At 37.3% G+C, this 118834-nt stretch overlaps 10 protein-coding genes across 15 annotated transcripts; 5 read left to right on the top strand and 5 right to left on the bottom strand.

The window, feature by feature from the left end:
- The first annotated feature begins 1919 nt into the window (after positions 1 to 1919).
- On the top strand, positions 1920 to 5401 carry LOC121809761 (ataxin-3 homolog). Of its 3 annotated transcripts, none has more exons than XM_042210561.1 (3): positions 1920 to 2049; positions 2222 to 2523; positions 3880 to 4682. In XM_042210561.1, exons 2-3 carry the CDS (start codon positions 2263 to 2265, stop codon positions 4480 to 4482), a joined length of 864 nt encoding a protein of 287 aa, XP_042066495.1. In that variant the 5' UTR covers positions 1920 to 2049; positions 2222 to 2262; the 3' UTR covers positions 4483 to 4682. The 3 variants fall into 3 exon arrangements, with proteins under 3 accessions (XP_042066495.1, XP_042066503.1, XP_042066486.1); XM_042210569.1 differs by lacking the exon at positions 1920 to 2049 and adding an exon at positions 5306 to 5401 and having other exon boundaries at positions 2149 to 2523; positions 3880 to 4506; XM_042210552.1 differs by lacking the exon at positions 1920 to 2049 and having other exon boundaries at positions 2149 to 2523.
- On the bottom strand, positions 4934 to 8371 carry LOC121809754 (mitochondrial uncoupling protein 1-like). Its single transcript, XM_042210539.1, has 9 exons — positions 7991 to 8371; positions 6904 to 7116; positions 6737 to 6815; positions 6431 to 6564; positions 6241 to 6339; positions 6027 to 6131; positions 5800 to 5874; positions 5339 to 5425; positions 4934 to 5250 (listed from the first exon to the last, which is right to left on the bottom strand). The coding sequence occupies exons 1-9, from the start codon at positions 8072 to 8074 to the stop codon at positions 5215 to 5217; spliced, it is 912 nt and encodes a 303-aa protein (XP_042066473.1). The 5' UTR covers positions 8075 to 8371; the 3' UTR covers positions 4934 to 5214.
- A 1176-nt stretch (positions 8372 to 9547) lies between these two features.
- Positions 9548 to 11425, bottom strand: LOC121809777 (60S ribosomal protein L35a-3-like). The gene is made up of 5 exons (XM_042210580.1): positions 11309 to 11425; positions 11186 to 11221; positions 10844 to 11072; positions 10206 to 10248; positions 9548 to 9788 (listed from the first exon to the last, which is right to left on the bottom strand). The coding sequence occupies exons 1-4, from the start codon at positions 11338 to 11340 to the stop codon at positions 10207 to 10209; spliced, it is 339 nt and encodes a 112-aa protein (XP_042066514.1). The 5' UTR covers positions 11341 to 11425; the 3' UTR covers positions 9548 to 9788; position 10206.
- An 18985-nt stretch (positions 11426 to 30410) lies between these two features.
- On the top strand, positions 30411 to 40250 carry LOC121794603 (O-fucosyltransferase 19-like). Of its 2 annotated transcripts, none has more exons than XM_042192848.1 (7): positions 30411 to 31039; positions 31617 to 31689; positions 31768 to 31838; positions 31930 to 32018; positions 32109 to 32241; positions 33593 to 34308; positions 39887 to 40250. In XM_042192848.1, the coding sequence occupies exons 1-7, from the start codon at positions 30620 to 30622 to the stop codon at positions 40083 to 40085; spliced, it is 1701 nt and encodes a 566-aa protein (XP_042048782.1). In that variant the 5' UTR covers positions 30411 to 30619; the 3' UTR covers positions 40086 to 40250. The 2 variants fall into 2 exon arrangements, with proteins under 2 accessions (XP_042048782.1, XP_042048791.1); XM_042192857.1 differs by lacking the exon at positions 39887 to 40250 and adding an exon at positions 36579 to 36611.
- Positions 40251 to 46528: 6278 nt separating this feature from the next.
- LOC121796550 lies at positions 46529 to 47719 on the top strand. The gene is made up of 3 exons (XM_042195377.1): positions 46529 to 46689; positions 46809 to 47144; positions 47376 to 47719. Exons 1-3 carry the CDS (start codon positions 46620 to 46622, stop codon positions 47516 to 47518), a joined length of 549 nt encoding a protein of 182 aa, XP_042051311.1. The 5' UTR covers positions 46529 to 46619; the 3' UTR covers positions 47519 to 47719.
- Positions 47720 to 53442: 5723 nt separating this feature from the next.
- Positions 53443 to 56882, bottom strand: LOC121794599 (serine/threonine-protein kinase BSK6-like). Its single transcript, XM_042192836.1, has 10 exons — positions 56570 to 56882; positions 56280 to 56491; positions 55643 to 55778; positions 55337 to 55470; positions 55155 to 55260; positions 54954 to 55039; positions 54431 to 54619; positions 54164 to 54328; positions 53964 to 54077; positions 53443 to 53870 (listed from the first exon to the last, which is right to left on the bottom strand). The coding sequence occupies exons 1-10, from the start codon at positions 56649 to 56651 to the stop codon at positions 53628 to 53630; spliced, it is 1467 nt and encodes a 488-aa protein (XP_042048770.1). The 5' UTR covers positions 56652 to 56882; the 3' UTR covers positions 53443 to 53627.
- An 8710-nt stretch (positions 56883 to 65592) lies between these two features.
- LOC121794585 (phosphatidylinositol:ceramide inositolphosphotransferase 1-like) lies at positions 65593 to 68882 on the bottom strand. 2 transcript variants are annotated; one of them, XM_042192815.1, is made up of 12 exons: positions 68598 to 68882; positions 68442 to 68509; positions 67436 to 67522; positions 67284 to 67352; positions 67131 to 67211; positions 66963 to 67034; positions 66826 to 66886; positions 66626 to 66728; positions 66448 to 66543; positions 66308 to 66354; positions 66092 to 66210; positions 65593 to 65901 (listed from the first exon to the last, which is right to left on the bottom strand). In XM_042192815.1, exons 1-12 carry the CDS (start codon positions 68662 to 68664, stop codon positions 65830 to 65832), a joined length of 942 nt encoding a protein of 313 aa, XP_042048749.1. In that variant the 5' UTR covers positions 68665 to 68882; the 3' UTR covers positions 65593 to 65829. The 2 variants fall into 2 exon arrangements, with proteins under 2 accessions (XP_042048749.1, XP_042048757.1); XM_042192823.1 differs by having other exon boundaries at positions 68442 to 68531; positions 68598 to 68873.
- A 6621-nt stretch (positions 68883 to 75503) lies between these two features.
- LOC121802878 (class I heat shock protein-like) lies at positions 75504 to 76103 on the top strand. The gene has a single exon (XM_042202570.1). The coding sequence runs from the start codon at positions 75588 to 75590 to the stop codon at positions 75990 to 75992; it is 405 nt and encodes a 134-aa protein (XP_042058504.1). The 5' UTR covers positions 75504 to 75587; the 3' UTR covers positions 75993 to 76103.
- A 1393-nt stretch (positions 76104 to 77496) lies between these two features.
- On the top strand, positions 77497 to 78162 carry LOC121803841 (copper transporter 2-like). Its single transcript, XM_042203434.1, has one exon. The coding sequence runs from the start codon at positions 77635 to 77637 to the stop codon at positions 78076 to 78078; it is 444 nt and encodes a 147-aa protein (XP_042059368.1). The 5' UTR covers positions 77497 to 77634; the 3' UTR covers positions 78079 to 78162.
- A 7662-nt stretch (positions 78163 to 85824) lies between these two features.
- Positions 85825 to 87733, bottom strand: LOC121794573. Of its 2 annotated transcripts, none has more exons than XM_042192804.1 (5): positions 87307 to 87733; positions 86886 to 87218; positions 86558 to 86804; positions 86348 to 86467; positions 85825 to 86256 (listed from the first exon to the last, which is right to left on the bottom strand). In XM_042192804.1, the coding sequence occupies exons 1-5, from the start codon at positions 87727 to 87729 to the stop codon at positions 86144 to 86146; spliced, it is 1236 nt and encodes a 411-aa protein (XP_042048738.1). In that variant the 5' UTR covers positions 87730 to 87733; the 3' UTR covers positions 85825 to 86143. The 2 variants fall into 2 exon arrangements, with proteins under 2 accessions (XP_042048738.1, XP_042048729.1); XM_042192795.1 differs by having other exon boundaries at positions 86886 to 87227; positions 87307 to 87730.
- Between the last annotated feature and the right edge of the window lie 31101 nt (positions 87734 to 118834).

The following is a 118834-nucleotide window of genomic DNA, read 5'->3' as shown; positions in this document are numbered from 1 at the left end:
ATGTCAAACACGATAATTAGCTCATTTTAACTTAATGCCCACGCGGACGCGCAGCAGACACTAAACCAAATTTATAGATGAAAACTATCGATCCACTCGAGATTATCTCCCTGAACAAGAATCAAATCTCGAGTTCCCTGCATATGAGTACGACCAAAATCTATGCTAAAGAGGCAATAGAATAATGGCTACAAAGTTCTACCTATCTAGACGTCTCAAGATTAGTAGAAAAATTAAACAATTCATAAACAAGAATCACACGTAAATCAAACAATAATAATCATCAAAGTATCCAACAATTCACCCTACAACATATTCGGAGCAACGAAGGAAATCTAGCCAAACATACTAAAATGAATTACACCAAAAGAACCGTGAACCGTGAACTCCGTGGTGTTCTCCAACTCTAGATGATGGATGATCTCCTCCGGGATGGAGTATGGATCCTCCCTTCCTCTTCTTCCTTCTCCTCTTTTCTTCCTCAGCAGTCGTCCCCCGTTTCTCACGTCCTAATTTTCCTTTTAATTCCTCTAACTCCACAGCAAAACTGACAAGAAAACTGCCCATTTGCGGTTGGGGGGCCAAACGCCCCACCGGGCGTTTCCCGTTCTAAATATCGCCCGATCGGGCAAAGAATCTGACTTCCTCATGCTTAATGGAAAACGCCCGACCGGGCGTTTTGGCAGCTAAGAATCGCCCGATCGGGCAAAGAATCTGCCCTCTACAAGCTTTGCCAATTACACCCGAGGTCTTCACACATGCATTTCCGGCGACCTTCTAGCTATCAATCCTCCTAAACTTCAATAAAATCACACTTTGATGAGTTATAATTAACATAAAAATGTGTAGTCTAAGGGTAAAAAATATAAGAAGTATGCTTCGCATCAGTAGTCTTCCTCGGGTAATATTAGCCAATAATTATGTAATTTTTAATTTTTAGGAGTTTAATTATGTAATTTTTAATTTTTAGTATTTTAATTATGTAATTTTTAATTTTTAGGATTTTAATTATGTCTTTTTATTTTATTTGTAATTTATAATTTTTATTGTGATTTTTTTAATGAATTTTAGTATTATGAAAATGTTTTTGTGTAATTGAATTTTATATTAATTGTGCTCGTCCTTGCGGAAGAGCACAGTTGTGGGTGTTGTGCTCTTGCCAGAGAGCAAGCATGAATAGTACCGCCCGGGCCCACAACCGTGCCGCTGGCAAGAGCACGGTTGTGGGTGCTCTAAGTTCCATCCTATGAACGACAAGAAGCGCACCTGGCAGCGGCCCATTTGCGAACCATAATAAGGTACAACCCTCTTTACACTTCATGACCCTCCCTCCATCATTCTACAGAATGGTCAATAAAGAGTTTTGGAAACACGTCAATGCAAGGACTTGTCTCAAGTGCAGGTTAAAGTTTGGAACAACTTATCGATGTCCACATGAGACTTTACAAGATTTAGTGGGACGGTGATGATGAGACCAGCCAACTCAGTAATGTCCACACATCATCAAGATCGTAGGGTTGAAGGATGTTGATCTACACAATCTTGGGGGGGCGTTTATTGTTGAACCAACCTTGAAGACAATATTGTTTTCAAGGGGATATAGAAATATTTAATGAAGGGATGTGCTAGCGGGCGGTTATATATTCATGGAGGTTACAATGTTATGCATGAGAGTTAGTCGGTTACCAAAGTAGTAGTTGAGTGGATACTACTTGCTATTACTTTAATTTATCGTTATTGGTTTTGTCTTCAATTTCGTGAGTACAAAACATTTAGAGATATGAAAGGACGATCATCTTTGGGAAATCATATTTTAAGTGAACGACTATTCCAATTGGGGATCTTCATTTTTTAAGATGCACTCTACCTTTCTTAAAATCACAACATACAACACATTTCTATTTGTTCCCTTAATTCATTTCTCAAACAAGCTCGGTGGATGATAGAATCCAAGAAATCCCATAAAAATTCAGAAAAGGAAAAGATGCAAATGACGGATGAACAGTTACAGCACAAACGCAAAACAGAAACCAAAGATTGTAACTTTAGGTGATTATATATACAATTAGTAGTATAATATTAGTATTTTTTTGTGGTTAATATTAGTCACATTTACAAGAGTATAACTTAGGGTATATGGTATCATTTGTGTCACCTTCCATGTTTGCCACGATTCAAAATAAAATGGAAACTGAACTCCATCGCCGCAATTTCTTTATAGGTTGGAAACGGAAATTGGAGTTTTAGAGAGAGAGAGAGAAGATGAGTAGCAACGCAGAAGGCGGAGGGGGAGGGGCCAGCAATGGAGGATTGTTGTACCACGAGGTACAAGAGTCGAAGCTGTGCGCGGTGCATTGCGTGAACACGGTGCTGCAAGGCCCTTTCTTCTCGGAGTTCGATTTGGCGGCCTTGGCATCCGATCTGGATCGCACGGAGCGCCAGATGATGCTCGGCTCCGTCACCGGAGATTTTCTCCCCGAGCTCTCTCACAACGTCTCTCTCGATGGTGACTTCAGCATCCAGGTCTGATTTCTCCAAAGTTCGAATCTGCATATTTCTGTTTTTAATTAGGCGAAACACACGTTATTCTCTTTGCAGGAGAAGAAATTCAATTTACTTTTGATCGGTTTTAGGTTAAAGATTGGATTTTTTTAGCCTCTGATTCGTAATTTTATATTGGGTGATATATATGAAGGTTTTAGCTGAGAATGTTTATTGAACCGAACAATTAGCACGATGTGAAATGCTTTCCTTGTTTGCTTGTATAGATTGTTTATCTAATTTTGAGTTATAGGGTTTCTATCTTGTAAGATTATAGTTCTACTTAATTTGCACTATCCTACTGTTTTTTAGGAACTACTTTGTTACATTTTATTCATTCTTTTTGAAATAAGGTTATTTGATTTCTTGGAAAAAGCCATTTCATTAATGAAGCCACGGAGCTGTAGCTTCCTATTCTGACCACGTATGCTCCGGTTTTCAGTTTCATACACGTGTCGCTTGTTTCATATGAGTAATTATGACAAGCTCAGGTGATATTTGGCGCGCTAACTATTAAGGTTGCTAATTTGGAAAACCACATTTGTAGCGCAATGTGGCATTTTCTACATCACTTTTTGTTTGCTTATTTGTTTGTTTCTTTCTTTAATCTCCGAGAGTGATGAAGAGATAGAATTGGGTGGTACACTCTTGTGATGATGAATAAGCATTAAGTTATATAACAGGACAGTAGCATTTGGAACTCTAGTCGGCTCCTTTAATCTTTATATGAGTGATTATGACAATCTGGGGTGATATTTGGCACTTTAGCTGTTATAGTTTCCATTTCTAATTTGGAAAACCACTTTTCTAGTGCAATGTGGTGTTTTTTATGTCACTTCTATGCACATTTTGTTTGTTTGTATCTTTAATCTTCGAGAGTGATGAAGATATAGAATTGAGTGGTACGCCCTTGTAGCTGATCTTATGTAAATGATTCGCTGACTAGTAAATATAACGTCCTTGATTTGGTATATGCGCTACCCGCAGTCTTAGCCAGCTGCCTGATTCGTTTTCTGCTTTGCACTTAGTTATGAATTTACACTGTCCATTGTTTCTAACAATCAGTTACAAAAGTGTTGCCAGCAATGAACCATAAGTGAATGTTTCTTTCGTGCAAAACTAGAATATCTGACCTTAGACCCCAAGAAGATAGATAAGGAGCCAACCAAATAACTTTAGGCTTTAGATTTGTATAGAATATTTTTTGTTCATAGATGCTAGAATTGCTTATTTGTCCTAGCCAATTTTGAAAAGCAAGATAGTAGTATATAAGTTGTGTACAAGAATTGCAAATATATTGATTACTTTATTTGTGTATATGGTCTTCTCTGCTTGTAGGTTCTACAAAAAGCTTTGGAAGTGTGGGATTTGCAAGTCATCCCCCTCGATAGCCCTGCTGCGGAGCCAGCTCAGATTGACCCAGAGAAGGAAAATGCCTTTATCTGTCACTTGCAGGACCATTGGTTCTGTATCAGGAAAGTTAACAGCGAGTGGTACAATTTCGACAGCCTCTATCCAGCGCCAGAGCACCTCTCGAAGTTTTACCTTTCAGCCTACCTTGACTCACTGAAGGACTCCGGGTGGAGCATTTTTCTGGTGAGAGGAAATTTCCCAAAGGAGTGGTCCGTTGCATCCTCTGAGGCCTCCAACGGGTTCGGGCAGTGGCTTTTACCCGAAGACGCAGAGAGGATTACCAAATCGTGCAGCATTGCATCAAGAACACAGAAGGGAGTTGGTCAGCAGCAGCAGCTCTCTGATCCCTACATGCAGTATGATGATGCACAAATGTTATTTGATGATGAAGATGAGGATTTGAAAGCTGCAATAGCTGCCAGCCTGATGGAATCCTCTCAGCCAGCGGCAGCGACTACTGCTAGTGAAACGCAACCAGGCTCCTCGGAAAATGAGAACAAGATCAATGAGGAAAAGAAGGAAGAATGAAAGAGGCCATGGTCTAAGATAGAGGTGAGATCCTCATCATTGTGGAATGTCTTGCGTGCATTCTATGTTTGATTTAAAGGGAACTGTAGAAACTTTATATATCAAACAATCATTATATGTTTGATTATATTCTTTGTGGCTAAAGACTAACATGCCATAAAACATTTTCAAAAATAATTCATAAGCTTTTTTTGTTAAAATTTCGAGTGATTGCTTATGACGAAATCGTACAAGTTTTTATCATTGCTGAACATTTTCAAAAATTAATTCATGGTTTCTTATCAGTTTTTCATTTCGAATTAACAATTGTTTTTTTGTTTTTTACATCATAATATTGAGTGAAATTTGATTTTTAAACAAATACTCGTATATCAGACAATAATTTTATCATTTGTAATCCATAAAAAAATGTTCACAAGCTTGTGAATATAATCTTGTACAGACTTTTGTGTAAACAATGAATGACATTTATTCAATGCACGTAATTCATAAAGTAAACTCTAGAGAATGGAATAATTATTTTTAAAGAATTAGTACAGGATATTAAAGTAGAGAGAGACCAAGAGAGTTCTCAAGAAGTTTCATCCAACTAAATTTTTATGTGTGTCAGAAATGAATGAGACAAGAGTTGTGCAAGTCCAACTCTTTCCCAGTGAGTTCAGTCTCATTTATTGAAAAGAATGGCGCTTGATGCATTTGATGGCTCTCTCACCTCTCTAGTTTCTCAGGCTCTTAAGACGACTCCAAACTTCTGACGATCTTTTTAGCCTGAAATCAAACAATTAGTAGGGAGTTAGTTGACTGTATGCATTATATGTTGCAGATGCTCACAAGGTCATATTGATGCAGTATTTACCTGCTCCAGTGTCAAAAACATCAATACATTCCATGATCCGAGCCGTCCAAAGTTGGGGATGAAGCCTTTGTAGAATGCCAAAGGTCCCTGTGGATCATAACATTGATTACAATAGATCGATTTATCAAGCAGCTAGTAGCATGCAAGCAAATACTATTCCATGTCGTGTATATCAGTTGACACTGCAGATATCTCTTCTTTGAGAGTATAGGGAAATATGTGGAGATTTGACAAGGAGAAGTAAGGTAATAAATATCTATTCAGATTTCAGAGACAACTGAATTTCACAAGGTTTCTAAGTCAATTTAGGCTGTGAACATTTAAGAGGCAGTGGACAGTGACAAATCTAAGACAGCTATATGAATGGCAGGAAAATGGCTGATTCATTCTTGGGCTAACCTATTAATCCTCAATCCATGGACTATTAGCAAAACTTTTGGTGGATAAGAAAATGAACTTACATCATTCTTCAGTGTCTTGACAAAGCAGTCCAATGTGCTTTTGTATGCAGAATCTCCCATCATTCTAGACTTCACCTATCAGAGAAAGCCAGTTGAGTCAATTAGCAGGCATCGGCCAAGATGCAAAAAAGCTCTTTACCACAGATAGCTCTCCTTCCAGGAGAGACGCAATTAAATAATCTCAGCGATTTTACAAAATGTTAAATTAAACAGGTGTCTTAAGTTACCACGTCAACTGGAGAGCCGATGCAAACTGCAAAAAATCCAGCTCCTAAACCAGAAAGAATATGGGTGACAACATTGTCTGTGAAACCTGGGATTTTCAGAATTGTCTGTAAAAAATACAAAATTAGATAACAAGTCAACAACACAAGACAACAACCGGTTTGTAGCTAAAGATGATAAAATGTTAAACAGGAAGATGATTAAGTATGAAAATACCTCCTTCACTTGATCATAACTGGCTAATTCAGCAGCATTTATGATAGCATTGCGTGCAACGTTGGGTCCAAGTCCAGTCCACAAAGCTTTAACTCCTTCCTATATTTTCAACAAAAGTATAACCATGAGGCACCAAGTTGGATATGGATTTTGCAGGGAGGTACAAAGACATGGATTTAGTGATTGTAACCTGTTTCACGATCGTAGAATATGCACTGACAGCTCCAGAGTAACGCCTAGGGACACCAGGAGGCAGCTTTCCCTCAGACTGAAGTCGTACTTTAACAAGATCAGTAGGATTGGCAATCATTATACCTAAGGCGCCTGATAATGTTTGAAACTTTCAGTTTATATTTCAAAAGCAAATATATCAATCCAAGACCATGAGCATCCACAATAAAGCATTAAACATGATAAAACTACTCCACTTAATATGTTGAAACTATAAATTAAACGCAGAACAAAAAAAGGAAAATCATCTGCAGTATGTTCTCACCTGTTGTAATACCAGCAAGTATTTTCTTTGATAATGGCACATCCCCAACATGATCTTTCCCCACATAGAAATTCCTAACCTGTCAAACAGAGGCACAAAAGTAAAAAAAAAACATCGAAGCAGATAAAGCAAAATTAATACTCCACAAAATTCAAGGAAAAACGTACAGGTTCGTACAAGCCAATCCTTAGACCTCCAAACAAGAACTGACGATGTAGCCCGGGCACAATTCCCTTCCACAGGGAAGCTAGCCCCTCTTCTCTTGCAATAGTTCCTACAGTTCCTAGCATTCCCTTATATTTCGGCAAAGCCTCCCCCGCCACAGCTTTCTTTTGCAATTGAAGCCGGACCTTGGCAGTGTCCAATGGAATAGTACAAATCTAATCACAGACAGATAAATTAGCTCAAACACAAATATCAGTGGCCAAATTTATTGCCTCTCTAAGATAAATTAGCTCAAACACAAATGAACACAGCACTCAAGTCAACAAATTTGAGTATAAAATCAACCAGGCATAAGAAAAACATCAATTTTTAATCAAAATCTCAAATCCACTGATATCAAACTCGATACAATAATAATCCATCCAAAAAATCAACAAAATCTTCGAGCATTATACAATTATCCAATACTCCCTCCGTCCCAACTCAAGTGATCAACTTTCCATTTTGGGTTGTCTCATCTCAAGTGATACAATAATAATCCATCCAAAAAATCAACAAAATCTTCGAGCATTATACAATTATCCAATACTCCCTCCGTCCCACCTCAAGTGATCAACTTTTCATTTTGTGTTGTCCAATCTCAAGTGATTGATTTCCTTTTTTAGCTAAAAACAAAACTTCAACCATCTCTTAATTTATTCTCTCTCTTACTTTATTCACTCTTTCTTATTTTATTCTCTCTTTATCTCTCTTTCGTATTTTATTCTCTCTTACTTTTTCCTCTCTCATACTTTACTCTTTCCACCTTGACTCAATACATATCATTTTCTTAATTCTTATGCCGAAAAGAAATCCATCACATGAGATGGATGGAGGGAGTACTAAAATTACGGATCAAACAAGTCAACAGCTAATCACATCGACCTCAGCAACTTCAACATACAAGCTCAATTTAATCCTCTACAAACAGATCGCAAACACATTGAAGCCTAAATAAGCGATTTCCTAAAATCAACAGCTCAGGAAGACAATCAGGCCAAACAACCAACAACACCGCACCGAATCACACCAGGAAAAAAAAGGGTATACCTCAGCGAAGCAAGCCGCAAAAGCGCTACTGGCAAACGTTCCAGCGAACGAGATGTCCGAATTGGCTGTGCCGTGCCCCACCATCTCCGAACAGCAATAAACCTCAAACGGAACAGAAATTCTTATCACACGGCCGAAGATGATGAAAAGTGATAGCTGGCGGCTGAGATAGAGAGATTAATAAGCTAAAATGCGGCCGATGCGGAACTGCCAAAGAAGAATCTCGGGAAAAGCGAAAGAAAGGCAGCGAATCTCGAATCAGGGAATGCAAATTGGTGAGCCTCTGTTTCCATTGTCAGTCGTCACCTCCATATTTATTTCGGAATTTATTGCCTTTTACAGTGCTATCACACTCACTTTTTAATATTCCACCATTCTTATTTTTGGTAATTCAAATTTTCACCAAAAATATTTCTAATCTCATGTCATATTGATAAATATAGCCTTTTCCAGTGCAATCACTTTCACTTATTAATATTCCACCGTTCTTATTTTTTGGTATTTTCACTTTTAAAACATAATAAGTATTTCAAATCTTATTTTATAATGATATATAAAGTTTAAAATTTATAAATAATAGTAAAAAAGTATTTCATATTTTATTTTAATACAATATGTCATCTTGTTTATACTCTTTCACAACATAATGCAAAATAATGATGCATTTTGTACTAATGTGAATGAAGCAATGACAAAAACTTTTATAACAACATAACACAATACTGTATTCACATTTTACATGAATAAAATAATAATTCCTTCTATTTTTTTTTGATCCATTTGTCTATAATCATTAGTAAGTGTTTAATCAAATTCCACCTCAATTTAAAACAGTAAGTACTTTGTAAATGGAGACTTACCTTGATTTATTTTATAGCTATGCTTCCCACTTTTGAGTTACTACTACTTTTATTTTCATTTATATGCATAGTGATAGAGCACATTTATTTCATTTATAGGCATAGAGCATTTCTTCCAATATACCAACCACAACAGGAAATTATCGGTCCAGACAACAGCCCAAGTTCATTGCACTGTAAATTATGGCACATTTTCTATGTTAAGTCGTCCCATTTTTAATCGGACAATCCCAAATTGAAATCACTTAAAGCCCTATTTTCCCTTTTATGGTGTTTAAACGCTACAATGAGAAGAGTATTCAGTAATTTAAAATTAAATTGATGTGAAATCCCACGAGATTAAACATTGGAACAAATCCACCAAATGAACACCATTTATACTCCTTAATCATGTAATATTTACAAAAGCGGACTAATTAGTAGTAACTGTTTTATCCCTTGCTTTTTTTTCTGGATTAATCTCATGACTAATTAAGCATTAGTACATATTTAATGCACCCAAAAGAGTGTCAAACTTAATTGGAAAATAGAGACCAGCAATTACACGGAATCATAAAAAGGACAAAATATCTCGACGGGTGCATTATGTAATTTTTTGTAGACTTATTAATAAGGATTTGAGATTAGTTATTTGAATTTTTTACATTAAACTCATGTAAAAGCAATAAGCCAATAAATTTCCAAACAAATGAGAGGATTGAAGAAACAAAAATTCAAGAGGTATCATTAAGAAGAAATCAGAAAATGGTAAATGTGAATGTAGACACAAATGTCTGCAACTCAATAGGATCGATTCTTGAATTCAGAGTGCAATAAACAGAAAATAGGACGAGGCGGAATATAAGCCTAGATAAAAAAAACTATAAATAAAATTCTTATGAGTAGTGCTGGACTGTAGTCACCAATGCTCCAAAAAGTGATCTACAAGTCGCGAACCACTGCAGAAATAACTAATGAAATCAGAAAAGAACCAAGAAACCGACGCAAGCAAAGAGATGCAGTTATAAACAACATGAAACAGAGTGAAGTTCAAAAACATAAACTTATGGAGTAAACAAATTGATATAATACAAAGTACAAAGCATAAACTGAGGACAGAATATGTGAAACTAAATCCTAAAACCAGAAAAAGAGACGCACTTGTCTTGTAGTCCTGTCCGAATTTAAAGAAATACAATGCAAGATTGATTTCATTCTGTATGATGTAATGTTTTTTTCAAAAAAAATTGGATTTCAAACACCTTAAATGATTTACATCAATATACTGCAGAAAGCATATTTCAATCACAGGACCCAACTTCAATAAATTGATGCATATAGAAAGAAAGCAACTTGACTTGAATTTGGAATTTTACCTCAAATGTTGCTCGGGTACATCATCACCCTTACCCTAGCTCCCTGTTTCACAAGTATATGATGAATAAGCTAATAGTAAATCAACTTCAATAAAGCTTGAATATTCCATGAAAACTTAAATGAAATGCAGATAAGGTGCACAAAACATAAAACCATTCAGAATCAATGTAATGAAGTATACTGAAATTATGATTATGGCTTCTTACACAACTATCACAAGTTCTGGATTTCCGACTCAAGACATACCAGGTTTAACACAAGAAAATTATTGTAATACAAAGGCTTCTCCAGGTATAACCACAAGAAATGTGGATTTTTCAATTCATCAAAAACTAGAACTAAAAAGAACCGTAGCGTACACAACATAAGGAGTCAAAAAACGATTGGTTTACTAGTGCATTAGCTCAGTTCAACCCTAGTTAGCATTACAAGTTTCCAAACTGATTGGATTTCTATTTTATCTTTATCCCACACCTAATACGCACTGCATTAAAAGAACTATGCAGCAATTCAGTTCTACGCCATTTATAGATCTTACAGTAGAGGACAATCAGATGAACTGCCAGCAATTTTCACTGATTCATGTGTTTGTCAAAACCAATATATAGACATAAACCGAGGCTCGTGTGGAACATACCATGGATTTAGGGGGAAGGTTCGACTTGAACTTGGCGCGAACGACGCCGCTGTTGCCATGGGGGCGCGTGACCTTCCCCCAAATGCATCGATAATGTGAGCCGTTCTTCTTCACCTTGGCCTTGTAAATATACGCCATCTTCTTCCCGCGGTACCACGCTACTTCCTCCTGCGTGTTCACTCCCTCGATCTGTATCAGCGAAGTGTTTGGGTACTGATTCGACTTCGACCTATTATCAATAATCAATAAGTAAATCGGTATAATCATCACATTTTCCTCCGATAAAAACGCACACTCGCACAGTTAAACAATAGACAGAACAAGCGCGATCTGTTTTCATACCTTTTGTAGCCGAGGATTGTTCCACGAACGTACAATCTGAACATTAAAATAAAATTAAAATCAGAAATTGCCGTAGGATCGAGCAGCTGTACATATAAAGAAGATGGAACCGTGAAATCTAACCTCACTCTCTCTCCCTGTCTTCCTTTCACCATTTTCGCCGGGAGGTCTCGATCGATTTGAGCTGAAGACGAAGACGACTGACGGAAACCCTAATTCTTGCCTTTATATGGGTTTTAGGTGTGGTTTTCTGGGGATGAAATGGGCTATGATATGGGCTTATGTAATAACCTTCATTATAGTGGGCCGTTGCTTATGCCCAATTGAATTAGACTTTCTGCTTAGTTCATTAGTGTGATTCTATATCCTCAATTTATTCAGAAAATTTTTCCTAAAAATAAAATTTTTTGAAATAATACGGGTAAATTGGTAAAGTAAAATAAAAATAGAAAGAAAATTATGTTAGTGAAAAATGAGTCCTACCTCATTAGAGATAAATAAATTTCCTTAAATATATAAAGTTTCTATTTTTTTAAGGGGACGGAGTGAATAATTCACAATGTAGTGTGACTTTTATATTTTACCCTTAATAACCCACATATTAATTGTACTAAATAATTTATCATTTAACTTCTCCTTTTCCTTTGGAACTATACCCAGTGTCATTAAATTTCTTGAAGATTTCTTGAAATTATATTTTAAATTTCTTGAAGATTTCAGCTTTACTTTCTTACTTCGGATCTATACTGATAGATGGAGTATAATGGGTTCGTAAAAGATGATCAAATAAACTCAATAATAATTAATTAATTAATTAACTAACTGATTAATTAATTAATCAAAGTGAAAAATGAATTTGCTTTAATTACTATCGCTCAAAATAAATGTTTCTTTGTCATACCCCATGGATTTTTTGGATTTGCCTTGTAATTAAAAATAATCCTGGCGAATTATGATCCAATGTTAATTCTGGTGAATTGATTAACACTTTGAATTTGTTACATCTTCTTATCAACTTTGAAAATATATTGAACTTAGTTGAATAAGAGGAGGGAAGGGAAATAAAATAAATCAATAATTAATTGATGTTTTTTTACATATACTCCATTATATTAGAGCTTTTGTCAGCATATCATTTTATTCGAAACCAAATCATCATATCACTGCGACAATGTTTTAGAACATCAAGAATAATGAATTGCCAAATTGGAGAGAGAATATATACCTCGAAAGAAGAAGAAAACGAAAAGCAAAGAGAATAATAAAGTTGTGTTAGGTTACAATATATTCATGTACCATCACTAAGTGATAGACCTCTAATTATTTGACATCTTTTAAATGAATATAGAATAATAATATTGCAAAGCAGTCGTGCACTGAGCTACACAAAACGTGCAGAAAGAGTAGAAACAAATCGACAGTGTCCCATTACCAACCCCATAAAACTCTTCCCAAAATTCTAATTTTTTCCTATCTCTCACCAAAAAAAAAATTTTCAATTAAAAAGAGATAACTGTATTTTTAGTTCATGGACATTGCACTAATATAATTTGCAATCCCTATTCATAAAAATATTTCAGATATCCTTGAACGTAGATATAATACCGTTATAGTGACTTTTATATTTTTTTAATCAAAATACCCTCTAAGCTACAAAAGTTATTTACATGGAGTAGTATTTTTAATGAGAGGGAGAACCGCCACTTTGATTTATTATTTGCCATATATTTTGATGACTTCTCTCGGGGGAATACTGTTAATCCTAGCTACAGATTATCGAATGTTGGGAGAGGAAAAAATCAAGACTTGGAAATCGAAAGAGAATTTTATTCACCAGAAACGGAAGATGAAAAATTACTGAATAAAGCAGAATCACAAACTATTAAAAGGTCAAAACTAACTAACGGCTATTTTCCATCTAACGGTCAGGATTAAACATGACTAACTAAGTACATCCAACGGCTGTTGAAACGAGTTGTTATAACAGCCGAACTCTTCTTCATGTTTTGATCGTTCTCTCCAGACCACGGAGCTGCCGAGCTACCGAACTTGGTGCCGAACTACCGAACTCTAACACCGAACTCGATTAAGCTCGTAACACCGAGCTCTGACACCGAACACCATCACCGAGCTCAAAAACCGAACTCAACAGCCTAGCTCAAAACCGAAGCTATCACAATCTACCAACAAACTCCACCTGTGATAGCGGAGTCACCAACCAGAACTCCTCCTCTCCAGTCCCACCAGTTTCAAACATAGCAGAAACTTTTCCTTAGGTAATGGCTTAGTCAACATATCTGCCGGGTTTTCTGAAGTGTGAACTTTGAAGACTTTCACATTGCCTCTTTCAATCTCCTCCCTAATGAAGTGCAACCTCACGTCTATGTGCTTACTCCTCTCGTGATATACTTGATGCTTAGCCAAGCTCAATGCACTGTTGTTGTCACAACCAATGCTCACACTACATTGCTTTACACCAAAATCCTCCAAAATCCCCTTTAGCCACTTGCTTTCTTTCACAGCAGATGTCATAGCCATGAACTCAGCCTCTGTGGTTGATAATGCAACCACTCCCTGCAAGCTGCTTTTCCAGCTGATGACGGATCCATACAAAGTAAATAGGAACCCAGACTGAGATCTCCTGGTGTCTAAGTTACCAGCAAAATCAGAGTCACACCAGCCAACCAAAGCATCCCCTTCATGGTCTTCTCCTCCCTTGAACAGAATACCAACATCCGATGCTCCTTTCAAGTATCTCATCAACCACTTCAGTGCAGCCCAATGCTCCTTACCATGGTTGGACATATATCTACTTGTTACTGAAATAGCTTGTGCCACATCCGGCCTTGTGCTAATCATAGCATACATGATGCTACCAATGATGCTAGCATAAGGGATCTGTCTCATCTCATCTTCCTCAGCCTTACATTTTGGCTTCTGGTCTGCAGACAATTTATATTGTTGGCTCATAGGAACTGAGACTTCCTTGATGTTACTCATCTGGAACCTCTTGAGTATTCTCTGCACATAATCAGTTTGAGACAACACAATCTCTCTCTTCTTTCTATCTCTGAAAATAGACATACCCAGAATTCGTTTTGCAGAGCCTAAATCCTTCATCTCAAAAGCATTACTGAGATCAGCCTTAACTTTCTGAATTTCTTTCAAACTTGCTCCAGCCAAGAGCATATCATCCACATATAAGAGTAAGTATGCCACAGCAGCTCCACCTACACTCTTAATGTAGACACACTCATCATAGCTTGATTTCAGAAAACCACTCTTAACCATGTGATCATCAAACTTCTTATGCCACTGCCTACTTGCTTGTTTCAGACCATATATGCTCCTTTTCAACAAGCACACCTTTCCCTCATCACCTGGCCTCTCAAAGCCTTTTGGTTGTGCCATATAGATGGTTTCTTTCAAGTCTCCATGCAAGAAGGCTGTCTTGACATCAAGTTGTTCAAGCTCCCAATCTCTTCTTGCAACAATAGCCAACAAGATTCTGATACTAGTGTGTTTCACAACAGGTGAAAACACTTCATCATAGTCAATACCATGTTCTTGTGTGAAACCCCTAGCAACCAACCTTGCTTTAAATCTGACACTTTTACCATCAGCTCCTTCCAGCTTCTGTTTGAAAATCCATTTGCAACTCACTACCCTTCTACCATTGGGCCTTTCCACCAGCACCCAAGTCCCATTTCTAAGCAGTGAATCAATCTCCTCAATCATGGCTTGCATCCATTTTTCTGCATCTTTACTGTCCATAGCCTCTTCATAAGTGCTTGGCTCTGAGAACTCTATTTCCTCAGCTACTAGTAATGCATAAAACAGGAACTCAGCATCAGAGTATCTCTCTGGTGGCTTTCTGATCCTTTTACCTCGGTCTCTAACCAGCTTATAGCTTCCTGGCTCATTTGGTGTTGCTGCCGTCTGAGTTGGTTGTCCAAGATCAGAGGCATCAGGAAACTCAGATTCTCTTTCATCTTCATCCTGCTGCTCCTGTTGAACTCCCCCAATCTCCACCTCAAATCCAGAACTATCTACTGCAGTCTCTGAATTTTTCTTAAAAGGCAGCTCACCTTCCCAGAAAGTTACATCCCTACTTATCACAACTCTTTCATTTCCTGGCTCCACACACCACAACCGATAGCCCTTCACACCCGATTGGTATCCAATCATAACACATTTTAGGGCCCTTGCTTCCAATTTACCTTGCTTCACATGAGCAAAAGCTTTACAACCGAAAGTCCTCAAGCCATCATAGCCACTATGCTTCCCATACCATCTGAAATCTGGTGTGTCCCCTCCAATGCTGGAAGAAGGACATTTATTGATCAGTTTAACAGCTGTGGATGCAGCCTCTGCCCAGAACCGCTTCTTCATCCCAGCAGCCAAGATCATGCATCTAACTCTCTCAAGGATAGTGCGGTTTACCCTCTCGGCCACTCCATTTTGTTGCGGATTTGATGGAACTGTTTTGTGTCTTTTGATGCCTTTTGATTTGCAAAACTCATCAAACTCTTTGGACAGAAACTCCAACCCGTTATCTGTCCTCAAGCATTTCAAACTCAGCCTTTTCTCTGCCTCAACCTCACTGCACCATGTTTTGAAACAGCTGAAAGCCTCTGACTTCTGCTTCAATATGTAAATCCAGACCTTTCTACTGAAATCATCTATGATGCTCATGTAGTATCTGCCACCTCCAATTGAATTCTCCTGTGCAGGCCCCCAAAGATCACTATGGGCATAATCTAGAGGCATTGTTGAAGAATGTGTGCTGTTGGGATATGGCAACTTCTTGGCTTTCCCTAACACACACTCCTCACATTGAGTTGTATCAGTCTGATCTGAGCATTGCAATACACCCTTCTTGACCAGTTCCTTTATACTACCAATTGCTGGGTGCCCCAATCTGGTATGCCACAGACTCAAAGAATCACCAACCACATTGTGTGCATGCCCTGAGTCTCTTCTCTGAACAGCAGCCATCATGTAATATAGACTGCCTTTTCTAGTTGCCTTCAAGATAGATCTTCCTGCCTTACTAACAACCATCTGCCCACCTTCAGAGACAAATCTGCATCCCTTTCTTTCAAGAGAGCCTAAGGATATTAGATTCCTTTTAACATCAGGAATATACCTAACATCACTCAGAGTCACCATACACCCATTCTCCATCTTCAACTTGATGGTACCTATGCCTTTTATCAAGCACACTTGGTTGTTGCCTAGAATGACAGTTCCTGTTGACTCTTTAATGTCTTCGAACCAGTCCAGATTCGGGCTCATGTGGAAGCTACACCCTGAATCCATTATCCAAGATTCCTTTCCCTTTTCCTCCATCACATTCAAAGCAACAGAAACTTCATCCTCTTCGCAATATTCTGCTGTGTTGACAGCTTTTCCTCCCTCAGCCGCTTGCTTTTTCTTCCACACGAAGCAGTCCTTTTTGAGGTGCCCTGGTTTCTTGCACCAGTGGCAGGACCGAGTTTCTCTCCCCTCCGAGCTTGAAGGCTTAAACTCATTATATTGGTTTTTCTTGAAACTCTTATTCTTGAATTTCTTGACATTGAGACTCTCAGCCTGTGTCTCCAATGCCTTCCCACCTGTCAATCGCAGCATCTCTTTCGCCATCAACGCAGCATGAACCTCGGCATATGTGATTGGCTTATCTCTGCCGTAGATTATTGCATCGCTTAGCTGATCATACGAACTTGGCAACGCATTCAAGACCAGTATAGCCTTGTCTTCATCCGTGATCTTCACATCCACGGACCCAAGATCATCAATGATCTTATTAAAATCTTCCAATTGTTCGACGATCGATTTTTCGGCTACAAAATTGTACGAATACAGTCTCTTCTTCATATAGAGCCTATTGGCCAGGGATTTTGCCAAATAGAACTCATCTAACTTCGCTAGCACCTCAACCGCCGTGGTCGCTTCTTGAACCTCCCTCAGAACTTTATCACTGAGACAAAGAATAACCGCACTGTGAGCTCGCTGTATCATTTCATCGAACTTCGCCTGTGCTTTCTCATCAAGAACTGGCGCATTCTCCTTATCTACCGGAGCCAAAACCGCCGCCAAACCACGATCGATCAGAATCGCTTTCATTTTCATCTTCCACAGACCGTAATCATTCTTGCCTGTGAATTTCTCAGCCTCAAGCCTTGTCGCCATCGAGATCGTTTGAATCGTCCGCAAACCAACCTCCTTTCACCTCTTTCCCACAGACGGCGCCAATTGTTAATCCTAGCTACAGATTATCGAATGTTGGGAGAGGAAAAATCAAGACTAGGAAATCGAAAGAGAATTTTATTCACCAGAAACGGAAGATGAAAAATTACTGAATAAAGCAGAATAACAAACTATTAAAAGCTCAAAACTAACTAACGGCTATTTTCCATCTAACGGTCAGGATTAAACATGACTAACTAAGTACATCCAACGGCTGTTGAAACGAGTTGTTATAACAGCCGAACTCTTCTTCATGTTTTGATCGTTCTCTCCAGACCACGGAGCTGCCGAGCTACCGAACTTGGTGCCGAACTACCGAACTCTAACACCGAACTCGATTAAGCTCGTAACACCGAGCTCTGACACCGAACACCATCACCGAGCTCAAAAAAACCGAAGCTATCACAATCTACCAACAAAAAGATTGAAAGAGGCAATGTGAAAGTCTTCAAAGTTCACACTTCAGAAAACCCGGCAGATATGTTGACTAAGCCATTACCTAAGGAAAAGTTTCTGCTATGTTTGAAACTGGTGGGACTGGAGAGGAGGAGTTCTGGTTGGTGACTCCGCTATCACAGGTGGAGTTTGTTGGTAGATTGTGATAGCTTCGGTTTTGAGCTAGGCTGTTGAGTTCGGTTTTTGAGCTCGGTGATGGTGTTCGGTGTCAGAGCTCGGTGTTACGAGCTTAATCGAGTTCGGTGTTAGAGTTCGGTAGTTCGGCACCAAGTTCGGTAGCTCGGCAGCTCCGTGGTCTGGAGAGAACGATCAAAACATGAAGAAGAGTTCGGCTGTTATAACAACTCGTTTCAACAGCCGTTGGATGTACTTAGTTAGTCATGTTTAATCCTGACCGTTAGATGGAAAATAGCCGTTAGTTAGTTTTGAGCTTTTAATAGTTTGTTATTCTGCTTTATTCAGTAATTTTTTCATCTTCCGTTTCTGGTGAATAAAATTCTCTTTCGATTTCCAAGTCTTGATTTTTCCTCTCCCAACATTCGACAATCTGTAGCTAGGATTAACAATTGGCGCCGTCTGTGGGAAAGAGGTGAAAGGAGGTTGGTTTGCGGACGATTCAAACGATCTCGATGGCGACAAGGCTTGAGGCTGAGAAATTCACAGGCAAGAATGATTACGGTCTGTGGAAGATGAAAATGAAAGCGATTCTGATCGATCGTGGTTTGGCGGCGGTTTTGGCTCCGGTAGATAAGGAGAATGCGCCAGTTCTTGATGAGAAAGCACAGGCGAAGTTCGATGAAATGATACAGCGAGCTCACAGTGCGGTTATTCTTTGTCTCAGTGATAAAGTTCTGAGGGAGGTTCAAGAAGCGACCACGGCGGTTGAGGTGCTAGCGAAGTTAGATGAGGTCTATTTGGCAAAATCCCTGGCCAATAGGCTCTATATGAAGAAGAGACTGTATTCGTACAATTTTGTAGCCGAAAAATCGATCGTCGAACAATTGGAAGATTTTAATAAGATCATTGATGATCTTGGGTCCGTGGATGTGAAGATCACGGATGAAGACAAGGCTATACTGGTCTTGAATGCGTTGCCAAGTTCGTATGATCAGCTAAGCGATGCAATAGTCTACGGCAGAGATAAGCCAATCACATATGCCGAGGTTCATGCTGCGTTGATGGCGAAAGAGATGCTGCGATTGACAGGTGGGAAGGCATTGGAGACACAGGCTGAGAGTCTCAATGTCAAGAAATTCAAGAATAAGAGTTTCAAGAAAAACCAAAATAATGAGTTTAAGCCTTCAAGCTCGGAGGGGAGAGAAACTCGGTCCTGCCACTGGTGCAAGAAACCAGGGCACCTCAAAAAGGACTGCTTCGTGTGGAAGAAAAAGCAAGCGGCTGAGGGAGGAAAAGCTGTCAACACAGCAGAATATTGCGAAGAGGATGAAGTTTCTGTTGCTTTGAATGTGATGGAGGAAAAGGAAAAGGAATCTTGGATAATGGATTCAGGGTGTAGCTTCCACATGAGCCCGAATCTGGACTGGTTCGAAGACATTAAAGAGTCAACAGGAACTGTCATTCTAGGCAACAACCAAGTGTGCTTGATAAAAGGCATAGGTACCATCAAGTTGAAGATGGAGAATGGGTGTATGGTGACTCTGAGTGATGTTAGGTATATTCCTGATGTTAAAAGGAATCTAATATCCTTAGGCTCTCTTGAAAGAAAGGGATGCAGATTTGTCTCTGAAGGTGGGCAGATGGTTGTTAGTAAGGCAGGAAGATCTATCTTGAAGGCAACTAGAAAAGGCAGTCTATATTACATGATGGCTGCTGTTCAGAGAAGAGACTCAGGGCATGCACACAATGTGGTTGGTGATTCTTTGAGTCTGTGGCATACCAGATTGGGGCACCCAGCAATTGGTAGTATAAAGGAACTGGTCAAGAAGGGTGTATTGCAATGCTCAGATCAGACTGATACAACTCAATGTGAGGAGTGTGTGTTAGGGAAAGCCAAGAAGTTGCCATATCCCAACAGCACACATTCTTCAACAATGCCTCTAGATTATGCCCATAGTGATCTTTGGGGGCCTGCACAGGAGAATTCAATTGGAGGTGGCAGATACTACATGAGCATCATAGATGATTTCAGTAGAAAGGTCTGGATTTACATATTGAAGCAGAAGTCAGAGGCTTTCAGCTGTTTCAAAACATGGTGCAGTGAGGTTGAGGCAGAGAAAAGGCTGAGTTTGAAATGCTTGAGGACAGATAACGGGTTGGAGTTTCTGTCCAAAGAGTTTGATGAGTTTTGCAAATCAAAAGGCATCAAAAGACACAAAACAGTTCCATCAAATCCGCAACAAAATGGAGTGGCCGAGAGGGTAAACCGCACTATCCTTGAGAGAGTTAGATGCATGATCTTGGCTGCTGGGATGAAGAAGCGGTTCTGGGCAGAGGCTGCATCCACAGCTGTTAAACTGATCAATAAATGTCCTTCTTCCAGCATTGGAGGGGACACACCAGATTTCAGATGGTATGGGAAGCATAGTGGCTATGATGGCTTGAGGACTTTCGGTTGTAAAGCTTTTGCTCATGTGAAGCAAGGTAAATTGGAAGCAAGGGCCCTAAAATGTGTTATGATTGGATACCAATCGGGTGTGAAGGGCTATCGGTTGTGGTGTGTGGAGCCAGGAAATGAAAGAGTTGTGATAAGTAGGGATGTAACTTTCTGGGAAGGTGAGCTGCCTTTTAAGAAAAATTCAGAGACTGCAGTAGATAGTTCTGGATTTGAGGTGGAGATTGGGGGAGTTCAACAGGAGCAGCAGGATGAAGATGAAAGAGAATCTGAGTTTCCTGATGCCTCTGATCTTGGACAACCAACTCAGACGGCAGCAACACCAAATGAGCCAGGAAGCTATAAGCTGGTTAGAGACCGAGGTAAAAGGATCAGAAAGCCACCAGAGAGATACTCTGATGCTGAGTTCCTGTTTTATGCATTACTAGTAGCTGAGGAAATAGAGTTCTCAGAGCCAAGCACTTATGAAGAGGCTATGGACAGTAAAGATGCAGAAAAATGGATGCAAGCCATGATTGAGGAGATTGATTCACTGCTTAGAAATGGGACTTGGGTGCTGGTGGAAAGGCCCAATGGTAGAAGGGTAGTGAGTTGCAAATGGATTTTCAAACAGAAGCTGGAAGGAGCTGATGGTAAAAGTGTCAGATTTAAAGCAAGGTTGGTTGCTAGGGGTTTCACACAAGAACATGGTATTGACTATGATGAAGTGTTTTCACCTGTTGTGAAACACACTAGTATCAGAATCTTGTTGGCTATTGTTGCAAGAAGAGATTGGGAGCTTGAACAACTTGATGTCAAGACAGCCTTCTTGCATGGAGACTTGAAAGAAACCATCTATATGGCACAACCAAAAGGCTTTGAGAGGCCAGGTGATGAGGGAAAGGTGTGCTTGTTGAAAAGGAGCATATATGGTCTGAAACAAGCAAGTAGGCAGTGGCATAAGAAGTTTGATGATCACATGGTTAAGAGTGGTTTTCTGAAATCAAGCTATGATGAGTGTGTCTACATTAAGAGTGTAGGTGGAGCTGCTGTGGCATACTTACTCTTATATGTGGATGATATGCTCTTGGCTGGAGCAAGTTTGAAAGAAATTCAGAAAGTTAAGGCTGATCTCAGTAATGCTTTTGAGATGAAGGATTTAGGCTCTGCAAAACGAATTCTGGGTATGTCTATTTTCAGAGATAGAAAGAAGAGAGAGATTGTGTTGTCTCAAACTGATTATGTGCAGAGAATACTCAAGAGGTTCCAGATGAGTAACATCAAGGAAGTCTCAGTTCCTATGAGCCAACAATATAAATTGTCTGCAGACCAGAAGCCAAAATGTAAGGCTGAGGAAGATGAGATGAGACAGATCCCTTATGCTAGCATCATTGGTAGCATCATGTATGCTATGATTAGCACAAGGCCGGATGTGGCACAAGCTATTTCAGTAACAAGTAGATATATGTCCAACCATGGTAAGGAGCATTGGGCTGCACTGAAGTGGTTGATGAGATACTTGAAAGGAGCATCGGATGTTGGTATTCTGTTCAAGGGAGGAGAAGACCATGAAGGGGATGCTTTGGTTGGCTGGTGTGACTCTGATTTTGCTGGTAACTTAGACACCAGGAGATCTCAGTCTGGGTTCCTATTTACTTTGTATGGATCCGTCATCAGCTGGAAAAGCAGCTTGCAGGGAGTGGTTGCATTATCAACCACAGAGGCTGAGTTCATGGCTATGACATCTGCTGTGAAAGAAAGCAAGTGGTTAAAGGGGATTTTGGAGGATTTTGGTGTAAAGCAATGTAGTGTGAGCATTGGTTGTGACAACAACAGTGCATTGAGCTTGGCTAAGCATCAAGTATATCACGAGAGGAGTAAGCACATAGACGTGAGGTTGCACTTCATTAGGGAGGAGATTGAAAGAGGCAATGTGAAAGTCTTCAAAGTTCACACTTCAGAAAACCCGGCAGATATGTTGACTAAGCCATTACCTAAGGAAAAGTTTCTGCTATGTTTGAAACTGGTGGGACTGGAGAGGAGGAGTTCTGGTTGGTGACTCCGCTATCACAGGATTAAACATGACTAACTAAGTACATCCAACGGCTGTTGAAACGAGTTGTTATAACAGCCGAACTCTTCTTCATGTTTTGATCGTTCTCTCCAGACCACGGAGCTGCCGAGCTACCGAACTTGGTGCCGAACTACCGAACTCTAACACCGAACTCGATTAAGCTCGTAACACCGAGCTCTGACACCGAACACCATCACCGAGCTCAAAAAAACCGAAGCTATCACAATCTACCAACAAACTCCACCTGTGATAGCGGAGTCACCAACCAGAACTCCTCCTCTCCAGTCCCACCAGTTTCAAACATAGCAGAAACTTTTCCTTAGGTAATGGCTTAGTCAACATATCTGCCGGGTTTTCTGAAGTGTGAACTTTGAAGACTTTCACATTGCCTCTTTCAATCTCCTCCCTAATGAAGTGCAACCTCACGTCTATGTGCTTACTCCTCTCGTGATATACTTGATGCTTAGCCAAGCTCAATGCACTGTTGTTGTCACAACCAATGCTCACACTACATTGCTTTACACCAAAATCCTCCAAAATCCCCTTTAGCCACTTGCTTTCTTTCACAGCAGATGTCATAGCCATGAACTCAGCCTCTGTGGTTGATAATGCAACCACTCCCTGCAAGCTGCTTTTCCAGCTGATGACGGATCCATACAAAGTAAATAGGAACCCAGACTGAGATCTCCTGGTGTCTAAGTTACCAGCAAAATCAGAGTCACACCAGCCAACCAAAGCATCCCCTTCATGGTCTTCTCCTCCCTTGAACAGAATACCAACATCCGATGCTCCTTTCAAGTATCTCATCAACCACTTCAGTGCAGCCCAATGCTCCTTACCATGGTTGGACATATATCTACTTGTTACTGAAATAGCTTGTGCCACATCCGGCCTTGTGCTAATCATAGCATACATGATGCTACCAATGATGCTAGCATAAGGGATCTGTCTCATCTCATCTTCCTCAGCCTTACATTTTGGCTTCTGGTCTGCAGACAATTTATATTGTTGGCTCATAGGAACTGAGACTTCCTTGATGTTACTCATCTGGAACCTCTTGAGTATTCTCTGCACATAATCAGTTTGAGACAACACAATCTCTCTCTTCTTTCTATCTCTGAAAATAGACATACCCAGAATTCGTTTTGCAGAGCCTAAATCCTTCATCTCAAAAGCATTACTGAGATCAGCCTTAACTTTCTGAATTTCTTTCAAACTTGCTCCAGCCAAGAGCATATCATCCACATATAAGAGTAAGTATGCCACAGCAGCTCCACCTACACTCTTAATAGACACACTCATCATAGCTTGATTTCAGAAAACCACTCTTAACCATGTGATCATCAAACTTCTTATGCCACTGCCTACTTGCTTGTTTCAGACCATATATGCTCCTTTTCAACAAGCACACCTTTCCCTCATCACCTGGCCTCTCAAAGCCTTTTGGTTGTGCCATATAGATGGTTTCTTTCAAGTCTCCATGCAAGAAGGCTGTCTTGACATCAAGTTGTTCAAGCTCCCAATCTCTTCTTGCAACAATAGCCAACAAGATTCTGATACTAGTGTGTTTCACAACAGGTGAAAACACTTCATCATAGTCAATACCATGTTCTTGTGTGAAACCCCTAGCAACCAACCTTGCTTTAAATCTGACACTTTTACCATCAGCTCCTTCCAGCTTCTGTTTGAAAATCCATTTGCAACTCACTACCCTTCTACCATTGGGCCTTTCCACCAGCACCCAAGTCCCATTTCTAAGCAGTGAATCAATCTCCTCAATCATGGCTTGCATCCATTTTTCTGCATCTTTACTGTCCATAGCCTCTTCATAAGTGCTTGGCTCTGAGAACTCTATTTCCTCAGCTACTAGTAATGCATAAAACAGGAACTCAGCATCAGAGTATCTCTCTGGTGGCTTTCTGATCCTTTTACCTCGGTCTCTAACCAGCTTATAGCTTCCTGGCTCATTTGGTGTTGCTGCCGTCTGAGTTGGTTGTCCAAGATCAGAGGCATCAGGAAACTCAGATTCTCTTTCATCTTCATCCTGCTGCTCCTGTTGAACTCCCCCAATCTCCACCTCAAATCCAGAACTATCTACTGCAGTCTCTGAATTTTTCTTAAAAGGCAGCTCACCTTCCCAGAAAGTTACATCCCTACTTATCACAACTCTTTCATTTCCTGGCTCCACACACCACAACTGATAGCCCTTCACACCCGATTGGTATCCAATCATAACACATTTTAGGGCCCTTGCTTCCAATTTACCTTGCTTCACATGAGCAAAAGCTTTACAACCGAAAGTCCTCAAGCCATCATAGCCACTATGCTTCCCATACCATCTGAAATCTGGTGTGTCCCCTCCAATGCTGGAAGAAGGACATTTATTGATCAGTTTAACAGCTGTGGATGCAGCCTCTGCCCAGAACCGCTTCTTCATCCCAGCAGCCAAGATCATGCATCTAACTCTCTCAAGGATAGTGCGGTTTACCCTCTCGGCCACTCCATTTTGTTGCGGATTTAATGGAACTGTTTTGTGTCTTTTGATGCCTTTTGATTTGCAAAACTCATCAAACTCTTTGGACAGAAACTCCAACCCGTTATCTGTCCTCAAGCATTTCAAACTCAGCCTTTTCTCTGCCTCAACCTCACTGCACCATGTTTTGAAACAGCTGAAAGCCTCTGACTTCTGCTTCAATATGTAAATCCAGACCTTTCTACTGAAATCATCTATGATGCTCATGTAGTATCTGCCACCTCCAATTGAATTCTCCTGTGCAGGCCCCCAAAGATCACTATGGGCATAATCTAGAGGCATTGTTGAAGAATGTGTGCTGTTGGGATATGGCAACTTCTTGGCTTTCCCTAACACACACTCCTCACATTGAGTTGTATCAGTCTGATCTGAGCATTGCAATACACCCTTCTTGACCAGTTCCTTTATACTACCAATTGCTGGGTGCCCCAATCTGGTATGCCACAGACTCAAAGAATCACCAACCACATTGTGTGCATGCCCTGAGTCTCTTCTCTGAACAGCAGCCATCATGTAATATAGACTGCCTTTTCTAGTTGCCTTCAAGATAGATCTTCCTGCCTTACTAACAACCATCTGCCCACCTTCAGAGACAAATCTGCATCCCTTTCTTTCAAGAGAGCCTAAGGATATTAGATTCCTTTTAACATCAGGAATATACCTAACATCACTCAGAGTCACCATACACCCATTCTCCATCTTCAACTTGATGGTACCTATGCCTTTTATCAAGCACACTTGGTTGTTGCCTAGAATGACAGTTCCTGTTGACTCTTTAATGTCTTCGAACCAGTCCAGATTCGGGCTCATGTGGAAGCTACACCCTGAATCCATTATCCAAGATTCCTTTTCCTTTTCCTCCATCACATTCAAAGCAACAGAAACTTCATCCTCTTCGCAATATTCTGCTGTGTTGACAGCTTTTCCTCCCTCAGCCGCTTGCTTTTTCTTCCACACGAAGCAGTCCTTTTTGAGGTGCCCTGGTTTCTTGCACCAGTGGCAGGACCGAGTTTCTCTCCCCTCCGAGCTTGAAGGCTTAAACTCATTATATTGGTTTTTCTTGAAACTCTTATTCTTGAATTTCTTGACATTGAGACTCTCAGCCTGTGTCTCCAATGCCTTCCCACCTGTCAATCGCAGCATCTCTTTCGCCATCAACGCAGCATGAACCTCGGCATATGTGATTGGCTTATCTCTGCCGTAGATTATTGCATCGCTTAGCTGATCATACGAACTTGGCAACGCATTCAAGACCAGTATAGCCTTGTCTTCATCCGTGATCTTCACATCCACGGACCCAAGATCATCAATGATCTTATTAAAATCTTCCAATTGTTCGACGATCGATTTTTCGGCTACAAAATTGTACGAATACAGTCTCTTCTTCATATAGAGCCTATTGGCCAGGGATTTTGCCAAATAGACCTCATCTAACTTCGCTAGCACCTCAACCGCCGTGGTCGCTTCTTGAACCTCCCTCAGAACTTTATCACTGAGACAAAGAATAACCGCACTGTGAGCTCGCTGTATCATTTCATCGAACTTCGCCTGTGCTTTCTCATCAAGAACTGGCGCATTCTCCTTATCTACCGGAGCCAAAACCGCCGCCAAACCACGATTGATCAGAATCGCTTTCATTTTCATCTTCCACAGACCGTAATCATTCTTGCCTGTGAATTTCTCAGCCTCAAGCCTTGTCGCCATCGAGATCGTTTGAATCGTCCGCAAACCAACCTCCTTTCACCTCTTTCCCACAGACGGCGCCAATTGTTAATCCTAGCTACAGATTATCGAATGTTGGGAGAGGAAAAAATCAAGACTTGGAAATCGAAAGAGAATTTTATTCACCAGAAACGGAAGATGAAAAATTACTGAATAAAGCAGAATCACAAACTATTAAAAGGTCAAAACTAACTAACGGCTATTTTCCATCTAACGGTCAGGATTAAACATGACTAACTAAGTACATCCAACGGCTGTTGAAACGAGTTGTTATAACAGCCGAACTCTTCTTCATGTTTTGATCGTTCTCTCCAGACCACGGAGCTGCCGAGCTACCGAACTTGGTGCCGAACTACCGAACTCTAACACCGAACTCGATTAAGCTCGTAACACCGAGCTCTGACACCGAACACCATCACCGAGCTCAAAAACCGAACTCAACAGCCTAGCTCAAAACCGAAGCTATCACAATCTACCAACAAATACAATATAAATGAATGAACCAAATACAATCGAAGCGGCGGTTCTCCCTCTAATAAAATAGTCATAAATAAAAAGTTGTGCCCGCACCAGCGTAGTTGGCAACGGAGGGGCAGATATTGCTACAATAAGTCTGGGTTCAAATCACACTGCTGTCGTGTAGTTGCTTCCATCTCTCAGGCACAAGTGTGAAGCCTTGAGAGATAGGTTTCTGGCAGCCAGTGGGTTAAGAACTCCCCCTTAACAGTCTACTGCGTACCCTGATTGAACCCCCTCACATGATGTCGGGCCGGAGTGTGGAGCCGCCAAGGCGACAGAATCGCCTTTTTTGCTGCAATAAATAAAAAGTTGCTATAGCAAGATGATATTTTAATCCAGAAAGAGTTTTAAAAAGTGCAAAATTTATTCCAATGATATTATATCAATGTTCATTAAAAATAATATTATATTAATGTTCATTAAAGGTCTGATAATATGTTTAAAAAGTATAAGAACAACTAGCAAATTATATCAGTGAAATGACTAAAAATTTAGTTCTCTCAACTAAATATATGATGTGTTGATGATATTTTTTAATCTATAATCTTTCAGTTGCTAGACCACCAACTAAATCATTCCATTAAAACTTAGACCAATTCGATGACATGTCGTAGGTGGCTCGAATCATATCAATATCACCCCTAATTGGAATGCAACCCAATTCCTAGAAAAGAAGTCGTGCAATTATTATAAAAAATAGTAGTACTATTTATTTTGAGAGAGTGTTGGACTTTTTTATGAAATTTATTTATCATCATTCTATGATTTCCAAAGTTGACCCTGTCTCCCCGACAAAAGAAGAAATACACACGTAATATGACATTAAATGTTTATGCTAACATATGATAATATTAGATAAATACTGTGCTATATATTTCACATCAGCATCATTATTTTTGAAGTTATAGAAATACAAATCGATAATTAATTATTATATGATTTTTTAAAAGTTAATGATGTCTAAAACTATAATCAAAATAAATACACGGAGTATAAAATAAAACAAATAAGAATAACGTGGCCCAAGCAATGGTAGTATTCGACTATTCGTGGATGATGTTCACATATGCAATAGTAATATGCACTACAACCAATTCATCTATTAATTGCATTGTTTTTTTTAATGGCTAAAATTTAGGGTACAAATTAAGAAAAACGTCTTAAATTCGTAGATTTGCGTATTTAATTGATTACTATTTAAATACTATGTTTTTGTGGTGAAGTAACATAAACAGTACTAGTATTTGTCATGTATTGTCAATTTCAAGAAGTCTATTTCAGTAATCAAGTATCAAACAGTCTTATTAGTCGTAATGTTGTTTTTTCATGTCACGTCCAGAGAAATATGAAATGTACACGGATCATAATCCACTCTTTATGTTTTTTGGGACATATTTAATTATCTATGTATTCACGAAGTAAAAACATAAAAATTCGTGACTTTATTATATTCATTGCATTGTTAGTTTATGTGGCATACATTGTAAGTTTGAAATTCTTTTCATTCTATTTCTATTACATCAATCAGCAACTCAAGGTTGAGTGAAAAGTTCCCGAATTATTTCCCCAAAAAACTGACTTTTTTATAATAGCAAAATAAAGTTTTGAAAAATCTTTGTAAAATGAAATTCCCATGACCAAGACGATTCGGCAGAAGATTCTGGAATTTGTTACTAAATTTTTCACCCTTCAGGAACGTGAACGTGAAAGTAGGAAATATATTTTGGTCCAATTAATTTTACAAATGATGAGATATTTATCAACACTACACACAGACATTAAACAATAATAATAAAAAATAATAATAATCAGTTAGTTGCATAATCGTTTCAACTTCAAAAATAACAAGATCTTTTCTGATCACGTATCGTTTTCGACAGTAATTAGTCATAATTAAGTGAGTTATGATGAAAATAAAATTATGTATTACTATTAATTTTAGTTGCACGTAAATGTTACAAACTGTTAAAGAGTAGTTTAGGCAAGGAAAGTAAACTTGATTCTATAAACGAGTAATAATGAATGAGATGGAAGTTTAATGAACGAAATGTTTCGGCAAAAAATTGGGCATGGTCATACGTTAAAAAAAAGTTGAAAATTGGCATATGATAACTTGTGAAAACTACTGCCAAAATAAATAGTAGGATATCAAATAAAATATATGCATAAATTATAAAAAAATGTATAAGTACTATAGTTACTAGTACTACATGTCTTAGAGCCACACAAACACATCGTGTTAATTTCACATTGTTATATACTACTCATTTATAAATAGCGATCTTTTAACGTCGTATCTTCTTGTCTAGATGTTAATAACAATCTTTCTCGATGAATCTTTCTCGATGACAGTATGCAAAATTTCATACATTCATTTTGGATAAATGATTGATTTTGCCCTATCGTTTAAAGCGATTATACAAAAATATTCCACCGTTTAGATAATTAACATTAGTACTGATCGATCGTTTCATTTTAGGGGATAAAAATGTCTTGCAAAAAATTCCAACTATAAAGTTATCGTCGTGGCAATCGAAAATACATGTTTATTTAGTTTAATTTTCATTTTTTTATTTAGTTACAGCATACAAAATTACATATATAAGGGAAATATATTTTCATGTGCCACAACTATTTTGCAACTGCCGGAATTTTTTTCATGAATTGGGTTTTGATGCATGCAAAACCATTCTTAATACAAAAATGCAGAACCAAGCATACAAAAGTAATTTTTAGGTCATTGTAAGCTTATTTTTACGTCATTATAGTAAGGATGACATGAAATGATCTTAACATGACCTCAAACCCAAAGTTTATAATATGACCTAAAACTGCTTTACAATGACCCTCCGTGTTTTTGTTTAATTATTGACCATTGGATTGTCAAATCTCATGGTCAAGATTTGGTCTGGATTTTGTATTGAGATCAAGTTTTGTATTGATCATTTTCCTATATATATATATAAAAAAGTATTCCTTCTTCAATTGTAGTAAGTACTTATTAATCAATGTCACACTTGGAGCAACTACTTTGTTCCACCTTGCCCTATACTATCTATATATAATGATCAAAGCATAGACGATTTGCAAGAAATTAAACGTGCTTTCTCTCCCTCTCCTTTCTCTCACCACTTTTGTTTGCCCCTAACATTACGCTTAATTCAATTTCCAAAGAAAAAACCCCCCAAAAAATTAAAACCCCACAATTTAATAAAAATCTATTTTAGCAAAATTAACAGAAAGAAACGGTTTTTCCATCCATGCCTTCTTCCCCCTCTCTCCCACCATCCAACTTTCTCTCACTTCTTTGAATTTCACCTCCGTCGTTCCATGTCTAACGGCGGTGCAACCTATTATACTCACCACCGCCGCCGCGCCACCGACGAGAATCCATCGGAATCAGAAACGGAGGCAGACGATTTGACGAACATGGAAGGCAGACAGAATCTCCGCCCTCCGCCGCCGCCGCGGTGGTCCCCGGAGAAGTGGTTCTTGAAATCTCTGGCGCCGAGGAAGCGCGGCTGCCGAACGGTTTTCGTGATCCTCCTTTTGATGGTGGCGCTCTCCGCCTATCTCCGATTCTTCCTCTTGCTCCGAGGCGGCGGGGCGGTGGCGGATAGGGACACGATGATCGTGCGCTTCTTCAAGACCGATCTCTCCTCCTCCGCGCACAAGGCGCTTTTCGAGACGGAACTCCGCTCGCATCCCGCGGCGGAGAGACGGAGGCGACGCCGGAAAAAGAAAATTCCGGTGAGTCGAAAGTTGCGTCCAATTTTGTTAAATTGATTTAAAACTTACTTCCTTCAAGTTTAATATACTTAATTACCAATAAATTAGTAATCAATCATATTTAATTTAATTTTTCACTATACTACGTTTACTACTACTAGTTGACCGTGGGATTAAATTAATTAACGGCGACATGAATAATCAAACTTAACCTGAAATTAAATTCCGGTCACTATTAACTTCAATTGGTCAAGAAATTTGGTTATGAATTTGTGTATGATCATTTAATTTGTACGAACGATATTGTAATATTTTGGCATTTTTGCTTATTGAAAATAACGATTTAGCATTAATCGGAGCTATGTTTGTAGTTGGCCACGATGGTGTTTAGTGGGTGTGATCAAATAACGGTTGAAAATAATCACATTTATTTTTCTCACTCAAATCACTCTTAAACGTTGAATTCTAATGATTAACCGAACGTTGCGCACTTTCTTTATTTTAATTTTTAAACAAACAGAAATAAAACATAACTCATCTTTTTAAAAGTCTCCTTTTTTTTTGTATTGCATGTACTAATATTCAATTTTCCCTCCAGATTTCAGAAATATGGAGAAAACCCTACAGTGCCGATTTATACCCTTGCACTGTACGGCCAAAGAATCGCATCAGTACGTGAAATTTTTCCCTCACTCTCTCTCTCTCTCTCTCTCAAAAATCAAGATTGAATCTTTACATTTTGATTTCAGAGACATCAAATGCAACGAATGGGTATGTTTTGGTTCAAGCAAACGGGGGACTGAATCAGATGAGAACAGGAGTGAGTCTCCATCTATACAAAATCAAGATTGAATCTTTAATTTTTTATATATATATTCAAGGAATGTAAGAGTAAGTATGAATTGCAATAGATATGCGACATGGTGGCGATAGTGAAGATCATGAATGCGACTCTTGTGCTTCCTTCGCTCGATCACTCGAGCTTCTGGACAGATCCTAGGTATATATGGTTTTCTTTCACTATATATAAACTGATTGATCGATTTTTGGATTTACTTTGATGATCGCTTTTGATATATCTATGGAGCAGTGACTTCAAGGATATCTTCGATTGGAAGCATTTTATTGAGGTTCTAAGTCTCGACATTGAGATCGTCGACAAGTTGCCGGAAAAGTATGCAAGAGTGAAGGCTGTCAACAAAGCTCCCATCTCTTGGTCTAAGGTAATCAATGAGTTTACAAGCTACAATTGATTGTGTGGGTGTGAATTAGGCCTAAAATTTGTTAGATTTTACAGGTAGTAAAGGTTTCATCCATTAAAACGTAAAATCTGGGACAACTAGCATGTGAATAAATTTCAATAGGCTCCTTTTTTTTTGTGAGCCTTTCATATTTGTTAATGTTTGAACATGACCACTCAAGCCCCGTCACCTCCAGGGGTACGCTCGACTCTGCCTTGATACCATGTTAAAACATGGATCAAAATCATGTTATAGTTGATTATTGATTCGTATACCGGTTTGGGTGGAATGAGGCCTTAAATTTGTTAGATCATGTGTGAATTAGATATATACAATCTCATCTATTGAAGTGTACGTAGGAGAAACCAACTAATTACTACTACTAGTAAACTATATTGAGGTTCCGTCCTAAATAAGTTGGAGATTGAATGAGTCCTTTGTAACCCTCGATGGCACGTTCGGCTTAAGCATGTGGCCTGCTTTGACACCATGTTAAAACATTGATCAAAATCATGAATTAGGCCTTAGGGGTGAGCATTCGGGTTTCGGTTCGGTTTTTCGCCCAAACCGAACTGAAACCGAAAAACTGAATTTGTGGAAAAATTGAAACCGAACCGAAACAAAAAAAATAAAAAAACCGAAACCGAAAAACCGAACTAAAAAAACCGAATTAAACCGAAAAACCGAAATTATTTTGAATTTCAACCAAAAACCGAAAAAACGAATTGTATGGAAAAACTGAAAAACCGATAAAGAAAAGAAATCATAAAACCCTAACATAATTAACATCCAATCAAACCAAAATTAACATCCATCAACCAATAAAATGTAAATATTTAATCCTTAACATCAATGTCAACCAAAATAAAAATTCAAACTAAGTGTTCACTCTTTAATTTCTTCCAAGTTTCAAATATTCTATCGGATAACTTAGAAAATGAGGATGGCTGGAAGGAGATGAGTCGTCGGTGCTGGACTGTGGAGAACGATTGGAGGTCGGAGGAGACGGGTGGAGAATTCTGATTCTGGAGAATTTTGATTTTGAAGAGAGGTGGAGAATTTTGATTTAGGAGAAAGAGGCGGACGGCTGAAGTGGAGAATTAGGGTTAGAGCTTTATATATATAATTTATAATATATATTAAAATATAGTTCGGTTTTTCGGTTTGGTTTTTTTACAAAATCGAACTGCACCGAAAAACTGAAATTTTCGAAATTTCAAAACCGAACCGAATTTCAAATTTTTGGTTTGGATCGGTTCGAATATTCGGTTTTCGATTTTTTTCTCACCCCTATTAGGCCTAACATCAAGATTGTTGAATTTGTTGGGTGCAGGCAGGGTACTACAGAGACATGGGAACATTGCTGAAAAAGAAAAGGGTGATAAGATTCACTCACACAGACTCACGCCTCGCCAACAACGGCCTAGCCCCGTCCATCCAGAAGCTCCGGTGCCGCACAAACTACGAGGCCCTCCGCTTCGCCCCGCCCATCGAAGACCTCGGCCGCAAGCTCGTGGCTCGCCTCCGAGACCAAGAAGAGGAATACTCCCCCTACATCGCCCTCCACCTCCGCTACGAGAAGGACATGCTCGCCTTCACCGGCTGCAGCCACAACCTCACCGCCGCCGAATCCAACGAGCTCCGCCGCATGCGCTACGCCACCAAGCACTGGAAGGAGAAAGAGATCGACAGCCGAGACAAGCGCGCCCGCGGGGGCTGCCCCCTGGCCCCCAGGGAGGCCGCCGTCTTCCTCAAGGCCATGGGCTACCCCTCCGCCACCCGCGTCTACATTGTCGCCGGAGAGATCTACGGCGAAGGGAGCATGGACGCGCTCCGCCGCGAGTACCCCAACGTGTACTCGCACTCGACCCTGGCCACGGCCGAGGAGCTCAGGCCGTTTGTGGGTTACCAGAACCGGCTGGCTGCGCTCGACTACATTGTGGCGCAGGAGAGCGACGTGTTTGTGTACACGTACGACGGGAACATGGCGAAGGCGGTGCAGGGGCACCGGAGGTTCGAGGGGTTCAAAAGGACTATTAATCCTGACAGGTGGGTAAACTGGTCTTTTGGGATGAGTTCTCGGACAGTTTTTTATTTATTTATTTATTTAGGATGAGTTCAGCTGTTTGATCTAATTTGGTTTGTTATATGTGTTGAGAAAAGGGGAAGTATCAATAAGCATTAAAGAAGAATATAGTTCCAAGAATGGAGTTCCAAGAAGCATTGAAGATGTGCATGCATTGTTCCAATAGTAGTGTAGTTCCATGAATATACATTTATTGTAGGATCTCAAAAGTCACCAACATCCCTATAAATATATGGGTGTTGAGTACCATTTCATCATTCAATCAAAATACAATAATCTTCTCCCATTGCTTTCTTCTCTAAATATGTTGTCTATACCATTTAACATGGTATCAGAGCAGGTTTGGACTCAGATAAGGTATCATCATCGTCTTTGATACCTTTCTCGGCCCTTTCCCGTTTTTTTTTGTTTTTCCTTTTTCCGCTGTATCTATAACCATAAGCCAAAATGTCAAATGACAACTATATAGTAACCGAAACCTCAGATTCATCTATGGCAGATGAATTTGCCCGGCAATTTGCCAACTTTATGCGCAATAGTTTTGCGATGAACCAACCAAATCCACCAGAAACAGCTGCCATGCCATTCAGAATTGACACGCAGCCCCTCCACATTGGTGGGAATAAGTTGAATGGAGAAAATTACGCCCTTTGGTCCGTATTGATGAAGACGGCAATAAGCGGTCGGGGAATGGTATCTCACGTCACCGGAGTGCCTCATTCTCCACCGCGAACCGATCCAGCCTTCATACAATGGGAACAAGCCGATCACTGTGTGATCACTTGGTTAATACAAAACATTGAGCCTCGACTGGTCAGTCGAGTTTCACAACATCCGACGGCAAAGCATATATGGGATGCGTTGGCCGTCACATATGGGAGCGGAAGAGATAAAATCCAGGTGTATGATCTTCAGTTCAAAGCAACCACACTGAGGCAAGGAAGCAGTTCATTAGAAGAAATATGGAGCCGGTTGGGAGAGATCTGGATTTCAATCGACCAAAAACAGACGAACCCAATGAAATGTCCAGAGGATATGGAGATTCATAACAAATTCATACAAGATCAGAGAGTATGTCAGTTTCTCTATGCAATTGATAGCAAATATGAAACAACCAAGAGGGAGATACTGAAAATGGACCCACTTCCCTCCGTCGACTATGCGTACAACCTGATTCAGCAGGAGGAGACACGACTCCGAGTGTTACAACAGGCAAACACCGGCGGAGCAGCTGCCATGGATGGAATTGGAACTGGCCTCGCCATCCGAGGGTGGCAGAACCCTACCGGCGGCTCTCGGGGTGGCGGTCGCGGCAGCAACGGTGGTGGTCGCGGGCAGCAACAGTGGTGGTCGCGGCAGTGGCAATGATAGAAATCGGCGAAGTGATGAAGAAGACAAGTCAAAATTGGTGTGTTCCTACTGCAAACGGAAAAGACACACAAAAGATTCATGCTTTGAACTAGTTGGATATCCAGATTGGTGGGAAGAGAAGCACGGCAAGCCGCCGCAACCGCAAACACCATGGAACCGTGGCGGGCACGCCGCCGCAGCAGTTGGAGGCGACGGAGGCAACGCCGTGCAGGGGGTCGCGCAAACCGCCGGTGCTGTCCAGCCAGGAGGAAGGACCAGAAATGAAGCTGCTCAGCCGGCGAATACAACCGGGGCAGCAAACTTCGTTGCCAGCGGAAGTGGGAGTGTAATTCACGATTGGAGTGAAGAATTGATGAGGGGAGAGGCGGCGCCCGATTCAGGTAGATTAGGGTTAGGGGGCTCTTTTATTGGAAGCCCCCAAATCTTTGGGAAATTGCAGGTTTTACCCCACCAAAATTCTCAGTCACAATTAGCCCCCAAATCTCCTGAAAATTCCATAATTTCCCAAACCACTTGCCAAAATCGATTTCAGCCTCTCGAGAAGCTTGGAGTTGTGTGTGCAGTATCTAATGGCCATGAGAAAAATGATAAATGGATTTTTGACTGTGGGGCAACCGATACCATAACATATGATGCCTCAGACCTTACCAACCTTCAGAAACCTCTAAAATCTCATATCCAAACTGCCAATGGGGAATTTACGGTGGTTGAGGGGGCTGGAACCGTTAACATTTCCCCAACTTTGCAGTTATCAAATTGTCTATGTATTCCTTCGATGTCTCATAAGTTATTATCCATTAGTCATGTCACAAAGGAATTGAATTGTACGTTACTAATGCAGCCACAATTTTGTCTGTTGCAGGATATCCGAACCGGAGAGATAATTGGGCGTGGCACTGAACGTGATGGGCTTTACTATGTGGATGAGATAGCTCAAAAAGGGACTGCCATGTTAACTCACGGATCAGCTGACAGGAAAGCTTGGCTTTGGCATCGGCGCTTGGGTCATCCATCTATCGGTTACTTAAAATTATTATTTCCTAGTATTATTCCTAAGCATGACATGTACTGTGAAACTTGTCTTTTATCCAAAAGTCATCGGAACTCTTACCCATTAAGTAATACTCGTGTTGAAACCCCATTTGCCTTAGTACACTCTGATGTTTGGGGGCCCGCACCAGTTATTGGGGGGCAAGGTTTTCGATATTTCTTAGTTTTTGTGGATGATTGCACTCGCATGACCTGGATATATTTCATGAAACAAAAATCTGAAGTTTTGTCACACTTTACCCATTTCTATAACCTTATCCAAACTCAGTTTCACAAAACCATTCAGGTCCTTCGGTCAGATAATGGGGGGGAGTTCGTTAATTCTACCATGAAACAACTCTTCCAAAACAAAGGCCTTATACACCAAACCACATGTGCTCATACTCCCGAACAAAACGGTGTGGCTGAAAGGAAAAATCGATCTCTCCTCGAAATGACTCGTTCTATGCTTATAGAGTCAAAAGCCCCGAAACACTTCTGGCCAGAAGCCATTGCCACCTCAGCCTATCTCTTAAACCGATTGCCCACAAGTATTCTCAAACATAAAACTCCTCTACAAGTCTTGTCCACCTTCACAAAAATTCCTCCGCCCTTGACTCTTGAACCTCGCGTCTTCGGATGCTCCGTTTTTGTCCACATTCCTAAACATGAAAGAACTAAACTATCCCCTTGCGCTATCAAATGCGTTTTTGTAGGATATGGGGTAAATCAAAAGGGGTATAGGTGTTTCGATCCAAAGTCCAACCGGATGTTTGTTACAATGAACTGCAACTTTCTTGAAACTGAGTACTTCTTTACCCATCTTAGCGGTCAGGGGGAGAGTAATGTTAGGGATAACAATGATACGGACCCGCTAAGTTGGATCTCAATGCCACTGCCAACGCCAAGCAATCCTGATGCGGATCTATCAGAGAAAACAGTAAGCAATTCCGCTGAGCAAGTCTCTGATGTGGTAGAGTCCATCGTAGAAAGTGGCATCGCCTCAAATATTTCTCCGTTAAGGTTATCCACTGTAAGTAATCTTGTGGATACAGATAATTGTTTGGCTAACACTGTAAGTGCAGAAGAAAATTCAATTGAGGCCGAAGAAAGGGAAATTGAGGAAGTCGAGGTCGAAGGAGTTGACCCTGACACTGGGAGGTACATACTTCCACCAAGGTCAAACAGAGGAGTTCCACCCAAAAGGTATACGCCAGAGAGGATTGACAAGAAAAAGCGGTACTCTGTTGTGAACCTAGCCAAAGGCCATTTATCAGAGATGGCTCGGGCTTTCGAGAATGCACTATATGAGGAAGAAGAAATACCACAGACATGGGAAGAAGCTATGAAATACAAGCATTGGAGGGAAGCAATGAAGAAAGAGATTGATGCACTGATTCGAAACCACACATGGGAGAAATGTGCTCTACCAGAAGGGAAGCGACCAGTGGGTTGTCGATGGGTCTTCACTATCAAAAGAAGACCTGATGGCTCGATAGAAAGGTACAAGGCACGACTTGTCGCAAAAGGCTATACTCAGACATATGGAGTTGACTATTCTGAGACCTTCTCTCCAGTAGCTAAGATGAACACAATTCGGGTGTTGTTATCCATTGCTGCTAATAGGGACTGGCCATTACACCAGTTTGATGTGACGAATGCCTTCCTACATGGAGAGTTGAAGAAGGAAGAAGAAGTTTACATGGAGGCACCCCCAGGTTTTGCAACAGATTTTAAAGCAGGTGAAGGGTGCCGATTGAGGAAGACCTTGTATGGATTGAAGCAATCTCCAAGAGTATGGTTTGGGAAGTTTGCTGGGGCAATGATTAGCTATGGATATACACAGAGCAATTCAGACCATACGCTATTTTTTAAGAAGCAGGGTGATAAGATCACATGTTTAATCATATATGTTGATGACATGATTATTACAGGTGACGACCTAGAAGAGATTGAGGAATTAAAGAAAAATCTTTTTCAGGAATTTGAGATGAAGGACTTGGGGAATCTCAAGTACTTTCTTGGGATTGAAGTGCTAAGGTCAATCAAAGGAATTTTTCTGCGACAAAGGAAGTATATCTTGGATATCCTAGCAGAGACCGGCCTACTGGAATGTAAACCAGCAGACACTCCTCTGGCAGTTAATCACGGATTACAAATCAGAGAAGGAGCCAAGCTGGCTGACCGTAGTCGATATCAGCGACTAGTCGGAAAACTCATATATCTCTCGCACACTAGGCCAGATATTGCCTATGCAGTTGGGGTCGTAAGTCAGTTCATGCATAAGCCGCAGACAGATCACATGGAGGCAGCACTTAGGATTTGTCGGTATTTGAAGGGAACTCCAGGGCATGGAGTGTTGTTCGCTAAAAATGGGCATCTTGAGATTCATGGTTATACAGATGCTGACTGGGCAGGGAACCCAAACGATAGGAAGTCTACAGCAGGCTACTTTACCTTTGTTGGAGGTAATTTGGTAACATGGAGAAGTAAGAAGCAGAAGGTGGTGGCTCTTTCGAGTGCCGAAGCAGAATTTCGTGGGATTAAAAGTGGGTTGACCGAGATTTTATGGTTAAGGAGATTGATGAAAGAGATTAATCTCCCTCCAAGCAAGTGCCAGTTGTATTGTGATAACAAAGCCGCTATAAGCATCTCACAAAATCCAGTACAACATGATCGAACGAAGCATGTGGAGGTTGACAGACACTTTATCAAAGAAAACATTGAGAATGGGATTGTCGAACTCCCTTTTGTTCGCTCTGAGGATCAACTTGCCGACATCCTAACTAAAGCAGTCAACTCAAGGAGCTTTGAAGATGTGCTTTCCAAATTGAGTTTTGGAGATCCCACCACTCAATTTGAGGGGGGAGTGTTGAGAAAAGGGGAAGTATCAATAAGCATTAAAGAAGAATATAGTTCCAAGAATGGAGTTCCAAGAAGCATTGAAGATGTGCATGCATTGTTCCAATAGTAGTGTAGTTCCATGAATATACATTTATTGTAGGATCTCAAAAGTCACCAACATCCCTATAAATATATGGGTGTTGAGTACCATTTCATCATTCAATCAAAATACAATAATCTTCTCCCATTGCTTTCTTCTCTAAATATGTTGTCTATACCATTTAACAATATGGACAGGATGAGTTTTGTGAAACTGATAGATAGAATGGACAGTGGGGAGATTTCGTGGGAGGAATTTGCGGGGAAGGTGAAGAAAATGCACGAGAAGAGAGTGGGGGCGCCGTACCAGAGAGAAGCAGGGCCGACGCTGAGATTAGAGGAGAATTTTTACGCTAATCCTTATCCCGGCTGCATATGTGATAGGTATCTCAACTGAAGCAGGGGAAATATGGCTTATTCTTTTTGTTTTGTTTTGTTTTGTTTTTCATTTAGATGAGTAGAGATTTTATTTGATTTTATTGTTACGCTTTGATTGATCAGAATGTTCAGGAATGTAACTTCTGTCGAGAAACATTGCAGAGAAAAAAAATGAGTAACACGTTCTAACAAGAAAAACTAGTATGTTGGAGGGAGCAAAAAGATGTTTTGCAAATTTTGTCGATACTGTTTCTGTTGAAATTTGTAAACAAATTCAAACCAAATTTAAAATCTAGTTTTATTACAAAAAATTTTCTGTTAATCTTGGAGGAAATGGGAATATAAAACAAAAAATACAGAGGAATATAGCACTTAGTCATTTATACAAGTAGAGTATACGTTGATTTTATTATCACACTTGGTTGATCACGATGTTCATGAATATAACTTTTGTCAAGATGAACAAATGTGTAATACAAGTACGTTCTGACATGAAAAGCTAGCTATTTGATGTGCAGAAGTGACGAAGCCGGACATCTCATGTTTGAGCGCAATTCGACATTTTTCCAATTTTGGTGACAGTTTTTTCACTAAAATCAATATGCATATTAAATTCAAGTTTGCCATAAATTTAATCAATTATGAAAAGTCCTACTTTTATTACATATTCTTGATGTTAATCTTGGATCAAAGAGGAATATATACAAAAAACAGAGGAACTAGCCATGGGTTCAGGTTAGATACAACACCTTTCATTTAGACAAGTAAATATAAGTAGCTGATTTTATCGCCACGTTTAATCGATGAGGATGTAACTTTGGTCAAGAAACATAATAAATGAGTAAGATGTTGCTATTCTCCATGCAATACATTGACAGAGGCAGACATTTCACGTTATGAGTAACATGTTGCTATTTTTTGTGCAATATATTGACAGAGCTAGACATTTCACGTTGGGAGTCCAATTTAAGATTATGCTATTTTGTGAGCCTTTTTGCTAAAATCGGTACACATATTAAACTCAAACTTATCATAAATTTAGTAACCCATGAAACGTCGTTTAATTACAAATTCTTGATGTTAATCTTCGGAGCAAAGAGATTTATATACAAAAATACACAGGAATTAACCATGGGTTTAGGTTAGTCGCATTCACAAAATTAGGTTTATGTTAGTCACAGCACATCCGGTCAAAATTTCACATTCACAAAATTAGTTAATTCAATAATATTCCGTATACATTAACTCATGGGGGGTCAGAGTCAAAGAAGTACTCTGGTGTATTTCTTAACACATTAATTAGCTATTAGCTTAAGGGGCACTTTGTCTACTCAGTTTAGGGAGTTGCTAATTAATCAAATCATGGTCTAATATGTAAAATAATCAACTGATTTGCTGTTTAAACAACAGTTCTGAAGGAAATTAGGCTGGAAGCCATGTGGTGAAGAAGAACAATTAGTGTGAAAGCTCCATCCAATGTTTTAAAAACCGGACCGGCAAGCGAACCGGCGTCATTACTGGTTCACTGGTTCAACCGGTTCACTGGCCGAACCATTGGTTGAACCGAAATACTGTTTATATATATATTTATTTATTTAGTAGTAAATAATAAAATTTAATCAAATGTTTTATCAATAAATATTATAGTATTATACATTTAATAGTATTATTATAGAAAACAAGTTCTTGTACTAGTATATTAGAATATTTAATGACGTTAAGTTTAAATACAATAATAAATTATAATACACAATATTAAAAACTAGTATTAAACTCTATGTATAATTATAAACTCCTATATTATAAAACATTAGTGATTGTAAAAGTAAAATTAAAATATAAGAAATATATTAAAATTAACAATTTCTTAAAAGAATATATAAAATTAAAATGAATTATCTTAAAAGAATATAAAATTAAAAAGAATATATTTTTAGTGAATGATAGAATTTTATTAATTTTTTATCAACAAATATAATTAAATATATAAATTATACTAGTAGTAAGTTATAGTACATAAAAAATTTAATATTCATGTATAAAAATAAATAAGTTCATAGTATTATTTTCAAAAAGTAATGCGGCAAAATAATATTATACACAAAGATATATGAATAAACATAAATTAAAAATATATATTTAGTAAATACTCCTAGTATATAATCAAATAGTAGTAAACTTTTAATATAATTAATCACATATTCTTAATATACATATATACGTATTAAACATAAATTATTAGTTTATATATATAAATATTTCGTGTTTAACATATGAAAATAATTTATGTTCATATTACTACCAAGAAGTCCTTGTGGTGTACTGGTAGAATTGTTGGTAAGTTCACCGGGAGGTCTTGAGTTCGACCTCTATCAAGGCCAAAATTTTAGAATAAAATTTTGAAAAGCATTTGAACCGGTTTCCAGTTCCCGGCCAGACCGGTCCGACCGGCCGGTTTCGGCAGTTTATGGCGGTTGAACATGTCACTGGTTTTATAGTGCTAACCGGACCGGACCACCTACCGGTTCATGGTTGAACCGGTCGAACCGGCCGGTCCGGTCCGGTTTTTAAACATTGGCTCCGTCCCACAAAAGATGTCACACTTGTTGGACGGCGCCGGATTTTAGGAGGTTTTGTTTTGTGTGTTAAATGGAGAGAGAAAATATAATTTTTATATTCATGTGAGAGAGAACTTTTTCAAAAAATGAAAATGTGATATCTTTTGTAGGACAAACTAAAAAGAAAAGTATGACATCTACTATGGGACTGAGTGAGAGAGTACAATTTAAGCATTCAAGAAGTGAGCTTATCCCAGTAATTAAACATAGAGTGAGATGCTAATTTGATGATTAAAGAAACCTAAGTGGACAATAATTTACAGAGAATGCTAATTCTAACAGCTGCTTAATACACATTGAGGTAACATTTGTTTGAGCGTCCATTATGCGTAACAAGGATTGAGTATTCAAAGGATAAGATTGTTAAACATGCTTAAAATTAATCAATACATTAAAGTAAATGGTATATTAATTTACCTCATTTTTTATCAATCTATCTATCACTCAAATAAAGGCTCCCTAGTATTTTTTTGATAAAGATAATTATTGGTTTTGCTTGCTTAGTGGACTACTTATTAATTACCATTATAGCCCAAGTTGGCCCAACTACTGTTAGCCCAATACCATGTTTCATCACAACTACAAATTGAAAATTTGCTGTAGACTTGGGCTTTTCCTTTCTCAAGAATATAGGAAAATAAATACTAGTACTAGAAAATATTATCTAGGTGTATTATCATTTTCTCAAAAAGAAAAGGGATTATTGTCATCTCATCAAACCTAAGTGTAGAGCTGGGTAAACAGTTCTCGGTTATTCGGTTATCCAAGAATCGAACCGAAAAATTCGGTTCTCGGGTAACCGATAACCAACCTAATCGGGTTTCGGCTCAGTCCCGGTTCCAGTTTCAAGGACGGGAAGTTATAACCGCAGAACCGATTTAATAATATACTTATTAACTTACTATAATTAATATTGTAACTTTTTCCCTTTTATTTCTTTTTTACCTCTTATCTCTTATTCACAATTACTCTTGCTATTTAATTATTTTTCTTATATATTTGAAGAGTTAGCAACACTAACATATATGGAGATAGCTATGTTATTTTTAATAAGAGATATATGATTCTAAAAACATTTTCCACCTTTTTTGGTGTTATTTCGGTTCCTGGTCGGGTAACCGAGAACCGAACCTTATTCCGTATCTGTTCCGGTTCTTGGTCTTGTCAATTTTGAGCATCGGTTAACCGACCGCTCGGTTCGGTTAGGAACCGAACCTCCCATCCCTATTTAGTGCCTTAAAGTTAATATACGATCGTCTTGTAAACTTTATTTCATTTTTTTTAATCTTTTAGCATACCTTAATAGCAACATGTACAAGAACTCAATCTATGATCATTAATATTCCAAATGTTTCATATTTATGATTGAAGTTTCTATGAAATGCAGTCAACTGAAACAGTACAAAATTCCTACTATAACTATTGATTCAAGAACAGTACAAATTACAATTAAGTAATTAACAAACGACAACCCATACATTTGAATCAATGCACGTTGGAAAAGCAATTTTCACATAAGCCCATAATTTTGGGCTATGCAATCTGGTCCGTTCAAATATTTCTATGTATAGTGTGAGTTAATTGACTCATCAAGCTGCATTGAAATGTTAAATTTGGGAAATTCAGGCAATAATCATGCGATACAGAAATCCAACACACCATGAGTAATGTTTTAAAAATACAAAAATAAAGATCTATAAGTTTAAAATGAACCAATTTTTTTTATGGATAAATAGTACTACTTAGAAATATTATTAACCATCAAATAATACTACTCAACAAAACTTCAAATCACGTATTATAATGTTTCTCTTATAAAGAACATCAAAGTCCCATGAATTAATTGCACGTTCTAGTTTGGCAAGGGCTAGAAAACTCGAATTTATTATTTTCAACCTTATGATTCGATTACCAAAACAATCTCATGGATTTGAAAAAACGAGAAGTTACACCCCCAATTGCCAAACCTATCATTGAGTTCCAATTACAGAAGTATATCCTTATTTTGTGATTATTTATAGTTAACCATTATTAAATTGGAAAAAAAGTTATTTTAATTAATTAAATCTCTGCTTTTACCGTTCGATTTCCTCACTATCCCACCGATTAAAATATTTTGCAAGACAAATCAATAATTTGTTAATTTATATATAAATTTTAAGGTTGGTATGAAAAATTAGAATTTATTAAAATTTTAGAAATTACTAACAAATACCCCTTTATTTATTTCCGCAAAGTGACTCTTTAAGTATTTTGAGACATGTTTTAAGTACAATGTAAAATAAGTTCAAAAAGAACATTACTTTAGTTTTCAAAGCAATTTACTATATGTTAAATTTGGAGGTCGAGAAACTTCTCTTCTGATTTTGAATTTGTACACGAAATTAAAAATTAAATACTACTCCCATGCCAAAAAAGAAACGCTTCAAATAATGTGGGACGAATGAAGTAGTACAAGACAAATGATAGGGTGAAAAAACAAATAATTAACGACAACAAAGCACGAAAATTAAAGAAGCGGATCTAATTATTTTTATATTGTTTTTCCATTTATGTACATACTTGATTTATGCGGAGACGTGGGAGGCATTTTATTGTTCTACTTCTACATACATCGCTACCTAATAAATTTTATTCTTTCGTAATTATGTAATCTATATTTGTTATTTGAAAACCATATCAAAATTAAGGGAATATATAATTAATATGCGAGCTAGAATATTTTGATAAATATATATTGCATGTCCTAACTCCTAAGTATAAAGTTGTTGGACCGATACTTAACTGACGTTTTTCCAATGGATTAAACAATGCATCAGTTCCCGGTCGAACTAGTCAGACCGATTCGATTTTTAAAACACAACCTTTTTCATTATTGTGGGAGCATCCCACTTAATTAAGATGGTTGGATGGCTTGCATGTGAGTTGACCAAACGGTAGAAAAGTTAATAATGTCTGATGCCAAATGTCTCAAGTTCGAGGCCTCTGTGTCGCGGTCTTTAAATATATGTTCATTTTACCATAAAATAATAATAAAAAAAAAGATGGTTGGATGACTTTGCTTTACAATAGATTTGTCGCAAGTGCTCTAAATTAGTGGTAAGCGTGTATAAAAATCAATTAACATGACGACCTAATAATGCAAGAGAAAATCAAAATATCTAAAAGCAAGTATATATTCAGCATACCTAAATCGGAAACTTTCAACCAAACATGCTGAGATGACATCCTAACACGTCTATACAATACTATTATTTCAATTATTCAGTTAAAATAAAACTGCCTTCACAAACATTTGATTCAGTGACGATTAAAAAATATATTACGATAGTACTTGTACTAGTAATAATATTACAATTCTTTTGGACAAATAATTGAAAGTTTGTGGCTTTGATACATATGAGTACCTCGATAATGACCAAAAGAATGTTAATAAGCAAAAATAGACGATTTAAGAGCATTTACGCCTCTATAAAATCAAAATTGATTATATATTACAACATAAAAATGAATAATAATGATTTAAATCATAAAATTTGGACAAAGACAGACCAATCTCAGTGACTTTCATTTTTTCCTTAATTTTCTCATTCGTGTACACAAAGATGGCCTTAACTTTTCATTTCCTTTTTTTATTTTAATAATTAATAGTATCATTTTGAGCATCACAAAAGATGACATTTTATATTTGGATAAGAAATTAAGAAAAATCACCCAAATTACAAAATTAGTTAGTTAGAAATGTTATCACCCAAATTACCAAACTAATTTAGTCGAGAATGCATGCAACCAAATCCTCATGTATCTATCTCTCTCCACCTTATATAAAGAAGAATCTCATATCACAATCTTCCATATCAAACCATAATTCACCTCATTCCTTCTCCAAGAGATCTCAAGAAGCCAAAGTTACAAAAATACGCTTACACCCTCAAATGGCTTCTTCAATGAAATCGTGTTTGCTTCTTTCCCTTGCTTTCTCCATTTCCATTCACGCAGCTTTTGGTAACAATTCTTCTTTTCATTTTCACGCAATTAGTCACGCTTTATAATTTTGCAAAATATCACATAAATCCACACACACTAAACGTGCATTGTTATAATTTTTTTAAAAACACACGCAGCTGAGGTGATCTGCGAGAATCTGCCGGAGAATCTCTGCGCCTTCGCCGTCGCGACGTCGGGGAAGAGATGCGCGCTCGAGAGCTACAAGGACGAGGGAGCCGGAGACGTCGTGGAGTACACGTGCATGACTTCCGAGGTCGTGGTGGCCGAGAGACTGGCGGGACGCATCGAGTCCGACCAGTGCGTGGCCGCCTGTGGCGTTGGCCGCAGCAGCGTCGGGATTTCCTCTGACGCCTTCATGGCGCCAGAGTTCATCTCCAGCCTCTGCTCGCCGTCCTGCTACCAAAACTGCCCCAACATCGTCGACCTCTATTTCAACCTTGCCGCGGGCGAAGGTATTTTTATTAAATTAATACTCTCTCCGTCTCGACTTAATTAACCGTTTGTAATTAAATATTACTACATTAGTGGAATTTGAGACTTAATTATTAAATATATAAAAATAAATAAATTTTTTTAAATTGAGACGGACCAAAAATGACAAATTTAATAGAATAATATGCTCAATTTTCACTTAGCATTAAATAGTTATGTCAAGTATCTAATTTCTTATTTTTAATTTGTAGGTGTGTTTTTGCCGGCACTATGTGAGAAGCAGAGATCGAACCCACACCGTGCGATGTTGGAGCTTCTTAGCAGTGGCGGCGCGGCCCCTGCCACCGTGGATGATTCCTTTGCTCCGGCTCCGGCTCCAGCATTTTATTACTAATATATACAAATATATATTATTTATATAATTATATAAGTATAATTTTGAACTTATAATTCATAAATTAATGAGAAAAAGATATGAGAAGCCAAGACATGTAATTGTGAACTTATATATTGAGGGCTGTGTTGGGTTTTTTTTTGTGTGGTTTTGTAATGTTACCAATTATTAATATTTAATAATATCTTTTTATTACGATAAGTCTAAGCTTTTGTTTCCGAATTAATTCTTATATACTTATTTTCAGCTAATTTGTACTTTTATTCCTATCCAAAATGACGCCTCAGTAACTACTCCATTTCATAAAACTAGTATTAACCCCCATGCTATGCATGGGACATAAGATTTTCAAATAATGAATACAAATTCTAATGAAAATATAGAAAATAAGACTTCAATATAATATAATGATTTACAAAAACAGAAATGTACTTATCTTGTCTCATTCTAAATGAAGAATTTACTACTCCCTAATAAATGAAACATTTAAAATTCGGCAAACGATTTTAAACAATTTATTATGATATAAGTGGAGTAAAATAAATAAAATAAATGACAAAGAAGAGATGGGTGACTAGTGATCAAATAGTATGAATTAGTTAGAATAAGATATACATATAAAGAAAATATATTTGAGTAGAGATAAAAAAAATTAATCAAATAATTGGAATAAACAAATAGCTCAACAATTGTGATTAACAAAACATAAAGAGTCATATATAGGAACAAAAAAAACAACAAATCAGTAGTTCATAAGTTTTGATTTTTTTTAAAATAACATCACCGCTACTATCATCATCATCTTTACAAACAAAAATCTCCACACCTTCACGACTCGTAATTCTGGATATACAACATACAGTTGCTCATGACTGAAGACTGATTTTCGTAAAAATAATCCAATATGGAAGAGAGATTAACCGTGACTTTTGTTATTGGTCATCGCATACATCAAAGCCAAAGAAAATTGCCGGCGTTGGAATTTGAAAGGCAACCTTGGATCGGATGGTATTAAACACATTCGAAGGATCAATACTTTTTTACCAATATTATGGCCATCTAATACTCGTCCCTCCAAAATATAATCACTTAATCGTTTAATTATCAATATGGTGCTATTGCAAACTCCATTCGAGTGATCTATAATCTTAAACAACATCAAATTGTGTACCAACTTTTAAAATGGAAGATCCAATCATAGTAAAAATGTACTTCTCTCAACCCATTCTAAATGAAACATTTCATATTCGTCAAACAACTTTTCACAGTTTTAATTTCTGATATAAGTGGAATAAAATAAAACAAATGACAAAGAGAAGATGTGCGACTAAGAATGCTTTAATTATAATAAGATATACACATAAAGGATGCGAGTAATGATCAAAAAGAAAAAAAAAACATATAATTTGAATAAAGAAATAGTTCAACAACTGTACTCCATATCTTAAGTAATTTAAATATATATAGGAAATTTATAAATTATATAGTTTGAAGATTAAATATAAATAAAATTTTATATATAAATATAATCTAAAAATCATTTCAATATACCAAAGAGTAATAGAAAGTATTCAATAAATTAATATGTAAATTTATTTAATTAAAAAGAATTTACTTTAAAAATATATTCAACTTCAATAAATTAGAAGTCTAAATTAGCACATATATATATTCCACTATTTTGAGAAATCTATAAAATGATATGAGAAAAATTCTTGAACAATGATATATTGTTTAATAGAATACATCAAAGTCTAACTCAATTCTAACTATATAGTAGTATATCTTAAGTAGTTGAAATATGTATATACATATTTAGTTATAAATTAAATAGATTGAATATTAAATATAAAAAATGTATAGTATATAAATATTATCTAAAAATAAATGTAAAATACCAAAAAGTAGTAAAAAAATATTCAATAAATGAATATATAAATATAATTTATTTAATTAAAAAGAATTTAACTTTAAAAATGTATATAAAATATGATAAATTAGAAGTCCATATTAGCATATATAAATATATATATTCCAATATATTGAGAAATCTAAAAACTAATATGAGAAAAAGTCTTAAACAAAAATATAGTATCATTTTATAGAATAAATCAAGGTCTAACTCAATTTTAACTATGTATATATCTTAACTAAATGAAATATGTATACATATATTTATTTATAAATTATATAGCTTGAATATTAAATATAAATAAAAATCAATATATAAATATAATCTAAAAATCATTTCAATATACAAAGGAGTAATAAAAAAATATTCAATTAATTAATATATAAATAATGTATTTAATTAATAATATGGTAATTTTAAAAATAAATACAGTCCAATAAATTAAAAGTCTAAATTAGCATATATATATATATATATATATATATTCAAAAAAATTCGAGAAATCTAAAAAATGATATGAGAGAAAGGTTTGAACAACAATACATAATTTAATAGAATAAATCAAAGTGTAACTCAATTATAACAATAACTTAAGTAATTTAAATATGTATATTTATAAATATATAATTTATTTTTAAATTATATAGCTTGAATATTAATTATAAATAAAAATTATATACAAATATAAGCTAATAATAATTTCAGTATACAAAGAGTAATTAATTTCTTATTTATACCAACAATTTTATGTGCGTGTATGAATGATTAATTAGTATTATCATATAAATCTAAAAATTTAAATAATGCAGAGAATAATTTATTTGGGCTCAACAATTTAATTTAAATAGCCTAATATTATTATAGGCTATTATCAAATTCAATGCAAGAAAAAATAAAATTTGAAAATTTAGGGCTGCAAATATTTTATTCTTAACCTAAATAAATAATTAAAAACTTGGGCTCTATTTAATTTCAACGTAGGATAAATACAATTTTCAGCCCAATCAGGATGTTCAATTAGAATATGGCCTAGTCCATTGTATAAATACCTACTTCTTCCACAACCCTAAGAGCATCCCCTATAGGGGCGGCGCGCCGGCCGCCCCGGAAACTCCGAGGACGGGGCTATCTATAGTGGGAGAAGTGTCTGCCCCGCAGGCGGACACATTTTTGGGGGCGGAAGTGGCATCGGCGGGTATTCGCCTAGGGCGCGCCGGCCTATTGCGCAACCATCCGAAAACTTTTTGTGCGGAAACTTCTGGACGGAAGTGTCCACTATTGCTGCGGGAACTTTTTTTTTGTGGCTGCCCCGGGATGGACGCTTCGGAGGGGGCGGGGCGGGTGGAAATTTCCACTGGATGCTCTAACTCAGAGAGAGGCTCCTCATTCTTTCTACACCATACCGCCGCCGCCACCCTTCCTCCGGCTTTCTCTCTCACTCTTTCTCGGAGCTCTCTCTTTCGCGCCGCCGGATTAGTCACTGTTGCCGCCGTTGTTATGCAAGCGGCGACCTATTGCCGCTATCCCCCTCCTCACACTACCGTCAATTCTCAACCTCGGTGATCTCTCTCTCTCTCACACCAAAGACATCCTCTGCCATCGTGGATGCGGTTGCCTTCTTGCCGCCGCTTCCCTCCACCACCACCGCCATCCAAGAACCCGCACGGTGTTGCGCTGTCTACCCAACATAATGCTCGCAAAATATATGGTTTGGGTCTTCTCTTCGCCGTCGATTTTCTCCGATGGACAATGATTACTGCAAACAGGTGAACGAAATTCACAGAATGGTGTTTCGTTTTCACCTAATTTGTGGCCAAATATTGTTTCTTTGAAAGTGGCATTTATAAAGGATCAAACTTCCTCCATAAGTCAACTTGTATATTGGTTTTCCAAATTTTTCAAATAAATCTGAAGGCCTACCACTTCTTTTGATGCTAGCCTTCACGTGTGGAGTCTTTAAGAGCATCTGTAACGCGTCGGGCCGGGCCGCAAATCGCGAGTCCCGGCCCGTCCCATGCGTTACACGGAGGCGAGTCACGGCCCAGGCCGGTCCCGGGGTCGCGTTCCCGACCTGGTGAGCGTCCCGCGTCCCGGCCCGGGACGGGGTTGCACGGTGACGGGCCGCATGTCCCGCGGCCCGGCCCAGCATTACACGCTCTTTGGGCCGGGCCGCAAATCCATTTTTTTTTTAATTCGATGTCTATAAATACGAGCTTGCGTTCCATCCATTTCAATCCCGCGTTCCATTTCAATACTCTATTATACCATTTGTTTCGGCGCCAATGGATTGGTTCAACAACGATCAACGTGAGATAGAGGAGTTCGTTAACTCGAACAATTGGTACATATTGTCGTCGCAACCATCGCAGACACAACCTAGTCCGGGAGCCGGTAGCAACGTCGACATTACATCGCCGGTCAACACCGAAGATTTCGAGCTCAGTGATATGGAGCCCGCTCAACAGCGGGGAAAGGAGAAGGTCAGGGAGGAGGATGGGCCGAAGAAGTACACTCCGCACGAGAAATTGTGGCTTGCGAGGAACTACATCGATGTCGCCGAGGATCCTATCATCGGCAACCAGCAGACCGGCAAGGCTTTTTGGGAGCGGATTGCGCAGAAATATAACGCTGGCCGTCCGAAAGGGTCGATCGAGCGTAGCTACGTGAAGCTGCGCAAGCATTGGGGCCGGGTCCAGGCGGATATGAGCAAGTGGAACGGAAAGTGGGCCAACGTAGTCCGTATGTGGCCAAGCAGGCACAGCGAGGCGGACCTCGTCGAGAAGGCGAAGGATGCGTTCTTCACTGACGGGAAGAAGACCTTCAAGTACTTCGAGGGATACATCGAAGATGTCGGACGAGGAGATCGAGTTGCACCGTGAGATGATCACCTACCTTCGCGCCCAAATGAAGAAGTAGTAGTCGTGGCCCGGGTTTCTTGTATTTCAAATTTGCTTCGTCTAGTAATGTAATGTTAATTTCTAATGAACAATGCATTTTCTCAGTTTCAATTGTTCAACGAATTGCATTTACGAGTTAAATAGGTTGGAGTTGTGAATAGTGTCATTTATTAGTTGCGGCTCGGGCCGCAACCTGCAGGGTTACAGCAGTTGGGGCCTGGGCCGCAACTGTAGAGGAATGATGATGTGGAGGGGACTTGGGGCCGGAAATGGGGACGGGGTTAATGATGTCCTATAGAATTTTTTTTTGGCATGCTTTTGTTTTGATGCTTTTTTTATTCTTATTGGAGAAGACAGACACCTTATTGCACTTCCCAACACATTTCTATTGAAATATTCCGCAAAGTGGCGTGTGAAATGTTCTCAATAGTTCCCTTCAAAAAGGGTAAAAATGTCTTTGCGTGAATGTAGTCTAACTTTTCACTGTTATGATCACTTTTTTAATACTTTTTCACATAGTATATTGAATATAATACTTAAATTACACCAAATTAAATTAACATACTAGCTCCAGGCAATTAAATATCATCATTTCAAATATATTGGAAAGATGTATCATTCGATAGTTGTGTAATTATACCAAACTTCATACTTACCTTATTAGTTTTGACAAATATTTACGTACAAATTCATCCAAGACAACAAGTATCGAGGTATATAGTAGTCATATATATGACGAAATTTTCATTCAAACGATCAAGTGATTTATATATGCGCTGCACATATTGCTAAATAATAGTATTCCATATTCCATTTTATAATCTATAAATCACGAAGCTTTGATAATAAATAAAAATATTTAGTTAAAAATTCAACTTTGCAATAGGCTGTTTTCCCAATTTATATGGTTTTGTTTTTATTTTTTATTTTTAATCTGAAGTTAACTATTAGTACTAAAATATAAGTCAATAAAGGAATTACATGATGAATTATGCAAATTACATGTGACAAATCAAAAACCTTTTATGATTGAAAAAACATGAAACTGGAATAAGGATATATATCTGATAATAAAATTTGTCAATTTGATGTATTGTTAGATAGTAGTAGCAAAGTTTCAAAATATTGCAATTTTCATTCCATAAAATTAAAAAAAGCTGTCTGTATAAACAACAGCTAAAGTTTTCATTACACACAAAAATGAAAGTAAGAAATCAATATCATATGATTGATCACTTAGTGTTCAAAGTGTTGCTAAATACATCAAATCATCAGCAAGTATTGATCTCTATACAATTCTTTACGGTCTGTTTCTTTTCGATTCCAACTTTGTTGCCTCTTTGAGTGATTCTTGAGCATCATTCTCCATTCCAAGTGCAAACAGCGAAGCCGTTTGAAGGTACAATGCAGTCGGCCAATCCGGTGACACCACCAACGCCTGCATTGCATCAGCAAGGGCTTCGTTGGCCATCTCGCTCATAAGGTACGACAAACACCGACGAGCATAGGCCGTTGGTGACACCATTGTCCCTCCATCTATGAACTGCACACAACCACCATTCAACCTTGTTTGATCGAAAAAAATATTTCGAATATGCTCAATCATATATACTGTCAATGTGCTCTAACGGCTTACTTGTGTGTAACAATCGATGGCAGTTGTGAAATCCTTAGCTCGGAAAGCAGCATCACCGTGCTTCTTTGAATTCAGAGTCTCCTGCATTTGATTTGTCCACATTTGGAACGAGAGCTGCGTGGAAACAACGACAATTATTGAGGCCTTTCCACAGATTGAAGAACACAGTGCTATAGATCACACGAAAAAATAATACCAACCTCGTTGGCAATCCCTTCGTCGTCTTTGTACCCGATTTTATCCAAGATTTCATGTATGGCAGTGAGATCCATTCTCAAGCATGCTTCACCCATGGGGCTCAGCTGCAGTTGTGGAGTACTGTTTGAGGTCCCTTGTGGAACTTCGAGTAGAACGTACGAAGGAACCTTCATTTTTCAAATGAAAACCATAAGTTTAATTTCACAAATCCATTATCTTTACCTTAGGATGCAGATTGACAATATGTTATGAATAGCATAAATCCATACCTCATCTTCTTTCTGAAGAGACACAAGAGAAGTGACGAGAGACTTAGCATTTGGCCTCTCTCGTGCTTCGTATTGCAAACAGCGGGTAGCTAATCTAACCAACTCAGTTCCATCATCGTTGGAGAAGTGGCCCTCCAAACAAGAATCCATCAGCATCAGAAAATTCTTTCCCCGGATGAGATCAAGCGCCTAAACAATGACAGGAGACGAGAATCAGAAACATACTTCACAGTCAAAAGTATAATTCAAGATTCATTCTCGGGTTCCATTTATAGAAACGTGAACACAGTGGAACGAGCCAAATTGTCAAAAAGGCTAATCCTGATCATTTAGCAGACACATAAGGCACATAGTTGAAAGAATTATGTTCATAATTGATTGAACTCCAAACTCTAAAAGTTTCGATTTTGAATGCAATCTATCATAATCTTCTACTCACTAGGCATTGAGAGATTGAATCACAAGCAAAGGGTGAGGAGATAATTTAGATTTAGCTGGTTCTAAATCGAGCGTGGAGACTTACATGGCTCGGAGGTATATGCTTGCCACTTAGAAGGTCTAGCAGCATGGTCCCGAAGCTGTAAACCACACTCTCCGGAGTCACTCTTCCTGCAGAGGAACATATCAAAGTCAAATCCAAAGAAAATGAGAGACGAAGCAGAGGGGTACGAAAGGTAGTAAGAAACATCACAAACAAAGATTACTAGCTCATAGAGCATATTACCAGTTCTCAAGTACTCAGGAGGAGTGAAGGCTAAGTTTGTGCTGTAACTCTTGCCATCTCTACTATTTTTCATCAGCCCGAAGCAAGACAACCTCGGATTGCCATCCTGTGCACAAGCAACGAGACCTATAAGAACACATAGTTTGCCAATTCTCTTAAGTCTAGAGATTGCGTTTCCTCACCTGATCAAACAAGACTCTGTAAGCATTGAGATCATGGTACAACGCCCGTCCCTTATTGGAGCAGTACTCCAAAGCTTGGGCCAAATACAAGGCCACTCTTAACCTCATCGCCCATTTCATAGGCTGGTCCTCCCCTGTTACGATTCACCAAACAGGAGCAAAGTTGTGTTAAATTTCAAAGATCAAATCTACATTCCTAATCATCCACGATATCTATCCAAGTTCTGCGATGGATCAACAATTATAGGAAGGAATCTACGCTTCTTAGACACAATTTCCTGAATGAACTAAATGAAGGGAACTAACAATGAAAAAGATGCTTAGCCAGTGTCTCATTAGGCATAAACTCTGCCACCAGCAATCTCTCTTCCCCTTCGATGCAACATCCCACCAGATTCGCCAGCCGCTCACTTCTGAGGCTCCCCACTGCCTTTGCCTCATCCTTCAACACACACAAACACAAGATCAAATAAAATCACAGAGCTTTATGGAAAACGAAAAAACCTTCAACAAATTTTTTTAAACCTAGTTCTTTTCGCATTATTGAGAGACCGGTCACGATCCTTCAAACAAAAGCATATACAATACGATTGTGCAAAATCAGATAACTAAGGGTAATGGAATTTCAACAAGCCTTCTACTAGTTCCCTTACTTGAGAAACTGATCATAATCCACACACACACACAAGATCAAACAACATCAAAGAACACTAGGTAAACTGGAAAATGAACAAGCCTTCACTTCTGCTCAACTTGTGAACTGATCCTGATCAAGGCTCTCTCTCTCTCTCTCTCTCTCTCACACACACACACACACAAACACACTAAATGCAATCAGAAACAGCTAATCCGATCAAACAATAACACAAATCACAGCTCCACTTGAGCAAAAAAAGAGAAAAGGCAAAAATTGCAGCAGATGAAATGAAGAAGCAAAACTAACCAAGAACTGACGAGAGTCAGGCCAAGCAGACCTATTGAAGCGCTTTACAGCAACCCACCCCTCATTCTCAAGAAAGCCTTTGTATACAACATTAGGAGCCTTCTCCCCATGCTCTGAAACAATATTGTCTGAACAGAACCCATCAGTTGCAGCCTTCAGCTCGTCCCATTTGAACTCCCTGAAGCTCGGCAGCGAATCCATCTCCCCATTTTCTGCAGAAACCCGCAACAAAATTAAAAAGAAGCCATTTTAACACAACCCCACAACAAATCAAAGATCATCACACTAACCCGGATCAGACGATTGGAGAGCTGCAGGCTTGAGATGGGAAGGCCACCAACAGTGTGAAAACTTGGAGCAGCGCCCACCCATTTGAAGATCTTCTTCTGCGCAAGAATGTGAGTGTTGATATCTTCAAAAGATGAGACTTTTAGGGGTTTATGGATCCAAGAAACGTGATTGCAACGCGGGTTTCGCCAATTCACATTTGAGAAGCATGCATTATAAGCGTTGGGGAGTCTGGATTAGAGACAAGCAATGGTTTTTTTGGGGTCGTTTTTTGTGAATGGTGTGTGTGTGTGTTCTCAAAAAGGTGTTTTCTTTTTTTAATATTTGGCACCAAGGTTTAGCTTTTCTTGCTTTATGCTGTCTTTCAATTTCTTCATCATTCCTCTTTTCTTCCTTGTTTCTCTGCATTAGTTGGCGGATTTTTTTGAATTTGTTTAATGAGGATTTAATTATGGAGTATTGATTTTGTTAATTTTGTGTTAAATTTTAGTAATTTGGAAGTTGGAAAGGTTAGAGCACCCGCAACGCGTGCCGTTGCGGTGCCTTATTTCGTTCCGGAGAAACGGAACCGCGGCGGCACGCGTTGCAGCCGCCCGTGTCGTCACCATTCCGTGCCGGTGCCGTGCCGGGTGCCGTTCCCGCGAGACGCGGCACGACACGTTCCGCCACGCGCCGAGGCGACGTGGCGGCCTCCCATTCGACGCGTGACGCCCACTCGCTGCCCCGCGAGTGGGCGTCGTCACGGTGACACAATAATTCGATTTTTTTAAAAAAAAATTGAATTTAATAATAAAAAAAATTGCAACGGTATTGTTACCGTTGGGGAACATGGAGAACATGGTCGACATCATGTATACGTGCATAATCTTGCACAACATGATTGTCCAAGACGAAGGACCCGAGGCGGGAAATTGGTTCGACCCCGAATCCCCCGGAAGCTCAACCGCAAGTAGTCCTCCTCGAAGTGGAGTGCATCCGTCTATACAAAAACGGTTATCTATTCGTGCAAGGACACGCGACTCTAGCGCACACACCCAACTCCAACAGGATCTAATTGAGCACATTTGGGCAAACTTTGGCAGATGAAATTATTAAAATTGTGTACTTTTATTTTTTTAGGATTTTAATTGTGTGCTTTTTATTTTTTTAAGTTTAAGTTGTAACTTTGTTTTAATGTTGTGTGTTTTTTAATAAAGTGTGTTTGTTTTTTATTAAAGTGTGTTTGTTTTAATTGAATTGAGTTGGAAATAAAAATAAAAAATGAAATTGAATGAATAGTAATTTAAGGAACGGTTAAGGAACGGAGGGTTGCAGGTTCCGTTCCTTAGTTAAGGAATGAAGTAAAAAAGTATAGTGAGGCCCGCAAATAGTAGTGGATTTTATTTTTTGATATAGGTAAACTGCGTTGAATTATTTTTCCTGTGTGATCTATACATATATAAAAGGGGAGTTTTGAGACATTTTTTTAAAATTTGTGAATTCTGGGTATAGATTTAAATATTTATAAATATATGGTGTAAAATGCAAATGTTGATGGGAATTTAGTTTTCTAATAATGATGATAATTTATTTATTGTGAGAATGCATGAGCGTTACATATGAGTGTCCTTCATGTTCATAGGCAGTTACGGTGAAAAATCCTTCCGATTTTGACCAAATAATATACTAATACCACTACTAAAATGAATTTAGACAGTAACTACAATCAAATCACAAATTAATGAGCCAGCTATTTTATATGTGACGTAGTTGCATGAGCCGTTACATGTACAGTGTCCATTTGAATTCGAATTAAATTTCTTATCATAAATGGAGGAAATTGAAAGGTTTTAGAATAGCCCCTCAATTCATTTGTTTGGACTATAAATATATGATAGTTGGATAGTTTACAATTCATCCACTAGCTGCTTTATTTTCTGCATAAATTTTGCTTGGTTTAGGTATTCTTCTAAATTTTCAATGATATTATTTTTGTTTTTAATATATATTTATACGTTGCTAATTATGGCATAAGTTCATGTTCCCATCAAACAATTTTCTAATTTAGCATCAAATTTAAATATATGTATTTATACTATTGTTATTTTTTGTTTAAAGTTCTTATATAGATGGAGGCAATCTGACCGGAGAAGATGACACCGACAAGGGGCGATGAAGTGTTGTTGTGCTTTTAGATTTCGTATGATGAATTTTTGTTACATATTTTTATGTTTTTAGATTTCGTATGATGATATTGTTTATCATTTCATAAAATTATTTCACTATGTAAAATAAGTTGAGGAAAATAGAATGGAATATGAAAATTGGGTATGTATATAATATTTTTATTAGCATTAAATTAGCCATTCAAATTTGGTCGACTAATATGGGAAATGGCCATATTATACTGCAATCAATTTGGTAGCTGAAGAATCAAATCATGTAATTTTGATTTAATTAATCATCATAAACGATTGATGAATTATATCTTCCTATAAATCTGATCAAATTAGTGTACGATTGTAATTTCTAATTTAACCGTTAGAATTTAAGTGAATCAATTCCTATATAGAATTCTAATTAAATCGGTTAGCTACTTTTAATAAAAAGAAACGCTCCTATTAAATATTTTAAATAACCATTTAATGAAAATAGCTTAGAATTTATCCTCTTGTCTATAAATATTAAACTCCATCAAATCATACACATTACAGAAAACATGGAAATGAAAGAAAGAGAGAAACAATTCCTTTGAAATTGGCGTAGCACCACTAGAAATGAAAGAAAGAGAAACAATTCCTTTGAAATTGGCGTAGAACCACTAGAAATGAAAGAAAGAGAAACAATTCCTTTGAAATTGGCGTAGCACCACTAGAGTTCAAGGAAGCTTTCTTCTCCTTCCATAATCGCTTTCGGTATAAAAGTTTTCGATCCTATTATGTTTTATGATTAATTACGTGAAATATATGTGGTTCAAAGATCCTACATTATCAATATTCAATTATATTTTTCTTGAATACATTTATAATCAATAATTTCTTACATCTATAAGTGTGACTGAATAATTTTGATTAACCCTCATTGTTTACATAATTGTAGGAATTATATACACTATGTGAATTATGGCATTAGAGGCAATTGTTTATGCATAAAACTAAAGTCATTTCATGTAAGTATGAGATTTGTAGTTTATTTCGAGAACTGATATTTAGTTGTCAACATTTCCTTCTTTTAAATTATATCTAAAAGCTAAAAATATTACGCCTTCTGAGATAATGAAATTCAATGAAGAAGAAGATGTGACATTGCGTTTTTGTTTGGTTAAGATTTCTTTTAAGTTTGTGCTTAGAGTTTTGAGTGTTCGGCTTGGTTTGGAAATAAATTTTATGCATAATTGTGCAAGCAATATATCTTTTTTTCTAAATGCGAGAGACATTGTGTGAATATTTTGAAATTTGTAATTTGTATCTACTTGCTTAATTAATTCCAACCGTTCTCTTTCATAATTTCCAAAATAAATAATTACACAAGTTATGTAACTGAAGAAATCTTTTAAATAAATTTACTATCACTTCTAATATTTAACGTTTGATATTTCAATAGCCATTTATGTTATTTGATTTAAAAACCTTTTCATTTTAATGCTTGGATGAATGCAAACAATATTTTTTTTGTTTCTTGATATGAGCATATAAACAGATTTCCAGACAAGATTCAGGTAAAAAATCTCCACTATCAGTAACGATTATCAAGTAGGCCGACCCAGTGTAAGATATCGAATACAGATCTAAAACCCTCAAAATAGAATAAGTGATCAACAAAGTAAAATTCAACTGGGACGGAGGGAGAATTTTATTGATCTTTGGTTCATTTGTTGGTCATGATGAGTATATTTTGAATAAGTGATCAACAAAGTAAAATTGAACTGGGGCGGCGGAGGGAGAAATTTATCGATATTTGACTCATTTGTTGGTCATGATGAGTATATTTTAAAGTTAAGGGTTTATGATTTAGGTTTCAAGGTTTGGGTTTTTAGTGTATAGGGTCATTATATTGCAATGAAATAAAGCTCGACTAGGAAGTGTCTCACCAGTGCAATATTAAATTATTGCAACGTAAACTTGCTCATGTAGTTATAACTCAACGGTTAATTCATATTTTCACAGAATTAAAATGCTCTTTAATTTTAAGTATGATATTTAAATGTCAAGACAGTTTATTAAAATGTCAACACAAATATGTGTTGAAATTTTAATGTGATCGTATTGACATTTTTAAGAAAAGTTAGCATTTAAACGCATTCTTGTGGCCATGTGGGATTAATGTGATTGAAAAAATATAATCCAAAGTAAAAGGATGTCGAATATTCTTTTATTTATCATTTCACAAATTTTATTTCGCATAAAGAAATAAATATGAAGAAATTAAAATGACCCGTGCATCGCATGGGCGTGATACTAGTTGAAATTAAGAAAGAGTCTTTTAGTTTACTTTTCATGGAATTTATATTTCATCTTATTTTGCTATTTTAGAATGTTCACAAAAGATAGTCTTTTAGTTTACTTTTCATAAAAATTTTATTGAGTTAGAAAATTTATTTAATGAAATAAAATGAAATGTGATTTCTACTTTTATTTTATTAATTAGAATGAAAATATAAAAGAAATATAAAAAAATGTTTCATTCCTTCGTACAAAATAAATTAATAAAATGAAAGTAACAAAGTGAATTCATTCAAAGAGAGTAATTAGGTACTACAGTACATTGCATTGTAAAAGAAAATCGAGATTAATAGTATGCCTTAATTTACGTGCGATGAACAATGAACATGCTTGATTATTTGCTCCAAGTAATTAGGTGCATAAACTATAAAACATTCTTGATTATCCATTTTAAGTTTATATACTTTTATTCTTACGTATATGTTATCCAGTTTCATGTAGTATATATTTTTATCAAATTTAATTCTAATAATGCATACTAATATTCTACATACAATATTATATTAATGACGTTTTACCTTTACCAAAAGTCATTAAATTGTGACTTTATGGATCTCACTTCCAATAAATTATTGGGGATCATTATAAATCTAATAATGCAGTCACAAAAACGGGGGGTTAGAAATACGAAAACACAATAATTGAATATTTTATATAATGATGTTTCCAATTTTATTCTAATAATGCGTAATATCCCACATATATAATACATACAATATTTAAATAATGACATTTAACCTCTATAAAAAGTCATTGAATTATGATTTTATGAATCTCCCTTCCAATAAAGTATCGAAAATTCTAAATCTAATAACGCAGTCACGCAATAATTGAATATTTTATGGATATATTATAGTATAATTTTATTCTAATAAAGCATAATGTTCTACATAAAATATTATAATAATGACAATTTACCTCCATAAAAAGTCAATAAATTAATCTCACTTCCAATAAAGTATAGGGGATTCTAAATCTAATAATGCAGTCACAAAACGGTAAATATGAGATATTTTCCATATGAAGTTAAGAGCATTTTATAATATTTCTTGAATAAAAATATATAATCATATTTCCCCCCCAAAAGCACACCATGTGATTGTTTTTTCCTACTACTATAAAACAAAAAAAATTAAATAGATCGACTCGACATTGAGGTTTTTTTGGCATGTTTCGCCTGCAATAAGAGGAGACAATACCTTCAATCAAGGCTAGTTTGTCAATGAATGGAGTATTTCTTTTAACGAAATATCCGTAACCTAAAAAATATTTGGCAAATAACTCTAGAGCAAGTAAATGGTATTTTCTCAATTCATAATTTTTTAAAAACAAATAAAACATCACATTTTCTTAAAAGTGAAAATTTGTTATTTAAATGACAATAGTTGGTTGACTTCTAGTCAACTCATAACTTATAAAACTAGCTAACTAAATCACAACTTGTGTACATTTCTCGATTATCCCATGTAATTAAAATTTTTGATGAAATTTATCATTTAAATCATAATTTTTTATTAACTTCTGGATAAATTAGAATTATTCTATATTATGATGGTCGTTTAGATGATTATTAATTAGTTGGTGAATATATAATGACGAAAAGTACAAAAGTTACAATAAATTTCATTAAAGTTTTAATTGCATGGGACAATTGAGAAATGCGGAAAAATTATGATTTAATTAACTATTTTTATAAGTTATGGGATTATCTAGAAGTAAAGCAAAAATTATAGTTTAAATGATAATTTTTCTTTTTAAAGTTATCTTATGGAATTATATATATTTTAGCTTTTGTGTGTTGGTCAATCACTAAAGTTGGTCAATCACTAAACGGAATCCTCTTTCGATCTTAGTTAAAGATTCACGAAACCTAGATTAATTAATTAATCCTACATTAATATTCTTAATTCTATCTATAACTTGTTAGTGACCAAATAAAGTTAAGGTTTCAAGATTTTTGTTGTCCTTTTTTTTTTTGGTACTTTATAATCTATATACTCATATTCTATTGCAAGATTATTTGACTACGCTGTTTTCTTCGTCAGACGTGGAAGACCAATTCCAAAGTTTATTTATTTATTTTTTTAATCCACCTCTATTTTATTATTCACAAACACCGTCACATACTCAACCATGAATAAATAATACAGAATGTGCTTAGTGGAATTATCACCTACTAAATGTATCCGCGTGATAGAGTGTTTGAAATAAGTTTATAGCATAATCCTTCCTTACCTTATACTCCATGTAAGTATTTGTTCTTATATATGATCGAATGAACAATGAACTGAATATATAAAAATATATAATTATATCATATTTTCACAAGAATTAGGCGTTTTCATTTAAATCATTATATATAGAAAAAAATATTAATCTTGAACATATCTATTGTTTAGAATCCAACTACTATACGAAAATGGTGCCCTCAGATAAACAAAGTAAACAAGGTCAATGTGAACTACTATATGAAAACGGTGCCCACGGATGGCAAGATGATATTTTTCTACATATTTGGAGTAATTTATATCAATGTGATTAATATTCTATCTTAATGACTTCATTTATGCATATGAACGTATGTATTATTATGCATGGAAAATAGTATTACCGAAAATATAAGACTCAATCTAGTACTAATATATGAATAATAGTATTAGTTCTAAAATAAATGAAAATTATTATGCATTAATGATATATATATAGGTGGTGTTCGGTTTCCTAGATAAAATAGTACCAAGATATAATCTAAGATTGAGTTGTGAGATTATTTTAGTTGGAGGAGGTTGCCTATGACTAATTTGTCATATGATTATTCATCTAGAATTGAGTCGCGGGAATCAATCTCATTAATCAAATACAATACATATTTAATCTCGAGATATAATCTTGTCAACCGAATAGCCACATAAAAGACAATTAACTATATGGGTCTTGTCGGAATTCCAAATTTTGTAGGGCACCACAAATTACGATTTTCATGAATTAATTAGTATCTATTTTATGTTTTAACATACAAAACATATTAATCAATTTATTTTGAACCCTTCTCAAAATAAGAACTGTGTGTAATAATATGAAATGAGTAGCACTCATGTTAAAAGAAAATGGTCCCTGTTTAATAATGAAAATTTTGGAGCCATGTCCCTTCAATTTCAATATACTCCATGTATTTTATATGGACACACAAATTTGTTTTGAAAATTATTTAAGTCTTCTCGGTTAATGCGTAGATTCAAAGAGTTCGAAAAAACAAAATCAACAAAGGTAAGTTTGGTACTTTCTACTAATTTAAAATAGTTAGTCATATGATCATATCTCGAAAATAGTGTGTGGCACAATTTTTCACTCTTTGAAAAGATATTGATAATTATCATTATTATTCCTTTTTTCACTAGCTTAAATGTAAGCTTTACGAAAGATGTCATTCCTTACCTTGATAGCAATATTAAACTTTAATTAAATATAATTAAGTATGAAGTATCGTAACACGAGGCTCTTAATTAAGTGTATATTACTCCGCAAACCAGCAAAAATCATCTCCAATACAATGCAAAAAATATCATTTACCATAAAATAAAATTAATTGATTATCTGTATGATATCAAGAACTAGATATTTCTATTGTATGTTAAATATGAAAACAAAACATAAAAGTAGTTAACCACCAATCACCACCATATCCTTAATTAACATATTCTAATCACTGCAACTTAAGTAATGGTAATAAATAATATATGCATAAATATATACTCCTAGTATGATTAGAAGAACATTCAAATCACACACACACACACACAATATAGTGCATAGAATACCTTTTCATTAAAGTAAACTATACTCTTATTTTTTTAATTTTTTTTATGTGGGGATAGTAATTACTTGCATCACCGCATTTAGTGACCAAGAAACGGACCTCTTTTTAACAAAAGGGAAAATGCTTTATCAATCACACCTACTGTAATTCTAATCATTACTCTCTATCTCTAAATTTTAAAATTTATAAATGTATGTTTGAAATTGCAATTGTTGAGTATACTAACATGTAACAACTATAAATACTTCCATAAATAAATTACTCCATATATTATTGATTAGGATGCTAAAATTATCAACGTAGGTAGTGATGGAGGTTTTTGAAGTGGGACATGCATAAAAAACTATTCTTAGATTATTCATTTTGTTACACTAATAATTAAGGGACAAATATCCAAACAATAGTATCAAGAAAGATGCACATCCAAAAAGGATCATGTCACATAGCTTATGGGTAGCAAAATTAGCTGTGTACAGCCCATTTCCAAAAACATTCTGCAATTTCATAAACTAATTAAAAGGAATATTAATAGTATGGCAATGTAGAAATTATACCCCACATTGTCTTAAAAAATTGATGACAAATCACATCTTAATTCGTTAAATACTCATCCTTATTACTAATAGGTCGGGGTTGAGTCACTTAATGTGCATTTGAGTATGTTTTTTTGAAAAAGTAAAGAATATAGAAACTTTGAGATAACGAAATGATAAATGGAAAAAAAAGGTTTAGATCCAAATCAAAACTTTGAAATTGCTTGATGCATTATGGTTGCTGCAAGTGAAATTGATAGCACTCTGAGTGACTATGTAAACTTTGTAAATCTAACCAAGAATACATGATCTAAGATTACAGGTGATGCTATCGGGCCTCGAGGAATAGCTATGGCTGACTTTCCATGAGACGATCGGACCAATGGCGGATCTAAGGAAACGGACCGTTGCAACAATGTCTCGTTCGTTGACTATGCACTGCTTAGATCTGATTCATTGTGTCCTTCTTCCGTATTCTTTCCATTGATTTGTGTCCGCGGTCTCTGAATACAAGAAAAGTACGGTGTTAGAGATATCAAGACGGGGGCGGGCAGGGTGTCTCGTTTAAGACTGTCTGACGGGTCAAGATCAACGAGACGCACTGCCATCCGGATCCAAATACAACAAATTACAAATATGAGTTTTTCAATAACAAGAGACGGGGTGGGAGAGGGGGGCGGGGTGTTTCTGTACCCAGTCGGAGGAATCCCCAGAGCTTCCACTCAAGGGTCTATGGTGCTCGTCTCTTATCCTCGTGTCTTTGCTCAGTGGAAGCAACTGCGACGTGGAGCCACTCGAGCGATCGGGTAGTTCTTCAGGGGCGAGGAACGAGGTCAGGATCAAGACATCAGCATCTATAAGCAGTAATAAATCGTACCATGAAAGTATAGGAATAAGAAAAGGCCAAACCTGGCAATTTCTTGTCTACGAAGAACACCACCAAATTCACCGTGTACCTGCAGCAGAATCACGCGGGTCAAAATCCATGAGACGGGTATAGGAGTTGACACATCATATGTCAGAAACCTAGCAAAAGTAGCATACATTACCATGCTACAACAACATCAACGGTGTAATGCTTACGCGAAGCAATAATCAATAAGCTCTGAGCCACCACAGTCAACCAAGCACAATTCTTTACAAATCTGCATAAAGATATATTGTAAGGAGCCATAGCCGTTTTAGGGCAGTTCGTGGAAACTACTCCTACAACAACTCGTAATTCACCTATGAGTGCCATATTTATGGAATGTGCGCACAAAGACGAGAGAGAATATCATGTGGGATGAAAATATTAGATCTCCACAGCCATAAAGCACTCCGCGAGGAACTGTATAACCCAAAAAGTTTCTCAGCAAACGAACAATGATATACGCCGTTGATAATCATAGTGCCATATAGGAAACAAAAACGAAATCGGCACCTACAATTAATTAATAGAACTTCTAAAATATTATCAGGGCGAGGCAGCCTAGCAAGCTTCGAGCCCTACAACATTCAGCACAAACTTTACGTACAAATTCTAGGTATAGTCAAATGAGAGAGAAAATGAAGAAAATCTCACTTCCCGGCAGTGATAATTTGGACCGGGTAGCTGTGTCGAATAAAAAGTTATTATCCTCAGGGTTTGACAAGCCTGCAGCAAAGCATGGAAACTAAAAACTTTGAAAAACGTGTTGAGCTTTGAGCATATCATTGATCATTACAAACAATAAAGAAGTTGACGACTTACAACTAAGAACGCTAGTACCCTGCACCATATCAAAACAGTATAGATTTTCTTGCTCTTTGAGAAGAAAGGATGAAAAGTCCACTGTGTGCAGCATTGCAAATAACAGGATCAATATATTTGCACCAATAAAAGACAAGATGCTGGAAAACTCACCAAGATGAAAGACAAAAAAATAATGCTAAATACAGTTTCACTCATGTAAGCTTTCTCCTGCCCAAGCTCCTACAGTCAGAGAAGTTTGTAGCATAAGAGATGATTCCTAGAAATCAGCAGAGCAACAACAGATAGAAACAATCTACACTCACTGGAAGAAGAAAGAAGCCTAGATCTTGAAGTGTCGGACCAGGCCTATGTAAATAATGAACTCCTCGAGCTGCCAGTCCATGGATGTACTGGTATATGGAGTCACGAGAAATGTTAGATTTTACGTATCACAGACTTGAATGAAAACAATTTAGGCCTAATATATTGAATTTCTTTCAAAAAATAAACTCTCAATTTAGTTGTGAGTCCAGAAGTCTATGTAGTTTCATTAGCAAGATTCACATAATACAACAGAAAGCTGAATATACTTCGTTTCACTTCAAAAGGCCCTACGTCCAATGATGCCATAATAAGTAAATAACAGCTTAACTACTCGTCAACTGAAAGCTTAAAGATACGTAATGATGCCAGCTTGTTACCTAACATATCACTACCAATTCATTTATAGCACAAGATACAAGGAATAGCCAAATCCAAACCATACAAAGTTAATAAATACTGGTTTGCTGCACATTCATAGCAATTTGGACAAGAAACTCTAACTTCCCATAGAACAATCCATATATCTAGAGTAGAATTAATAATCTATGCACGTTTTCTCCTATATAATCGAATACTACATGCACTACGATTTTTCCATAAACAGGGCATAGAACAACTCTTGCATAAGATTACGAAAAACATCAGTTTTATGTCCTTCAAAACAACCCTGTAAGAATTTTTGTGCAAAAAAAACTACCATCATCAAATGGAACCATAGGAACATCGTATTCTAAAAATCTTAAATTCGAAATTAAAAAAATAAAGCCCTATCGAAATTTTTTTTTCAGCATCAGCCCCTGCATACAACTCACACATTAAGGTGGCAAATTTGGAAAGAACGACTTATTAAGCTAATTGAAATTCATTAAAACCAGTTGACAGCTCAGAAAAAAAAAACGAATCCATGGAAAAACAAGTAATTAATTCAATCAATAAAACTGCAAGGTAGTAATTATTAACATATGATCAGATCATAAAAACACAAACAATAGGTGAAGAACAGACCTGAAATATGAGGCCACCTAAAAGATACTTCCAATTTTCACCGAGAAGAGCGATTTCTGTTGAGGCCTCTGTACAAATTCTCTTCCATAACTACACGTCCAAAATCCCAAAATTAATAATATAATGAATTCGAATAAAAAATGAAGAAAACCGAACCTTTGAAGCCTCGCGACCAATGTAAAGCGGCATCTTCGGTATTAACGACGGTCAGCAGAAGCGCCATGTCACATCAAAAGCAAACCCTTTTTCCGATCAACATTCTTCATCACCAACAAATGCGATAGGAACCGCTCAAAGAAATCGACAGCCAGTTTGCGAAGAGATAATGACGGATTTTCGTCACTTGGCAATCGCTGAAGGGATTTGGATGATCACGATTGAAATTTCCTCTCTCTACAAAACTGGTTCGTGGGGAATGTGTTTTCATCTCTCTCCTAAAATTCAGTTGAAGACGGAGAGCAGTTGAGAATATGAGGGCAGACTTGGAATTACATAAATTGGGTTAAAAATAAAATTGAAATTTAAAACCATATATATACATAAATTGGGATAAAAATAAAATTGAAATTTAAAACCATATTATATCACATCTAGTAAACAGTACTCCTCTGGTAGGATTTGTACTTACTGTGTGTATAAATTAGCAAATATATTTGGTGAAATAGTACTAATTTTTCTAATAAATATCGAAAATTTCTACCAATAAATGAGATTTGCTTGCAATGAGATCAAGCTATTTACCGATCTTGAAGCTTTCGTCTCGAATTCTTCGCTTGAAATTATTTACTTCTCAAATTAATAAATTAAGAAGCATCTTTCTCAGAATATTATTTATTGAATATCTATATCTAGGATATTTATATATGAGGAATTGTGAAGTTATTATAATCTGCTAAAGACTAAAGTATTAGCATTAATTTTTCCGTTTGCTTAGCATGATCAACTATGAAATGTCAAAATAGGCATTGCACATAAAGAACTAGAGTCTTCTCTAATTTATTTTCATGGCATGATCAACTATGAAATGTCAATATCGTTATTAAGTAATGTCATCAGTGCCCATGAAAAGCACTCATAATGTTTATTTTTCTCTAATTGCAGTCTATTAGAATAAGATGATAGTAATAGAATATGGAGTAGTACAAAATAAGATAAATAGTAAGTGACATAAATATTTTAAAGGATATGAAATTGTTCATTGTCGTTTCGCAATCAATTCATCGCCCTATTATTTTATAATAGTACTAGTAGCATTTTTTATTTTCGTGGACATAGTTTGTTATAAATTGTTCTCTTCAAATTTATACGTAGTTGGAGACTATGTAAAAATTGAATGAATGCATCCATTATTTTACTAATAGATAAAAATACCAAATACCTATTAATATCATATATAATCAATACTAGTTTATTTAATTTTTACATAAGATCCTTTAATTTTTCTATGAAATATCGTTTTAGTTCATAGACAGGGGAGTAGTAATAGTAGTATATACTCCGTATGTTATGTAAGAATATACGCAAGTTAAGTTACATAAGCTACTTCCAGCTACAATTTATCGCTTTTTTAATGGTTGAAAATTAATCAAATATATAATGCATCGTATATTAATTCATAGTCCATAGATAAAGTACTTATATTTGGCATCTCTAAATTGAAAAACTTATTTATTAAGAGATCACACGCTAATAAGGTAATATTCGTTTTGATATATGTATATAAAAGTACATTTAAATGAAATAATACAATAGTGCATTCTCATCATTTAGCTATTTTAACACTATGCGTGACATTAGAGAGTTTGATAGAGTAACACCAAAAAAATTATATAGGAGTAGAAGATAATAACATAGGTTGAGTTCGAGACTTTGATGTTGTCATTTTCGCTCTAAAATCAAGAGAAATTTGATGGGACACTTGGGATGTGGTTAATATTCTAATTACAGTTAGGCCCATCTAAAATATATGTAATGATATTATTGGATTTGGATCATCTATTTAAAACTTCTTCGTTCCCAATATTTATATTCTACTTTCCCATTTTAGGTCGTAACATTTATAATTTATTTTCTCATTTTAAGTCGGCATACATAAATAATTTTCTTTCTTTAACATATTTATTGGTCAGATAAATTTAATACTACAATTTTACAACACTTTTCAACTCTCTTTAATACATGTGCCCACAAACTTTAAGTTGAGAATAACAAGATGAGGGAATGATATTTTATATTTTTATTAGTATTTTTAATATTTGTCTCTACGCGTTTAATATTTTTAATAACAAGAAAAACGAAGACTTCTAGAAATTGTAAGGAATGTTAAAGTAGATTTTAATCCTTATCGATCCCATATACCTAATCATGGATTTTAACGAATTTATAATCCTATGTACGTACCTAAACCACCACTTGTAATTACACGTGAGTGATTACCACACATTATCTTCACTATGATAGTATTATTTCAAATTCACAAATTTCATTAGAAAATTGTTTTTCGAGAATATACTAGTACATAAATTTCTTTGTAAATTTTTGTTTGATGCTGACTCGAATCAATGCTTGACCCCAACAATAACTATCAAAATAAATGTCTATATATTATTTATTGCAAAGAGTAGTGAGCCAAGAAACTAGTCATCTAGAGCTTGGAAAAATAAATAACTAAAAAAAGAAAAATTAAGAGATGAAAAAGCAGAAGTGTTTTGAAAAGCATTATTTTCGAAATCTTAACATAGTAAATGCCAATATTTCAAACTAAACAAAAGTAGTACTATGATTGTAGATGAAAATTTTACAAAAGCCCATTTCAGTAAAAGGGCCCATCGGAAAGCCCAAAAGAGCTCAAAAAAACCACTGCCCCCGCCCCGCCCGTGTCACCGCCAGCTCCCTGCGCGGTCACCGCTCCGTGGCTTTGCTTTCCATCGCTGCAAATCCGCCTTGCCTACTATTGCCCCACACTTCTCCTTTTCTCTAAATTGTGTTCGCTTATATATAAAGACTTAAGGACTTAGACCATCTCAAACAATACTCCAAAACTTAATGCATAGAAAAATACCTCCCGCAGTACTGCAAACACAATTCTATTATAGGTTTTTGAAGAAAAAATACCTATCTTTAGGTCTACACTAAAAGCATGCCAAAAACACTCTTCAGATTTTGGTTTATTGCATTCAAGTCCAAATCAATTTATATTATCAAAATAGAAAAAAAGGTAAGAAAGAGAAATTAAAATACAGAAAACTTACATAAAAACTTGAGGAAGAATAGCTGCGGTGTGAAAGAAGAAGGTAGGAATAATAACCTAATTTATTTCTACTAATATTTAATTAGTTTTTAATTAGTGGTCTTGCCCATATCAATATAATAGTATTAAAAATGATTAGTTAAATTAATAATATTAATAACAGTGCACGTACATAATTGAGAAAAAGTTAGTAAATTAAGTAGTACTGTACTATTCTACTACTACACATACACAATTATACTTAATACTTCTACAGATACATAATTTTCATTTTGTCAATAATTGTTTATTAGTTTAAAAATTGACAGAATCTTAGTTTTAAACAAAATCTTATTACAGTAGATTATTTAATTTAATTTAATTTAAGTTATTGACAATGGATCATAGAATTAGTGTGTAATTTAGATAAAATATATAGGTGTGATTGAAAAGTATAAAAACTAAGTGAGTGGAGAATATTCTTTTGAGTTTGAGTTTAGTGTAAATGGTTGGAGTAAAATCAATATTTAGTGTGACGTTTACACCAAAATGGGTTTGAGTTTAGTGTAATGGTTGGAGATGCTCTTAGACCATCTCCAACAGTACTGTAAAACCTAAAATGCAGTAGAATATTATCTCCAACAGTACTGCAAAACCTAAAATGCAGTAGAATACTACCTCCAACAGTACTGCAAAACCAATCCCATTATAAGTTTTTGAAGAAAAAATACCTATCTTTGGAGCATCCACATCCGTGCTCTTGCCAACGAGCACGGATGTGGGCCCGAACCCACTTGAACTCCTTGCTCTTAGGCAAGAGCACAACACCCACATCCGTGCTCTTCCGCAAGGACATGCTCAAGGGTCCCACCATTCTATTATTCAATTTAAATAAAAACATTTTCACAATATTAAAATGCATTAAAAATACCCAAAATACTATTACTAATTACTAAAAAAATTAAAAAATACATAATTAAAATCCTAAAAATTAAAATTTTTATAATTAAAGTCTTAAAAATTAAAAATTACATAATTTAAATCCTAAAAATTAAAAATTACATAATTAAATTCATAAAATAAAAAAAACCCACTACTCGTGGCCGAATTTCGCCCAAATGGATGATGAATGTGTGTATTTATAGATGATTTTGGGATTAAATTTTTAAAAAAAAAATTCAAAAAAATTCAAAAAAATGGTAATAAAATCTGTATATTTTTGGGAATCCGAAAATAATTTTTTTTAAATTTTTGGTATTATTTTCGATTTTTAAAATAAAAAAAATGTCAACGACCAATAGAAATGTGCCACGTCGCCCTGCTCGCTGGCACGGACGTGCTCCTAGCTAAGAGCACGTCTGTGCCAGCGGCAAGAGCGCAGCGGCGGACAGGGGTGTCATTGCCAGCGGCACGGACGTGCTCTTAGCTAGGAGCACGTCCACGGACGAACCCTGCTCACCGCTGTAGATGCTCTTAGGTTTGCACTAAAAGTATACCAAAAACTCTTTTCATAGTTTGAGTTATTGCATTGAAGTCCAAATCAATTCATACTTATCAAAATAGAAGAAGTGAAGGAAGAGAAATTAAAATAAAGAGAAAAAAAACTTACAGAGAAGAAAGCGGCGTGGAGAAGATGAAGCTGTGAATAGGGATGTCAATGTAGCCCGTAACCCTTGGGCTGGCCCGAATAGCCCGCCAAATTTATAGGGTTAGGGCTGGAAATTTCTAGCCCGATAAAATTTAAACCCGATTAGCTCGCACCCGATTAACCCGAGACCCGTTAGGACCAGAACCGAAAACCCGATGGGCTGGCCCGAAAATTCGATAAAATTTCTATTATTCTATTTTTTACTCCTAATTCAACACTTCATTGATTAATTTTATAATATAGATAACTAAACAAATAACTTTCAGTTTTATATTAAATATACAAATTATATATTGAATTTTTATTAATTTAATAATTGATAAATAAATTAAAAACTTCAAATTCACTTAAAAAATATTTAAATTTCTAAAACACGCATTAAAGTTTCACAAAATATTCAAATATTAGTATTTGATCATGTTTATGATTGAGTTTGACCATATATCTCAAATTTATCACAATTAAATATTTTACATTTTATGAATATAACTAATTTTCATCATTATTTATTGGATTGATCGCATGTTAATCTTATCGGTAGCAACCCGATTAACTCGATGGGCTAGCCCGAAACCCGAGCTTTTAGGGTTAGAGTTGAACTTTTACCACCCGAGTAGCTCGCACCCGATTGACATCCCTAGCTGTAAATTAACCTAATCTAATCTTATTAATATTTGATTTAGTTATTAAATAGTGGGCTGGCCCATATTAATATTATATCATTCAATGCATTGGAAAAAAAATTAACGGTACATATAAAATGTATGGAAACAATTATTTTACCAATTTTATTAGTATATTGGAAGAGCCGTCACTTTTTTCCAGTACCAATTTTATTATATAGATTAATAACTAACGGTACATATAAAATGTATGGAAACAATTATTTTACTATTTAATTAAATACTATACAATTATCTTATATTATATTATTTAATTTAATTTAAGAAATTGACAAAGTGTCATGAGGTTAGTGTGTAATTTAGATAAAATATATAGGTATGATTGAAAAGTATAAAAAGTTAGTGGGCGAGGAATATTCTTTTGGCTTTGAGTTTAGTGTAAATGGTTGGAGCAAAATCAATATTTAGTGTAACATTTACACTAAAATTGGTTTGAGTTTAGTGTAATGGTTGAAGATGCTCTTACAACATGAAGTGAAAACAACTTACATGATAAAAAAAAGCAAAATGGAAAGAATGAAAATATATAATATAAACTAGAAAATGCAGTGTACATAAAAATATATTGTTTTAATAAATAAAAGGCTCAAACCGGTGTATATAAAAGTACATAATTAAAAACATATTATTATAAAATAAATAATCATTCGACGGCGCGTGCTTAAGGCATCTGTTAAACATACTGCAGTGGATGCCATTACCTTCCACCTAGACATGCACCAATTGAGAATCTTCAATCTACATCGACGTTTGTCCAAAATTGAGCACAAATTCCATGTAATTAGGGCTGGGGAAAAATACCGAAATACCGACCTTATCGTACCGAAAAAATATCGAAAATACCGAATTTTTGGTATACCGTGACTTTCGGTACGGTATGATACCTTACCAAAATTTTTCGGTAAGGTAACGGTATGGATTTTCAAATACCGCGGTATACCGCTGCATACCGAAATTCGGTATATACCTTAAATTAAGGTATATACCGTAAACTAAGGTATATACCACAAAAATATAAACACAATTATATATAAAATATATTTTATATATTTTTAAATTATAAAATCTATTGTGAAATATAAATATAATTATGAATAAATTATATTTAATTAATTTTTAAAATTATAAAATATAAATAATATTCTAAAAAATCTAATTTTCTATTTTAATTGATGTTGAAAGTAAGGTATACCGAACTTCGGTATGGTATACCGAAAATGAGGTACGGTCGGTATGGAAATTCGTCATACCGAAAATAAGGTATACCGAAGTTCGGTATACCGAAAACTTTGGTAAGGTAAATGTATGATTTTTTCGCATACCGTATTTACGGTAAGGTATACGGTATGGTGGTTTCGGTAAGGTATACCGTACCTACCCACCCCTACATGTAACTATCTTCATCCTAAATTCCCCATCTTCACTAAAGCCGATTCCCCTCTTTTTCTCCATCTATAAAACTAATGCTATCAACCAATACTTGTTAAACTAGCAAACATCTTTCATTTCACTACAAAGCAACAACAATATCTAATTTGCCCATTTTCAAGAGCAACTCTAGAAGCCATCTCCACCATCCATCCACCATGGATATGTGGGATTCCTTCAAAGATTTCCACCACCGCCACGAAGCCATCTTAGCACAACGCCCCCGACTTCATGGCAACAGTGGAGGGAGAGTGGAGTGGAGTGAGACCCCGGAAGCTCACGTGCTCAGGGCTGAGCTTCCTGGGCTCAACAAAGAGGAAGTGAAGGTGAAGGTGAAAGAGGGCAAATTCTTGAAAATTAGTGGAAAGAAGAAAGTGGAGAGAGAAGATAGGCACGAGAATTGGCACCACGTTGAGCGTAGTAAAGGCAAATTCTCTAGGGTTTTCACCCTACCGGAGAATTCGAAAAGCGATAGCGTGAAATCGCATTTTGATAATGCGATTCTCACCGTTACCATTCCTAAGAAATCTCTTGTTGTTAAGGACTTTGAAATTAAAGGTTGAGATTGTTTCTCGTGTTATTCCTAATAGATTTTAGTATTTTTTTCTGGTATTATATGATTGTACGTTGCATAATGGAAATATATCATTATTAATTATATCTATAATTTTTTAGATTATTGAGCATAATTTGTATAGCAGTATAGATATTTAATTCACTATTATCAAGCCTAAGCAAAATCATTTTAATTAGTAGTGAATTAATTGTGTTACATTTCACAATCATAATAAGTATACTACTTACTTTATTAGTACTAGCTATAAATTTACAATTTTCAACAACGACGCTTCCTGATCGATAATGAATAACACGAATTAAGATTGAAGGGTAAACCAACTATATTATAATGATATTGTTTTACCTCTGCAATAACTATTTTTATCTCATTTTAAATGGCATTTTTTTAGCTCTACAATTACAAAACAAATAAGTTTTCATAATTGATCAAAAATGTCGAATGATCACGGAAACATGCCGCTGCCGCCATCCAACGTGCAACACCGGAAGCACGACATGGACCGAGCTTCTTCTAGGTCAAGGACGTAATGGTCCTTTTCGCCGGCTGCATAGGCATGGAGTACTACATATTAGCGCTCGCTGTGTAAAGAGCGTTGGCGGCGAAGGAGGAGGATGACTACTAGATTTGGATGTACTTTCATTTGAAATATTTCTTTTTTAAGTTTAATTTTCTTGATTAGTTCGTAGTACTTCGTCAATTAGTGTTTCGTGGATTAATTTTTGTTAATTAGAATTAAAAAGATTTAATTGCTTGTCTCCCTTTACACATGCATGGCGATTAAATTGCATGTCAATCCAAACTTTGCAAATCAATAGTTCTAATATTTTTGCATCAATGTGAGATCATCATCAAAATAAATTAGCACATTAATTTTGCATGTTTGATTGATTTGGAAACCCTTAGTTTTATTATGAACGTCATTTACAAACGATTTGAATTTTGATCATGTAAGTATTATATATCAATCTATTTCAATTTTGGAATTACAAAGTATTGTACCCTTATACATTACTATGTATGAGCACAAACAATAAATTAATTAGAGATTTATTGGTCACTTAAATCACTAATGATAGTCGAATTCGGTTATCTCCAACGAACTTAAAACCTGATTTAAAAAAACATGAACTTTGACATTATACACTACAAAAGAGTTGCTGTTTATGATGGACAAATCCATCACGAATTATAAAAAATTACAGACGTTGGTAATTAAGTTGTCGCTAGTGATAGTCAATTTTCCACAAAATCGATTTTCTCTTATTAACACTGAGGTGAAAAATCTAGGTGATGCGACATTTCCACCTCGTCAATTTTTAATTTTTATATTACTCTTTATATATCTCACCACGTGACTACGTTTCCATTGCGACATAACCAAAGTGCTTGTGACAAAGAAAATAATTCTTACAATTAAAAGAAAAAGAAGAAAGAAGCCAGAAAATACATTGTAACACATACACACACTGGCCTAGGCCAATCCGAAGGGTCCTTGATTTTAACTCCTCAAAAAAATCTTTTTAAATAGAATCTTTAAAAATTCCAAATTATCAGTACTATCATCTTCATTTTCCTACATATACTATTATTCTAAACGCACATATTTTCCCAAGTATCCAAGAAAAATGGCAAATGATAGTGGAAACATGTCCATGCCGATGCCGATGCAGTCACCGTACAACAACCAAAGCATCGTGTACATGCCCATGATGCAGATGAGCTTCTTCTGGGGCAAAGACGTGGTGGTCCTTTTCTCCGGCTGGCCGGGCTCCGGCCGCCTCGGAATGTACATTCTAGCCCTGGCCGTGGTGTTCCTGTTGGCGGTAGCTGCCGAGGTTTTCTCCGTGCCTCCGAATTTCAAGCCTCGGGGTGTCCGCCCGGCCGCGGGGGCGGCCGTATACGCCGCCGTGTACGGCGTTCGGATGACTCTAGCTTACTTTGTTATGCTCGCCGTCATGTCATTCAACGTCGGAGTGTTACTGGTGGCGGTGGCCGGCCACGTTGCCGGCAGCTTCGCCGTTAAATACAGAGCGCTAGCAGCGGTGGCGCGTGCGGTGTACGGCCCCTGATTTATTTGTGGAAAATGGCCGGTTTCGGTTTGTATCATCTTTATTTACGTTTGATTTATTTTAAAGAATAATTCTCATTCTCAAGTCAATTTTTAATTTATTGTTTTGGTCACAATTTAAATGTATTTAATATGACTATCTATGTGAAAGGATCAAATAAATTTTTATGATAATTATCTAAATATCAACCCCGTTATATAAATATTGATTGACGATTAGTCAAGATTTCTCACTAATAATTTTTTATCTGTTCAATACAATTAGTCTTTAATATTTTTTTCTGTATTTTTCTTTTAGTTTGAGAATTTTGTATTAAAATTTGTATAGATTATACTTCCCCTGTCCCTCATTAATTGTCCACTTTCACTTTTACCATAAATGTTAAGTAGGTATCACATTCCATTAACTGATTTCATTCATATTTTATTATAAAACCAATTATATAAAAGTAGGACAGACTCATATTCCACTAACTTTTCTAACCCACTTTTCATTATATTTGTTAAATATGTGCCGGAATCAAAGTAGACAATTATTACTGAACTGAGGGGGTACTATTTTTCACGAGAGGAGATACTATTAATTAATTATATGGTATGTTTGATCTACGTATGAATATAGTGCGAATAGTGAAATAGAAACATCATTTCAAGATAGATTATTGACGATCATAATATATTGGGGAGTTTAACCTAGAATATTTTGTGGAGAATATTTATGTCGTTTTCATGAAGAAATAATTTTTATCTTGTTAGAATAAAATTTATCGGATGAGATTGGGAGTGGCGATTGAAAGTTGGATTTTCTAGTGGTGCTATTTGCAAGTACTATTTTTATTATGACTTTAAACTATGAGGAATATTTGTGCATTTGAAAAATGATAACTTATATTTTTTAGTGTTTTGAGTTATGACTCACATACGCCACACTCACATGCATTGTGTGTAGGGGTGGGAAATTAAACATTCAAATGATAATTTATTTAAACAAATTCAAAATTAACCTGAATTATTTTTTTATCAACTCATCCTATTAAATATAATAAACACAATAGCACATAACACTGAAAGAAGATTGGAAATACGATATCGGGAATATGTTTCAACAGAGCACATTTGAAAGAATTTGTATTAACTCACATCATTTAGTATATGATTATTTGTGTAATGTCATATTCCAAATATACAAAGTAATTAAAATTTTTGTTTTATTCTTCGTCCCACTTCATAAAATGTCAATTAAAAATATGTGCAGTTGAAAATGAATCAATCGTTTAATTAGTGTTTAATTCATTGTATGCTATCTTATTTTATATACTACTTAAATTGAAGGATGAATAAATAGGATACTGATCAGTCATTCTTAATTAAAGAGAAGTAAATGTCCAATTTAAATTACTAACTAGTGTCACTCCGGTTTGATGCACGAGTCATTTTAATTTCTTCATATTTATTTCATTATGCGAAATAAAAGTTGTGAAATGATAAACAAAAGAATATTCGACATCCTCTTACTTTGGATTATACTTTTTCAATCACATTAACCCCACATAGCCACAAGAGTTCATTTAAATGCCACCTTTTCTTAAAATTGTCAATACGATCACATTAAAATTTCAACACATATTTGTGTTGACATTTTAATAAATTGTCTTGACATTTAAATATCAGACTTAAAATTAAAAAGCATTTTAAATCTGTGAAAATATGAATTAACCGTTGAGTTATAACTGCAGGAGCAAGTTTACGTTGCAATAATTAGGTGTTTTGATATATGGATGTTACACTCCATACATTTCTTTTGGTTTGGTTGTTTGTGTATTGTGATTATGCTCGACTATTAATAAAGGTTATCAAATGCAGGGTCATCTTCAACGATTTTTTGTGGAATTTTGAGAAATGAAGACAACGTGGTTGCAAGAAATGAAGATAATATTGTTGATCATGACTTCATAAATTGTTTTAGATTTGAATGTTGAAGTTTTATTAATTTGAATGCTATGAACAAGATTTGATTGTGATGAAGTTTTATTATTTTGGGCTTTTTTAAATAGTTGAACACTTGGATTGTTATTTTAAATATTTTGGACACAATAGGTTTTTTTCGGTATACCGTTACCGTTACCATACCGTTATTACGGTATACCGTAATAACGGTATGGTAACGGTATCAAAAAATATCATACCGAATTTCCGGTATACCGAAAATTCGGTACGATATCGGTATTGAATTTTGTCATACCGTACTTTCCGGTACGGTATGCGGTATGGCACGGTCGGTACGGTATACCGTACCGACCCACCCCTAGGCACATCCATCGTCCACGCCGTATGCTTCGTCCGCGGACGATAGGGCTTCGACCACGCATCGTCCGCTCCACTGCGGGTCACGCAGACAATACCGCGGACGAAGCAACGCGTTTTTCTTTTTTTTTTTAAATTCTTCAAAATTTATTATATATATACACCACAACTTCACTCTTCCATTCACTCCACTCTTCCATACACTAAAAATGAATCCCGGTGATTACCCAAGCCTACGCGGGACATGCACCACGCCCTCATCCAGTGCGAGGACCCGGGCAAAGTCGAATACCTCAAGTGGATGATCGATGATCTGCGCCGCAAGCTGGGAATGAAGGATTAGTAATGTAGGATTTAGTGAACTTGTTTTTTATTTCTAACTCTTGTAAAAAAAAATTAATTAGTAACGCAGGATTTGCCTTTAATCGTAGTGTTTTTTTTATTTTGCATGACATATTTGAAAACATAAAAAATTAATTAATAAAATAGTTGGGAAAACTATAGAGCGGACTGTAAGACGTCCCAGTGCAGGTGGAAGGGTAAGAGGATAGAATGATGATGTGGCGGAGCGTAAGGCGGACTATAGGGCCCATCTTGGATGCTCTAATAAGAGAACGAAATACCATAATATCAAAATGTGATTATTTATATTTCTCTATCCGTCCACTTATTATTTATTAGTACTAATTTTTTATTTATATGTTAATATTTGTCATAGTTATTTTTATTATTTGTAGTAACGAATTATGCGAGCGTAGAAATTTTTGGACCAAATGTCACATATCTACAAATCAGAGTACAAATTAGTCATTGAACCGCCCGTTGATAAATAATGCTGTTAATTACTTAAAAAAATGAAAGGGCAGCAGTATATTTGTGTGTGGCTTGAACAGTGGCAGATAGAAAAAATAGTACTAATACTCATTTTGTTCCTTGTTAATTAAAACACTTTTTTTGACAAGAAGATAAAATAAGAGAGATGAAGAGAGAATAAAGTAATAGAAAGTGTTACTTTTTATAAAAAATAGAAATGATTGAATTATATTAAAACTTTCCAAAATAGAAAATAACTCAACTAACAAGGAACGGAGGGAGGAGTTCTATATTAATAGAGACTATGCTAATTTATGGAGTATTTTTCTTACATGCAAATATATATACTGAACGATGTACTATCAAATTTGCAGTCTTCTTCTTATTCAAAATCTCTCTTATTCTTCCTAAACTTTTGCTTCATTCATCTCTTTTTGGTATATATTCTTTTTCCTTTACTCACTAATCTAGTATCCAACTTCAAACATTTTAGTCTTCGATTGATTATCTTGATAAGCGCTAAAGACATTTTCTGATAATTACCAATAATTTCAAAATAGAAAAAAAATATGTGGGCTTAAAAGCCTCTCCCTCTCTTTATTGCATTTGCTTTTGTACTCTGCGTTTTTTTGTCATTTTCTATAGTTTCATTTAGATTATGTACTCCATATTTTTGCTAGGCATTGAGTGGGGGTGAACTATAGGTGCAAGAAAATAGTTCCATACTGCTATGATTTAAATATAGTATTTATTAATATAGATAGAGACTGTGGATAACATTCTCATTCACAATCTTATTGTGATAAATTAGGCCTACAAACAAACAAAAATATATTCAGCCCAATTAAAATAAAATTGACCCATGTTTGAGACTGACCCCAATGTGTCAAAAAGTGCTTTCAAATATGATTAGTTTAAGGCATACAGTTGATTTATCCACTTAGATTATGAATCATAGTAGTACATTATTTCTCTTTTTGCCGACGTTAATATAACCTTATTTCCTTTTCTTATTTCGAAAAAAATTATATTATTTTACTCGGTGTTATATGTCTTTAAAGAATAATTTATTCCAACACTACATACGCGTAATTGTCATGTCGTGGAATGAATATTTTGGTAGAATTTTTAATTTTGCATAAATGCATATAAACTTGTTCAATTATACTTACTAAAGTATGAACTTAATTCCAACAAAATTTAAGTTATCATATCTATGGTTTGTCTTTATATTTACGTTTTTACTTCAATTCATTTTTGTATAGGTTTATAATAATCATAACTAAATAATAGTAGTAGTAGTAAAGTAGTATTTCTTAATTTCCTTCTGAAACGACGGTTTTTATTTGTGGACACCGATTACAACAATCGAAACCGAAAGACCTAGACGGCTAGAACCTAGAAGTAATTGAATGGAAGATATAGAACAATTCAATTCCAATATTTGATAGGCTTCTAAGAGTGTCCACAGTGGGGGAGCCGCGGCCCGCGGCTCGGTGCGCGGCCCCCCATTGCAGAGAGCCGAGAGCCGGGGCGCAGGGCCGGGAGCCGAGGGTGAGCCGCGGCCGCGGCCTTCACGCGGCTGAGCCGTGGGAGCCGCTGCCCTCCACTGCAGCGGGCCGCGTGAATTTTTTTATTTTATTTTTTTAAGTTTCGAAAATTACTTTATAAATATACACTCTCATTTCTATTTTTCCAACTCCATTTTACTTCCATTTTGCTCCAATCTTTCATTCCAATTTCTATACAACCTTGGAACTATGGATTCCGACGATGAACAATTCCAACAAGCGGTAGATCTGGAGTTCCAAAACCTTGTTGCAGCGGTGCAACGTGAAGCCGACGAGGCGGAAGATGCGGCGGAGGCCGCGGCGGCGGCGGGAGTCCCTCGGCCATTATATCATCGGCGATTTTTCGACCGTGATCATACCGGGGCTGACCGCCGGTTGATGGATGACTACTTCAACGAGAACGCCCGTTATCCGGCAGAAATTTTCCGTCGGCGATTCAGAATGTCGCAACGTCTCTTCGTCCATATAGCGACGTGTTTGGCGCAGCGGTTCAGGTGCTTCAACTTGCGATATGATGCCTCCGGCCGACCCGGCTTGTCGACATACCAGAAGTGTACCATGGCAATTAGACAGCTTGCATATGTCGGGCTCGCTAACATGTTCGACGAATACCGACAGATGGGCGAAACGACTACCCTACAGATGTTGAGGCAGTTTTGCAGGGGCATTAAGGATATCTTCAAAGGGGAATATCTACGGAAGCCATCGGCTGATGATTGCCAACGTCTGATGGATATGCACGGGACTGTACATCATTTTCCAGGGATGTTGGGGAGCATCGATTGCATGCACTGGGAGTGGAGGAACTGCCCGGTGGCTGGTTTCAAAGGCCGACACCCGACGATGATTCTTGAAGCAATTGCTGATAACCGCTTGCGAATCTGGCACGCGTATTTTGGGGTCGCTGGATCGAACAATGACATCAACGTTCTACGATCGTCCCACCTGTTCAATGACGAGAGCCGGGTGAGGGTCCGCAAGTTAGATTCATGGCCAACGGCACTCAGTACAACATGGGGTACTATTTGGCCGATGGGATATACCCTCGCTGGCCCGTGTTTGTGAAGACGATCCGACAACCCGTTGGACCGAAGCAAACCTACTTCGCGAAAAAACAAGAGGGTGCTAGGAAGGATGTGGAGCGAGCTTTTGGTGTACTCCAAGCGCGATGGGCAATTATACGCTGCCCGGCTCGACAATGGCACGAAAATGATGTCGCAGACATCATGACTGCATGTATCATATTGCACAATATGATAATAGATGACGAAGGATTTGCTGCAGAGCGGTGGACACCGGAAGATGGTGCTAGTTCGAGCTCGGGTACTGCCATGTAGCCCCTGCAGATGGGTGTACCACGTAGTAATGAATACTTGATCCAGCGGTACACCGACATGCGGAGCCAAATATCGCATTCATCACTGCAGGCTGATATGATTGAAGAGGTCTGGAACCTTAGAAGTAGCGCCGCAGAGTGATTTGGGTTTCCCCCAGTGTTTTTAAACTAGATCACTTTCGTTGTATAATTTTTCTATTTTAATATAATACAACGAAATTATTGTTACATTTTTTTAGGTTGTGAATTTTTTTTTGTTTACAATCCAAATTATTTTATTTTAATTAACTTTATAAATATCATAAATTTAAAGACTAATAAAATTTATTAGACACAAATTAAAAAATATTATTACAAAAGCAAACAAATTAATTTTATTTTTTGGAGAGGGTCACATTTCGTGGCCCTATTGTTTTTATACATTTCATGGCCTTTACCATTGTGAAGGCCACAAGAGAGCCACGAATGGTGGCCAGGCCACATTTGGTGGCCTTCAAGGGCCACCATTGTGGACACTCTAATCCTATCATATTGTGAGCACATGTGTTTGTAGTAAAGATTGAAGAAAACAATAGCAAAACCTAGTTGAAGTTCTAGGTAAAATAGAGTCCTTCGAGAATTAAAACTTTATTTCATATATCTCGATGATTTTGACTCTCTAATGGATCCTATTATTTATAGGATCACAACCCTGTTTGATTGGACTCTACGATTCGAGAAAGAATCAAGAAGAAAACTCGAAAAGATTTAGTAAATCTATCCTAAATTAAAAGGGTTCGATGAAAGGAAATAAATAGCAAAAAAAAAAGGAAAAGAAAACAAGGAAAAACAATTAATTAATATCTATCTAATAAAGCTCATAATCAGCGAGGTGTTTTGGCATGCTCGCGTTACGCTTCGGTAGTCCCGATCCTTCGGTCACGGGCTGCTCCTCATCATCGTTTGATTTGTTGACTTCTTCATTTTCTACGTCTGTTCCCAGTGGCTCGTCGGCATTTGTATGGAGTGGCTGGTGCAGGTCCCTATCAATATTAAAAAATTATGGAATTTCCAACATTTGGAAGTATAACCTAAGTCTTCATGTTGCTTTCATATATTTTGGAAATACTATTGACCCTTAAAAACGTCGAAGATTAGGCTTCCCGAGTTAAATTGTAAGTTATGCAACTTGCTTTAAAAAAATTATTCATTTTTTGTTTGCAATGTAATTAAAATTATATTTATCCTTAGTTTGTTCCTTTTGTACTTCATTACATACCCAATTTGAACTTGACCTCGAAAGCCGATTTTTAATTTTTGTCAAAATCGTAACCGTTAAACTTATTAATATCGAAGTACTCCCTCGGTCCTATAATACTACATGACACACTTAGGGGGATTGGCACAGGATTTTAGGTAATGTTTTGTGTGTTAGGTGGAGAGAAAAAATAATATATTTATATTAATATGAGAGGAAATAAAAAAAAGAAATTGTGATATAATTTTTGGAACAAATTAAAAAGGAAATTGTAACATTTATTATGGAACGAAGGAAGTAATATTTATGTAAGAAAAACTCAACCAAACTGTTTTATCTCTTTGAAAAGATAGTGTCACAAAAGAGTCAACTTTACCAATACCTTCAATGAGAAAAATAATTAGAAAATTTGTTACTGTATTATTTCTTTTTTAGGAAGAGAAAAAAATGCCAATAATACTAAAAATCATAATGTAAACTCAATAATAGGAGTAATAATCTTTCATATCATAATTATCATTCATATTTGAAGTTTTCAATTAGTAACAGAAAAACACAGCTAGAGAGTGGAGTAACAACCAAAACCAGACTCCAGCTCACCGGTCATACTCCACCGCCAATCTCGCCGGCGGCAAGCAACCACCACAAAATAAACCTAATAAAATCTCACCTATTAATTCAGATTTTTACATTTTATTTCAACGACTTTATTTCCCTTTCATCATCATCATCTACTTCACTGCTGAATTTCACCTACTACTGCTGCTAACCCTAACCCCCAAATTCCGCCACGATAATTGAAGATTCAGTAAGTCCAATCTCGAGGCAGCCTGAGTTGTTGATTCATGGCAGGCTGCGCCGCGAGACTTCTTCTCTGTTGAGCCATCATCAGAATTTTCCTGTGCTTCAATGCGGCGTCTGTCAAAATCGAATCAAATGAAGAAATTAGATCTTGCGTAAACTGAGCTCTGGAGAGATTGTGATACATACAAGGAAACGAAATAATTACCAAGATCGAAATTCGAAGATCCATAATCTCTTGCGTTGCGGTGGAGCTGGGCATCAATGGCGTCCACGTTGATGTTCCACGCGTGGAACACTTTTTCTGGCACCAAAACATTTGTAGGAACTGCAATCCAAAAATACAGCCGAAGAATCAGAAAATGTTCAAACAGGAAAAAAAAATCGGGAGGTGAAAATTCTACAATCCCCAAATCACCTGATTTCTTGCGATTTTCAGCAGGAAGTGAACCGAATCTCTGAGGCAGGAAAACGCCGGTTCCAGTTCGTTCTTTCTTTAGACCGGGTTCAGCGCGGTAAGCCGGCCGCATACCAGAACCGGTTTGGTGCAAACCCGGCCAAGTCGCCATGGGCGTAACTTGAGTCCTTCCATCTCCGACATTTCCCCTTCTGTTCCGAAGCTGAAACTCGGCGATTCCGTTCATGTATTCTCCATTCTTCTTCATCTGATTAAAACATCGAAATCAGAAACAAAAAAAAAACGAATCTCCGGAAATAAACAGAGGCTCAAAGGTTGCGGTGCAGACCTTGGCTGCTTGTAGTAGCTGAGAAGAGAGATAAGGTTGGGATCCAGCTTTATTCGGGTAGAAGAAACCAGAGGCCGAATTGGGGAAAATCTGAGGGGCAGGGCTGGCGCCGGTGCGGGGTTTGACCTGCGCAGGGAAGTGCTTGGACGAGTAAAACGCCGCCGTTTCCTCAACCATCCGCATCCTCGCCACCTCCTCCGCAGCCGCGTGGAGGAAATCCTGGCGCATGTAGTCCTCCGCATCCGGAGGCGAGCAGAAGCCGTGCACCGAGTTCGGGCTGACAGCCGGGCTGGGCTTGCACCCGCACAGAGTCGATTGCGGCGAACCACAAACCTTCCACCCCTTAAAAATTCACGATTCAAAATCAAAAAAAAAATTGAAAGGGAAAAAAATCAAAGCAAGTAAAAGAGTTGAACCATACCTTTGAAGCATAGTCGCTGAGTAGCGAAGACTGAGAAAGCTTCCGAGTCAAGTCGGAGAGGAGTAAGTCGTCGTCCTCGCTCTCTGTCTCCGTGACCAACTCGGCGGGTGAACTCAGATCCGAGTTGAAACCGAGCGAGTTCCCAAATCCGTACGAGAAATCGTCGGGTTTGAAGTCGGTGAGAAGGTCGTCGTCGGTGAGAATCTCCGACGGAAGCCAGAATCCCAATTCTCGCGCCATTTTTTCACAAAAAGAGAATAAAGAAACAAGCAAACTATCCTGTCTCTTTCTCTCTCTGCCTTCGCGTGTGTGTTTGTATATATACACACGTAGGAGAATTATCGAAGGGTGGAAAATATCAAAGGCAGGGATTACGGAAGAGAGAGAGAGGGAGAGATACAGGGGATTATTTATGAATTCCATTGCTGCCTCATGAAGGTTTAATAATTATAGCCACCACTAAAATGGTGGGAAATAGCCCTGTGGGCCCAGCACACAATTTTACGGATAGAGAGAGAGAGAGTGATGGATGGTCGTTTAAGGAGAGAGAAATTTCAGATTGCTGGGAAGTTGGAAGCGGGTGGAATAATAAATTTGTTTCAGTTTTTTTTTTCTTTTGGTGTTTATTCATAAAACCGTGGAATAAATTATAATTTGATTAAATATTATTTCTTCTGTCTCTAAAATGCACAATTAATCTAAGTAAAGATAGAAATAAAAAAGTAATTGGATATTGTTAGTAAAAATTGATATCCACTTTAACAGAGAGGAAAAAATTTCCTTAAATAAATTAGTCTATTTTTAAAGGGTATTATAAAATACCAAATTAAATCTATTTTTATTTACAACACTATTTTTAAAGGGTATTATAAAATACCAAATTAAATCTATTTTTATTTCCTTTTTTGTTGTAGTTTACTCTTTCTTTATTTTTCTTACTTTATTTTTCTTACTTTATTTCCTTCCTTATTTTATTCTCTTCATTTTAATTTTTATCATATCAATTTATTAAGTCTCGTACTCCCTCCGTCCCGTGTTACTTGCACGTATTTCCTTTCTGGGCGTCCCAAGTTATTTGCACTCTTTCCATTTTTAGTAAAAATTATCACCTACAGCTGTAATATTTGATTTTGTCTATCACTCATTCCTTAATCTCCGTGCCTAAAAGGAAACGTTCAAGTAACGCGGGACGGAGGGAGTATTAAAAAAATGTCTTAACTATCATGATACAGATAGTAAGGGTGGCAAATCGTGCGTCTTGTGTCGTTATCGTGTCGACACGATAACGACACGAACACGACACGAACTCATTAATGACACGAACCACTTCGGATCAACACGACACGATAACAACACATATATGACACGACACAATAAAGACACTATAATAATATTATTTCTTAACGTGTGACAACCCAATAAGCTTTAACACATACCCATTAATTTCGTGTGGATTTGTGTCGTGTTATCGTGTCGTGCCAAAAATTGTCAGCCCTGAATAGGGTAATTTGGCGATTGTCTTTTTTTATATATATATATACGTCTATGAAGAATGGAATTTTGGGATGGAAAATTGGATGGAAATAAGTGGAAAAGAAGAGGGGCGTGGTGGGGTCAGGTCTGACACCACCTCACGCGGTTTGCATGTGAACCAGTTGTGGGCCTGCCGAATGACTATAATTGAGGATTAATTAATTAATTAAATAACTAAGTTTTTGATAGAGATTAAGGGAAATGTTTTCTGCGGAGCTGGCGACGACGTGCGCCTGTTTGTTGGCGAAGTGATGTAGTGCTCGAAGAAAACTAGTCGACATATTTTTATTTATAGATTGGGTACACTATTTTTACAAAATTATGTTGAGTTTTTTAATGTCTCTTAGTGGACTTTGTGAATGGTGTGAGTTGTGAAGAGGCTGTAAAATTCTAACCTATGAGATTCGTCGAAATGGATTCAATATCTCTTGAGGTGGTCATTGATGAGACGAAAGGAGAACTAGAATCAACTAGTATCATCGCGGCTAAATGAGAGGTGGAGTCAGTGGGTATCGTCGCATCATTGGACTTTGGGTACCATCAAACGAAAGAAAACTCATAAGCTCTAAACTAAATTAATTGGGTAATTCGTTTTTAATTGGATATTGGTATACAATTACAATATAGTCCACCACACAAGATGGAATAATGAAATCGAACATGAATCAAATCAAACACAAGTACTTCATTCGTTCTATTGTAATTGATTCATGTTTTATGAGATATTCCAATGTAGTTATTGTTAAGTAAGTCATCTTAATTTATAATATTTCGTATTTAATTTTTATTAGTTTGATTCAGTAAATTAAGTTTCTTAACTTATAATCTTACTACTATTCATCATAGGATGGATAATTGTTGTAGTGCTTTTGGAACTTATGATATCACCTTTCGGCTCATATAGTATTTGATTATATATTGTCGAACATTCGCTATTTATTGTACTCCATATGATTCCATCACTTTGCAACCGAAAGTAAAATGCAAACTAAATAGTGTAATACATTGGATATTAGACAATGAGTTCTAAAATTTTGAAATAATTTTGCGTTCTAAGAATATTTTGCACTGATATAGATTGAATAGATCTAAGCTATGGTAAGATTTATATTTTTTAAAATATACTCTAGTTTATTTATAGTGAGATATGGCGAAGGACTCCAAAATAGTGGGACAGTGGGTGGACGTGGACTGTTGGTAGTATACATTTTTTACCTTTAATAGTTAGGTCGTGAATGGTGATGTTTCCGGCAATTAATAAAAGCATCCGCAATGGCGGACTTAAGCGCGGAATTCCCACGAACGTCCCGGAATTCCGTCGCGGACGTCCGCCATTAGGCGTGCCTGCCACGGATACAGAATTGGGCTGAGGACGTCGCAGGTCCGCGGCATTAAGCGGAATTCCGCACGGAATTCCGCGGGGACGTCCGCCATTGCGTCGACTCCCGCGGAATTCCGCTTTATTTCATTTTTTTTGTAATGTCTATATATACCGCTCGTTGAACTTCGTTTCATTTCGCACCACTTGACGACGTCGATCGAGTCCGTGCATTTGCCGACATGCGCCAAAAACAAGCTCACGTTCGACTCCAGAACGATATTATTGAAGAAGTGTGGCTTCGTAGGGGTCGTCGTTGATGTAGTTTTTAATTATTGAAATGTATTTTTTTTATTTGGTGAAATGTACTTTTCTTATTTTAATGGAATTTTTTCCTTATTTTCGTCGAAATTTTAATTACGTAAATTGTTTACTTCCGGAAATTATTTAATTTGTGAATTTGTGATTTTTTTAATGTGAGAATTCCGTAGGGAAATTCCGCCACTGTGCAGTGGGAAGTCCGTATAACGTGGCAGAACAGTGAGAAGTCCTTATGACGTGGCAGAAAGTGTTTTTGGAAATTCCGCGGAAAATTCCGCTGGGACATCCGCACATCTGCGGATGCCCTAAAGAGTGTAGTGCAACCAAATCCGACCACACAATATATTTTGAGTTCATTTATTTTCTTCATAAAAACAAGGAGTAATTGTATGGTTGATGCATTTCATTCTAATTAATTACATTCATTTCGTGATGAACAGATACATTTTTAAAAAAATATTGCAGTAATAGAATAATTATTTTATACCGAGTTTGGATTAATTTTATCCTTTTGGCTGAAAGTTCAATTTCTATTTCTGTCAAACACAAGTCTAAAGTTTTCACTTTAAGTCGGTGCATGTATTTATCTTGAATATGAAGAAAACTTGGGTTCGTCCCCACGTCCACCATTACGCCAAATTTATTTAGAATGCTTATCACATTAGTTTTTTTAATTTGTTTAATTGCTATGTTCTTAAATTTTAGGTAGTAATAAAACCTCATCCTTAGTTGGTTAACAAAAACATTAGGAAAAAAATTTGTTGGAGAAACCTCAGAATAGGTGTTGTGTTGTTACTATTAAGTAGTGGAGTATTACCCATTCGTCAATTCAGAAAATATCACCACTTTAATGTAATTTAATGTGAAAATTTACAAGTTAATGTATTGTGAAAACCCAACTTGATTATAAATTTGCCAATTATTAGTGAATTTTGAATCTCTTTTTTTCTGTAATTTTGTTATAAATTGATATTAACATATAATAGTATACTCTTTCTCTCAGTAGTATTGATGTGTTTAATTTGAACACTACGATTAACTATTCAATCTTTAGTGACTTAAAGTAAAATAAGAATAAAGTAAGGATGGGAATAAAATAAAAAAGAGAATTAAAAAAAAAACTAGTACTGCTAATAGATTAGTAATGTTTAAAAAGAATGCAAATAAAATGCATCAAACAAAATGACTCAATTTTATTGGAAGATCCAAAATAGAATACAAGTTGATAAAAATGCACAGAGTGAATACTTTTTTGAAGTTTGATGTAGTTTGAAAAAAAATTACTATGATTTAACACTAAAAAATTACATCATGACGTCATAAGAGAGACTTTTGTTTCGTTACGGTTACGCGGTAGTAGAATAGTAGTAGTATTACATTATTAATCGTCTCACCATAACTAAAACCTTTTATATAAAATCAGCAATTAGTATTTCGTTATTTTATTATTTTCTTCAATTAAGAAGTTATATTACTTATATTTTTTATATAATTATCTATTTAAATTATTAAATACTAATATTTTGCTATTTCAGTTTATCCTACAATAATAGTCATATTTCACTTTTATCATAAGGTCATCCACAATGAGGCACCCTAAGGCGCGCCCTAAAGCCCGCCCTATGTAGCGCCACATCAGCATTTTATCCTCCTACCCTTCCATCTGCAGTGGGCGCCCTAAGCATTTTCTTCTATTTGAATATTTAAATAACTACAAAAATTAGGAAAACCTTCATTTCATTTACAAAATTAATACATTACAATACGGATTACAAAAAAAATATGCAAACTCAGCGACGGCGGTTACGGGCCCACACTTCTTCAATCATGTCGTTCATGAGTTGCGCATAGTCGTGTTGGTTGCGCATTGAGGCTTGTCTAGATAGAACCTCATTGAAGCCCGTCGGTAATCCTCGAGCGGAGGGCGCGGTCTCCGTGCTGGAGGAGCTGGATGCAAATTCGTCATCAATCCAATCGGTGATGCTCCCACCTTCATGTTCGACAATCATGTTGTGCAAGATTATGCACGCATACATGACATCGGCGAGGATTTCCTTGAACCAGAGACGCCCCGGCCCTTTCACTATTGCCCACCTTGATTGGAGCACACCAAATGCCCGCTCCACATCCTTGCGCGCCGCCTCCTGCTTTTGAGCAAAGAAAACTCTCTTATCACCAATTGGGCAGCTGATCATCTTTAGAAAAACAGGCCACCGTGGGTATATGTCATCGGCCAAGTAGTACCCCATTTGTGGTGTTGGCGCCTGTTGGCAGTGAACTCGATGGCCGGACCGTTGCCGTTGCATTGCTCGGTGAAGAGGGTGGATGAGTTGAGGACGTTGATGTCGTTGTTCGACCCGGCTACACCAAAGTAAGCATGCCAGATCCAGAGCCGATAGTCAGCGACGGCTTCGAGGATCATCGTCGGGTGGCTGCCCTTGTATCCACAAGTAAATTGGCCTCTCCACGCCGCCGGACAATTCTTCCACTCCCAGTGCATACAGTCGATGCTCCCTAGCATTCCAGGAAAGTCGTGCGCCGTCTCGTGCATTCTCATAAGGCCCTGGCAATCTACAGCCGTCGTCTTTCGCAAATATGTGTCGTTGTAGGCCTCGACATCTCCCCTACAAAATCTATTCAGGCACTCGCGGCCTGTTGTATCCCCGACGTGGAGGTACTCGTCGAACATGTCAGCGCTGGTGTCGTAGGCCAACTGTCGGAGTGCAACTGTGCACTTTTGCAACGGCGTAAGCCCAGGTCTGTCGTCCGCCCCATTGTAGATGGCCTAAATGGTAGAGTACAAGAGATATCACATATTACCAACTTATTTCACTCATATTTTATTATTGTAAAACTAAATATAAGTGGAACCTATAGACTCTAGTCCACTAACTTATTCAACCGACTTTTCTTTCGATTTCTTAATACATGTGTCTATATCAAACGTAGCTCCTATTGTGATAGGAGTTAGTATACGTACTTTTTCCTCCGTTCAAGGAAAAATGACCCCTTCTTTGTGTGGCACGAGATTTTATATAATTTTATTTTGTATGTTGAGAGGAGAGAGTAAAGTAAGAAAGAAGGAATAAAATATGGATAAATGTGTTTTCATTTTAAATAATGAGTCATCTTGATTGGGACAAACTAAAAAAGAAGGTGAGTCATCTTTAATGGGACGGAGGGAGTACTACATATTTTGTACATATTGAAATTCAAAAGAAAAACATAGTATGGTATTGGACTAGGGAGTGAGAGCATCCACAACGCGTTCCGTCGCCGGCCGGCGTTTCGTTCCGGAGGGACGAAACCGCCGCGGAACGCGTTGCAGCGATGCGTTCCGTCCCCAGCCCGTCGTCGTGCCGTCCCGCGACGATGGGACGGGCTGTCACGCCAAGCGCTTCGGCGACGTGGCGCGCCCTGCGTCGTGCGTGACGCCCACTCGCCGGCCCGCGAGTGGGCGTCGTCACGTGCTGACGCAATAAATCTTTTTTTTAAAATCGATTTTTAAAAAAATAATTTTTTTAAAACGGTAATATTACCGTTTATTTATATCCGTTTTTTCTCTTTTTTTACTCTATAAATACTCATAATTCATCCTCATTTCACACACAACTACACATCTATTCTTCCTAAATCAACTTCATTTCCTCTCCAATTTTCATCTAACATCTCATCAAAAAATGTCCGGCGACTGCAACTTCGGCGGTGGCGGCTCCGGCGGGTGGGATCTCAACACGTTTAACGATTGGGAGACCATGTACAACACACTGGGTGGTTCCGGTTCATCGACGCCGGGCACGGCGGGTTCGGCGACGCCGGGTGGGTACCAACCACCCACTTTTGATGTGGATGCATACGCTCGTCCCTCCGCCCCGCGGTATTCGTAGGGATTATCCAAGATTCAGGAGGATTTCCCCGTTGAACCCACTCTGGGAGTAGGCCGAGGCTGGGGAGGAGGTCGAGGCGGGCGAAGCTCCAAGGCGGAGTCAGAGGCGAGCGAGGAGGAGGAGGAAGAGGAGGATCTAGGCCGGCATCCGTACAGCAACAACGAAACGATGTCAGTGTACAACGCCTGGATCACCGTCTCATACGATCCCATCGTCAGGAATCAACAACCCAACAAGTGCTTCTTGGAAAAGGTCACTGATATCTACCACCAGATTAAGCCGAAAAGGTCCCGGAAGCGCACATATAAGATGCTCCGCTCTCACTTTGGCCGAGTCGACAAACAGGTCAAAAAATTCTGCGGCATCTACTCGACCGAAGCGGCGCACTATCAAAGCGGAGCTTCGGGAACCGACATTCTGAGTGCGGCTTTGCGCGTCTACAACCAGGATACCGATAAACAATTCAAATATGTTGATATTTGATAGATCGTCAAGGAAGACGAAAGGTGGGCCGGCGGTGTCCGCTCCAACTCGGGCTCAACCTAAAAGCGCACGAAGCACACAGCGAGTGACCAATACTCGTCCGGTGACACCGGTGAGGGCAGCGGCAGACAAGAGGGTGCACCGAAGGAGTTTGCGGGTACGGCCGGCGATGACGGGGGATCCAGCCGTGGGCGCCGTCGGCCGCAAGGGGCGAAGGCGGCTAGAGCGAGGAAGGGCCGAGGCGAATCAAGCCAGGCGGGCTCGGGGAGGCTCTAACACCCTTATGGCGGTGTACATGACCGCCACAATGGCGGACACTTCCCGCTTCTCGCCCTCCCAATACGCGGCCTGGTGGAACGGAATTGTGCATATGGCAGCACAACTTGGCATTCCGACTCCCCCTCCACCTCGACCGCCTTCGGGGGATGATTCACCGGCGGAGTAGTTTTTATATTTTCTTTAAATTTGTATTTTAAATTATGCAACGTTTAATTTTTTAGGATTTTAATTGTGTGTTTTTTATTTTTTACAATTTTATTTGTAATTTTTTTTATGTTGTGTGTTTTTTATTAATGAAGTGTGTTTGTTTTAATTGAATTGGGTTGGAAATAAAAATAAAAAATGAAATTGAATGAATAGTAATTTAAGGAACGATTAAGAAACGGATAAGGAACGGAGGGTTGCAGGTTCTGTTCCTTAGTTAAGGAATGAAGTAAAAAAGTATATTGGGGCCCGCAAATAGTAGTTTAAGGAACGGTTAGGGTGTCCACTATGGAGTGGACGCGGCTGTAGCCGCGAGGGTGGGCGGGGGGGCGGCGGATTATAGTGGAGAAGTTGTCCGCCCCGGGGGAGGACGCGGCGAGGGGGGCGAGAGGCGGCGGACGCGGGATAGCCGGGTGCGGGGCGAGGACGCGGCGGGGTGGCTAGGCGCGGCACCTATAGTGGACGACATAGCCGCGGCGCCTATAGTGGACGACATAGCCGCGGCAAATTAGCCGGTTGCGGGGAATTTGAAATTTTTTTACACTCCCTCTATAAATACCACACCCCCTACTTATTTTTCACCATTTTCACAAAATCCATCCACTCACTATCCACACAACCACTCTCTAAAAAATGAATCGAGGAGACGACGACTCACCCGACTCTCAGGAATCGGGATATGACACCAATACATCACACCCGTCGGGTTTTGCCGGATATGGATTGACTCCGTCCCAGTATTGGAATTGGAATCAATCTCTCGCACCGTGGGCATCGAGTCCACCCCTTCCTCCATTTCAGCCGTGGAGGTCTTCTCCAACGCCGCCACCTTAACAGCGGAATCTGAGTCGTTCCGCATTTGGAGATTACAGACCTAACCTAGACGCACTTCACCAGCCGCGGCCGGGTTCCCTTTTCCAAGCCAGCCAATCTCCGATCACCGAAGCAGATCAAGACGCATTTGATACTATGATGGGTCTGCTCAGTTCCGGCATCCCAGATACGCCGGCAGCGCGGGTGGAAACGCCCGTTCCGACCCGAGGAGGTAGCGGCAGTCGGGGCCCTAGTGGCGGTAGGGGCGGAGGCGGCAGTCGTGGCACCGGCAACGTCGGTGGACGCTCGGGCAGCTGGCCCGGCATTGCGAGTAGCGAGGGCAGTGGCGCCGGCGGTAGCGGTGGCTCTAATCAGGCCGAGGGGTCCAGCAGCGGCAAGCCATACACCAAAGATGAGAGCATTGCCGTGGCGAAGGCGTGGGATTCTACCACTTCGGACCCCGTGGTGGGCACCGATCAGGAGTCGGGGAGCTTTTGGAGGCGCGTCATGATGGCATACGAGGAATTCAAGCCCGACGGCGCCGTGAAGCGCGACCTAGAACAGATCCGAAAAAAGTTCGGTAGGATTCTGCGGGCTACCAAGCTGTTCGCGTCCATATACGAGAAGGACCTTCGCCACGCCGAGAGTGGCCGAAGCGTAACAGATGTGAAGACCCTATCGGAGGGCCAATACCACAAGACGGGCGCGCCGAAGTTCACCTTGTGGGAGGAGTATCTTGTCCTCGCGGATTGTCTGAAATTCAGGTCGATCGTGGCGCAAGAGGTGGGCACAGCTCCTGGCCCGAAGCGCACAAGGCACAACCTTGCCGGGGAATACAGCAGTGGGAGCGGCTCACACGAGTTCGAGCAGTCCGACGAGCAAGTCGAAGAGCCAGCCGCGACTCACATTAGGCGACGGCCCCCGGGACAACATGCCTCTATCCGCAGCGCCAGAGGGGGTAGAAGTGCCTCCCGCCTAACGGCGGCCGCGTCCGGATCGCGCATCCCCCAGTCCGCCCCAATCCCACAGCCCACGGTGCAACCCCACGAGGTATTGATCAATACCATAGACGTAACGTTGATGCAACAACTGCAAGACATATGCAGCAAATACGCAGGGGAAAAAGACCCGTACCTCAGGAACATCTACAAGCGACTCATCACTCGGATTGAGAGACGACTGGGGAGCGTTGAAAATGATCCTGGGGAAACCGCGTCCGGCAGCAGCGAGGGAGGAGGAGGAGGAGAAGAAGAAGACGAGGAAGCCGACTCCGACACCGAGTAGACGGTGGCGGAGTTTTTAGTTGTATTTTATTTTAATTATTCGTTGTATAATTTTACCGGTTTGCAATACAACGAATATTCGGCCATAATTACCTCGTTTTCTATTTATTTACACTGCGATTATTTTAATAATAAAATTTGGGGCTATTGGAGGTGTCCACTATAGTGGCGGAAATAGAATTTTGGGGCTCAACAAAATTGGGGCTATGGACAAAAACTGGGGCGGGACTATTGGGCGTGTTCGCCTTATAGTGGATACTCTTAATGAACGGTATAGCAACAGCGCTGGGGATGCCCTATGTGGACGTGAAAAACGAAATTATAAATATGTGCAGCAACTAAAAAGTTAATTTGTCTCTAATTTTGTGATGACGCAGCAACAGTGGATCCGGCAGCTCTACTGTCTTACCTATATCTGGGGAATCTGCTTTTCCGTCTGTTTTAACGGCCCGCCGTTTTCAATCGCCTTTGATGGTTTTTTTTTTCAATCGCCTTTGATGGTTTTTTTTTTCAATCGCCTTTGATGGTTTACGGCTCGTCGTTTATGTATTCTCGCCTTTTTCATCGCGGACGCCAACACCCGATATTAATTGAATTGAATTGAATTACTACTGCCTTTTATTTAATGCTGTCGGGTATATAACAACAATTAATTTTACTAATTAAATTATGTTTAATCAAAGTATGGCAAAACAAAACACGGCATAGGCTAATACCGCGTCACAATATTAAAGTTGTGGGGAAGGGATAATATTTCAGTATGGAAGTGGAAAAGGAAAAAAGCAAGGAAATTGAAATAATTATCGGACTATACGTAATTAGAAAAAAACGGCTATAAGTGAAGAAATTAAAATTAAACACTACATTTTCATCGTATTAAAGTACTGGAAAAATTATACAACGAAATATTAATCTATTGAACATCACAAGAGTTGGAATGGTGTGAAAAAATGAATGGAATGAGGTGTTTATAGGTAAATTTAAATTGAATTTTAGAAGAAAAAAAATACAAAATTTCATCTGTCCCGGACCGCACAGCGCACCGCCCCCACTATAGGCCGGCGCGCCTATCGCCCCGTGGGCGCGGCACCGGCGCGTCCTCGCACATTTCTCGCCGAATGACCGTCCGCCCCATAAATTTTATCCGCCTCGGGGCGGAAGTTCTCCCCACTATGGTTAGGCTGGGCGACGCCGAGAAGGGGGCGGCCGGCGCGCCGCCCCCATAATGGACACTCTAAGGGTGTCCAGAATAAGCGGACACCCCAATAGCCCCGCCCCAGTTTTTGTCCATAGCCCCAGTTTTTTTGTCCAAAGCCCCAAAATTTTATTTCCGCCCACTATGGTGGATACTTCCAATAGCCCCCAAATTTTATAATCAATTTTCATTTTAAAATGTTTTTAGTTTCAATCAGGTATAATTAAAATTATCGCAATGTAAATAATTAGAAAACGAGGTAATTGAGGCCGAATATTCGTTGTATTGCAAAAGGGTAAAATTATACAACGAAAATTTAAAAAAAACAGCTAAAAATTCACACGGCGCCGCCACCTCCCCTACGTGCCACACTTCTTCAATCAGAGCATTCCAAGTGTCTCTCCACAAATTGTCCATTTCTGACCACAAATTCTAGTGAGAGAAATTTTGAGTGATGAAGAGTTGGAATGCTGTGAAAATAATGAATGGAATGGGGTGTATTTATAGGTGAATTAAATTGAATTAAAAAAAATCGCCGCCTATAGCCGCGCCGGGCACCGATCCACTATAGGTGCCCGCGCTATCAGCCGTGTCCGCCCCGGACTCGCTGCGTCCTCGCCCCGGACTCGGCGAATGCCTGTCTGCCGCCTACCGCCCCCATCTCCTTGTCCGCCCCGGGGGCGGGCAACTCTTCCACTATGGATAGCCCCGAGATAGCCCCGAGGCACGGCTATAGCCGCGCCTAACCATTGTGGACACTCTAAGATGTCAATTTTATTCATCATTTATAGGAGTAGATCTTAAATAAAATATCAATCTAATACACTGAAGTGGAATATTCATAACCTAAAAATTTCACACTCAAATGATTAGAAACCAAATTCACGACGATATGGTCAACCCGAAAATAGCCCGAGAGCCCCAAGTGATTGACTCGAAAATAAGTAAATTTTCAAACTTCATTAGTTAACAGTGTTCAAGTATTTATGAAAGTGTATTATGATTCAAAATTGGAAAGTCATTTAACATAAAATGTAAATATGTAAAATTTACGAAACTTCAATTGTTTATAAAAAGTATCATTTTTTGTATTCATACGGGTACGAGAGTGATCAATTGCTAACTCAGTCTCTAGTTGCTAACTACAACTAATTTAAGACCATAAAATTTTAGAAATCTAGTGGTCTAAAATTTGTCACGTGTAATTTTTATTTTTATTAATTAAATCGAACAGATAAAAAAACTACCAAATTAGGGTTCTGAATGAAAATGTCAATATAGTGTTTTGAAAATATCAATACAACGCTCTGAGAATGTCAACACATTGCTTATGTCAACACATTGCTTTAAAAATGACATTCTACATGTATTATATTAACATATTTTATATACTATATTGACATTTGTTGTTATGCGAAAAAATTGAAATGTTTTGAATTTTTTTTCAAATTTTGACATCGGAATATATGCAAGTGAGATCTCGTTATAAGAGCATCCCCATCCGTACTCTTGCCAACGAGCACAGATATGGGCCCGGACCCACTTTTACTCCATGCTCTTAGGCAAAAGCACAACACCCACATCCGTGCTCTTGCGCAAGGACAAGCTCAAGGGTCCCACCATTCCATTATTCAATTTTAAAAAAAATATTTCCACAAATTGAAATGCATTAAAAATATCCGGAATACTATTACAAATTAAAAAAAAATAAAAATTACATAGTTAAAATCCTAAATATTAAAAATTACATAATTAAACTCCTAAAAAATAAAAATTACATAATTATACTCCTAATAAATAAAAATTACATAATTAGAGGTTAAAAATACCCCCGTGGAAGACTATTCATCCGGCTCTGCCCCCAATGTTCTTTGGAGACCCCGTATCATTGTCACATGCGATTGAAGTTACTCGGGGGTCATAGTTGACCTATCGGCCAAATTGAGTTGGGCCAAAACCCCCCACAACGAGTTGGTGGGAGGTTGAGGTGGCACAAAGGGAGCATGAGCGGGAGCGGGATCAGGGGCGGATGGAGTCTCTGCGCGACGGCGGTTGGCCGTCGACTTCTTCCTTCCTTGCGGCCGGCGTTGGGAACTACTCGGGCCGGCGTCGGGGCTACCCAAGTTAGCTCTGGCGAGCTGGGTGGACACCTCATCGGAGCCGGCGTCGGATAGGGATACCGACCTCGACCGTTTGTTGGAGGAGCTAGAGGAGGATGATACGCCTCCCCTATACTTCGGATGCACACGTACCTCCTGCCAAACATTGAGGTACATCAACGGTTTGTAGTGTTGGGATTGGTAGGTCGCCAACGCGGTACAGATGATGTCGACCTCGCTTCTGCCGCTCCCCGCCGACCGCTCTTCCTGGAGGTAATACCCCTGGAACTTTTAGATTTCTTCGTTGGCTCTGTATATGGCATTGCGCACCATACTCTCGTTGCGCTCGATTGTTCCAGCCGGCCGGTTTTGATTGTACCGGCGATAGACGCGCCACCATAAATGGTCCCCGGATTAGTTCGTGTCAATCTCCGGATCTTCGGAGATAAACAAAAACGCTTTGAATAATTGATCCATCTCCCCCGGAGTATACGGGGTGCGGACACCACGAGTAGGAAGATGAGGAGTTTGAGAGCTGCCGCTCCCTCCTGCTCTAGGTACGGGTGGTTCGGGTGCCTACCCGTATTGCCCATCGAGGGCATCTTGGTTGTCTACCGGGCAAGGCCAATAGCCACCCGCAGCTTGCGAACTTTGGGTTTGAGGAGGGGCCGAAAATTCTGTTTCCGGACTAGGAAATGATTGCGAGCCAAACCATTGGTGGTTCCTACCGCGGGAGTCGGAGGGGTGATCCCCGGAACCGGACATTTTTTGTCGTAAGAGTGAAAGAAAGATTGAGAATTGTAAGAATGGAAATAAGAGAATTTAGATGAGAATTGTGTAGTGTGGTGTGAAATTTTTTGTGTGGAAGTGGAGATATTTATAGATGAAAATGTGAATTTTTGGGGGAAAAAATTGAAAAATAAATTAAAAGTGGAGAGAAAACGGATATAATTTTTTGGGAAGTGGGAAAATATTTTTTTTTATTTTTAATCTAATTTTTTTTAAATAAAATCCAATTTTTTTTAAAAAAAGGACAGAAATTCCAATGGCATTGCCGTTGGCCAATCAGGCGTTGACACGTGTGCTGCTCGATGCATCGAGGAGCGCCGCGCCGCTGGTACGGATTGACGAACGGCGTGGTGTCTCCGCTGCGGATGCTCTAATCCTTATGAAATTATCTTTAATTTGATTTATGTTGTGCGAAAAAATAATTTAAATCGAGAAAATTATGTGTTATTTTTCAAAAGTTAGTTACAACTAATTTGTTGTAAATTGACGTTAATACCTTATTGACGTTTTTTGTTGATCGTATTGACATTCCAGGGCTGATGATCTAGGCCCTTGATTTGAATATCTAAGGGCTATTGTTTAGTTGTAGTTAGAGCATCCACTACGCGTCCCGCGCGCGGTTCGCGTTCCGTCCTGGAGGAACGGTTCCGCCGCGGGACGCGTTGCAACGTCCGTCTCGTACCGAGCCCCTCCCCAGCCCGTCCCGTAGCCCGTAGCCGTGAGACAATGGACGCGCTGTCCTGACACGCGTTCGGGCGACGTGTCGCGCCCCCGATGCATGCGTGACGCCCACTCGCTGGCCCGCGAGTGGGCGTCGTCACGGATGACGCAATAATTCGTTTTTTTAGATTTGAATTTTAATAAAAAAAAATATTTTTCAAACGGTAATGTTACCGTTAATTTTTTATTTTCTTTTTATTTTATTTTTTTTATTTATTTACTCTATAAATAATCCTATTTCGTACTCATTTCACACACAAACACACATCTATTCCTCTCAAATCCTCTCTATAATCACTCCAATTTCATCTTAAATCAACTCAAACTAATGGATCATTTTGAGCAAATGCGTCAACTAATGGAACAATCACATGAAGAAGATCGACGCCGAGAGGCGGAGGAAGCCGCGCCGCCTCCACAACGCTCCCAGACATACATCCATCGCAACCAGGAGGAAGCCGCCGCAAGGTTAGTACACGACTACTTCTGCGATAACCCTATTTGGGGAGAAACCTACTTCCGTCGCCGTTTCCGCATGTGTAAACCGCTATTTCTCCACATCGCGAATACTTTGGCGGCCCGGGAAGAGTTCTTCCGAGAAGGGTTCAACGCGGTCAGGCGTCCCAGCCACACGACGCTGCAGAAATGTACTGCAGCAATCCGTCAGCTTGCGACTGGACAAACGACCGACATGTTCGACGAATACCTCCACATCGGGGACACCACTGGGCACATGTGCTTGCTCAAATTCTGCAAAGGCGTCCGGGCAGCCTTTACCGACAAATTTCTCCAGAGGGCAAGCACGACCGATTGTCAGTTCCTCCTCGACCTGCACGAACAAGTGCACGGATTCCCCGGGATGCTTAGCAGTGTCGATTGCATGCACTGGCGATGGAAGAATTGCCCGGTGGCTTGGAAGGGGTCCTACACGAGCGGCCATAAAGGAACCCACCCAACCGTTGTACTCGAGGCCGTTGCCGACTACAGGCTTTGGATCTGGCACGCATACTTCGGGGTCCCTGGCTCGAACAACGACATAAACGTGCTCCACCAGTCCGACCTCTTTACCGAAGTTTTGGATGGTAAAGCGCCGGCCATCAACTTCGTTGCCAACAACAGGCTGTATAAAATGGGGTACTATCTCGCCGACGACATCTACCCGAAGTGGCCGACCTTCGTGAAGACGTGCAACAGGCCTGCGAACCCAAAGCAGACTCTTTTTGCGCAGAAGCAGGAGGCTGCTCGGAAGGATGTGGAGAGAGCGTTCGGGGTTCTCCAAGCGCGCTTCAACATCATCAAAGCCCCGACTCGTTCGTGGTTCATGGAGAGCATGGTCGACATCATGTATACGTGCATAATCTAGCACAACATGATTGTCCAAGACGAAGGACCCGAAGCGGGAAATTGGTTCGACCCCGAATCCCCCTGAAGCTCAACCGCAAGTAGTCCGCCGCGAAGTGGAGCGTATCCGTCAATACAAGAACGGTTGTCTATTCGGGCAAGGACACGCCACTCTAGCGCCCACTCCCAACTCCAAGAGGATCTAATTGAGCACATTTGGGAAAACTTTGGCTGTGAAAATTAAATTATGTCATTTTTATTTTTTAGGATTTTAATTATGTCCATTTTCTATTTTTTTGAATTTTAATGTTATTTTAATTTTAATAAATTGTGTTTGTTTTAATTGAATTGAGTTGGAAAAAAAAAATAAAAAATGAAATTTAATGAATAGTAATTTAAGGGACGGAATAAGGGACTGTTAAGGGACGGAGCGTTGCAGGTTCCGTCCCTTAGTTAAGGGATGGAGGAATAAAGTACAGTGGAGACCTCAAATAGTAGTTTAAGGGATGGTGGGGGGACAGCGTAGTGGATAGGGTTTAGGAATTAAGTATTGAGTTAGCAATATAACACTCCCACGTACGAGTATATGTTAGTTTAGTTTCGAGTTAAAATGACACTATTTTTTGTGTATTCATTTTGTACAAATATAAAATTAGTGAGAATTGCGATGAATGTATTAGTAATTAAATAAAATAACTTATACAGAGTACTAGATCTGAATTATAAACTTTGGAAATAAACAATAATTAGAGCTTATCGGCTGCCTTTGGAGTTATCTGGAGTATAATTTATTTTAACTAAAAGTTTATCAAATTTTGAAAGTCATTTTATATTTAAATACAGTAATCACAATTATAATATGCTAATATACACTAAAATTAATTTCAAAACGTAATTAAAATTCCCTTTGTATTATTCTTTAAATTATATTTAGTGTAATATTATAATTGAGAGTTAATATTGTAAGTGATTTAAACTAATATTTTAAATTTTGTAGCTGATCTTATAATTTATAAAATGGAAATAAATTCATTTAATATTTTTATTGTATTATATTAATTTCAATTTTGACCATCATGAAACAATTGAAAAAAATAAAATGTTATTCATGTTTTTAAGTTATGAAATTGGCCAAAATTCAACAAAAATATGTGACTCAATCGAAATTAGAGTGAACTAAAAAAATGGTCCCTGGACTATGAGTTTATCTCGCTCATAGTCTCTGAACTTTTAAAATATCGTCAGACATCCCTGGACTAAGAGTTTATCTAAAAAATGGTCATTTTTCATTCTTTTCGGTCTAAAATACCCTTTTGAGGGGGTTTTGGGGGGTTTGGGCAATTTGGTCTTTTTACACTTTTAACATTTTAAATATGATATTATTTCAGTCATGTACTAAATCTGATATTATTTCAAAATTATCATTCTTCTTCCTTTTGTCATCATTCACTTTGTTTTTTTTATTTCAATATTAAATTTAATTTTATAAAATTAAATTTTAAATTTCGATTTTTAAATATCAATAAATTTTTTTAATGTCCAGGGACTATGGGCGAGATAAATTTGAAATAAAAGACTAAATTGCCCAACCCCCCCCCACCAAAAACCCCCCAAAGTGTATATTCGACCGAAAACAATGAAAAATGACCATTTTCGAGATAAACACTTAGTCCAGGTATGTCTGGCGATATTTTTAATGTCCAGGGACTATGGGCGAGATATCATTTTTGTAGTTCACTCTTGAAATTATCACTAAATTTACAAATTGAGTTTTCAAATTCGGTAAATTTTTAGTCCAAAAATATTTAGAATAATTCCCTATTGCTATCTAAAAGCTCTAGTTAATTGTGGTTTAAAATAATCTACTGATATTACTTTATTTTATAAAAGTACTATACTAGTTAAAATAATTTTAAACGATTAAACTTAAATTGCTAAAAAATTTTATTCAAGAAATTATTACTATACTACTAGGTAAGCATGCACATACCGAACCGGCCCGGCGGTTAACCGGCGGTTTCGAACCGCCGGTTCATGAATCGGAACCGGAACCGGCTGGCGGTTTCACGGTTCAAGCGGGCCGGTTCAGGTTCGAGAAAATGATAAACCATAACCGGCGGTTCAACGGTCCCAACGGGCAGATTCCGGCTAGGGGCGTAGGGTTGCAGGCGAGGGATGCAAAAAAACCGGCGGGCAGATTCCGACATTTCCTATGCTTTTTCAGATGGCAGAGCGTAGGTGGCAGTGTATAGGCCTGAAAACCGGTCAGAAACCGGCGGTTTTCGGCCAGAAACCGGCGGTTTTCGGCCAGAAACCGTGGACTGAACCGCCGGTTCAGGCGGTATACCGGCCGAATTTAAAATTTGAATTTTTTTTCTTCCAATTTTACTCCTATAAATACCCCACTTCCCCCATCATTTTTACTCACCCCATTCTTGTGTTAACAAGGATTTCCTTCTCAATCTTCATTTCTCTATTCTCTCCTCATTCTCTCTAATTGCTCAAGTTGTTTACTAGTTACTACATACTACTATATTTGTTGTTTTGTTCGTAATTTACCATTTATTCAATACTCCATATTCCATCCATACTACTTTCATTTATCACTATGTCTTCTTATCGTGGTGGACCGGGACGTGGTGATCGGGGCAAAGGAATTGCCCAAGATCAAGGCGACCTAGTCGTCGAGAAATTATGGAAGAGGTTTCCCGAGTGGGGGCTGAACGCATGCAAGTAAGTTCTAAAAAATTATTTCTACAATTCATAATTTCATAAGATTGAGTTTTTAATTTTTTTTGTGTTCCTACTTATAACTTCAACTTATATAATATTTATAGATAGAAGAAGATCATATGATGACCATGCTACTCGCTGAAATGCATCAAGGTGGGGGCGGGGGCGGTGGTTCTCAACAACAAGATGACGAGTACGACATGTCTATATCGTCGGACTCGGACAACAATGATGATAGATCTCATTCTCGTATTCCGTCTAGCACCGGGGGAAATGAAGAGATGCCTCATCCTCCTCCACCCACTAACACTACAAAAGCTTTGAAATCTGATATTTTTGTTAAACACTACAAGAAGGGTCCCGGTGGTGATTCCAAGTCCTCATGATCCGCACTCTCAAGAAGAGACATCGGCGTTTCATGCATATTGTAACTATTGTTATAAAGTCTACAAATTTGCGAGTGGTGGGGGATATGACACCCTCCGTCGTCATTTGGTGACAAAGCATCCGGTAGAATGTGGCACTACCTCCACCCAAACCCAACTAAACTTCCAACCCGGTGGCTCAGGTTCGTCAGGTACGCCTCTTTTTAAATATGATCAAAAAATTTTCGCTGACGTTATGACTAGATGGGCTGCAATGAAGCATTTTCCATTTAATGTTTATGATGATAAAAAATTTGAGGTTACTATGCAAAGTGGTTTAAACGTAGCTATCAAAAGAGTAGATCGAATGACCGTTCAACGATCTACCGTTAGACAATGTTTAGAGAAAAAAGTTGAATTATCACGTTATTTACTTAACTTGGGCCACAAAGTGAACATTGCTCAGATGTATGGACTGATAGTTTTAACCGGCATTCATACATGGGCATTACGGTTCACTTTGTGGACAATAGTTGGACTTTGAACAAGCGTTTATTTGGTTTTAGAGAATTTGAGACACCACACACTGCACCCGAAATTGTTTTTTTAATTATTCAAGTTTTGAATGAGTTTCAATTATGCAATAGGATATTTTCTATTGGTTTTGATAATGCAACTGCTAACACTGCAAGTATTAGTGATTTGATTGCGGCTTATACTCCGGTTATTGGAGGTAAGTATTTTCATCAAAGATGCATATGTCATATTTTAAATTTATGTGTACAAGATGCGCTTGAATTATGGCAAAAGCATGTTAGTCCTATTAGAACTGCAGTTAGATTAATCCATCAAAAGCCAGCTATTGGCAAAGCTTGGAAGAAATATTGCCATCAAAAGAATGTAAGATATACGAAATTTACTATGGATGTGTCTCATAGATCGAATTCGACATATGATTGTCTGAATTCTACTTTAACGCATAAAGATTCTTTATGTGAATTTTATAGAACCTATCGCGTTCATGATTTATATCTTTCACATAGTTGTTGGGAACATAGCGTGACTTTATTTAAATTGTTCAAATATTTCAAAAATGTAACTGTTGAATTATCAAGTGTTTATTATTGCACTGTTGTTCGTGTTCTAGAGCATTGCATGTATATATCACTTGGTTTTAAAACTGCAATGAAAAATGCTTACTCTTCACCTGAATTGATGTGTGTTTTATATTATATGATTGAGAAATGACTTAAGTATTTCAGTGAGATTCCAATGGTGTTTTTGATTGCAAAGGTCATGGATCCAAAATGGAAATTAGATGGTATCTCCAAGATTTTAGATTTTTATTATAACCATTTGAGTTCTATTGATCTTGGTCCACTTAAAGCATTTCAATCATATACCAGTGACGAATTCGGAGTAGACCTCTCAGAAACATTTCAAATAAACTCTCGAACCGGTCAATTATCCAACAAACCTTCGAGTTTAACTTGCGTGCTCTCTACACCAAATATGAAACCAAGTATAACAGTACCCACCGAGTCAGAAGACCTCCCCCTCCTCAACGACATAACTTTGGCTTCGCATTTCAAGCCGATTATGATGACCCCGACGCGCAATCCCAATTAGCCGACCTATACAGCTACAACACCGACAGGTCCTCAGGTATGATAAGTGAGTTAGATTTATATTTCGATTCATTCTTTTCCTTTGGTGATGAAGGTCCTACTCCTCCCGCCCAAATCGACATCCTCGATTGGTGGGGAACACACGAGAAAGATTTTCTCATACTTGCGTCAATGGCCAAGGAGATTTTTTCTGTTCCGGCTTCCACTGTTGCCGTCGAGTCCGCTTTTAGTGTTGGCTCGCGTGTGTTGGATGAATCAAGAAGTAAGCTCTCAGCGAAAAATATGGAAGTCGTGATGTTACTTGATTATTGGGCCAAAGCTGACGTCAGAGAACAAGAAAATGATTGGGATGATCGTCTGGAGGGATCACAAGAAGAATTCTCCGGGGATGAATCGTAGGCCAAATGTCAAGTGTCAACCGCCGAACAAGCCAAATAGGTAAGTAAGGTAAGAGAACTACGTGGGCTTTGATTCCCTAATGCAAATGAGCATTGGGGATATGTAGGCACCTCAACTTAAATTTTAAATTTTAAATTTAAGTTGAGCTCAAGTCCTTTTCCTTTATTTCTTTTTTTCCCATTTGTTTCTACTTTAAAAATATGCAAATATATATTTGTATATACTCTAGTCGATGAAATAGATTTCTCTATAAGGCTAAATCCTGGAAACTTTTGACAATTCTACTATAATTGTTGATTGTTAGACTAAACTCAACATTTAAAGTTGAATTGCTAAAGGTGTCCTCAATTTAGTTATGTAGAAAGATCTCCTTCGCCGACTAAGAGTATGCATACTTATAAAATTATTGTTCATAACTTCTAAGCCTTTTTTGTAATTTGTAATTAGCTTCGTTGTTGACTAGTAGTCTCGTTGTATTTAAATTTTTGATTAAGACTTCAAGACCTCAAGGTTTTTGTGATTTGTAATTGTTGTAACTTGTAATCTCAATAAAATTGCAACTTTCATCGTGTTTTTTTGAATTTTATTTACGCACATTTCATAGATAAACAAATAAAAAATGCAAAAAAAATAAAAAATTTGACGAACAGTCGAACCGGCGGTTCAGGCAAAAAACCGGCAGTTTTGAACCGCCCCGCAAACCGGCGGTTTTTTGAACCGGAACCGCCGGGACCCTTGGCGGTCCGGTTCCGGTTCGTGGGGATGATGAACCGTGAACCGCCGGTTCCGGAACCGGCGGTTTACGACCCGTGTGCATGCCTACTACTAGAAATTACTACTGAACAAATTATTAAATATTCTGATTTCATTAGTAGCTGTATGGAGGTGCGGATAATAGATTAGTGCAATTATTAGTTAAATGACTAAAGCATTGATCATATATATCAATAATACTACCGCATGCCATCAAGTAGACTTATTGCAATTTGCAAAGAAAAAGTTGAAGTAATTGAATCAATACGACGACGTATGACTCGACAGCAGCCCCTGCTGTGTTACCACCACCACAACAAGAGATCCACCTACCAATAATAATAATTAGTACTCCCTCCGTCCCAAGTTACTTGAGTCGTATACCATTTTGGGTTGTCTCAAGTTACTTGAGTCATTTTTTTTGGCTAAAAACAAAATATCTAATCTCACATACTTTAATTTTTTTTTTACTTTATTCTCTCTTCATTCTCTTATTTTATTCTTTCCTCTACTTTATTTAGCTCACTAAATACAACTTTCTTAAATCCCGTACCGAAAAGAAACGCCTCAAGTAACGTGGGACAGATGGAGTACTATAGTATTTTATCTTATGTTTCGAAAACAGTACTCTTTTCCATTTTGAATCAACTACTACCAAATAAAGGAATACTTATTTATTTATTTTTTCACAAATGATTTCTACTATTATTTATTGATACGTTATCCACTTATTTACATCTTAGTTATACACGACTATCATTATTCCACTCACAGTATAGTAGGAGTACTATTTATTTAAAATCATATAATAACCTAACCTTTACTACTTTTGTGTTAGAGACTAGAGAGTATACACAATCCGATGATAAGTGTTTGAATTAGGCAAAAATATCTTACCTACTCGATGATTTTGACAACTCTAAATATAATTTTGTGTTATTCGTAAAGATGGGCTAGCGGTATATTGTATACAAAACTACTGTATTTAATTTTTCTCAATATTCAATGAGATATTTGTATTTGAGGTTAAATGAGGTCATATGTTACATGAAAATTATTAATTGTTGTTCGTGTATTGATCTATGCAGACACAAACTCCCGTGCATGGTTAATTTCGATGTTAAATTATATCGATCACTTTTGCTTGGAAATAAATTATCCATTCACCGATTAAGTCTTGTTTCTTGGAAATTTCTTCTAAGGCTAGAAATTTCACCATCACAAATTCCCAAAATCTATTTTGCTTAATTGTTAAGGCTAGAAAGTAGAAATTTCACAATAAGATTTTTATTAAAGTCGGACTGAAAACTTACTACACAATTTGGTTGAATGGACCGCCAGCCACAAAACTACCACATCAAAAGTGTGGGACCCACCAGCAGTTGACTCTGGGATACTAATTAATCATTATAAAGAAAAAAACAATTATCAATCAACAATTTACTTTTCCAGAAATTTCGAATATAAAAAAAAGTATTAGCTGATGAAAAGTTAATATAAATGGGAACTACTTGATGACTGAGGATTATTTATGTGAACTATTATTACAACATATAATGTGTTGAGTTATTTGTTGGATCACAGCTTATAATAGCTAGCCTAGTATAAAATTATTTATATCGTATTTAAAATGAAAAATGAATATCTTTAATAGCAAGTGTTACTAATGATAAAATTGTGAATTGTTTGATTCTTGAATATTCAAACATTAAATAATTGCACATATGATTAGGATATGAATTTTCAGCAGTTTAGCTTCGAATATATAATTCGCAGTTAATCATGGAGTGATATATTGAGCTAATAAAATTTTATACTACCAATCAATATGGGAGAATAAAAGAGCGTGTATGCAAAAATGCATGTGTTTGTTATATTTTGAATGCAATGGATGCATGCATATTTATAGGTCAAGTCCACCGTAGGAGTTGCTGGAGTCAACAGACATAATGTCTGTCATCAAGGCCATTGACTGTAACCGCGGGGGGTTACTGACTGGTGCACTAGCCGTTAGGAGCTGAAGAGACACGATGCATCTGGACACACTACACGAGGGGATACACCATGGACCGTCGGGGTCCATCGGGAACCTTTTGTCTCCCGTTATGCGTCGGGGTCTAGCGGGGACCTTTTATCTCTCGTTATGCGTCGGGGTCCAGCGGGGACCTGACGTGGACCGGGACCACCATGAGTCGGGGTCCGTCGGGGATAGCGTGGAGTTTGAGGTGGTCTAAAAGGGGGTCCAGCGGGTCTCCCGTTATGCGTCAGGGTCCAGCAGGGATAGCGTGGAGTTTGAGGTGGTCTAAAAGGAACAAGCGGGGCTTGAACCACGCTCAACGACCAGCTCCAAAGACGACCCAAAGACCAATTTCCAAGATCCAAGGCACACAGGTCACGGTGCGCGGCTCGCGCGTGTGGGCTCTGTCACCCATCTTATTCCACGATAATTATTACACATAATAATTCATCTTATTAAATACTTCATCAAAGAAGTTTATCATCCACGATGTGAGATAATTAACACTTAATTAATCCCTTAGTTTTTTTTTCTCATAGCTCATTTCTAGCTTTATTGTGACTAACTTTAATATATTATTTCTCACTCACCGGGAATCGGATTTGAGAAAATGAATATGCTACGGTCATCTACTCGGAACTTAGATCGACGCTATTGCATTTAATTTCACAAAATTAAATATCTTGTAACATATATTATTAGTTAAAGTCGTTTGACCAAACACGATTCCAACAAATGATATAGAACCTTTTTTTATTTCTATATTTATATTTTTTGTGTCATGATTTACACACTACACCCCCACATCCAAAAACTCTAATTTTGATAAGTTGGAGGCGAAATATAATTTTATTGATCGTAACTTACTCTCTCCGACCCACAAGAATATGCACTATTTTCTTTTTAGTCCGTCTAACAAGAATATACACTTTTTAATTTTTGAAACTCTTTTCTTTCTAATGAGGTGAGACTCATTCCCCACTAACAATACTTTAATTACTTTTTCTCTCTATCCCTCTTTTACTTTATCAATTTTGTATTAAAACCCGTGCCAAATCCAAAGTGCATATTCTTAGGAGACAGAGGAGTATAACTTAACTATAATAGCTTTGATTCGATTTCCGAATATGATGATTATAATTAAGCGTTATTAATTATAAATCTCCTACTTATATCTTAACCCCAGCGAAAATCTTCGATCATAGTTATCCTAAATCAAAATGGTCAACCATTATCAATAAAATATTATAGTGCATGTAGTCATTACATAAAATACAACTACTAAATACTAAATGTAATCCTGCAACTCGGATTTTCTCATATTTGTGTATTAAATCAATTCAGCAGTAATCTTTGTATTTTATTACTCGTACTATTTATTAAGAATTACGCACCAAGCAGTGAAGGTTGATTCTCTATCAAGGGATAATATAATAATGGAGTAATTAATAAGCAAATAAATTGAGTTTCTTGAGCGTGGACGACAAAAATATTTCGCAATGATTAAAAGATTCACATAAATCTATGCTACTCTTCAGTGATAAAATGAATGCTAAACTTTTGACCAAATTGGAGACATTCCTTATTAATCTTAGTTTGGTATGTCGTTTTTCTTTTTCTTTTTCTTTTTCTTTTCTCTTGACAAATTGCACGACATTATGGATTTAATTAATATAAAGCGGGTCCATTTTTGTTTAAAACATTATTATACTGAGAGGATAAGTGCAAATTGCACTTATCAAGGAAAGCAAAGGTAGAATAAAATCAAGATAAGGGTAATAACAATATTGGTTGTTAGGTCACTATTTTTGATTTGATTCCATATTTCTATCTTCATTGATTCACTATGATTTCAAGAATTGAATAATCTTCGTGGATTTAATATGATTTCAAAATTTGAAATAATTTGAACACAAATTTTTGCCCAACCAATTCAATAGAATTATGATTATCCGCCGTTGCATCATTTCGCACACCTTTTACTTAGTAAATGCTAATCCATTTCAATTGATAAAAAACTAGGTTGGCATGCTTATTATTATTATTATTATTATTATTATTATTATTATTATTATTATGCTAATCCATTTCAATTGATAAAAAACTAGGTTGGCATGTTTTTTTATTATATAATATAATAGTAATTGTTTACACTAGGTTTGGAAATAATACCAGTAAATTATCAGAAAAATTATAATTTTGTTCAAATTTTAGTTTATCACTGTACAATTTATAAAATTAATTTTAAAAGGAGTAAATTTTATCATTTTCTCGTTTTTCTAACGAGGTCTAAATTGTATGAAGTTGCATCTAATGTGACATTGAAACTATTGTTAGCAAATTTTATCATTTTTGTCAACATATTTAGCAAATAATTCAATCATGTCATTACTTTGACACAAACGTACCAAATTACCAACAACAAACACTCCATCTGTCCGATAAAAATAGACCACTTTTGTCATTTTAGAATGTCCAATAAAAATAACAATTTCTATTTATAAAACTTTTTTTTCTTTATAATGATAAGTCTCAATCTCCACTAATAATTTTGCATTCACTTTTTCTTCTATATTTCTAACTTACTAACTGCACATTAAAATTCATGTCATTTTAATGCGTTCTATTTTTTCAGAACGGTAAGAATAATGGTATTTTAATTTTATAGGATCGATTAAAATTTAATCAAATTTTCTAATTTTTATAAAAATATAACCTTATAAATAAGAACCTATCCACAAAAGCAAACATGTATAATAGTCTAGATTTGATCTATATGTTTAGTCTACTAGCTTTGTTTATATAGTAGGGGAGTAATATTTAGCACCAGACAACCAATAAGTAACCCTAATTTGTTTATATAAGTACTCCATTTAGCACCAGACAACCAATAAGTAACTACAATTATAATTTGTTAGTACTACTAATTTTACATGTGAACTAGAAATGACGTGACAGATATTAACTTCAAATGGATAAAGATATTTGATGAGTCATATCTTATGTTGTATAGTGGGGGTTCCAATGATATTTATGCCATGTCAAGAGCTAGCTAAGTTGTCCCTCAAAATTAATCCATATAATGATTTGAAGCACTAATTATGCCATGCTACACTATTTTTAGATTTGTAATAAACAATAGTATATGTAATGATTCGAAATGTTCTATTCTGTCCATGATGTAATTACTCTTGTCACCCAAAATTATCATTTTGTAGGGACCATTAATCACATGCATGGCTGCAAGATTAGTGCCACTAATTTATTTGTCAAAAGGAATTTTGCCGCAAAATTATAATTTGGATTTTGTATATAGTTCTCATTGTTGTGCTCAAAATTAGAAGTGACCTTCAATGCTCAAATAAAATTAATTTGTAAAATTTATTTAAAAAAAAGCCCCCATCCCGTTTTCTTGGCATCTACAAACTTTTGAATCGAGCCATTATTATTTTTATGTGATGGACATATTAAACTACATTTTTTTTCATATTTATGTCGTTTACTATATAGTCTTAGTTATAATTAAATTGTCCTTGATTATTGGGTTTTAAGATGTGAATAATCATGGCCCATATGTTAGTCTAACTGACGTTGATGTTTTGAGACAATAATTTCTTGCACCGATAAAGATGTGATGGTATGAGAGTAATAAAACTTTTTCTGGCAAAACTTTAATTAAAATATGAAGAGTAATATTTTAAAACATTTAATTTTTCTATTTGAAAGGTAAGTTGACCATTTCCCTGATTAATTGATTATTATTTATACATCAGATTGTATTCTTGTCCAATCAAAGTGGATCCCAAATTTTAAATTTTTATAGAATGTAAACTCAAATTGATCGAAATATCTTAATGTTCGAACCCAAAAATTCAATTTTTTTATAACGAAATCCGAAAAGCTGAAAATCAAAATATTCAAAAAAAAGTTGAAAATTCGAAACTCATTTTTAATTAAATACATCGTGGGGTTGGCATTAATATTTATAATCTGGAATTTATTGACTTCTAAAAACCTATTCGAACCAAATGAAAAATCCAAAATGAAATACGTACTCCAATATGTTTTGTTTCAAAATTTAAGAACATAGAAATTAGAAACCTAAATTTACATTTCTATTTCTATTTGGTCCTTACTGATATGATAATTGATACACACTCACTCATGAATATACCATGGATTGTCGAAGGATACATATACATATATATACAAGTATGATATGGACATGGGATTCGGAGGCACAATAGTTGGAATTGGAATTGCCAAAGCACTAATGTTTTATAAATGGAAACATTAATTCATGCATCATCTTCTTGGATAGTGAAAATGGAAGTGGTTGCACCTGCCACGTTGGTTTTATGAATGTTTACTCCATCCCACGTTGTATGCTTACAGTTATATGAATGAAGGAATGAATTCTTGTCAAACAAATCTACAAAAAGTGCCAAACATTTGTTGGATTAAATGGGAAATTGCACATGGAATTCCATCCCTTCTGTTAGATCTGAACCAACCGAATATTTCTGCTACAAAAGAGAAGTGGGAGTGTGGGAGCGTGGTTACATGTGTGTGTAACCAGACTATGAAAAAGACAGATAAAAACGAGTTAGAAATATTATCATTTATCAGTGCAAGAGTCTATCTTAAATAATGAAATCAAAACTATAATATAACTAATTTTCGTGGACAAATGACTAAGTAGTACTTCATCCGTCCCACAATAGGAGTCCTATTCAGTTATAGCACGAATTTTAAGAAATGTAAAAAAAATGAGTTGAATAAGTTAGTGAAATATGAGTCCGACTTATATATTAGTTTTATAATAAAATGTGAATGATATAAGTTGGTGGAATGTGAGATCTACTTAGCATTTATGATAAAAGTGAAATAGAACTCTTATTGTAAGACGAACCGCCAAATTGCAGTTTCCAGAGCGGTTTTTCGAATTTTTTCGAATTTTCGCCCTGTCCAACCTCTACGCGAAATTTTTCAAGGTATGTTTTCTTTTAGTAGTTTACTCACGTTCCTACCGACTCTATAAACTTATTTTACACTTTTGTTGTAAATAAGTTTGGGGGGATGAAGTGGTGGACCGTGAGTTTAGGTTTTTGTTTTAGGTTTTTAGTTAAGTTTTTGTTTTAAAAATCCGAAGATGAATCCATGTCATGAACATAACATGAAGAACTTAGAAACACGCATGCTTAGGGACACATTAGACTGAGTTGCCAATGATATTTAATTCCATCCATGTTTAAGTATGGCTTGACGTCTTGATATGATGGTTTGGTGAAAATGTGCATAATTAGTGAATTGCTTGTTCGCCTTGAATCATGTTTATACCTTGTGAGATTTGAGCCTAATTTCTTTCTTGTGTGATTTATCTGCATTCATGTATATGTTTCTAGAACTTGCTCCTAGTCTGCCTAAGTTTACATAGTGTTTAAGTTGATTTAGGAGGATGTTTGGTCATCTTTTCTTAGCTACTTTTATACCTAAATTTTCGACTCTCTCAAATTTTTTTTCCCTTTGGAGCTAATTTTGAGCCTTTAAGCCTATTCTTTGGAAGCCAAATAAATGGGGACAATTCCTTGAGTTAGTTGTTTAGTTTTTGATATCGTTTGTAAAAGAATTGGAGATATAAGGAGGAAAGTTATAAAAGTAGTGTGCTTGAATATAGAAAAGTGCAAGTTGTGAAATAGAAAAATTCAAAATGTGTGCTTGATCTTAGAAAGTATGTTTATAAAAAAAAGAAAGAAAAAAGAAAAAGTTGTGAAAGGTTGTGAAAAGAAAAGAGAAAAATCAAAGGGTTGGAAGTGAGTTAAATGAGAAAAATAAGTGTTAAAAGTGTCTTGTTTTTTTAAAAAAGTGGAGTCATTTTAACTTTACTTGGGATATTTTTATTTTCGAGTCACTTTTTAGCTAAATATTCCTCACCTACCAAAGAGCCTACATTACAACAAAAAATAAAGACATTTCGGACTTTTGGTGCTTAATCACATCTAGTAGAGGAGAGATTAGACTTTGAGGAAGCCTATGGTAAACTTTGCATGATGCATGATTTGAGAGTTATACACTTTGCCATATACACTTAGAGAGTAAGAGATAAATCACTTCCCATCTTTGGAAGTTTGCCGCATGTAAGTGCATGATTTCAAGGTGTTCTACAAGTTAGTAATGAAAGTGCACTAATAAGCCTTGCTTGATTTGATTGCGTTAATTTATGCTTAATCTATTCTTCCATCTTTTGAGGCAATTACGATGTTTAGTCCTTGTGCATTCCGTGCGTCTATTCTTGTGTCTTTTATGTTTTGTTTGAGGACAAACAAAAATGTAAGTTTGGGGGAGTTGATACGCTCGGATTTTACACGGTTTTAAGGTCATTATTTGGTCCGTTTTGAATGACAAAGTTGCATTACATGTCAATTATTTGCATATTTTATATTTTTCGGTATTTTGACATGTTTTGTGAGAAATGTGCATATTTGAGCTTAAAAGGGGAGTCAAAACGCGAAGTAGGAAATCTGGAATTTCTGGAAGCGTCCAGCGACCGCTGCAACATTGCTGGCGACCGTCGGCGCTCAGCGGCCGCCATATCTGTGTGGCCCGTTCTGGGAATATTGTGCAAGGAATGAAGACACGCCCAGCGACCGTTGTGCAATGCTTGGCGACCGCCACCCAAGAGTCAGAAGGCTCGGATCAATGCATGGCGACAGCTGACCAAGGTGCAGCAGTCCGCCACAAAAACGCGGGGAGCAGAATTTGCCCTACTTTCTCTCCAAGATTTTGTTAGAGTTTGTTTATTAGAAATCACCTTTCGAGTGATTGAATACTGTAAAACTCTATATTTTATTTTCCAATGGATGCAATAGATTATTTTTGTCATAATATTGTTATGTTTTACAGTTAATGAATGTTAATTGCATATTTAAATGTATAAGCAATGTAACAAAGGCTAAGTCTTTGTTTTAGCAGAACGGTTGTGGGTGTCGTCCACTTTAAGGTAACAAGGTCAGTTCTGAACAAAGAAAAATAAGAATTTCACAACCTAGATAGGCCTAGACTACCTATCGTGAAAGGTTGCAATGTCAGTCCGCATATTTCTAAGCATTACTGAAATAAGATGACATTGGTGTGGTATAGCACTGAATTGGATCTAACAGCAAGACGAGTCTTTATGCTATCTACGAGGTCTTGATAATTAATTTCTTAATCAATGTACGTTAGCATTGAGCATACGACATTGATTATGCACTACTTTGACTTACCAAATGGTGCGAGTTTTTCGCAACCCAAGAATCCTGGTATATTGGGTAGTGGTGATTAATATCCAGCGGTGCAAGGATTGCTATTATATTGAGTCTCGTTTGA

The sequence above is a fragment of the Salvia splendens genome, chromosome 1 (genome assembly GCF_004379255.2).
Source record: "Salvia splendens isolate huo1 chromosome 1, SspV2, whole genome shotgun sequence".
NCBI lineage: Eukaryota > Viridiplantae > Streptophyta > Magnoliopsida > Lamiales > Lamiaceae > Salvia > Salvia splendens.
This window is presented reverse-complemented; position numbering and strand designations above follow the sequence as displayed.

Coding starts and splice junctions, on each gene's coding strand:
- LOC121809761 (XM_042210569.1), top strand. CDS start 2,263: ATGAGTAGCAACGCAGAAGGCGGAGGGGGAGGGGCCAGCAATGGAGGA. Junction 2,524..3,879: donor ATGGTGACTTCAGCATCCAG/GTCTGATTTCTC, acceptor CTCTGCTTGTAG/GTTCTACAAAAAGCTTTGGA.
- LOC121809754 (XM_042210539.1), bottom strand. CDS start 8,074: ATGGTGGGGCACGGCACAGCCAATTCGGACATCTCGTTCGCTGGAACG. Junction 5,426..5,799: donor TCAAGACACTGAAGAATGAT/GTAAGTTCATTT, acceptor TATGATCCACAG/GGACCTTTGGCATTCTACAA. Junction 5,251..5,338: donor TGTTTTTGACACTGGAGCAG/GTAAATACTGCA, acceptor GTTTGATTTCAG/GCTAAAAAGATCGTCAGAAG.
- LOC121809777 (XM_042210580.1), bottom strand. CDS start 11,340: ATGGTGAAAGGAAGACAGGGAGAGAGAGTGAG. Junction 11,073..11,185: donor ACAATCCTCGGCTACAAAAG/GTATGAAAACAG, acceptor TATTGATAATAG/GTCGAAGTCGAATCAGTACC. Junction 10,249..10,843: donor ACCTTCCCCCTAAATCCATG/GTATGTTCCACA, acceptor CTTGTGAAACAG/GGAGCTAGGGTAAGGGTGAT.
- LOC121794603 (XM_042192848.1), top strand. CDS start 30,620: ATGTCTAACGGCGGTGCAACCTATTATACTCACCACCGCCGCCGCGCC. Junction 31,690..31,767: donor ACGGCCAAAGAATCGCATCA/GTACGTGAAATT, acceptor TTTTGATTTCAG/AGACATCAAATGCAACGAAT. Junction 34,309..39,886: donor AGGACTATTAATCCTGACAG/GTGGGTAAACTG, acceptor CAATATGGACAG/GATGAGTTTTGTGAAACTGA.
- LOC121796550 (XM_042195377.1), top strand. CDS start 46,620: ATGGCTTCTTCAATGAAATCGTGTTTGCTTCTTTCCCTTGCTTTCTCC. Junction 46,690..46,808: donor TTCCATTCACGCAGCTTTTG/GTAACAATTCTT, acceptor AAACACACGCAG/CTGAGGTGATCTGCGAGAAT. Junction 47,145..47,375: donor CAACCTTGCCGCGGGCGAAG/GTATTTTTATTA, acceptor TTTAATTTGTAG/GTGTGTTTTTGCCGGCACTA.
- LOC121794599 (XM_042192836.1), bottom strand. CDS start 56,651: ATGGGTGGGCGCTGCTCCAAGTTTTCACACTGTTGGTGGCCTTCCCAT. Junction 56,492..56,569: donor TCTCCAATCGTCTGATCCGG/GTTAGTGTGATG, acceptor GGGTTTCTGCAG/AAAATGGGGAGATGGATTCG. Junction 54,329..54,430: donor CTCTTCAGAAAGAAGATGAG/GTATGGATTTAT, acceptor TGAAAAATGAAG/GTTCCTTCGTACGTTCTACT.
- LOC121794585 (XM_042192815.1), bottom strand. CDS start 68,664: ATGGCGCTTCTGCTGACCGTCGTTAATACCGAAGATGCCGCTTTACAT. Junction 66,887..66,962: donor CAAATTATCACTGCCGGGAA/GTGAGATTTTCT, acceptor TGAATGTTGTAG/GGCTCGAAGCTTGCTAGGCT. Junction 66,544..66,625: donor CATAAATATGGCACTCATAG/GTGAATTACGAG, acceptor ATCTTTATGCAG/ATTTGTAAAGAATTGTGCTT.
- LOC121802878 (XM_042202570.1), top strand. CDS start 75,588: ATGGATATGTGGGATTCCTTCAAAGATTTCCACCACCGCCACGAAGCC.
- LOC121803841 (XM_042203434.1), top strand. CDS start 77,635: ATGGCAAATGATAGTGGAAACATGTCCATGCCGATGCCGATGCAGTCA.
- LOC121794573 (XM_042192795.1), bottom strand. CDS start 87,729: ATGGAATTCATAAATAATCCCCTGTATCTCTCCCTCTCTCTCTCTTCC. Junction 87,228..87,306: donor TCAGCGACTATGCTTCAAAG/GTATGGTTCAAC, acceptor TGAATTTTTAAG/GGGTGGAAGGTTTGTGGTTC. Junction 86,468..86,557: donor TGAAAATCGCAAGAAATCAG/GTGATTTGGGGA, acceptor TTTGGATTGCAG/TTCCTACAAATGTTTTGGTG.